The following is a 144179-nucleotide window of genomic DNA, read 5'->3' as shown; positions in this document are numbered from 1 at the left end:
GACATGCAGCATAGTGACAACTGAAAGCCCTAGGTGGTCACAGTATCAATGGCTAGGAGGAACTACTATTAACTTTACTGAATTGATCCAAAGCCTTTCTTTAGGTCTTTATTGACTAATGCAAATTATGTAGTTTTGTTTAACTGTTAATAGTATGCTGGGACTGTCGTTCTTACTGGTGTAAGCCCAGCACAATTCCATTGACTCTAAACTCAGAGCAATTTCATTGAACTGGTACAAAGAACAGAACTTGGCACATACTATACTTATGTGGGGCCAATCCTACTGCCATTCAAGTCAATGGCAAAACTCTCATTGACTTGTTTGGTCCAAGATGAATCGACTCAGCTATTCCTGTGCTATGTAAAGATAAGTCGTCTTACTGTACTGAGGAAGATACCACCTTTGTTATTCTAGGTCAAGCTTATGCCTAGTCATCATAACCACACCAGTGAAAACAGAACTGCATGCTGTGATTACACCTTTGAAGGAGTTGGCCCTCACAGTAGGTCAGTTGTTTAAACAGCTGATTCTCTCCAGGAAGTGTCAATTTAAGTTTAAAATTAAAATAGAAGTTTCCAAACACTATAAGCCCTACATTTTTGGTTGCAAGATGGTACGGCCTTCAGGGCAAGGAATATCTCCTGCTATATCCGTATGGTACCTAGCATAGAAGGGCCCTCATACGGTTTGGGGCCCTCTTGGTAGTTGTCAAAGACATCTTACCTCTCCAGCCTAAAGATGCAGCTGCTGCTTCAATTTCACCTCAGAAAGGATTTTCCCCAAGCTGGTAGGGTGATCTGGTGTATTGGAACCTTGGCCATCCACTCATATCAAAAGCTCTCCTCATTCCAGGAGAGCAAAAAGCCCAAACAAATGAATGAACGAACAAACTGGAATCCTTTCACTCAGCCTCTTGGCTGGGTCATAGCCTTCCCCTGGGGGCTGAACTACCTTCTCCTCCGCCCTTGTGTGAAAACACTTCACCTTTCCTGAGCCATCGCTGCCTTTGCTCCTTGCTTGCAGGGGTTTGCACCACCACCATTAGGAGATGCCAAAGGGGAACCCCAACTCCCTCCTCCCCTGCCCCATTCCAGGCTTCTGGAGATCCTATCACAAAGCAGCTGGCTACCTTCAAACGACATTGCTTCACTGGGCTGCTTCACTATAGTGCCTGTCTCCCTCTGTTTAGGGCCTTCTCCCTGGCCTCTTCTCAGCAGTGCTTCACCAAATCCCTTCCATGTTCCTTCCCTAGTTTCGTCTCCAACAGAGAAGCTCCACCAATTCCTACTTACCTGTCTGCTGCAGCTGCTTCCACCTCTGTGCCAGATCTCACCTAATAACTGCTCCCCTTTGAGACTTTTGGCCGCAGCCCCTTTCTAAGGTCTCTTCCCTAATGAGCATGGAGAGACACCCATTACTCTCCCAAGTCTCTCATGGCTTCAAGTCACAGACTTTTATAGCCTGGTCCTTCCCCCCAGCAGCCCTGCTTCCAGCCCACAGTCACATAACCTCTAGGGACTACACTTCCCAGAACACTTGCCCTTAAAGGGCCAAAGCTTGGAGCAGGGATGTGCTAGCCTAGGCTTGCCCTGTGTGAGACAGTGTACCCTGTGATGGGATAACAAACTAATGGTTCACCGGGTTTCAGTTAGGGGTACACCTTGCTGTCCTCACTCACTTTGCGATTGGGGCTGATAGGGAAAAGTACTGGAAATGTATTAATAGTCCTCTTGTTATAAATATTAATAGAAAACGACAAGCTTTGTGGAAACTGTGGTGTTGGTCATGAGGTTCTGCAAAGGAGGGGAATTGAAAGCCATTCATTTCAGTTCAGATTCAAGTGCTAGCTGCTCCCAAGCCAATTTTCTAAGAGGTAAAATGACAATGCCATGCCCTTCAGATAAAGTACAGTGTGTTTCATATCCTTTACCGGTGCTCAGTCTCAGCAGATCTTTTCTTGAGTTCTGGAGGAGGGGGGAGAAAAGGGGGCAGACACGTACACCTGTCATCAGCTTTCATATCCATTCCAGCAAGCTCTGCCTTGAGAGTACAGCATCAAGACCCTCTCCACACACAGGACTTGAGATCGAGATCAAGTCCAGTACTTGTGTTGTTTAGTTTATAGGCAACAGCGATGCAGAAAAAGTGACATTTTGTTTTTCTTCTCTATGTTAGTGGATTATGGAAGACCTACATTTTAGCATGATACGAGTGAGGTTTGGCACATGAAAACCATTGATGCTAATGGGAGGTGTGTCCAATTTCTGGAAGCATATTTATTAGATTCTGCCACCCCTTACTCACATTGAATAGCATCTTACTTCAAACAGTAGCCCCATTACCTTAAGAGGGACACCACTAGAGCAAGGTACTACTCAGCATGATTAAAGGTGTCATTGTCCCACTCTTAATATTCCATTTATTCTGAAGGGATTGTGATTAAGGTTGTGAATGGTTTTCTATTAGAAACTTGATTTTAATCATCTCCTCTTCACAAGATCTTTGCCACAACTGAAATCAGCCTGTCTTGATTTGGTCATTTGTGCTAGAGGAGAATTTTTTGGCAATCAGAGAGGAAGGATAGAACCGTGCCTTATGTATGGAACTGAAAGCAGGAAGATCTGGGTCTTGTTCCTGACTGTGCCACAAACTAAATCATTAAGTGGCATTTTCAAATGTGTCCACTGATTTTGGGGCCTCAGTTTTGGATGCCCCACGTGAGATATCTAGACCTTGGACCTGCAGATGCTCAGCATCTGCAACTCCAACTGAGATTAATGGGAACTGTGAATCATCAGCTCCTTTTAAAATCAGGACTTCAGTGTCTCAAGTCAGACACCTAAGAGCGAAACCAAGAATTGACTGGGCATGGAGTTTGAGCTCATTACCCCCTCACCTCTAGGAATGATCCCTCTCAGACAGATTGAGACACACTAGTGAAATGGGGTGGAAGCTTGTCTTGTTCTCACTGTACTTCCTTCACCTGTATTTACATTAAATAGATGGCTTTCCTATCAAATCCTTCAAATAGTATTTTAAACAGATCACTTACTTCAGAAAACTCTTTAATAGAAGGTTATAATCATAACAACAAGTCAAAGATTTGAAAGCTAGGAAACTCTAAGGTAAAAACCCAAAGATTAAAAAAAAACAAAACAACCATACACAAAGGTCTGAATGTCTGGATATTCAGTTGTAAGTGTCCTTCACACTTTCTTATGCCTTTTATCTGAATGGGCTTAATCCAACACCCATTGAAATAAATTTCCATTGACTTCAATGGGCTTTGGATCAGGCCCTGTATTTTCAGGCTAAGATTTTAAAGGCGAACAAAGGTAGTTGGACACCCAATTCTCATTCAAATGAATGGGAATCAACCATCCAAATCCCTTCTGGTAGCTTTGAAAATGTCAGTCATGATGTATAATGCTGTAAGGCATTATAATAGCTATTTCTGATAATTCCAGATGGTTATTAATTGAAACAGGCCCCAACCCTACACCACATCAGGATAGTGGAATTTATCCCATGGCACAGACCTGTTGATTAAAACTAACATTCACATCACTGAAAAACAAACACCCCTGGAGATGAACTGTCTTAGGCTTGGTTCATTCATTCTACGGTGATTATTCCACACAGTGTAATTATCTTGGAAAGCTGATGATGCTGATGCTATGACAAGCCTAAAATATTCAAGACTGGGCTCCAGGAACAGTTTACTGATGTGCTGTCTAAATTTTGGAACACAAACCAGAAAACAAAAAACAAAACAAAAAGACAACCCCCACTCCCCAGACAGAGCCCAATAGTCTGTTCTTTCTCTGCTCAGCACACGAACACTTATATTTACTGCTCATAAAGAAAATGAGTTTGGCCTTACTTGTAACCCTTTCATCTTTCTGTTTAAAGCTTCACTGCGATTTACCTAGGGTAAATACGACAAAATGAAACACCACAGGAATGGAATGTGGGACAGATTAACATCTCACCCACCATAGTGTACAATATTCCAAGTGACCATATTTCAAAGTGTAGGGCCAGATTTTCAGAACAAACTCAGATCCCTTGTTGGCACCTAAATGGAGTGGCCAGCTTTTGAAAAGGGTCCAGCATCCAGCAGCTACCCCTGAAAATAGCAGGAGCTGCTAGGGGCTGCGCTTTCTTGAAAATACAGTCATTGATATAGGTACCTAAATGAAATCCATTGGGTGAGCAATCAGCAAGAGAACTTTGGCAACCCCTTAATGTTACTAGCACAAGCCTTTTTTTCTCTATAAAGCTCTTCCAAACCATGACCGAGAATGGACCCCCTTTGAATTTGCCTGGCAAAGGGGAAATATAGGCTTTTGCTACAAAGGCAGCCAAAACCTGCAATCTTCTCCCCTTCCTCAAGTTTTAATGCAGCTCCTGGTTCAGATGCCTATGCCAGGGCACAGCACTGCTTCTCAGGTTGTTTTAAGTGATGTCTTGCTGTTAGCACTCTTGCTGCAGGGAGACAGCAAAAGGAAAGTATTGCTTCCCCTCCCAATCCATCCTCAGCCTAGAGAAGCATCTGGACTATTGCTTGGAAGTGTTTTTTTGTGTAGGAGGCCAAAAGAGTAGGTGGCATAAAGACTTGTAAATATTTAGGACCCCAAATATGTAGGGGGTTGTAGGAAGAAGAAAGAGCTTGGTGGTAGTGGGGACTAGAAGCGTAAAGCTGACTTTTAGATAGAAGTGACCTGAAAGGGGAGCTGATTCATGAAGTCATTGTAAAAACTTATTGGGGGAATGTTTATTAGCACCATTTTAGGATATGATTCCAAAAGCCACTCACTGAAGTCAGTAGGACTTGCACAAGGGTAAGCGTACCCATGGTACACTCACAACATTGGGGCAGCATTAGTTTTTCTAATAAGATGCCACCCACCTGCCTCAACTGGTGAGAAACTTGATGAGGCTGGTGGCAACTGGGACAGTCCCATTTGACCAGGGAAGGAGAACACATGTTGTGGGGACACAGGGGTGTCCCCCCCTTCAGAGTCTCCAGCCACCCACTGGTTAGCTTGGGGAGGAAAGGAGCTGATTGTTCCCTCACCCCTGCCCAACTTTCGTTAAACTCCAGTCCAGGCCATGGGGAGTCTCTTTTTGCTCTGCTTCAACAGCCCCATTCTCCCCACCCTGTATTGGTGGGCTTGGAGCTGTGTTTGTGGAAGCTGCAGATCTGACCAATTGCCTATTTTGGGATCAGGAAATTTTTTTTTCTTTCCATAGTGGCCAAATTGGGAGAGGTCTGAGGAGTTTTTCCACCTACCTTGCAGCATCCTTGAGCCGCAGTTAAGTAAGAATAGGATTTAATCATTAGTGATTGTACTCGGTAAGGGAAAACTTGTAGCTGGTTCCCAGTGCAGTTGAGGATAAAAGGACAGTTCCCAGAAGTAAAAGACCTGGGATTTTACTGATGGGCCTTGTGCAATGGGGAAAACCTTGTGGTCTTTGTGGGTTGAGGTCCTCCCTTTTAGTACCCTCTATCCTCCTCGCAGTGGGTGGGGTAGGATGCAGAAGAGTGTGCTGAGTCCTACGGGCAGGCTGAGGAGAGTCTATCCTGAGTTCTGGGTTAAATGGTAGGTGCCCTGTAACTCCCAACCTGGAACCACTTAAAATGCCTGAGTGACGGGGTGGAGAGCACCCCTCACCTGTGTTAAGTTGAATAAACTTGTGACCTGGCATTTAAAATCCATCCCTGTGGTCGTCCTCATTTGCTGCTGTGTCTACAGCAAGTGGAGACCAGAAAGGCCCAATAGACAAACTAAATGGGAGAAGAGCAGGGAAGTGATATTCCAAGAGTGCTTGGAACCTCAAGGGGAGAGGGAAGAAAGGAAAGGAAACACAAGGAATGTAGTCACCATTTTAAAATTCCCTGCCTTGTTACTTATTTTATTGTCATCCTTCCATAATGAGCCACACTTCAGAGTGGAAGAAGAACCTGGGTAAATCTTTCCAAACCTGGTTTAAATTTAAAAAAGTGTCTGCTTTTTTCCAGTGAAGCAGCCAAACCCCAGTAGTAACAAGCCCCTTGCAGTGTGTAGGGGTAGTGGGGTGGGGAGACTGGAGCATCTTCCTTAGGCTCCTGCCTGGGGGAGGAGTCAGTGTAATTAGGGAAACACAGGTATGGTGCAGCCACAAAAGAGGCAGGGTGGTGCCATGGCTGGTCATAGAGGGAAGAGGAGTAAGGATAGCACGCTTCTTGGTGTGTAAATGGGAGACCTGGGTTCAGTTCCCTGCTCCACAACAGATTTCCTGGGTGACTGTGGACAACTCATTTGATTTCCCTGTGGCTCCACTCCCCATATGTAAAATGTGGATAACAGCACATCCCTACCTCACATTGGTATTATGAGGGTAACGATCCTACAACAATGGGGCTAATATAAGTACCTAGAGATAGACAGAGTGCACAACTCTGCTAGTAGGTTCTGAGCCAGTTGGAATATCTCCAGAGAGTTTGCACTATAGAAAATCTTTGAGTATCAAGCTCCAGCATAGGCTAGGGCTTCAAATTATAACCTACCTCTAAGTTTTCCAAACCTAGTGTTATGTGCTGCCTTTATCCACCCACTATCTACCTGAGGTCTTTTACAAATGATGCTTTTCATGTGAAAAGCAAAATGTATTGTGTAAAATTCTAGCAGTGCTGAATGTCCAGATATATTGTTCAACAGCGGTACTTTTAAAACAGTTAAGATATAGATCTAGACATTATCATGAAGCTCAGCCATAAGTATGCATCCCCTATTTACAATCTGCTGTATAAATAACACTGTACCATTTGAATATACAAATCAAGGAAACTTATTTGAACAAAAATTAGACAGACATAGGAGGGAAGTCAAGATACTCAGTTCAACAGAAGCTCAGCAAAAACTGCTCTTTGAACTGAGCATCTCAACCTTTCACATGTCAGGTACAATAGTCTGTACTTCCTGCTCAGCCAAAAGCTCAAGAAGGTGCAGAGTCGAAGAGATAAAATGATAGATTGTCTTTTTCCCTTTTTTGAAGAAGTGATTTGCCCCCCTCTGACATTTCTCTTGAAACACAGTGTAAGCCTTATTGTTTTGTGAATCTGTGAGACTAACTCAGTGAGTTGATAGGGATAACCAGACATGCAAAGTGGGTTAGGCATACTTGGATACCTCACTGTAGAGGATTTTAGAAAGTTACTGGGTAAAGAAGCAAAAAATATGGTACAAATACGTACTGTTAAATTTAGAAGCAATATCTGCAACAAAGATGTTTAAGAGTGGGACTTTCAAAAGTGCTGCACATTGGCCTAACTCTGCTCCCATGGAAGGCACTGGGTGTTTTACCAATGTTGAGACATTCTGAAAATTCATCAACACTTTAATGTTGATCTGGCATCTAATATTTCCCCAGTTAAAAATTTAACCTGCCATTCACTAAAGTTGTCAGCAACAGCTGCTGTTGTAGCATGCTAGCATCACTGTATTCTGGTAGAAATCAGTGAGAAATCTGGGGGTAAAAGGGTATTTTATTGCCAGCCGGCATTCAATATCTTCCGTAGAGGAAGTTATTGAAATAGATTTGTTTATATTCATAGATTATAGGGACAGGTTAGAGTCTGACCTCCTGCATAACACAATCCATAAGTGTTCCCATTCCTGTTTGGACCAGAACACACACAATTCTGGTTTGCACACACTTGAAACTTCCTGAAACATTTATTTTTGAGGCTGAAATTTTCTATTGGCTTCTGCATTGACTTGAATATTATTCAGAAATCTGGGGCAAGATTTCACCTGGAGATCACAGAAGGAAGAGAAAATACACTTTTCCCATTAAAAAAAAAAATCTAATCATACACACAGACCTACACTAAGGCCCCAAATCTTCACTTGCACCCATAGTTTGGAGACCATCACCATACGCCATGTGAACTGTGTCTGCCCTGTTAAGTAAATCAATTATAATAGCGTGTTTGTTACTGGTAAAACTATATAACTGGCACCTACTTCTCCAGTCTAAATTGGAGCTCTACATATTGGAATGGTGTAAAGGCAAATTAGGTGTAGATTCCAAGATCCTCAGCAATCAAACACTGTGCTGGAAAGAGCTCCCATATTTGCCAGCTGGTGGTTCATAGCAGATTGATGGCTGGCTGCCAGTATAACTGGAGGACTCAGAATGAACAGGCAGAGGAGTAGGAAATGCATAGTGTGCATATCAACCCCCTTAGATAAGGGCATATAAAACTTAGTGATGATGGACAGGAAGGAAGAGAGCAGGGGATAAGGTGGAGCTTTGCAATCCTGTACGGAGGCAAAACGAGGCTGCCAAGCAGGGTCTATGCACCAGATGGCTCCATGAAGGACAGATGCAGACTCCCCCTGTCGGTTCTCTGATGATCCATGACTCAGATGTGAAGTGGCAAAGGTAAAGATAGGTATCAGACAGAGTGATCTCCAAATCCTACAAGGAGGGTGAATGGGAAGAGCACAATAAGGTTCCAGCCCATATAGAGGAAGTGGATGAACTATACTTAGCCGTCTTGCAGACAGTAGGATGGGTAGATGGAGAAGAGTGGGAAGTGTGGTCTGAACCTCATAGAAAGGTCAGATATGAGAGGCTGTAGTTGCTGGTCCAGAGTGGAATAATGTAATGGAGAAAGGGGCCTGGCCCCCAACCTATGTGGGTAGTTTTCCCATCAGTATGTAGAGTTCAAGGTGGTCTTTAGCTTGTACTGAAATACTGATGGGGTAATTTGGGCTTCTAAACTGCAAGGCCACAAATGTGGCTAGGGGCTTGCATCCAGTGTGAATCGAACCACATGTACAGCTACATGGACATGATGTGCTTCATCATTCAGGATGACCCATAATTTAGAAATGGTTTGTCCAATTTACCTCAACCATTTCAAAAATGAATAGAGAAACAATTGTCTTCCGAGTATGTGTGACTTCCACTATGAAAATGTAGATCCACATCCCGCCCCCCTCCCCCCAGTGGCTGATCTAGAGAAAATGTTAATGAGTTTGAAAATTGCTAGCTAGAAGGCAAGTGATAAAGACTTGTACTTTCAAACCTGAAGATCTTTGGTTCAAATCCTGATATTACCCTCAGCAGAGTTGGCTACATATGAGAAACTTTATGCAGAAAAGAGATCTTTCTCCAGACAGCCAAAATTGGGCTTATAGCAGAAACGGCCTTAGAATCTTAAGCAGTCAGCTATCATGACTGCACGGCTAGAATTTGCACTGCAAGATTATTCTCACACCAAGGCTTTGATCTGCAAATATGTTTTTACAATGATAATTTTTCTAATCATTGGTGCGGCTCCTGTTGGACGTAATAGTTCTCTTTGCCTGCACAGCTCCGCTCAGAACCTTCATGTGTACCACAGCCTTAGCAACGCACCTCAGTGCGCAAAAACAAAGAGACACCAATGCGTAGCACAAACCTAAACACTTCTACAGCGTGTACAATGACTGCCCTGGTCTTTCAGCTCTTCGCCAGAGCTGCCTCTGGCAAACTTCACGAGCACTAAATTCACCAAAAACAGGGAGAAATTAAAAAGCAATATGACAGTTATGGAGAATCATAACGTGCTTCTGCTCTACACTATTATTCAAAATAGTATATCATCTCTTTGGGAATCTGCAGCATAAGTTCTGTTAAAGTACAGGCTGTAAATGTGTATTAGAATTAAGTAAACACTATAAAATATGTTGAGCTACATTTTGTGACCTTAAAATGAGGAGAGCACCAATTCTAATGTATGCTGGGATTGCAAAAATCCCAGGATGGATAATACACTTAATGTTGTGTAATTTTTCCTCTTTCCTGGTTTACTTTCATTATAATGCAAAGTCATATATATAAAGTATAAACAAAAGCTATTAAAAGAACATGACTAAGGTTGCAAGGTTCTCCGATGTTAGGAAGTGCCAGTATTAAGGTTGCCTTAACCTTAATTCACACAGAATTATTAATTTTCTCATGGGCTTTTCTATAGCACTCATCACTATAGTATGAGTGCTTCTTGAACATTGATTGTTATCTTCAAAAAAAAACAACTCCTCCTTCATTATCCCCATTTTACAGATGGTGAGCTGAGGCACACATATTAAGGTTAAAAATATCCACTAATTTTGTGTGCCCAGTTTGAAAAAAAAAATCAAGTCCTGGGCATCTCAGAGAAATTATATAGGACTTTATACATTCAAGCCCAACTGCCACCGACTTCAGCTGAAGCTGAGTGCTCAACACTTCTGCAAATCAGACCCCCAGGGTCTCAAGTCAGGTGCCCAGAAAATAAGTTAAACTCAGTTAGACCACAAGACCTTGCTTTCTCTTTCTACAATCCTCTACCTCATTTACTGTACATCGTCCAACTTCTGCAACAAATGAATCAGGATAGCTACAGAAACCAGCCTCCTTCACTACATTTCCCTGATTCAGCCCCCAAGCTGGTCCATACTGTGTAAGGAGTGAGGCAGGGTTTCTGTGGGGGAGAAAAAAAAATAGTATTTGATTGTGTAATTAAAGACTATCATAATGCATATGCACAATGGGGCTGAATTAAGGCTACATAGGCACTTTCTAACTTTTGAGAGTTTAACTTTGCAACCTTAATATTCTTTTAATGTGGTTTATCTGTAATTTGCTAAGTTTTTTTTTAAAAAACGGAAACTGAAAAAACATTCCATTATGTGGCATCACTGACACATATGTGGGTCATCAGCAGCTGGAACCTTTAGATCCAGCACAGACCTCTGCCATCTGAGCTAATGGAGTAACTGATTGCAGTAGTAGGTTGTCATCCTCTCTGTAGACCAGTACTAGAGAAGCAGGAGAAAGACACTTTACCAGTGTCAGTAAATATCTGTGAAACCCAACAGAGTAATGGTGAGACTCAATCTTGGGCTCCATTCTCAGACTCTGGAAAGTAGTGTTTTCAAGTGGGAGCAGATTCTTCTGTTTCCACAGCTTGATCTATATTCTGCCATCTCCTCCAATCTGTTCCAGTCTCTTCCTCACCTATGGCTCTTCATCCAAGTCCTATTCACTTCACCTATCTAGTCCCAGTCTACTTGACCAGCCACTGTCACTTTCTGCACTAGTCACCGCAGCTCTGTGTTTCCAGACTTCTTGCCTGGCTAGGAGTGGTGGCACTAGATAAAAGCAGATTAACCAATTGCTTAGGGCCCCAAGCAGCTGGGGGGTGGGCAATTAAGTAAGATTAACAGTATTTTGAGGATAATAATAAAGATGGAGTTTAAAAAAAAAACTATTTGTGTGTTGTGTTGGTGCATTTCTTGGTTTTGTGGAAATAATGCAATTAGTATTTTTAGGGGGTGGGTAAAGGGTAAGTATTTCTGCTTAGGGCTACCAATGGGCTAGCACCACCTCTGCCAACCAGTCCCAACCCCACTCACAACCCCTCCAAGCTTCTTATCTCCCTCCCGTCCCACTGGCCCCCAGTCCCAGCCTCCCATCCAGTCGCCAACTCCCTCCACCAGAATCTGAAGCAAAATATAAAATTGTTCAATATAAAAAGGATATGTAGCAACTATACCTGCCTGCCTACTCGTCAAAGAAAAATGATGTTTGGAATATCTGCAGTTTATCTAAAAGAAAATATTTATTTTACCTACTACACTCATGCTACTGTGCTTCCTTTGTTTTCTTCCTCTGAAGTAGAGGCCACTGAATATTTATATCTCTATTGTTAGAGAGTGGCAACGGGCAAAAAGCAATAGAATTTCAGCCAGGTTTCATTTTTGTAAATCCTCAGACCTCAACCCTCAAGAAAAGCTTGTCTATTGTTGGAGGCAGACAGCACAGCTGTCACCATGATGAACAAAAGGGAAACCAAAAATAAAAAAAATAAAATAAAAAAAGGCCTATTTTGAAAATTAGCAATATCCATTTTTGCTCCACATTTAATGAGCTTCTGATTAAATGAAATTTGCTGGGCTTCTCAAGGGTGGTTTCTGATGGGGCTTAGATCACTTTGAAATCAGCGCACTCCAGAAGAGCCCATATGCTTAAGGCAGAAAAGCGGCATTATTAGGAGCGTTGAACTGGAATGAAATTTTGGAGGAGACTATTTAACTCTCCTTTAAATAGGATTTTAATTTCAAAAGTTAATGCTTTAGCACCATCACTCAGTCTTTGTGAAAGACAAAAGCAGGTGATGCCTCAAGCTGGGTGGAGAGAATGCAGAAGGGAATGTCACCTGATGTACTAACCCAAGACTGAGAGCAAGGGACTCCTGCATTCTAAGCCTAGCTGTGACAGAGCTTCGGGGGCCTTCGTCAAGTCACATTTGCTGTGGCTGGCCCTGAAAAATGTAGTCATCTTTGATTTTGGGGAGAGAACTTTGTATCAATGATCTTGTGTATCAATATAAATGTAGCTTATCCCAGAAATGGATGGGAAATGTAGGTCACAAATGAGGGGTGAAGGGTGTTAGCTGAGCCACTTGAATAATAGAGTTGCTGGATGTAGTGGCATTTTTAAAAAAAATTAGTCTTTTTTCCTATTAAAAAAGTTTATGGGAGTGATTGAATAACCTGTGAGCGCATTAATTGACTAATGCATTCAGTGAGTTTTGAACATGTTTTTCGTATAGACTAGATAATTATTTTGTTTCATTCATGCTGCCAGGGCCTACAGTGTAAAACCTTACAACCATGGCAATGGCAAGAACTTGTTCTACAGTACCTGCATCCGACGAAGTGAGTATTCACCCACGAAAGCTTATGTTCCAATATGTCCGTTTATCTATAAGGTGCCACAGGACTCTTTGCTGCTTTTACAGTATCTGTTTAGTTTCCCCAACAGATAAAGAGACAATAGTTGTACATTTCTACATTGACATGTTGGAGAATCAGTTCCTCCCTTTGCCAAGACTTGAGAGAAGGTTTGTGATTTTCTAGTGAGATTTGTTATAAGGTCCAGCAAACCTCCAAGAACACATGGTTTTGGCGTTTTGCACTCTCCAGAACTTCCAGTGCCTAGTGCCGGTTCAAGGCCCTGATATTAATTTTCAAGCCCTCTATTGGGTATGTAGTTAACAGTGTCCAGGATGAAGCTCAAGAGAGCTAGAGATAAGGCATTTTCACTCAAAGGCTCTCAAGTGTGAAGTGACAGAGGAAATAAGTCCAAGTCGGATTGTTTTCAGAACACATTGCAAAACACCCCTGTTTCTCCAAGACCTTCTTGTAGTGATGACCAGGAGCTACTTTCTTACATGTGAGTGTGTGTGTGTCCATGCGCACACACACATATATCATCCCCTAAAAACAAGTTACTAAAAGTCTGAGGGGCAAAAGGCAGTGTTGCCAACTCTGGCAATATTATAATAAGTCTGATGATACCTTTTGCTTTTCTTGAAGCCCCAGGTTCTGGAATCATGTGATTACATGAGAATCTCTATTTTCATTTAAAAGAAAAAAGTGTAAGTTTCCAGCCTTCATGGTTGCAAAGTAAAGCTTAAAATACTACTCAAATGCACTGTAAAAGGTTCAGACAGCAGAATGCGAACTGAAAACCCTCCACAGATGTTTTTTTTTTAAAAAAATTTGATGCCCCTTGATTCTTGGGGCCCTGATTCATGATTATTGAATGCTTGAAGCTGGCAATACTGAGTATCCACTCAGAGGTCTACTATAGACAATGTTATATCAGTTACAATTACTCTTAAGCATTGGGCCCTAATTCAGCAAACTTGAGGCAAGATTTTGAAAGGATTTAAGTGCCTAAATAGCTTTCAATATCTGGCTGTTTAGCACTTCCATGAGTAAATTCATCCACCTGAGCAAGGAGTTTACAGGATAGCTCTAGGGAAGGGGATAGAGTCAGAAGTGGAGTGGGAGATAGAAGCAGAACGGTCTGTAACCACTGCAGCGCCTAGAATTGAACCGTCTCAACATTCCATTGATCTCTAGCGAATGGCTGTGAAACCTGTTCGGCCAAATGTGTCTCTCATCCCTTCTTGTGACACATAGATGATCCACATAGATGATAAAGCTTTCACTGTAGAAGGCGGTTATCTGGCATGTTGGGAGAATGGGGGCTGGGTTGCTGGTAAGTCAAAAATTCCAGTTAACTAAGAGGAAGTGAGTTTGGGTGTGGGAGGGGTCTCAGGGCAGGGGGTTGGGAGCGGGTGCTGCATCCGGGCAGTGCTGACCTCAGGCGGCTCCCTGCAAGTGGCAACATGTCCCTGCTGCTCCTAGGTGGAGGCAGGGCTAGGCAGCTCTGTGCACTGCCTCTGCCCACAGGCACTGTCCCTGCAGCTCCCATTGGCTGCGGTTCCTGGACAATGGGAGCTGTCGAGCCAGCGCTCAGGATGGGGGCAGCGCACGGAGCCCCCGTGGCTGTTCTTCTACCTACGAGCGGCAGGGACATGTTGCCGCTTCCGGGAAGCCACGTGGAGCCAGGTAGGGAGCCTGCTGGCCCTACGCCAACTCGACTAGGAACGTGACTTTCAATGTTAATCAGAAATGCTGGTTTAGAGAGCTTTCTGGTTGGTAAAATGCCAGATAACACAGCTTTTACTGTACTTTGCTACCAGTGATTTTGTTAGATCAAGTGCTAGTGGCCTTATCTTGTGGATCTAAAGACCCCATCCCTGATTTTTTAAATTTTGAAGAAAAACAGAAATTACACACTAAAAACATTAAAATAATGTTATGGTTGCAGAGACCCTTAGTTTGTCTGTTCCCCCCCCCCCCGCCCATTGTGCATATGCATTATGCTACAGCCTTTAATGACATGATCACATACTTTTTTCCCCTAACTGTTGAAGGCCTGACCTTGCAACCATAGTTTTAATATTTTGTATATAACACACAGAGGCAGGGATGTGTGTATATAATTGTTTATATTCTCATTGCCCTATATTAAACTAGTACTGCATATAGCTGCATGTAGCCTGCATAAGTCATTCCGAGTTTTATCCCTTTCCTTTTTTCCAATTAACTGGGCACAGCTAATACTTAATGTTCAGGCATGTGAGTATTAAGCTAGGCACAGGGGAAAACTGCCTCTGAGGAAAAGTGGGAAGTGGGTTAGAAAATCTTGGCTCTCTCCAAGGAGATAAATATAAATATATTGTGTTTTATTGGGTTGCAACACAGCTCTGGAGAACACTAATATCCACCCGTCTGTGGCAAAGGGACTAATACTTCCTGTTCTTTAACCTGTGGACTGATGTTCTCTTCATGCAGAGTGCTGCTGCAGCTGAGTCACTATTGTGTCAAGAATCAATGATAGTTTGTGTCCCATCTCTAGCGAGTAACATGGACCTTCTTCATTAATCTTAATCGGAGATCCCAAAGAATAAAAGGCCATGCAGTACTATCATCATCGTTTGTTACTGCCACAGAACTAGAAGGTCAATAACCCATTCACTTAATCCATGCTCCAGATTATAGACCTGCTAAAGGTTAAAAAAACCAATCAAATCAGGATACTTTGGTAGGAGTACAAATGTTTGAATGTGTTCTGACTATAAAATTAAATTCCATGAAATAGTCTGGTCTAGAACTGGTCAAAAAGTGGCAAGTATTTTATGCAGTTTCAATAAAATTTTGCTGAAATGTTTCTGTATAATACATTTTCAGTGGGAAGAAAACCTTTAGTTTTTCCCTCATTTTTCCATCCTTTCCCTTTTCCAGTGATAAAAATAAAGAAGGTAGGGACAAAAAACCTAACTGGAAAATCCAGAAAAAAAGAATCCTCTTTGTTTTTGTATCCAAAAGCCAGAACATTTTTGAAAAAAAAAAATATTAAAAAATGAAAGGGTCCAGGGAAATTCTCATTTAGGAACAGGCCATTTTTCATCAACATATTTTTGAATGAAAAATTTAGACCTACTCTGGTCAAAAATGCATTTCCCCATTATCTTTAATGCAGGTGTAATGCAAATAGTGTAGTAGGTGTTAAGATGAGTGACAGCAGAATTGTTTGAAGTAGGAAGCATTATGTTGCCTAAGATTGTTAGCTGAATTTGACCTAAGTTTGCAAACAGATTCGTTGGCCACCAAACTGATAAATCAATTGTTTACCCAGCTTTACTTAAGATAGCACATTTTCCCCTCATGAGACAAGACTTAGCTGGTTGCTGGGCAACTTGAGTGGATACATACTCAGGGCAGCTAGCCCATGTCACCACTGCCCATGCTACCATGGCTACACTACCCTTTTGATGGGATCTGTCTCATGATAGGACTATTGGTATAGAGCGTATGGGGGTATAGTCTGCAAAAAAGACTAATAGTCTGAGATGTATTAACAGGAGTATCCTATATAAGACAGGAGCGGTAATTGTCCCACTCTACTGGTAAGGCCTCAGCTGGTGTACGGTCCAGTGCTGGGCCATATTTTAGGAAAGATATGGACAAATTGGAGAGAGTCCAGAGAAAGCAACAAACATGATAAAAGGTTTAGAAAACCTGACCTATGAAGAAAGGTTAAAAACCCAGGCATGTTTAGTCTTGAGAAAAAACTGAGCAGGGACCTGATGTTCTTCCAATATGTTAAGGGCTGTTATAAAGAGGACAGTAATCAGTTGTTTTCCATGTCCACTGAAGGTAGGACAAGAAATAATGGGCTTAATCTGCAGCAAGAGAGATCTAGGTTAGATATTGGGACAATCTTTCTAATACAAGGGTAGTTACGCTCTGGAATAGGCTCCAAGGGAGGTTGTAGAATCCAATTGTTGGACGTTGTTAAGAACAGGTTGGACAAACAGCTGTCAGGGAAGGTCTAGTTTTACTCAGCACAGGGGGCTGGACATGATTATGTCTCAGAATGTTTTAAATTTCCAGCTCTACATGTCTAGGATTCTATTTTTAGCCCAATGGGAGCTCACACAAGTGTGTCTATGCCAGCTGTGGAATCGCACTCCTAGCAACAAATGTAGATGTACCTACAAACTTTGCACCTCTTCATTGGTAATGTTTCACAGAGACAATCAAAATCAGAAGGAACAGAAATATATCTCCAAGATCCTACCCAGACTCAGCCTCGACACAGGGTAGTGAAAAGATATAAATTTTACAATACACTTTTGCAAAGGGAATCCCTGAACAACAAAAAAAGTTAAAAACCAGGACAGACAAGTTGACTGGACAGGCAACCAACAAACAGTTGGCTAAACTCCTCCCTCTTGTAATGCCATTGAGTTGAGAGGGTGAGTTTGGCCAATAGAATCAGATTTTCAAGCCCCATTTTTTGTCTATAGTTGCAAATAATTGTAGGCTACAACATTGTGTCTGCAGAATTGTGGGTGTGATAAAGGAGGTCAACTTAGGGCTGGGCTGAAATTGTTGGCCTCTAACAACTGATCCAAAGCCCATGGAAATCAAAAGAATCCTTCCAATGACTTCAATGGGCTATTACTCATTCTGGAAAATATCACTTTGTAATTTAATGAATAGAACCAAACATGTTAAGGGCACCTCTCATAGTACAGCCAAGCCTTAATCAAACCACAGAAGACTTGATCAGTGGCTTCTTTTTGGTGTGAAGAACCCTAGACTTTACAGACTATACTAAACTGCATGTCAGCTAAATATTAAGATTAACAGTGTTCAAGTCCCAGCACCAAAAGTTATTTTCTGCATTGACAATAGGAAACAATCTCAGTTCACCCTCTACTAACAGAGGGCAGGGGTTGATTTAATTTTTGTGACATTTTGGAAAGTGAAAACACAGTTTTGCTTAGCTCAGATCAGAGACTCATTTCCTCACTGATCTCTCCTGGCACTTATCAGAACAAGAATCCCAAGCCCACTGCTGCAGCCTGAACAATTTTTGAGTTGTAGGATTGTTTTAATAGCCCAAGTCACTGCTCCTATACTTAACCATATTAGTCATGCTCATGGTTCTTCCTTCTCCCCCTCCCCATATTACTGCTCAGATCACCTGACTCAGCTCTAGATTGTTCTAGTGACCTTCTGTAATGGCGTACACTCACTTCTCATGAGGACCCCCTGTCTCAGTGTATATGCCCACTCTCTGTTGGTGGTGGCTCTTTGGTGACTCAGCCCTCCAGCCAAGTCACACAGTCTTTATGGGAGACAAAAATAACAACCCCTTCCAGGATATACCTCCAACAGGGGTCCTATCTCAGCACCCTCTGTAAGGTCCCTCAATCTGCAGCCCTATCTTTGGGCTCACTCCTCAACCAGTCCCACAGGGCCTATCACAGTAGCCTGGTCTGAACTGTCTCTCAGCCCCTTCTGGGCTCCCTCAAGTTGTGGCTACTTTTCAATCAGGCCTGGCCCTGGTTTGTGGCCACATCCCCCAGGGCTCCTTCCCTAGGAGCTCATCACCTTTCTGGCTCCAACTCTTCACCTGGGCCACTAAAGGCATTCAGTTCCTATTCTGGCATAAATCAATGTCCAGGTCACTTTCCCAGTGGCTGGTGGCAGGGGGACCCAGGCCTGACCTCTACTCAGAGTCCCAACCCAGGGACCTTATAGATAGCAGCAATCCACCATGTCCCTTTAAATAAGCCACATCACTGCTACAATTCCTTGAGCCATTTCCTCACAGCCCCAGTTCATTCTGCACCCTTACCTCCATGCCTTGTCCTGGTTGAGTCCCAGCAGCCAGCCCAGAACTTGGCATTCTCCACAGCCTCTGCCAGCACTGCTATGTCCATGGCTCTGTAGCTTCCGCCAGCCAGCCAGCCAGCCAGCCAGCCAGCCAGCCAGCCAGCCAGCCAGCCAGCCAGCCAGCCAGCCAGCCAGCCAGCCAGCCAGCCAGCCAGGTACACCATTCACACTCCTCCAGCTCCAACAAGGAACTGATCTTACTCTGGCCCCGCAGCTCTTCTTATACTAGCCTGCTGGGCCCCCGATTGGCTACTCCCTGCAGCTTCTCTGATTGGCTGCTTCCCACACTGCTGCTCTAGGCCGCTTGGAGGACTCTCTCCTCTGCCCTTTTCTGGGCTGTGTGACAGGGCCATGAGGCCTTCAGCAGGGGGCTCAAAGCCTAGTCCATCCAATCACACCTTGTTTTAAATGGATCCGTTGGTAAATAAAGCTGAACCTAAAGAACTTGTTTGAAATGCCTCCAAACCATGACCGGTCCATCCAGAATGGCAACCGCAATCATTACGACACAATTTCTGAGTTATCTCACATCCTTTTGAAGGGAACAGCAAATCCCATGCACCACTTCAGTCTCGTGGAGTGGACCTGAGTTTGTTTAATCACGTTGTTTAATATATAACAAAGCAAACTCTGTGCAAAAGTATAAAATAATTCAGTAGGTCCTTGAATAGAGCATTAATGGGGGCGCGGAGAAGGACTCTGCTCAATAAAGTATTGTGGCATATGAGTCAGGAATTAAATATGGGAAGCAAAACAAAGAAAAACCCTGAAGTACTTAGATCTGAAATTATAGTGAAGAAAGGAAATAGGACTGTAGCCAGCTATGGAACCTAGAGGACACGTACAATATCCTTTCAGGTCATCTCTTGGCAAAATGACTTTGTGTTTACAAAGAAAGCAGCACTTGCCACAGGGCTCTTAAGCTTACTCTGCATCAGAGCAATAAACAGCAGGATCTGAAGTCTTGAGTGTGCTCAGAAACTGCTGTAATGGAAGGTTTTGGCTCGACAGCCCTGCAGATGGAAGCAGACAGTCCTGAAGGCAGATGGGGACACAGTTATCTCAAATGTCAAAAGGTACAGGCTCATTTTCAAACTACAGGTGAGATGCTGACTATTATTAGATCTGTAATCCATGTGAGTTCCAACTGAATTCAGTGGAGCTATTCCTGAAACGAGGTAGTACCAAATGTGAACCACGAGGGCTCAGATCCTCAAAGCTCCTTAGGAGCCTAAGTCCCATTGAAATGGATGAGAGGTGGGTGTCTAAATACCTTTGAGGAACTGGGCCTAGGTGCCTATCTGCCTCTTTAAAAAAATCTGTCAGATTCAACAATGATGAGCCCCATGGAAAAACCCATGAAGGAACTGATAGTTCTGTAGTCAGTGGAGGTTTCAGATGGTGTGTGGTCAATAAAATGTAGACACACACATTGAATGAGCAGTATAAAAAGGAAATATTGAAGAGCTGTTTCATTCGCTGAGCACCATTCATCTTGTGCACGGAATCAGGCAGGAAAAAATACTATATCCATTTGTACAAGGAATCTTTATGTGAAATTCCATGGCCTGTGTTATACAGGAGGTCGAATTACATTCCTTTGGGTTTAAAGTCTGTGAATCTGTGAATAAGGCTGTTGTCTGGACAACCTTAATTCTGCCATCTTCTAACTCTTGAATGCTAGACTTTGTAATCTTAACAATAGTTTAATATAGTGCTTTTTACATGAAATGTGTAAATACAACATGGTTAACAGAATTGACAAGGAAATGTACAGGAACAAAAACATTTATATTCATTTCAACTTGTGCAAAGTAAAACGCGAGGAAAATAGTAAATAAAAGAATTTCTGGCAGAAGTAATTTGCTAAAGTAATATGAGCTGTATTGTAGGCAGCTTTTAATAATTGGAGACCAAGTTATACTAGATTACTGGTAACCATTCTCTTGTAGCAATGGATAATGATGGCCAATAGGTGGTGCTAATGTTATATTCGAAGTCAATATTTTTATATTTAATTAAACGAATCACTTTGCTTTAAAGAAACATTGCTAAGCTTGTGAGCCTATTGGGAGAACTTAATGAGAGTAAATGGAATTTTTCAAGTCTTCGGGAATTTCTTCAGGTCCAATAGCATATTAGATACTGTGAAGAGGTCGTTATCGTCAGTTTTTTCCAGAGTAACTAGTAATGTTGGGTGCTTCCTCTTTTAGGTTCTTAGCATGAGAAACCCAGAATAGGCCTAATTTTTAGAAAGTGCTGAGAACCTGCCTTCTAAAAGTCAGGTCCCTTTAAAGTGTCAAGCTGGTCACCCAAAATCACTAGCCACTTCTGAAAATTTAGGCTTACGTGGTTACACTAACGTTATTGCCTCAATTTCTATAGTCTCGGAGAATGCCGATATTTTTTTTCTGGCACCTCTGTTGCATAGTGACTTGCTGTTTCATTCACCTTTTCCCACACAGGCAGAAGTGACCAGTAGTGATTTCAAGAACATGCTCACTAGAATTAGAATCTCTGTATCTGGAGAGAAGAGAATGTGAGTTATTTGAGAAATGACTTTTTCTGTGAGAAATTGTGATGACATGAAATATTTTCCATCTGTGTCAACGTTTTCCAGGTTTTTGTTAAAAAAACCCTCCCCTGAAAAAGCCCCCCGTCATATTCATTATCCAAAACTTTCAGTTTTTTAAAAAAATGAAGTTTTTGACGAAACAAATATTTTTGCAAAAATTTTAGTCAATGTCACGCTATCTGGAGTGGCTCACAACTGTGAGTGCCTACCTCAGGCAGACTGTCAGAAAACAGGGCAGACACTTCAAACTGGTGGTGTGTTCTATAATTAGATTTCATCAAGTCAATAACAAATGTGAGCTCCTGGATCACTGTACCAGTCTTACCATGGAGTCACAGACCATCCCCTTAGTCTCTCCAATCTATCCTGCCACTCAGACAAACTGGACTTTGTGATAAAAGGTCACAAACCAAAAATCACACCACATCAGGTTTCTCCCAGTCCCCAAAGTCCAGTCATTTACCCCAGATCAAATGGTACGCCAGATCTTGCACCAAAGACAATGCTGGCAGCCAATTCTATAGTAAACTAAAGATTTATTAGCTAAGAAAAAAGAATGAGAGTTATTGAGAGATTAAAGTGGGTAAAATATATGTACAGGTAAATCACAGTTTGTAACTCTAAATGATGGATGTGAAGTAATAAACTGCCAGTTTCTCAAAAGTCTTTTATGGTACCCAGATTGTCTCTGGGGATCTCCACTTTGCATCTGATACACTTCCCCGTAAGAGTCCAAAAAGTTCAGCAATTAAAGACCTTTCTTTGAATTCATTCTTATATCTTCTTCTGACAGAAGAAAAGCTGACAGTGTCTCTACCCATGTAGGCTTTCCCTTTGATGACAATGAGTAAGGAATGCACTTAGTCTTTTGACCTCCGACCATCATAATGGCCAGTTACTTTGAAATTAGCATTTTCTGTTAAAGTCCTTAAGTCCTTCATTAACATTTCACAAGATTTATTTGATGGATTATTTAATTACAGGGGTATACACAATGTAAAAGTTTGCTATTACATTATAACAGGAACAGATAAGTGAAAACAATACAAGTAACATTCCACTAGTTTTCATGAAGTTTAAACACCTGAATACACTCTTACCTTTACACTCATTTTGATCTATACTAATACACAAGTGAATTGGTCTGTGGCCCTGATCTGACCTGGTCTTATAGCATCACAGTCAAAAAGTAATTTTCTGCCAGAAAAATGTGTTACCAGAAAATTTGACCACCTCTAAAGATAACTTTACAATTCTGGAATTATAGTAGTGTATTAAACAATACACCTCTCATTCTCCCAAACGTGGGATTTTTCTCCCCAAAATTACACCAGTCTGTGGTGCAGCACAGACAATATTCAGTACTGCATCCATGCTGGATTTAATGACCAATACCTAGTGACCTGTTAGGGATAGACTAGGAAGAAGAAATCTCCAGCTTTACAGTGTCATAGAGCATTCACTTCTCTCTCTTGTAGGTTGCAAGATATCTGACCTTAAAGCTGTGATGTTATTAACTATAAAGGGGTTTGTAAAGATTGCAGATATTAATTATTTAATTACATTTATCAGATGTGCTCTGACTGCTTGCTCAAACATGAAGAACAATGATCACATTAAAAAATGTATAAGTAACACAACACCAGTAAATTAGACTGTGGTCCAGATCCTGCAACATATTTAGGTGCCTAACTCCCGTTGAAATCAATGGACTTTATCTTTGAGAATCTGGGCCTGTAAACTCATCAGGGCAGGGATTATGTCTTATTATGTGTGTATACAGTATCTAATTGGGAGCTAATCTGCGTTACGGCTTCCAGGCTTTACTGTAGTCCAAATAATAAATAATAAAAATAGACAATCCTTGGCTATGTACTGCACAACCCTGCTAAGCACAACCTCTCCCCTCAAGATAAATCTTGGGAAATGGGTAAGTTTTGCAGAATTTCATGAAAGTAATACAATATAAACTCCAGTACAACAAGGAGAAAGTTCTGGGGTAAAATCCTGGCCCTATTAAAGTCAATGGCAAAAGTCTCATTGATTTGAATGTGGCTAGGATTTTACCGCTGGACTGCTGGTCTCAGGCAGAGGAATCTGATGTACAGGGTGAAGTATAAAAAAGCTCTCATACTTTCAAAAAACTATTTGTTTTTAAACTACACAGCAACTCCATAATCCAGCTGATGTGATGAGTAGAGCCTGTTGGAAATTTTCTATCCAAATAAATGGACAGAATGTGGTTTTTTTACAAAATAGAAAGTCCCGCGCCCTCCTCCCCCCCAATCCCTTTTCATTCAAATAAACTTCAGGGTTTAAACACAAAACATTTCAAAACGGAAACATTTGGGGTTTTTAGCAATGATGGAAAAACAAAAGATTTGTTTGGTATTGGTGTCCTGGCATTTTTAAACAAAACACCAAAATTAAAAAAAAAAATTGACTAAAAAAATTGAAGTTTGCTTTGTAAGAAGAAAAGAATTTTCTGACCAAGTCTAGTAAAGAGGTATAAAGATCTTAATGGCATTCATTTAGGATGATGTGCTACCTACTAGTGGCTTCGCCATTTGTGAGTAGTGCATTAATTGAAATGGGAATTGGACATTTGAAGGCCTTAGGAAGCTTTGACTAGCTCATCATATAAAAATATATATACACCCACATATGCCAGTGTGGGCAAATAGTGCTTAGCTTGCACATAAGAGAAAATACACACAGGAAAGTAATGGAAATGGCTTGCTGCTAAATACATATGGTTAGTTAACAAGCTGTGAAGCAGTTACCTGCATAAAAGCACAGTGGATCAGCAAGTGCTGGGAAAATAAGTGCAGTTCATGCTTACAGTTTCTAATATCCCATGCTGCCAAAACTTTTCAGTAGGAATGGAAACTAAGCAGGACACTTACAATACCCCATGCCCTGAAGTTGAGTGGCTAGAAGGCCCCACCCTGATGTCACACCCATGCCACAAGAAAACCAGACAAACAGGGTAAGAACATCCAATTAGACAAACATGAGATGCACACAGAAGAATGCCCCAATAGAAATGTCTATGGAAGCCACCTGTCTGTGCTGTTTGCTTCTCCCAGGTTTCCCAGCATTTATGGCTCTGCTTGTTGTTTGGATTTGACAGGGATGTGGCTTCCCAGGCTTCCACTTTCTGTACACTCATTCTTGGCAAATGCACCTAACGTGCCACGGCCTGTCTTGTTGTGAAGCCTTCAGCAACATTTCCCTGGGAACATCTCTATGCATTCTTGCAGGAAAGGAAGAGGAAAAGCCTAAAAATCAATATATGCTCATAAGTCTGTCCACTCTCTGCTGGTCTCTAATAAACAATAGCACAGGGACGGAGGAATCCTCCTAAATTTGCCTTTGAAGAATATTTTAAAAATCAGGGACATGTTTAAAAGTGCTTTATCAGAAACTGTGAATTCTGAGTTAGGAGCATAGGAACTGTCTTTCTGGATCAGAGCAATGACCCATCTAGCTCATAGCCTGTCTTCAAGACTGGCCAGTGTAATGCCAACAGATCCTGGTTGCCAGCGGGCGGGATTGAACCTCCACTGCATGAGCTAAAAGCCAACTGGCTGTAGAGCAGACTCATTAATTGCTCCCTAAGTGGTCTTGGTGCCACTAGATGGGACAGAACACCACACCCAAGAGGTGTACGGGTTACATACTTCCCCTAGCTGACGGAGCACATCTCGAGCTTCCGAGTCTTCCCAGTTGAAATCCCGGACGAGCCCCCACTTGTAACACTGACAGATCGCGGTGGCCGGGATCAGACTGGGGATCTCTGGAGCTTAGTGCATGAGTCTCTACCGCATGAGCTAAAAGCCAACTGGCTGTTAGCTAAGGCTGTAGAGCAAACTCAATCTCTTGCTCTCTAAATTGTCTCGGTGCTACAAAATGGGACAGAACACCACACCCAGAAGGTGTGTGGATTACATCAGCACCAGCTGCTTCAGAGAAGGGGTAACAAACCCTGCAGTAGGCAGTTATGGGATAACCAGTCTGTAGGGAAAGTTGCCTCCTGATTCCTTCAAAGATTGGGACGCCCTGAAACATGAGAGTTTCTATCCATTCCAGAATTCATTAATTTTAAAAATATATATTTACCGTAACAATGCTGGATAGTCTTGTTCAGATAAATGTCTGGCCATGTTTCAAATTCTGCTAAGTGCTTGGCCTTAGATGTGGCAATGAGTGCCACAGACTAATTATATACGGCCTGAAAAAGTATTTCCTTTAATCAGTTTTAAATATGCTCTCTGTCAATGTCATTGGATGGCCCCTTGTTAATGTATTATGAGTAGTGCAGAGCAGAGCCCAACCTACCTTCTCTATACCAGTTGTTAGGGTGTACAGCTTTCTCATGTCCCCACTTACACATCTCTTCTCTAAGGTAAATTAGCTGTTACCAAAATTTTCAAGTTTGAAAGGTCCCAGCAAATAGGAGGCACAATGTTCTCTACACAGGATATTTTACAACTAAAACAAAATTGGTTGCATAAGGGCAAAATTTCAATACTGTACTCTTGGGTTTTAGCCAGATTTACTGCAGCATGGAGAGTGGTAGATTTAAGCATACCAATAAAATACTGGGAATATTGCTGCTCTTATAATTCTGCCTGAGCCTTCCACAATTTCTTTCTGACACAGTATTTCAGAAAAAGCCCCTGAAAAGTTATTTTTAAAAACAAACAAGATCTGTCACTAGCCCTGGTGGAGACTTGTTTGTAATTCCCCTGTTTACAGAATTCTTAGATTTCAACCTAGTAGGCCATGAAATGTACAATGTAGCAATATCAAATATCACGAGTCATTCAGCTGTCTGCTGAAATATATGTAATTTGGAAATCATATTTGTTGTTATATCCAGGACGGTGATTCATCCTTGGAGTGAAGCTGTGGCTTGCCTCTGCATGTTTTGCAATGCTGGCTGGCTTCATAACCGCATAACTGCATGCTGTGGCTCCTACCAGATTTCTCAGCAAAAGTCTGAGCGAGGAGCACGCTAATTCCTTGAACAATGGCATTTGCTTTTAGACAATTCTTCCTGGTAGCTGCTGATTTAATGCTTGCCTTGACCCTTTCCTGCTTCCTTTATGCTTTCGTGTGCATCTGCACTGCATTCCTCACCTGCTTTGTGATCGTTTTCTCCTTGGGGATTGTGAAGAAAATGGAGAGAAATATTGACATAAAAGGGAGAGCCATTGTGATTCTAGTGTCCAACAGCTCCATCGGACGGACGTTTGCCAGGAACCTGGACGAGGCAGGTTTCAGAGTGTCTGCTGCATGTTGGCCACCTGAAAGGAATTGGGCAAAGGTTCCGAAGGAGGAGTATTCGCCAGACACGAAGCTGACACAACTCCATATAACTGAGGACGAGTATAAGATGACAATGAAAACCTTGATAGAAAAGCACTTATCTCTGAAAGGTAATATTTAGGTCAAGACTGTGGATTATGTCAATATTAGAAATGACCCCAAAGAGCACATCTGTGTATGAGGGTCCTAGTTTACCAGCAAACTAGGAAGGCAACAATACTGTAAGCATAGATCTCCAGGTATATTTATTGTTTTGCATTTTATTCTGCTTAGACAAGGAAAATAGACTAGTCAGTTTCACTTCGCACTAAAGGGCAAAGTTTCCGCCCTAGCGCTTGTGGACGGTCCCCTAGCAGCAGGATTGATAACAGTTCCATTGCACAAGGTGTGAGCAGCCCAAGGAATGAAAGGGACTGAGCCATTTGCTGTGCAGATTCTCTGCTCCTTTTTTCCATGGCAGAGGGGCATATGGACATAGAGGACTGCGGTCACCTCTGCAGAGGTAAGGTTGACAGGCTGGGCGAAAGAGCAAGAGATGAAAGAGGTTTGGTCAGTGTCCTAGGCAGAGACAATGTGCCTGGCTTTTGTTACTCAGAACCAAAATGTGGAGGGGAGGACGGGAGAGGGGGTCATGTTTGATCCTCAGCCAAAAGCACTGTTGGCTACAAGATTGCAGTTGGCTAACACCTGCAGGAGGCTAAAAGATTGCAGCACTTTGCTTTCTGATCTGGACCTCACCACAATTATCCATGGCTGGGTTGTCTCCAGATTAGATTACATGGGGCTAAACTTGAAGACAATTCATAAACGTCACCTGGGACTGTAAGAGGCGGGCAGCCTGTTGAGGTACGTTTCTCTCAGAGAACACACAACACCTGTGCTTGGGAATCTGCCGGTGTGTTTCTGGATGCAATTTTTAAAAAGTACCAGTAGTCAACTACAAAGTGCTAAATAGTTGGGGCTCGGCTATGCCAACACCCAGAGGCAGATTAAGGTTTCATGGAACCCTAGGCCAGAGTAAGCGGGGAGCCCCTCCTGATGCCTTCCACCTGCAATTCTGCCCCCAGGCTACCCCTCCCTCCCCCACGGCCCTGCCCCTGTTCCAATCACGCTCCTGCCCTCTTCCGCGCCCCCCCTCCACTGCAGCCTGCAACCCGTTTGCTCCTTTCTACCCTCCCCCCAATACCAGAGAAGCTCTGTCCCCCTGCCACGGCCATGGGACTGCAGCAGAGAGTGAGAGCACCCCCAGCCCTGAGGCCAGGGCAGGGAGTGAGAGCTTCTCCAGTCCAGGAGCCACAGCTGGGGTCTGGACGCTGGGGCTTCCCCCACCCTGCCTGGTGCTTCTGCCGGGAAGTGGGGTCAAGGTGCAGGGGCCTCCCCCGCCCCAGCTTCCCGGCGCAGTTACCTGGGTTGGGGTGCGGGGGCTTCTGCCGGGGAGTGGGGTTGAGGTGCGGGGGTGTCAATTTTTCTGGGGTCCCCCAATTGGCTGGGGCCCCTGGGCACGGGCCCTGTCGGCTCAATGGCTAATCCGCTGTTGGCAACACCAACTCTCATTGTTACTGTAAGAGCTGAGAACAGAAAAAGTGTTTGGTTAAGAGCCCCTTGGTTTAAATATGAGGGGTCTGGCCATGAGATTTTGAGCAAGGGCTAATCAGCTCTGGAACATGCTTCAGTAGTTGATTGGCAGAGCCCAATATTGCAAGGTTTCTTCATGCTCTTGGCTCTGTCTAGCCAGGAGGGCATGTTTAATGAAAGAGGGAGAATTTTAGGTTTATGTTTGAGCAGAAGTATCCATTCTAGTATGGGCACTGGGCCTGTTGAATTTGAATGGATCTTTGTAAGTGGTTGTACATGTGGATAGTGGTTTAGGTAGACGCCGTATTAGAAATCAAAATACACAAATAAAATTCAAAAATATCTAGGGTTATAATAGTTGATACTAGCAAACTTTTTGGGATATGAAGGGATATGAAACCTTGAACTTCAGTGCTTATGCCAATCTTTAACTATTAGAGATCAGGAGACAAGTTTTGGTTCCCACAAATCAAGAAGGATGTTGATAAACTGGAGAGGGTTCAGAGGAGAACTACCGGAATGATTAAAGCATTAGAAAACCTGCCTTATAGTGATAGCCTCAAGGAGCTCAATCCACTTAACAAAGAAAAGGTTAAGAGGTGACTTGACTACAGTCTATAAGTACCTACATGGAGAACAAATATTTAATAGTGGGCTTTTCAATCTATCAGAGAAAGGTCTAACACAATCCAATGGCTGGAACTTGAAGCTAGACAAATCCAGATGTAACGTAAACCTGTACGAAATTGTTGGGTATTGTATTAAATTAACCAGAAGCTTGGTCACGTTGCAATCTGCGCAGGAGTCCTCACGGGCTTATAAACTCTACCAGAATCCCTGCAAGCGTTATGATCTCCAGCGGTGTTGCTGCAGGTCCAATATGCTTTGCTAGAGTCTGCGAATATTTTGGGACAGATCCTTAATGACATTAGGGAGCAGTTGCTTGTACCAGTTGTCCTGTTGACAGCAGTGTGTATATAGTATGACTATTTACCATTAGATAGGGAGATTCTCCAGATGAGGAGAATGCCTCATGTAAGGGAACCATTTTGTCTAGGGAGGAGGGGAAGATACAATCAGTCTACAAGGCTAACAGGTTTCTTCATGTCTTAAGAAATTAGTCATGTATTTTTTTTTCAGAAGGGGCGCAGAATAGGGCAGGAGCTGGATACATACCTCAAGCTAGTGACACTCAATTATCCAGGTGCCTTGTCATCCTTGAGAAAAAGGCGGACATCACACAGACATCAGACAAGGCATACAAGCAGTCAAGAAAGTGGGGAAGTTCTGTGGCCTGTGTTATGCAGGAAGTCAGACTTGATGATCAGAGTGGTCCCTTATGGCCTCAAAATCTATGGCTCTATCAATATTTAATGCTAAGATCATGCAAGGAGCAGTTCTAGTTAAAGATATGCTTGCATATACCCTGTTGTCATCTTTGTGTCACGCATACATGCTTTAGCTCCTTGTGCTGACATGAGTTACACATTCCTGTATTTCTCTACATACATTCAGGTTTGCCAGCCCCCCGTGTTCAGAAAAACATGAGTCAGGCACCCAAAAATTACGAGTGCCTTAAAAATACTAATTTTTTTTTAAAGAAATGTTGGGTCCTTTTTATTTGTCTTCTGGCTTTTGAGCCTTTAGGGTGCCCTCGGGTCACCTTTTCAAGTTTTTCTCTGCAACCATGAGAGCGAGAAACATACATTTCATTTACAGAGAGAGAGAGAGAGAGAGTCTCACCAAATCACATGCCTCCAGGAGCTGGGGCTCTAAGGAAAACATCCAGTATTACAAGAGTTACTGACACTGTGTATGAATGATCTGGGATCCAGCTGCTAGAGAGACTGCTGCTACTCATGTTTGTGCTGTTGTCTGGACATATTGCCTGGAACCGTTGTCTCTTGTTTCATGACTTTCAATGCTGGCTGCAAAGTGAGGCCTTGAGGGTAGCACAGTAAAGCAAGTTAAAACTGGGGAGATTCTTAAAGCTTAATATGGCTGTGAAGCAGCCCCTCTCCACTGCAGAAAAGATACAGGCAAAACAAAACAAAACTCTTGCCTGTTAGCGTGATTAATTCCGATAGTGCTTGTCACCATGATACCCAGCCATCCTCCTGAACACAGGAGCTTGGAAACAATATACAAAGGGTTAGTCAAATGCTCAGTGAAAATCAGTACTTGTTGCATCCTGCCCTAGCTTTTGCCAAGTCCAGTGAATTCCAGAGGCGGCAGCTCTCAAGCAAGAGCAATCTGGTGATGTGCGTGGAGTTCTCAGATTTCTCAGGTGATCTTAACGGCCGGGGCAGGGTACCGGGTGAAAGATGGTTTCAGATAACCCAGTCCCAGACTGTTCAGATTTTAAAGATCATCACCTTCAGCTTGAATGGCACCCGGTGCAGATTTGGGCACAAGTGTCATGTGTCCATGCTGGGCCGTGTCACTCAGAAGCTGGGAACTTGGGCTCTGATCCTGCAGTGAGCTCCCTGTGGGCAGATCCCAGTGGAGCCCATTGACTTCAGCAGGGCTCTCTGTATGTGTACACAGCACTCCACAGCATAGAGGTGACTGCAGGATCAGGGCCTTGCATTCTAGTTCTGTTGGAGCTTCTAGGACGACTCCAGGGGGAGCCCCAAGGAGACCACTTTGAAGTGTTTTATACAGAAGATCCCGGCCTTTCCTGTGTTCTAGGATAGCTCGTTTCTCTCCTCAGACAGTTCATTCCTTCTCCATTTATTGCTTTCTGTTGTTACATTTCTTGTACCCGCCTTTTCCCTGGCTCTCCCTAAACATCCTCAGTCTCTTCAGAGGTCCCCTCTTTTCTTTTCTCCTCCATACGCTTTATTCATTCTGTCCCTTGGGGTTTGATCACTTTCCTTCTATTTCTAAAGCCTCTATTTCCCTGGCCCTATTCTGATTTATTTAATTCGTTTCATTTTCCAATTTCACACTCATTCCCTCTCCCTCGTACAGTTTTTCCCCTCTCCTTTTTCTCTGCTTTACTCTCTTTCTCTTTCACACAGCTTTCCATATCGCTCATCCAACCTTTTCCCATCACTCAGCTAACTGCTGCTTTCTACTTCCCCGGTGCCTAAGACATCACAGGAGGCAGGCAGCTCTTTGTCAAGTTGTTGAATGATGTGTACACATGAAGAAAGTTTTGCCTATTAAAAACCATGAGTTTCATCAATGGTAAAGGGAAATGCAAAATGATAAACTTCCTAGATTTTACTCTTGTCTGTAGCCGGCTGGATTGTTTTCACTGTGAACGAATTATCCAAAAGATTGAGCCTTCTTTTTATTCATGAACAGCTCATCCTGACAGGTGTGACTGCATTTGGTATTCAGAAATATTCAAAGAATAGTTTGGCCAAATAATTTAAAAGCTAGGAGCCGTTTGAAGTCTCTTCATTTTGACTATTAGATAGTCAGTATGTGAAACGGATCACTTGGTATTGTTCCTGATCCCTGATTGGATGGGTTAAACTCTTTACACAGAAGAATTCATAAATAAATAATGATGATTAACAAATTGTAAATAATGAATTAGCAAGCACACTTGTTCCTGCACAAATATCATGCCCTTCTTCATAAGCATAGGTCTATTCAAACAGGGAAACATCCTTCCCTTTACAGAGAGCCTAGACAAGACATCTGCACCACCAAACACCACTCAGTCCCTAAAGACAGATCATATGGCCCAGAGAGTTTTGGTTATGCAACCAAAAGGTCCTTCTCTATTAATAGCGGTATATTATTGCTAAAAGTCCAAACACTGCCAACCATCTTAGAAATTAATGGAAATGTACTTAAATGGCATAATCAAATTAATTGAGATTTGGTCAATGTAGAGCTAAAACTGGGTTCAGGGACTATACCTGCCCCTTTGCCTCACTGCCAATACTTGTGGATTTGCATTTACATTTAAAATAAAGTTTCTCTTTGCTGTAGCTGTGTGAAAGATTCACACAAAGAACTGGGGAAACTGACTGACTATTGAATGATAAGAGTGAAACTGACTATTAGAATGGATCGAAAATTGGACAATTGCCATCTCAATTTCAATTTTGCAAAACCACATTTTCTGTCAAAAAAACCCCAACCCAACCAACCAAACACTGAGGGAAGATTCTTGACCAGCTCTACTGACTATATGCAGAGTGGTGCTTTAATGCACAAAGCAATAAGCTAAAAAACAGAAAAACATTCCCCCCTGCCAACCTAGTTTCATTCAGAAACAAGAGATCTCAGGTAATACTTATAACAATAATGAATAAAAAAAGGGTACAGACAGAAATATGACTTTTAAATTGATAGAGTCCCTTTCTAAAGCTACAATTATAATAATAGAAAGTAAAACCACATAAAGTTAGGATGATGAAGTGACACAGCTCAGATCACAATATACAAAACTAGGGAAATTCTGGGTTAAGGCTGTAACCCAGTTCTTAACTCACTCCCCTTTCTATCCACTGGGCTATGCTCTGAATAAAATGCGTCAGAGAGTTCACTTTCTAGTTGCACTTCTATCTTTTATCCTTCTCTGAGGCAGCTCCTCCGGAAATTTTATTCATGAGCCATAACACCGGAGAGCAGTGCATGTCTGATTGCATCAGTCATGTTGAGCTACATGATATAAAACAATACAACATGACTGACATCACAGCCAAGATGTGGGAGAGGCGGGGGAGACGGGGGTGGGGAGAAGATACTTTAAGTAAAAGCTCAGTTTTTCTGAGAAAGAAAAGGAGCAAAATATCGAATGTGCTTGAGAAAAATAATCAGGTGCAAGGGGAAAAATCTTCCTATTAACTCCAGGTGGTATGCACAGTGGGCTACATGCATGTTTGGTGTAATAATAAATCCTATCTAATACTTTGCTGAAAAGCACAATACATCTCAAAGCACATGGCAGCTGAAGGTAAGCCTTATTGACCCAATGTAAGTAAGATGGTGGATGGATACACCAGCCAGGGAAAGCCAAAGTCCTGTCTCAAGGGTAACCTTATTGCCACAAAAGGATTCAAAACAAGAGCAAAGTGGCTCCTATCATTTGCTTTCAGCCACCACAGGCCTTTACAGCTTTCAACAAACTGGGAGTGAAAAGAATATGCTCTTCCTCGGGTACCTTTCCTAGGCCTCTTGCCAGGTCCCCCTAGAAGCACTTTCCTCAAGGCCTTATTTCAACTCCTTGCTCACTTTCTGAGGGTGAGCCAGGAGAACTCCTTTTATTGTCTCCATCAGGGAGTCACATGATGAGCAGCTGATTTCTCGCCATCGTGTGCCCTGTCTGGAGACTGCAATTCCCAGTAACTCCTGGACTTAAAGGGGATATGCCATCATAACAGACATACCAGCTAACCCTGTGCTTAGAGATCAGTGCTTTGTTACATCCTCAAAATCAACGAGGAGTCCTCAAAATCAACGAGGAGTCCGGTGGCACCTTAAAGACTAAAATTTATTTGGGCATAAGCTTTTGTGGGTAAAAAACCCACTTCTTCAGATGCATGGAGTGAAAATTACAGATACAGGCATTATTATACTGACACATTAAGAGAAGGGAGTTACCTTACAAGTGGAGAACCAGTACTGACAAGGCCAATTCAATCAGGGTAGATGTGGTCCACTCCCAGTAACTGATGAGGGGGTGCCACCGGACTCCTCGTTGATTTTGTGGATACACACTAACACGGCTACCCCTCTGATACTTGTTACATCCTGTTTCACGGACAGAAAAACAGAAATACAAAGAGCTTAAATGTCGTCTCCGAGTCAATGGGTATGTCGACACAGCAGCAGGAAGATGCGATTCCCAGCAAGAATAGACATATACACGCTAGCTCCTCTTCAGCTAGCATGCTAAAATACTAGTGTGGCCGCAGTGATACGGACTAACCACTCAAATACATACCCAGGGTGTCAGGTGGGATTGTCCTTGGGTGGCTAGCCCAAGCCATAGCCCGTCCTGCCATGGTCACACTGCAATATTTAGTGCACTAGCTTGAGCAGAACTACCTCATATATGTCTGCCTGCACTGGGAATTACACCTCCCAGCTGCTTTGTAGACGTACCCAAGAGGACTCAGTGGCTGACTCCCATTCCTGTGCGTTGTGCTTTTAAACCAGGGCTGAATTTGTCTCAGTATGCTGTGTAGATATGGCTTATATATCGTTACATGGGGAAAAGCAACTTCTTAATTAGGACGGTTGCAGGGGAAAAAACCCTGATGATTTTTGAAAAATGCCATTTCCATTTGGATGAAATTTTATTCAAGTGGAAATTTTCTGCATATCTCTAGGCCTAAGTAAAATATTTGATAATATTGATGGATGAACTCATAAGAGCCGTTTGATCTTCCATCAGCAATTTGACATCACTTCTCTGGACTGGCCCACATTGGAGTATAATGGACTGCTCACAATTTGGATTTATTTTTTCACAATTTATTTCATGCAACTTTGGAAATATTTTGCATAAAGCTGGTTGAAGCTTAAAGCTGGTTGAATTTAAAAAATTTTCATGCAAATTATTTGAAGATTTTCAAAATTTTGCATTTACCTTTTTGGCTGCAGCTCATAAAAGTAAAGATTTTCATTAAAAGTTTCTAAATTTTTTGCAATACCTTTTCATCATCTTTTAGTCTGCTCTAATATGAAGTATGTAATGCTAGAACTTTTGGAGAACTGGGATTCCAGCTTGGATCCATGTCTAATTGTGTATCAGAACAGTTAAGTGTTATATGGCTCAGATTCGCCTCATTTTTTATCTAAATGCAGCGGCTACTTGCAATATGAAAAGGAGTACTTGTGGCACCTTAGAGACTAACCAATTTATCTGAGCATGAGCTTTCGTGAGCTGTAAGGTGCCACAAGTACTCCTTTTCTTTTTGCAAAGACAGACTAACACGGCTGTTATTCTGATACTTGCAATATTTATTTTTAAACGGAGTAATGTTACCTTTATTTGTGTGCAGAGAAATACTATGAAATAACAGGAAAATGAATTGTAAAAATTAACACAGCTCATCTCATGTCAATTGGACAGGCATGTATGGGCTGATGAAGAAGCCTTCGGTCCTGATGTGGGAAGAACAGGAGCCAGACACAAACAGATTCTCTGAGGGAAAAACTTCTTATAAATGGAAGGATGTTTGCAGAACTCCAGGTAGGATAAACTTTAGCCAGTCGAGCACATCTGAATATGTTGCTCCTCTTAGTCCCTCTCTAGACTTGGTGTGTGTGTGGGGGGGGAGTATTGAAAAAAAAATGTGTAAGCCTATTTGTCTTAACGGAGACTGTTTTTAAACATCACTTAGCACCTCCGATGACAGGGTTCAATATCTTTAAAAATGTTGTAGCCGCTCCTGGTCAACTTTAGACTCCACCCCTCACGATGGTTGACCATAACTAGCTTTGAAAACGTATTTAAAATCACCCATTTGAAAACACACACATTCTTTTCTAATCTAGGCAGGGCCTTACTGTAATTAGAATTTGCCAAATAATTGATTTTGCAGTTCAGTGGCCAAACTGGGTGAGAGAGGGGAGAGACTGATTCAGCTTGAAGGAAATGTTTCATTTCATTCTTGGGTGCCCCCCCTTTTAAAGTTAATTCTTGCTAAATTTCAAAACAAAAAGTGGTAACATTTTGTTTTGAAAATATTTTTTTAAAATCACTTTTTTGGCTATTTTTTTTAACCCTGGTGGAGGTTTTTTTTCCCCATCAAAACTCTTCTCTGAATTTGACCCAAATTTATTAACAAGTTTGGTCAACCTGACGCTTTGTTTTTCAGCAAATAAACTGTTTGCTGAAAAAATTCCACCCAGCTCTAGTTGTAATGTGAGTAAATCATCTAGGGCCTAATCCTCTGAGGTGCTGAGTGCCTTTGGTTCCCACTGCTGTCATGGTTGTTGACATTTAAGCGAATGGGGGTGAAGAACAAGTCACAGAGATTCTCGACAGTCTCAGTATCTTAAAGGATCTGGCCTTTATCTGGGGAAGAGTTTTCCTCATGTTTTGCTTTTCATATAGTGGACTAAATAAAAAAGTGGTAAGCTCGTAAGGACTTATCTAGACTAATACTTAGGTTGCGGCAAGCTGAGGTGCAGATCTACCCTGCACTAGTCTACTGGGAATTCAGGGTATGTCCACATCTGAACTGGGAGGTGGGATTCCAAGCTCACATCGATGTACCTCTGCTAAGTCTGCTTGAGCTAGTGTCTAAATAGAGCAGCATGTCTGCAGTTGCATTCTTCTCTTTGCAGCCTTCCTCATGGCACTTCTCTTTCTCCCTGTGAACTATGGCGTGACTTTTGCAAAGAAGAAAAGCCTGCAGTTACTTACTAGCCCACTGAAGTCCAAAAACTGACAGGTGAGACAACATCGGCATCTTAGATACATCCAGCCTGGCAGAGGGTCCACTCACGTCACGCTCCTGAGCAGACGCTGCCCCAGACTCCAAAAATCAGGGTCATTCCAAAATCTGGGGAGTTTAGACCTGAGGCTATTTTCAACCCTTTTAAAATAGGGGCTGTTTGCAAAAGTCACACCTGGATTTGGTTTTTGATTTCCAGTGGCCCCAAGATCTGATGGTGTTCAGACTCAGGGTTTTGGTTGGGGCAAATCTCTAGTATGGGGACATGAGACTGCAAAGAATGCCTGAAATTCTCCCTATCCTGTCCTGTCAGGTATCTGCCTTGCTTTGGAAATTCTATCCTGAAAATTCACTGGGTCTGATTCTGATCTCTCTTACACCAATATGAATGAGAAGGAACTTCCCTGACTTCACTAGATGTACATTTACAATGTTGTTTTAACCTTGTTGGTCCTAGGCTATTAAGCAAGGTGTGTGAGGTAATATATCTTTTATTGAACCAATTTCTTTGGTGAAAGAAACAAGCTTGTGAGGACGGAGGGGTCAGATGTGGAGTGATCACTTTGTGAAAAATGTTCACCCATCCGTGATATGGTGTTTTTGTCTCTTATTTTCTGTGTGAGTTCATTGGAGAGCAGAATTATTGTCTTGTGTTACCCACATAGTTGTTACTGGAGCATTTAGTGCGCTGGACAAGGTATTTTGTGATAGGCATATGTAAGACCCAGGGATCTTGAAAGGTGTGTTGGGGGGTGGGGGGTATTGATCATCATAGCAGGAGTCATATGTCTCAGTCCTCATCCTCAAAGGAAACCCACAGAACACCTTCAAAAGATGACTCTGGGAGCTTAAATTCATAACTTTACTAGACACTAAAAATCATGGACATAGAAGAGACACTGGATTTATGGCTCTGTAAGTGTGGGGACTCACCCCTGTGGTGCCTCCTGCTGGTGTCCTGGGAATTAGCTCTACTTCCAGCCTTGGAGTGCCCTCCTCAGGCCTGTATCCCGCTTATGCCAGGCCACCATGTTCTTCCTGAACCCGCTGCCCCTTGCACCCCAGGGTGCTGCCCTCTGGCAGTAACCCCTCACTTGCAGGGTCTCCCCTCCCCAGGGAACCCCCACCCTCTATCCCTACCTTGCCTCAGTCATAGGCTACTGCCAGTCACCAGCGAGCCTCCGCACCCTGGGGCAGACTGCAGTATAAGCCCCGCATCACAGGCAAGGTTGGGTTTGGACCTGCTCCCTCTGTCTAACCTGGGGCTGTCTCCTGCAGCCCCCATACCTGTTTGGCCTAATACTAGGCCGCAGCCTGGGGCTCCCCCGGCTGGAGCTCCCCCGGCTCCTCAGGCCCTTCCCCAGCCCTGCTCCAATCTAGGTACTCTGCTTAGGTTCCTGCAGCCAGGTCCCTCCCTCTCAGAAGCTAGAGAGGGACTCTTTATATGGCCAGCCGAGGCTGTTTGGGGCATGGCCAGAGCTGAAGCTGCCTCCCAATCAGCCCAGCCTAAGGCTCCCAGCTCCAGCCCTCTCCAAGGGCTGGCTTTTAACCCCTTTGGGCCGGGAGTGGGTGACCACCCCGCTACAGGCTCATTAAAACGATGTGTAACCCACTAACCCTGCTTTGTCCTATGACTGCAGAGATGTTAACTGCCCAGTTCGCCTTGAATAGGCTCTTGCAACACATGTTAACGCCCTATGCTAAACAATCTGTTCCACCTTGTATTTAGCTGTCACCCTCTGAATACATTTCCTAGACCCGAAGAAGAGCTCTGTGTGAGCACAAAAGCTTGTCTCTCTCACCAACAGAAATTGGTCCAATGAAAGATATTACCTCACCCACCTCACTAGATGTATGCCAATATTAACTTTTTCCTGCAAAGCCCATGTGCTTTAACCTATGTCACATCAAATAATGTCACCTACTCTTACGCTACCAAAAAACTTCCAAGGCAGAGCCTTCCTCTGAGTCTCCCATTGGGTTCTGGGTTGCTTGCGTGTTCAAGGCTTAGTTCTGCTCCTGCAAGCACTTCCACTGAAATCAGTGGGACAACTTAGGAGGGAAGAAACCAGTCTGCCCGGGTGGCAGAATCAAGGCTTTAGCCTGTAAACTACTTGGGGTGAGGACAATGGGCCAAATTCCTGTGGAATTCTGTAGTCAGTGGAGTTACTGTGGATTTGGATTGGCATCAGAGCAGAATTTGTCCAGGCCAATCTCTAATATTGGGACATAATGATGTGCAACATGCCTCGAACTCGGGACCTGAACTCGCCACCTATTGGTTTCCACAAGGAATTTAAGGTGCTTGTTCTGAATTATAAACCCCTAAATGGCCTGTGACCTGTCTGCATGATGGGCCTTCTCTTCCCCATTGCAATGCTAGGACAGTTGCAGGCAGTGGAAGCCCTCAAGATGGAACCGACGGGAAGAAAAGCTGCCAGCAAGGCGCGCTCCATGAGGGTCCCTCGACTTTGGGACTCATGCCCCTGCTTGGTCCAAGGTAGCCAGAGTGTTGACCATCAGGGTATATAGCAAAGGCCCATTTATTTACCCATGCTTTTGGGGAATGAGGAATAGAGTAGAGGCTGCCTTCGTGCACGAGGTGGGTCATGTTTGGGTTGCTTCTCACCACTGCCTGGCTTTTTTATTGGTTAAAGGCGAGGAGAGGCTCCTGGTTCTGTATGTATGAACATACTTCTTGGGGGTGGTAAAAGCACCCCAGAGGTATTCAGGTAATCCCATTGGTTTCAGTGAGAATTAGGCACCTAAATACCTTTGAGGCTCTGGGCCCTAGAGCCTGATCAAAAGCCCAGTAAAGTTAAAGTCTTTGTATTGACTTCAATGGATTAGACCTCAGAGCTTGGCCTAGATGCTTTTTGAAAGAAATATTAGAAATGGAAATAAATAAATAGCAACTTCTCTCTCATTTGGTCTGCACACGCTCACCAGTGGCTGTGCCATAGTAGTGATGTGATATGGATCGGAAAACAGTTCAGTTGGAATGGAATAATTTGCATGAAATCAGAGTGAATGGAATTATTCACTGCTGAAGAAAGAGATTAATCTCCCTCCCCAATACATTTATTTCAGCACGGAAGGAAACTTGTGGAATGACTCAACGGGTTACTAATGCCGCAGTGAAAACGAGATGCAGGGAGGAGTAACTTGGAATGGAACTGAACTGACTGATTCCTGACTTGCAAGAATCAAGTGCTGAATGGTGTCTTCAAACTTAGTAATAAGACAATGAGGAAAACATTGTGAATTAGATCTGGATGGAAGACTATTACCCTAGTTGTATTGCAGGTCTGCTTTCAAATCACATTTGTAACTGAGAATATGGTGAATGTTGAAATTGTACTGGGATAAATGATCTAAGATGGAAGGAAATAATGAAAAACTCTCCTGAAAGACTACTGAACGTTAAGCTTTCGACATATGCTGTGCTATGACTTGGCTTAATTGATGGACAAACTGTTGGTCTTTCATCTCTCAAATTGCAGCTCAGAGTTATCATTACACATGTGAAATGTAGTCTAGTCCTGGCCCACAGAAAAGAACGGTAGTTAAATGTCAAACTGAGCCAAAACTAGCCATTTTAATTCAATCATGTCAAAAAGTTGTGTTTTGATTAAAGCTGTTAAAACATTTCATTTCAACATTTCTGAATTGAAAGTTTTGGTTTCTAGCCAAAAATGTTTGGCCTTTGGTTTTTCACCAAAAAGTCAAAATTTTCTGTGGTAAGCAGACACTTTAAAAAACAAAAAAAACCGCATGTAGTCAAACACCCAATTTGCAGTTGAAAAACAGTTTCAATGGAACATTTTTAATCAGCTCTGGTGAGCAACAACATTTTGTCCGGAAATTCCTTGTGCAGTTTTAGATGGATAATGTATTCTTTATTTTCTCCACTAATCTGTTGCATGTCATTGATGTGGGCTTTTAAATAGCTGCTGTTTCATGGATGGTTAAATGATACCTATTTGTATTCACACTGGTATGTACAGCCTGATTGTACAGTCCTTATTTGAACAAAACACCTGTTGGCTTCAATGGAAATTGTTTGCTTAAAGACATTATGATAGACTATAATTGTTTATAATGCTTTATGATCCTTTGAGATAAAAGGAACTATACATTTATAAAATTATGACTTTAACGCAATGCTGTTGTGAAACCCAGTTATGATATACCTTCCCTAAAATTATAATACAAATTAGCTACATCAAAGTAATGCAGAAGTAATATGTTGAGATTTTCAAAGCTGTCTAGGGGAGCTGAATGCTCAACTCCCTTCAGTTTTAGTGGGAGTCAGCCACCTAAATTCTTTAAGCAGTCTTGAAACTCAGTCATAATGTATAACATTGACATAATTCACTGTTAAAGCTAACACCTTAGCACACCTATTGTTGCCATATGTCCCCATTTAAAAGCCAAAGGGCAACCTAACTTTGCCAGACTAAAACAAATACACAAAAGTCAGAGCTGGTCAAAATTATTCCTTTATTTTTTTTTAGAAGTTTTTTCCCCCTGCAGCAAATGTTTCTTTCCCCCCTCCGTACCCCCTCCAAAAAAATAGAAAAATGGAAAAGGAGAGAAAAAGCCTAAAAAATGAAACAACTTCATTTTAGATTTCAAAATAATTTTCATGTTTTCAATTGTTTTTTTTAGCAGAACACTGAAAAAATTCAAGAGCTTTGAGAAAATTTTCTGGAAAACAATTCCGCCCTCCCCCCGCCCCCCCCCCCCCCAACAGACTCACCATTTTCCAGCCAGCTCTAATGAAAATGCAGCTGGCTTACAAATGTTTGGTCCCATGGCAACTAAACCCTCAAATTCAAGAGCTGACAATGGAAATGACAGCTCACCACTCAAGCCCTGAACCTTCTCCCATTGAACTCAATGGCAAAATGCCCAATGTCACACGTGCAGAGCCAAGCTGTAAATACACCCACCCTTCCTGGGTAACCCTCTCAGAATGTTTCCCAGCCAAAAGCGTTTATTTACATTATGTGAGCACTGACATTCTTTCCATTTTCAAAAATATCATGGCAGATGTTATCAACAAGTCACATTCTTTGCCAGCTGCCTTTATCAAAGCCACAGTCCCTATATGCCAACTCTAGCAATAGAGTCAAAAAAATACAGCACAAGGCCGATATCAGTACAATTCCACTGGGATAGCTGCTCCTCGGAGCGGTAATTCTCCTGTTAGAATACCTTGCTCTGTTTTCAGGCCTGGTGCTGTAGAATTCCCTTACACGAGTGGTGTTTGCTCACATGAGTAGTCATACTGAAGCCAAATCCAATTGAGTATGGGCTACTCACCTGCATAATGATCTGCAGGGCTGGCATTTTAGATAAGGTGGTCTTTGGGGGCAGGAATACCATTTTATCTGCTCGTATCACTGCTAAAAAGCACTGTAATGCAATGCTAATAATAAATAGCCATTACGGTGGTCTGGTTTTATATTATTGTTACTAACTTGATCAATAAAAACATTGAATGTGCCCTCTTATCTGAGCCCACATGCTTGAGTTTCTTCTATATATAAATTCAGAAAAATACAGAATGTATTCACGTGTTTGAATGTCCTTGCAGCTCAGCTTTTATTATATTAACCTATGGGCCAGGAAAGTGTGGGTTCAAATCCCATTCCATGGCTTACACACAATACAGCATAATAATAATTCTATCATACTATACATTGAGCTGAGCTCCTCCTCAAGTTTGTCTTTTCCAAAGCTGGTATTCCTCCCTTTTAATTCAGAAGGGTTTGAGCTTGATCCATATCTTTTGGGTCAGTCTGGTCCCAGCTGAGAGCATGGCTTTCTCAGAGGTAGGGGTAGAGTTCTACACATGAAATCCTAAGAGCACCCATCTTGGGTCAGCTACTGTTCATTTAACTTCCCCTGTTTCCATCTGCCATTCTGTATGGCTAGAGTGGCAGTCTTTGACACAGGGAGAGTCTGCTGTTAGTCTGTCATGTCTGGTTAATGACCATTCTTTCTTACCACTCATTCTTGCTGAGTAGTATCTTACTACACGAGTAATCCTATTGGTTTAAGCAAGACTAGTTGTAGAGTAAGGTGCCACTCAGGGAGAGTAAAGTTGTCAGAATCTGGCCTTAAATATTCAATTTGTTTTACATAAAGCCATTTAGGAGCTGGGCACATAGATTCTTTAAATAAAGAATCTAAAAAATGCATACTTCCCCCAAATCCCTAGAGACCTTTGAGTTCTTCTTCAACAAAGCAGTTTCCTTGTCCCCCTCATTCTCTGCCCCTTTCCCAGCCTAACTGTTTGTTCGTACTTACAGCTTTCTCCTTTCCTCTAGCTGTGCGCTATAAACTTTGAAGCAGATCTGCACTTAGCACTGAATTGGGCTTCCAGGTAATGGATCAGATTCGCAGCTAGGGTAAATGTGTAGCTTAGCTGACTTCAGTGGTTAGCTCTGTGAACTTTGCAGGTTACACAAAAAGGTGACTAAACAGACAAAGGAAGGAGGACAGGATAACAATGGGGATAGGTGTGATTGCGCAACTTAGTTGTTGCACTGCTGACAGTAGTCACTTTTGACAGAGTAGGTTGGCCTGGTGCGGGAGTGGCACTGTATGTGAAAGCAGCACAGGATCAAATATAGTAAAAATCTTGAATGAATCAAACTGTACCATAGAATCTCTATGGATAGAAATTCCATGCTTAAATAAGGATATAGTAGTAGGAAAATACTACTCACCATGTGACCAGGATGGTGATGGTGATTGTGAAATGCTCCAGGAGATGAGAGAGACTATAAAAATAGAAAACTCAATAATAATGGGGGATTTCAACTCTCCCCATATTGACTGGGTATGTCACCTCAGGATGGGATGCAGAGATAAAATTTCTAGACACTATAAATGACTGCTTCTTGGTGCAGCTAGCCCTGGAACCCACAAGGGGTCAGGCAAATTCTTGACCTAGTCCTGAGTGGAGCACAGGATCTGGTCCAAGGGGTGACTATAGCTGAACCACTCAGTAATAGCAACCATAATATAATTAAATTTATCCTTGGGGGAAGGGGTAATGCCTAAGAAGCCCATCACAGTAGCATTAAATTCAGAAAGAGGAACACAAAAATGAGGAAGCTAATTAAATGGAAGTTAAAATGTACAGTCACAAAAGCTGCAAACTAAATAGAGGCTTAACTTTAATTTGGGGTGTACATTTAAAACCCTAGTAAGAGGACCAAAAAGGTGCCACCATGGCTAAACAAAGTAAAACAGGCAGCTAGAAGCAAAAAGGCATCCTTTAAAAATTGGAGGTTAAATCCTCCTGAGGAAAACAGAAAGGAGCATAGGTGCTGACTCTGTGGGTGCTCTGAGGCTCAAGCACCCACAAGCCATAGTGGTTCCTGGCCCGCCCTGAGTTTTATGCCTGAGGTCTGCTCACAGCACAGATCCCAGAGGGAGTGTGGAAGGTGATAAGTTCTGTCCTGCTCCCAGCTTCTACCCTTTTGGCAGGGAGTTTTTAAACAGCGGCAGGGTGATTAAGATAACAAAAGGCTTGTCATTAAATTAAATTACTGATCCTTAGATGATCCTGAGAGCATTGCCAGACACTGCAGTTAAAAGATCGAAAACAAAGAGTAGGAATAAATGGTGCAGTTTTCAGAATGGAGAGAGGTAAATAGTGGTGTCCCTCAGGGGCCTGTGCTGGGATCAGTGCTGTTCAACATATTCACAAATGATCTGGAAAAGAGGGTAAATAGTGAGGTAGCAAATTTTGCAGACGATACAAAATTACTCAAGACAGTTAAGTACAAAGCTGACTGCAAAGAGTTACAATGGGATCTCACAAAACTGGGTGACCCGGCAACAAAATGTAAGGTGAAATTCAATGCTAAATGCAAAATAATGCACATAGCAAAATATAATCCCAAAGACTCATACAAAATGATGGGATCTAAATTAGCTGTTACCTGTCAAGAAAGTGATCTTGGAGTCATTTACAGTATTCTGGAAGCATAGTTTTAAGAATCCTTCTCATTGTGCCTGTATTATGCAGAACACTCATTCTCCAGCGTCAGAACACTTAAAAATTATCTCCAGTCATCAATGGGACAGACACAACTGAATAATGTAGCTGCCCTTCACTTTCATCAAGAGCGCACCAGGGAACCAGATGTAAATAAGATTGCTGACAGTTTCATCCAGAAAGCTACAGTAAGACATAATGTCTTTAAACTGGGACGTTAGTGAAGACAGCTTGTAGGTGACCGCAATGATTTTCATATACTGTAATTCATGATAATGTAATTATGTAGTTCATAACAATTTAACTATTAGAATAGTGAAGCATAAACTCTGGCAAGACAAGTGAAGTTAAGCAGGACAAGAAAGAATTTGAAGAGCAACTAGCCAAAGATTCAAAAACTAACAGCAAAAATATTTTTAAGTACATCAGAAGCAGAAAGCCTGCCAAATAGTCAATGGGGTCACTGGGTGATCAAGGTGCTAAAAGAGCACTCAGAGAAGATGAGGCCATTGCAGAGAAGCTAAATGAATTCTTTGCATCAGTATTCACTTGCAGAGGATGTGAGGGAGATTCCCACACTGGAGCCATTTTTTGAGATGACAAATCTGAAGAACTGTCCCAGATTGAGGTGCCAGGAGGTTTGGGAATAAATTGATAAATTAAACAGAAATAAGTCACCAGGACCAGATGATATTCACCCAACAGTTTTGAAGGAACTCAGATATGAAATTGCAGAACTACTAAGTGTGGTATGTAACCTATCACTTAAATCAGCTTCTGTACCAGATGATTGGAGGATAGTTAACATGATGCCAATTTTTAAAAAGGCTCCATAGGCAATCCTGGCCATTACTGGCCAGTAGGCCTAACTTTGGTACCAGGCAAATTGGTTGAAATGATAGCAAAGAACAGAATTATCACACAGATGAACACGATTTTTTTGGAAAGAGCCAACATGGCTTTTATAAAGGAAAATCATGCCTCACCAATCCATAAGAATTTTTGAGGGGGTCAGCAAACATGTAGACAAGGGTGATCCAGAGGATATAGTGCACTTGGACTTTCAGAATGCCTTTGAAAAGTTCCTGACCAAAGGCTCTTAAGCACAGTAAGTAGTCATGAGATAAGAGGAAAGGTCCCCTCATGGATCACCAACTGGTTCAAAGGTTCAACTGGTTCAAAGGGTAGGAACAATTAGAAAAAGGATAGCTAATAAGACAGAAAATATCATATTGCCTCTATATAAATAGATGGTACACCCACATCTTGAATACTGTGTGCAGTTCTGGTTGTCCCGTTTCAAAAAAGATCTATGGAATTGGAAAAGGTACAGAGAAGGGCAAAAAAATTAGGCGGCGTACAGAACGGCTTCCATATGAGGAGAGATTAAAAAGACTTTTCAGCTTGGAAAAGAGATGACTAAGGGGGGTGGAATATGATAGAGGTCTATAAAATCATGACTGTGTAGAGAAAGTAAATAAGGAAATGTTATTTATCCCTTCACATAGCATAACAGGGGTCTCCCAATAAAATTAATAGGCAGCAGGTTTCAAACAAACAAAAGGAAGTACTTCTTTATACAACATAGTCAACCTGTGGAACTCATTGCCAGGGGATGTTGTGAAGGCCACAGCTCTAATAGGGTTAAAAAAGAATTAAATAAGTTCATGGAGGATGGGTCCAACAATGGCTCTTAGCCAAGGTGGTCCAGGATGCAACCCCATGGTCTGGGTGTCCCTACCCTCTGTCTGCCAGAACCTGGGAGTGGACAACAGGATGGATCACTTGATGATTGCCTGTTCGGTTCATTCCCTCTGAAACACCTGGCACTGGCCACTGTTGGAAGACAGGATACTGGGCTAGAAAGACCATTGGTCTGATCCAATATGGCCATTTTTATGTTCTTATGTTGAAACCTTGGCCAGATCTTGTATGTGCTAAGAACTAGTTGTATATGCAATTTAACACAATATTATTTATGATTTTTTGTCAGATATCCTTGTCGGGCATTTTGGTATTCGACAGCCATGGGCCTCTCTTATGTTACTTATTGTTGATGGGATTTTGTTTGGGCAAGGAGATAAGTTGCCTTCAGCTGTTTCTTTCAAATCCCCAAAAGGACTAATAAGGACTGTCAGGAAGCTTCAGGACATGTAAAAACCAATTCATCTGGAGTAAGTTTAGGATAACGCTAATTACATTATAAAGGGCTAAAATTGTCGGAGCTGAGTGAACTTCACAGTGGTTGACTCCAAGAAATTAACTCAGAAATTTCAGACCAGATCCTCAACAGTTGCAAAATGGCTGTCCTCCACTGAAGTCCATGAAGCTGAATAGAACTAGTTGATTTACGCCAGATGAGTATTTGTCCCCATAGCTCGAACACTAGCTTAGGTTCTGCCGTTTATAAATTTTAGTCTTTGAGCAGTTCCACATAATTGCAACAGTAAATGCTACAGGCTATGTCTGTTCAATGAACCCTGTATGCGATGTTCCAAAACACAGGGACACTGAAATATGTGGCCACGAGATTGGCTTGATTTAACATCTGATTTATGCTGGCATTCCCTGAAGAAAAAAAGAAAGAACGAAACCAGCAGAACACAATTCCAGGCAATTTTAATGTATTAGCTCTTAGAAGCACAAGAGAGGCCATTGTTTTTGTTCTTGGTTTTGGCTGGGATTATATTTTTCCTGGGCTATTCAACGACTGATGCACCATACACAGGAGCACAAAGTTAAATGGGTTTTGAAAATTGTAGCATCGCATGATTTAAGCTACCTAACCATTTTTTCACAGCTGTGGCGGGACATCCACCAACCAGCTTCTCTGGGGAGCCCATGCAGATGTGCTTTTTACTGCATGGAATCATGGGACAAAATAAGGCCAAGGCTTGAGGCTGGTCTAATGCATGTCTGGGGCTGGCCTCAGAAAACAGTGCCCCATCAGAGCTCCTCACCACACTGGTGTGCACAAATGGAGGCAAACTCTGATAACTCACCACCACCAACTAAATCTCTGGCCTGTCATATGCATATACATAGTTCCTTGAACTTGAATAAGACTGTAATATCAAATCTAGAGCTGGGCTTGACTAGCAAAATTCAGATTAGGTCTAGATTTGGAACTATTAACATAAGTAATTATTTGTATTGCAGGAGCACCGAGAAGCCCCAGCTGAAGTCATGACCTTATGCCAAGACTTATGCACATGTTCAACTTTATATATGGTGACTAATTCCATTGACTTCTATGGAGCTAATCACAGTGCATAAGGTAGAGTACTTGCATAAGTCTTTGCAGTATTGGAGCAGAAAAGACAGTGACCGATCTGAAAAAATCTTACAAAATTTTGAGATCTAAATTGACAGGACAGTTAAAAGGTAGGAAGAGAATAGCAGCCTGGAGATGTTGGATCATATTAAAGAAGTTCTGTATTAAAATCACAAATGAGTTTGATTCCCCAGAGTTTAAATTCCAGGGTATTACTAATTAAGAGGTCTCTTGGGTTTTGGTACTGTTTCTCTCCCTCTATGTGTGAAACTTGCAAGCTGCTAATTGTGTTAGTACATTCTAAGACAGAGTCTGTTCTCAAAGCAATTCACAAGAGAGAGAGACTCAAAGCAATACTCTGTAACAACAGAAATAGCACCCAGAGACTCCCCGCCCTTTTGTTGTATTAACAATTGTGATTAAAATAGAGATAGAGGATGTATGTGGATGGATGCTTGGTGTGGATAATAACTGAATGATCAGGGAGGTGCCAGCCTAAGAATCCAGTGTCCATCGGCTGAAGAAGGCGTCAAGTGGAAATAACCAGAGGACCCCCTCCCCCCCCCCGGAGGGCAGACTGGAATCCACCCAACAGCCTCAAGAATGGGAGAACCAAAGAACAAGATAACATCTTGGAGCCGTCAGGAATGTGCTATCTGCTGATTGATTCAGCAACAGCATGATGAAGCAATTCCCATAGACTGGCATAGGAAGAAATTCCTATAAAAATGGACTCTAGAAAGTGAGAACTTTGGGGTCTGATTCTGCAAACCAACTTCCAGGAGCATCAGATGAGCATCTGACAAGGCCCTGCTCCCTCCTCATGTCCAGGCCACCTGGCCAGTGGCTTGGCATGAGCAACTCTAAGGCTGGTAACTATGATAACAACCTTGCAGAACCTGTGTGTGTGGGTGTGTATGTGTGTGTGTGTGTGTTTGTATGAATGAATGTGTGAATAAATATGAGATTGAATGGAATGTTATAGCTATAACTAACTGCTTACTATGATTCTTTCTGTATTCACAATAAATGTGGTATTTTGCCTTTTTCCCTTTAATAAGATCCTGCTGGTTTTTATTTTATTGGTACAACATTTTGGTGGAGAATTGCGAAAGGGGGAATATTGGTAAAAAACCTCAGTTATTGTAAATATTGGTGTGCACACCGCCAGCTCTAGTGAGCTAGGCATTTCTATTAGGTTAACCAGACCTGCTGGCCTCCGAGAAGGTAGCAGGAAAAACAGATTAAACCAGACCTGCTGGCCTCTGAGAAGGTAGCAGGGGACCTGCTGGCCTCCGAGAAGGTAGCAGGAAAAACAGATTAAACCAGACCTGCTGGCCTCCGAGAAGGTAGCAGGGGACCTGCTGGCCTCCGAGAAGGTGGTAGGGAAAACAGATTAAACCAGACCTGCTGGCCTCCGAGAAGGTAGTAGGGAAAACAGATTAAACCAGACCTGCTGGCCTCCGAGAAGGTAGCAGGGAAGAACAGGTTAACCGGACCTGCTGGCCTCCGAGAAGGTAGCAGGGAGAAACAGGTTAACCAGACCTGCTGGCCTCCGAGAAGGTAGCAGGGAGAAATAGGTTAACTGGACCTGCTGGCCTCTGGGAAGGTAGCAGGGGACCTGCTGGCCTCCGAGAAGGTAGCAGGGGAAAAACGCATAGATTAAGCTATGATTTCAGAATCTAGGCTGTGTCACTTGCTAAGTAATACCAGCAGTGACAAAGAGATTGAAATATCCATGTTAAGATGTTTAAAAGAAAACAGGGTAAGCCAGTACTAGAGGGAGGAATGGAGTCAGAAGGAACTCCAACCTCACCTTTTGTTAAAGAAATTACACCTTTTAAACAAATCCTTCAAAAATTTGGGCACAGTCCTTGGACTAAACAAGGCCTAGCTGATGTCTGCACTATTTCGGACCTAGAGGATAGATTGGCTCAGTATATCCTCATATACAAACCTTCTAGTGCTGCCAAAAGAGATGCAGCAGCAATTTGGCTGTTGTGGGAGGCATGTAAGGATTCTTCCCTCCGCTTGTCTTCATGTAAAGAGGAAAAGGCACAAATGGAAAAGGGAGCAGACAATTGGAAGGTGCTGGCTACAAATATCCAAAGCCAGCTGAAAATAGTGAAAGAGGCACTCCAGGAATACAAAAAGAGTGAAAAAGTTAACTCTGCAGAGGCTGGAGGGAGGCAGGTAAAGGGGGAGAAGGTCCTATGTACGGCACCCCCAGGCATAATTACAAAGAGAAAAGAGAGTAAAAAAAAAAAAAAAAAAGTTAACTCTGCAGAGGCTGGAGGGAATTAAGCAGTTAAACTTTGTATTTCACCCAAACAACTTTTAACCGAAAATGTTAAAAAGGAAAAGTGTTAGAGCATTCTTGGTTTCTTTGCAGCCATTCTGAAAGAAAAATGGGCCCTTTTCCAAAGGAATGTCTGTAAATTAGCCAGGCAAAAATAAACTATCTGATTAAAATCATTTGACTGGACAATTTAGTCAAATTTGCTAAAAGAACATAAGAGGGTTCTATTGGAACTTAACTGCCTCAAATGTATAAAGGGAATGTAAGATGTAAAAAATAGAGCAGTGTGGAAGGGATGTTAAGGAAAAGAAAATGTGTGTGTGTGTGTGTGTGTGTTTGTATGAATGAATGTGTGAATAAATATGAGATTGAATGGAATGTTATAGCTATAACTAACTGCTTACTATGATTCTTTCTGTATTCACAATAAATGTGGTATTTTGCCTTTTTCCCTTTAATAAGATCCTGCTGGTTTTTTATTTTATTGGTACAACATTTTGGATGTGTGTATCTGTCTGTGTGTGTATAAATATGTAAAGTTCTAAGGACCAGTTAGTTTTGTTTTTGTTTTAAATAATGCCACTAAAAATCCATTTGACTCTTTAATTCAAAGTTGCAAAACTGACAGACCTTTTTGCTAGACACAGGTAATTAGTGTTGTTTGGCTTTGGGATTTGGCATTTAACCCTTAAAAGGTAACTCAATGCTTTACAAAATTTAAAATGTTTTTAAGTTGTGGCTGCAGCAGGGCAGTCAAAATCAGGAGAATATAAAAAAAAAATTTTGGATTCTTTTTGTTTGTTTTTTGTTTGTTTGTTTTTGTAACAAAATAGCAGATGAGAGTTGTAGTAAAAAAAAAAATTAAAAAAGACAGTGCCTCTCTGAAGCAACAGCAGGGGTGAGGTGCACAAAACAAAAAGGAGCAATGTTAGAAACACTGAGTCTTAAAATGGCTCTGAGTAATCAGACTGTCACTTTGATAAAGGTACATGAAAACTCTGTAAGCAAAAAAAGAAATAGTGACACCTTATGTAAAAATGGATCTGGATAATGTTATAGAAGTTAAACTATGGAAGGAATGTGCATTTGCCCCAGAACATGTGCAGGGTATATTGTAGAAGGGGCAAAAGAAATGCAAACATACCATGCTACTTAATTAAAATGCTATTAGGGCTCCAAAGGGAGCCACAATAGGTTGGGTTTTCTTTTTCAGATTGCTGTGTGTTTTGGAAGCAGAAGTTAAAAGTAATCAAAACTCTGGTGAAAGTTGATTGTGTCCCTTTTAAGATAGAGTCTCTGAGCTGCTGATGGCTTTAAATCCAAAAGCAGGAAGTTTCTGTGAAAATGCAAATTACCTAAATGATAAAGGAAGGAAAGAACTAGCAGCACAAAGGAGCTGCAGATAAAGGACATACCTGGTCAGCAAACAAATTGTCTAAATAAAAGGCATGGGATAACAAGATAATTTTAATACATTTAATGATAATAAGTATCCCTGTAACAACGTATAGTGTGTATGATTTTTGGAAAAATCCTTTAAGGTCGTATGGTAATGATGCTTCTCAGTTATTACCTGTAAATACAACTTAAAGCTTAACACAGCAGGAAAAACATTATAAACTTGGTCTGCTGTATAAGAAGGAAAACTCAGTGATTTAATGACTAAACAGTGGGATAATTTCCCCATAACCCTTAAAAGATAAAAGCCTTTGAAACCTGGCCTGCCTATAGAACAAAAACAGGAAAATATGGGGGCAATTTCTCTGTTTTGCCTGCAATCAGCAAGGGTATTTGTAAAAGAAATATTTTAAGCAATAATCTGCCACCCCAAAAGGGGTAGAAACATGTTCTTTTTGTCTTTCAGAAAATCAGGAAAAGCTGCCAGCTGAAAAGCAACCCAATACCATGAATCTACTGTCACAATAGAAATTGTGTTCTGTGTTCTATGTTTTGTCTTGTGTTTTGTGTTGTTGCTAGCACTGTTGTGTGTTTAAAAAAAAAATACTGAAGACCTGCAGGAACTTAAAAATAAATTAAGCTTTCTGTCCCAGCTACAGGACAGCCTGATACAAAAACAAGTACATGCCAATGTAGACTTGGTCCAAATTGGTCTGGGTAACCTAAAAGGCCGATGGAATCTTTAGTAATGGCTTAATACTACCACGTGGCTTATCCATAAGAAAAAAAATATATTAGAAATAGGAAACTACACAGCCATAGCTATGGGATGCACTGAAATGCAGATACTTGCACTAGCTACTTTGGAACACAAAATGTTCTGGGTCATATTGGGAAATATTAAGGGTTTGATGCATTTGTTAAAAAAGAAAGAGATCATTGTTTGACACTTATCAATATGAATGGATGCAATATGTTTCCAGCATTGTAAACCAGACTTGTTAATGGGAGAAATTGTTGTCAAAATTGCACACCAACAGTCCCTGGAGGCAAAGGTATTGAAGGTTAACCCACTCCCCATATTACACATGGGATCCTTTTGGCTACCCTGGACCTTGAGCCAGTGGGCTGGGGAGGGAGGGAAGCTATTGGACACTAGAGGTTGTACCGAATGGACTCCTCAAAAGTGGGTGTGCCTCACCTTGCCTGTTGCCCCAGAACCTTGTAGTAAAGATACATCACTAGGATCATGTATGTGGCATGAATTGGAATCACAAACTCAAATTGTCTCACAGTACTTTCTCTTGAATAGGCTACATAGAAAGTGACACTGACGATTATAAATCTTAGTGTCAAAAGGGGGATTATGTTGGATCATATTAAAGAAGTTCTGTATTAAAATCACAAATGAGTTTGATTCCCCAGAGTTTAAATTCCAGGGTATTACTAATTAAGAGGTCTCTTGGGTTTTGGTACTGTTTCTCTCCCTCTATGTGTGAAACTTGCAAGCTGCTAATTGTGTTAGTACATTCTAAGACAGAGTCTGTTCTCAAAGCAATTCACAAGAGAGAGAGACTCAAAGCAATACTCTGTAACAACAGAAATAGCACCCAGAGACTCCCCGCCCTTTTGTTGTATTAACAATTGTGATTAAAATAGAGATAGAGGATGTATGTGGATGGATGCTTGGTGTGGATAATAACTGAATGATCAGGGAGGTGCCAGCCTAAGAATCCAGTGTCCATCGGCTGAAGAAGGCGTCAAGTGGAAATAACCAGAGGACCCCCCCCCGGAGGGCAGACTGGAATCCACCCAACAGCCTCAAGAATGGGAGAACCAAAGAACAAGATAACATCTTGGAGCCGTCAGGAATGTGCTATCTGCTGATTGATTCAGCAACAGCATGATGAAGCAATTCCCATAGACTGGCATAGGAAGAAATTCCTATAAAAATGGACTCTAGAAAGTGAGAACTTTGGGGTCTGATTCTGCAAACCAACTTCCAGGAGCATCAGATGAGCATCTGACAAGGCCCTGCTCTCTCCTCATGTCCAGGCCACCTGGCCAGTGGCTTGGCATGAGCAACTCTAAGGCTGGTAACTATGATAACAACCTTGCAGAACCTGTGTGTGTGGGTGTGTATGTGTGTGTGTGTGTGTTTGTATGAATGAATGTGTGAATAAATATGAGATTGAATGGAATGTTATAGCTATAACTAACTGCTTACTATGATTCTTTCTGTATTCACAATAAATGTGGTATTTTGCCTTTTTCCCTTTAATAAGATCCTGCTGGTTTTTATTTTATTGGTACAACAGAGAGGGGAAATGACTTACCCAGCATTAGAAGGACAGTCAGTGGCAGAATTGGGAATAGAATGCAGGTCTCCTGAATCCCATTCCTGTGTCTGTTAACTAGATAATGTTGACTCCCAGACTGAGATCTACAAGAATGGCCCTACTGGGTCAGGCCAAAGGTCCATCTAGCCCAGTATCCTGTCTTCCAAAAGTGGTCTGTACCAGGTGCCCCAGACCGAATGAACAGAACAGGTAATCAACAAATGATCCATCCCCTGTTGCTCATTCCCAGCTTCTGGCAAACAAATGCTAGGGAAAGCATCCCTGCCCATCCTGGCTAATAGCCATTGATGGACCTAGCCTCCATGAATTTATCTAGTTTTTTTGAGCGCTGTTATGGTCTTGGCCTTCACAATATTCTGACAAGGAGTTCCACAGGTTGACTGTACGCTGTGTGAAACAATACTTCCTTCTGTTTGTTTTAAACCTGCTGCCTATTAATTTCATTTGGTGACCCCTAGTTCTTGTGTTATGAGAAGTAGTAAACACTTCCTTATCTACTTTCTCTACAACAGTCATGATTTTATAGACCTCAGTCATATCTCCCCTTAGCTGTCTTTTCCAAGCTGAAGAATCCCAGTCTTATCAATCTCTCCTCATATGGAAGCCGTTCCATACCCCTGATCATTTTTGTTGCCCTTTTCTAAAGCTTTCAATTCCAATATATCTTTTTTGAGATGGGGTGACCACATCTGCACACAGTATGCAAGATGTGGGCGTACCATGGATTTATACAAAATAAATGCATACAAAATTTATACAAAACATCTTAATCCAAAAATCTGAATCCAGATCTAGGTGCAGACATTCACCCTGCCAAAAGTTCGGGGACGTTTGGATTTAGGATACCAGTTGCAGCCCCACCAAATGTGGGTAATACCATTGACTAATCAGTCACCCAAATGAGAGAACTTGCATGAGTAACACACTGCAGGATTGGACCTGTAAAATGAGTGCACATCTTGATAAACAGGTGATCATCTGATTCCTTCTTTCTGTGTAATATATGCACTGGATGCTATTCTTTTCCAGTGCAAGTTCTGTAATGGAAAGATACAGAATGTGCTTCTCCATTTTTGAAGATAAAAATATATGCTGTGCTAAAGTTACTGAAATGTGCCAGGGAATGGCAGAGGATCTATACAAAAGTCAGGAAATGTAAAGTGCTAGTCCCCATGGATAGCATGGACAAGTATGTTCTTCGTTACCTTGCACTTGTCTATGTTGAAATCATTGGCCATTGGGCTGCTCAGTTATTTAGTTCTGTTAGATTCACTCAAAGATTCTAAGGCCAGAAGGGCCCATGATGATCATGTAGTCTGACCTCCTGTATAACAGATCTTATTAAGTCTTTTTCTAATCCTCCTTGTTTTGACTAACCTCAATAACGTTGTGACAGCAGCAAATTGTCACCTTGTTATTTACCTCTTCCTCCAGAGAGTTAATGAATCGATTGGACCCAATTTAGACTAGGACAGACCCATTACTGAGTCATCCTTTGCATTTTAAGTGCTTTTAATGCTTCTGAAAGGTATTATACAAATAGCTCTGGAGACCTAGGGCCAATTTCTCTCCTGGTGCAAAATGGCACAGCTCCATTCAGATCACTGACACCATACCAGCTTACACCAGCAGAGCATTTGAGCTCTATTTCTCTCTGATCCCTGAGCTCTGGGGCCACCTGCTTCAGCTCCCTGTGAGGAAGCAGGATGCTGAAAGGTTGAGATGGGATGCAGCTGACAGAGGTGGGGCGGACATGTCAGGGAGCAATCTAGCCCTTCCTAATGGATGGAGTAGATTGTGCTACCTTGTGTTCATAGAGCTTCCCTGGAGAGACTGCGTCTTAGAGAATGTTCTCTCCATGGTTCCCCAGATGTGGTACAACTCTGCACCACCCCCTACACAGGGCTTTGACTTAAATCCAACCATCTCGCTGATGGTGGTGATAATGTCAGTGATCTCTTCTGCCCATATAGTCTCATTGAATCAAATGGCATTACTCACATGAGTAAGTGCTCACTAGTGTGAGTAAGACTGGCACAATCAGGCCCAAAGTATGAAGCGTGTTTTTTTGTCACTCTCCACACAGCTAGTTATTCACCTCTACTCCACTTCGCTGTAATTCAGATGACTGACTCAGGGCTCAACTCTCACTGAGCCTTCTGTCTGGGGTGGACTTACTCTGTCTCTGCCCCTGCCTGTTACTTGTTTCTCAGCCCAGGCTGGACTCCTGTTCTTAGGCTTTGCTTTCATTCTGTTCTACCAAATCACTCCATTCCTTCCCCACAATGCATTTCCCCAAAGCAGCAAAAAACCTTAGGTCATATCAATTACTCCAGGCTAAAACTAACTTTACTCAGTCAGAACCAGGCACCTGTTTGTGCTATCACAGTTCAGATGCAAAATCATTATTCTTCAGAGAAGTTTTCGAAGAAACCCAGTACAGTTTCCAACCACTAATTTTCTGCTCTATGTAAACTCCTTGTTATATGCAGTCACTCTTCTTCTGTCTTACACTCTCTCTTGTCTCTTAGGTTGACTTGGAAAGAATAAAAACAAACTATGGTGGTCACTATAAAAATAGAGGTGTTGAAGAAACACATCCTGTGCAAACAAAGCCCAGAAATATATGTGGACTCCTGTTGAATATTCATCAGCTAGTATAGTGTATTAATGGAAATTCAATGCAACTGTAAGGTGGTTATGAAATTTCAAGCTAAGAAAAAAAAATCAAGTGAGACAGTATTTCAATAACACTGGAATAGCAGAGTTTCTCATTTCTGGAAGCCTAGCATGACTACCAGAGAAAGTCATTTTACAGACTATATTGGTTGTTTACTAATGATTCTGCATTATATTTTTGCATATTAATTCATCTCTTTAAGGAAAAGCGCTCAGCTGGCAAGCACTGTATAATAGAGACTCCAAGGAGTAGGTTCACTATCCATCTTATTGCTAGCACACCACTTCATGGAGCAACAAAATAAAATGGGAACCAAGACTTGGAACTAAAAACTGTCTTGAGTGATCTCTATTGTTCCTTAGGTTCCAGCCCAGCATGGCACTTAGGCAAATGCTTAATTTTAAGAATTGAGGGGTCTTGTTGACTTCAGTGGCACTATTCACATGCTCAAAGCCAAGCACTTGCTTAAGGCCCGATTCAGGAAAGCACATAAGCCACAGGGGCCAGGCAGCTCTGGGAACCCCAGACCCCATCCTCCTCCTCCATCTCCAATTAAGGCACCAGGGCAGCTCAGGGGAAGGCAGATTAATGTCAAAGCAAGCCAAAAGTTTCAATTTGGTTCTATCAGAAGTGTCCAAGCGAAACCTTTTGATGTTTCTGGATAGAATTATCCTGGAACTTTCCAGTTTGTCAAATATTTTGACATTTTAACTTTTTGCCATAATTTAGTGAAAACAAATTTTGAGATCAAAATTTCCATCCCACAGGAAATTCTGATTTCCAACCAGTTCCACAGATTATTATAAACAAATCAAATAACTCATTAGGTTCAAACTGTAGAGGTATGTGAAATTGTGGACATTTTTCTTTTTGGTATGTGAACTTGCAACAATGCTATGCTCCTGAAATTGTGCTCATTTCTGCCGGGGGTGCAATAAGGGTCTGGCCCCAGGAAGCCCAGCCCTCCCTTGCCTTAACACCAGCCAGAGCTGGAAATTTGGCCCAGCGGCGCTGATGCCCAGTCATGAGGGAGGGGTGGCCAGGCCAAATTTGAGTGGTGTTGCAATCCTTTATGCTGGCTTGGCCTCCTCACCTTTTCCAGTCCTTCTGGTGCCCATGGGCACCAGGCACCTCTATCCCTTGGGGAGAATGGGGCAGAAGGCACCAGGACTCCCAGTTACCAGGAGGGTGGGAGGATTGGATCTGGGCTTTTGGTGCTTCCTGGGAATTGGAGATGCAGGAGGAGGGTCTGGGGCTCCCAGAGCTGCCTGGCCCCTGTGGACAGGTCCTGGCCCACTAGCCCACCAACGGGGGGGTGGGGGGGGCGCAAAGGGGTCAATTTCCCAGGGGCCTGGCAATTTCAAAGGGCCAGGGCAGATGGGATAGATATGTATTTAATAAAAATTAAGATTAAAAAAAGTTTACTAGATCAAGCAACGCCACAACTTATGCATAGTGGGTTCTAATGTGTTATCAGTAGGATAAAAAGTAGTGGTTTAAACCTCAGCCATGCCTTTCTATGGGGGCCATTGACTGTTCGGCCCTGAATTGCTGTCTGCGGGCCTGCTTGTGGAGAAGCTGCTGACTGTCTCTCTGGGTAAGAGCTCAGGTCTGGGTGTAGGGCAGGGAGACTGTGGTATGGAGTGGTGGGGGGGAGAGCATGGGTCTGGGTGTGGGGCGAAGAGTGGAGTGGGGAGAGCTTGGGGTTGAATGCAGTCAGAGGAGGGTGAGCTCTGGGTCCCCGCCTTAGGAAAATTCTGGGTGCACCCTAGGTTCCTGCTCTGAAAAAAATATAGTCTTTGCTTCACGATGGCCTGATTTTAGATCTCGATCCAGTGCCATTTGAAGTCAATGGGGGTCTTTTGCTTGGCTTTACTGGCAGCTGGATCAGACAGCTGGTGTGAACATTCAACCAGGATGGGACCAATTTTGATTTGGAGCAAAATGTGAAAATTCAAAGAGTTTTGAGTTTCATGGCAAATATTTTTACATCTCTGTGTATGGAGGGGCGCATATCATGTAAATGGCCATGAAGAAATATAACTATGTCCTCAAATCCATCATCAGCCAACATGAAAATAAACCAAACCAAAAATGACACACTGGTTAATGGAAACTGCTTGAAGAGATTCATAGTAGTACCCTATCCTGCAAAGATTTATGCATGTGTTAAAATTTATGCATACGAGTTATCCCATTGACCACAGTAAAGTAGAGCTGGGGGAAGTTTTTTCGACCAACATTTGCCAAAAAATCCAGTTTCAAGTCAACCAAAACGATTCTTAAATGTATATCAGATTGAACAAATAGTTTCAGCTGCCTTTGTAAAAAATGTTTTTGAAGTCGAAACACTTTCAGTTTTGGTTTTGAAACAATGTTTTGCTCCAAAATTTTCCAAATTTTTTAAAAGGGGGGAGGGTAAAAATTGAAATGTTTCATCTGGATTCAGACAAAATATTTCAGTTGACTTAAAATGATTCCCACCCCCCGCTTTGGCTCAGCCAGCAACCTGAAAAAGTATTTATTTGCACAGCTCTAGTCATCATTAGATGGGATTCTCTGGTCTGCCAACTGATGGGTGATTTCCCCTAGAGAATTCCCCCATGTAGACGGAAATCTCTGGCCTGTTTAAAGCAGGTAGAGATGGCTCTCCAGTCTATCCTCCACCACTGCTGCCCTGCCCAGTAAAGAGGGCTAGAGGTGTGTCAGGAGAGGTGAGCCAAGGGCAGCGGGTGTGGTTGAGAGATGCTCGCCTATTTCTCAATCTTTTCTGGCAGAAGCTTTGCTCTTGCAGTGTAATTTAAAGCTGCTCCCCATCAGTTTTAAATTACACTAGGGCTGAGCAAAGCAGAATCAAGGAGACATGATCAGGTCCTGGTCAGCTCCCAAGCACTCCAGGTGCCCAAGTTTTGCTCAGGTTCAGTGGAGAATTGAGCCCATTGGGATCACTGACAGAGTTAAATCTGCGCAGGACTGGAGCCTAGATTCACAACTGAGATTGCGTTTTCAACTCTTTAACAATAAATGGATGGAGACTGACAAAATCTCTTAATCAGATTAAACAAGAATTCAGAAAGGAAACAAATGCTTTGAAAGCTCGAACCTGACCTAAAGGCCAGTAAACTCAACTGCAGTCTCTTTATTTCAATGGGCTTTAGCTAAGGCCCTTAATGTTAACAAAACGGGCACAGTCCCGTAGATTAACTGCTGAATATATGTTGTTGGATTTACCAGGGAAAAATAAATTCTTATCAAATCTATTTCATGGAGAAAAGGAAAAACCTATTAACAAATAGAAAAGCCCTGGGAATCCATCTGAACACTTTCTAGCTGCTGCTGTTATTTAAAGAAGCTGGTGCCAGTAAGATAGCTCTTTTGTAATGTCAGCACTTAGCCACCTATTATGCCATTTATTATTTAGCAACCTTTGCTTCGTCTGTTGCTTTTAAAAAAATGACGTGCTCTTGCCATCATGGCAAGAATTTTCTACACCCTGAATTGCTAACTGAACACAGCACTGGGGTTTGGATTCTCACTTACACAGAGGCCCCTTAGCACTGTTCTAGGAGTGTGCATGGGTCCTAAAGTGTAATGTATGCTTTTTAAGGCCCCTTTCCACTGCCAGAGTGGTGTGGCAAGGGCCTTGGTGTCAATGAGAATCAGGGCCAGAGATAGAAACAGAATTTAACTGGTGCGTAGAACGTTTTAATTCAGAAAACGGAATGAACCCACTTACTGAGAGAACCGCTAAAGATGGGCCAGAAGCACAAGCTCAAAGCCAGACACTGTAGGTGGGAAATGGCCAAAATCCAGATGTGAACATAGATCGAGTTTTCAGTTAGTGCCTTCAGCCGCAACTCCCAAATTAGGCACTGAACCCAAAGGGGCCTGATTTTTTCATAGGGTCTGAGAACCTGCAGAGCCTGTTCAGTGGGCATTGTGGGTGCTCAGCTCCTCTCAGAAACAGTCCTCTTTCCTTTGGGCCCCTTGCTATAAATGTAGGGCACATCCAGGTATGGAAATGTTGACCTGAACTGGAGCCCCAAACCTGAGCACTAGCAACCTTTGGGGGCAGACCCCTTTAGGATGCACCTACTGTACTGAACAGTTCAGGAGGCACAGAACAAAACTGAGCCCTTTATTAACAATAGTCCCTATTTCTTCCGTAGTACTTTTCATCAGTAGATCTCAAAGCACTTTACAAAGGAAGTCAGCATCATTATCCCAATTTTACAGATGGAGTAACTGAGGCAAGGGACCATGAAGAGACTTGCCCAAGGTCCAGTGTCAGAGCGGTGAAGACAGACTCTCAGGTCTCCTGAATCCAAGTCCAGTGTGCTATCCTGCAGGCCACACTGCCGTCCTACAGTTTCTATACTATATGGACTACATGGTCCTAGGAACTTCATTACCTTAGCCAAGATCAAAAACAGCCTGGCACACGGTTCACATACTGTGGGGTCAGAATGTTATCCTGTGCAATTGCTTAGATGTGTGTGTACACATGCATACATTTGCTAGCACTGCAGGCAGCTGGAAATTGAGCCATATCATAGACCCCATGCATTACTTATTGATGGTACTTTCTAGGAGAAATCAAATATGTTGATTAGATGCCTTCTGAATAGCATCAGTAGGGTTTATGAATGCAGGGCAGGTGGCTGATTGGCAGCTGGATAATGCCTGTAGCATCCCTTGCAGGGATCTGATTGATTTCAATGGGCTTTGGATTAGGCTATTAGCCCTTTCTTCCCTCAAGTATTTTATTTCCAGGCCCCTACACTGTCTGTAGTTAAGTCCCTTTTTTTAACATCCACCTCTGTGGTGCTGCCTGAAATGAAGTTGTCTTGTATATATAAATCCCGATTTGTTGTTCCTCTTCCCCAGTTGTAGTCTGTGACACTGTCTTTAGACTGTAGGCTCCTCCAGACGGGGATTGTCCCTCCTGGAATTGTTTGGACAGCACGTAGCACATAAATAATACCCGGATTAATACCAAGTAATGGATGCTAGACTAAAGAGATGATGATTTCTTGGATTGCTTAGCTCATATTTGTAAGATATAAATTAGATTTGCTTTCCCCTTATATTTTTATCCCTCCTTGGTTATTCATGATTTTTTAGAATTACTTATCTGATTGGTAAGGTAGGGCCTGATTTTTAAAGGGAATCAGCACCCAGTGGCTCCCATTTAGGCACCTAAACAGGATCGTGATTCAGCAAGGGACATAAGCATGAGTAGCCTCATTGAGGACAACGAGGCTACCAATCTGATCAAAGATGAGCACGAGCTCAGGACCCTGGCTGAATCAGGGCTGCCTACTCCTGCAGGAGTATAAGGAATTGGTGAGTTATTTTTAATATAATCTTTTGCCTCACATGTGCTAAACATCATGCCCAGGGTCAATAAGCCACCCCAATTCGTACCCGCCCCTCTGCAGGACCCAGCCAACATAGTCTTTGTGCTTCCTTGTGCTCCAAGCTGAAAGGGGTGGAGTTAAGAAATGTCCACACCCTCATCTATACCACCAAATGGAGTCAATGCCGCACAGGAGGAGGCCACCATGCACCTTTTCAGAGGCTCATGCAGCTGTTGCTCTGGCATAAGCTTGCTCAGAGTCCCAGGAGGTTTCGGTTGGCTCCCTCACACAAGACTGGTCATCACTTAAAACAATAGCCTGGCCCTATAGGTGAATTACCCCCAGCTGGGGTGAGGTAGCCACCAGTGAGGAATAATACAGTGGCTCTTCAACAAGGCACAGTGGACCCACTACAGTTTAGCACAATAAGCCAAGAATACTTTATTGAACTGAAAGTACAAGGCAAATTTTAGGCAGATTAAATCTAATTATCCAGTTTGCAATTTGACCAGGACACCAGAGCCATGGGTTGTCTAGTGACCACACTAGGTAGGACTTTGTCTGAAAGACAAATGAATGTATGTAAATAGCATATATGTACAGTAAGGTGGGAATGGGCTGTGAAGAGCCTTGAAAGTGAAGACAAATGGTTTGTGTTTGGTGCGATGGAGAAGGAGCCAGTGGAAGGATGCAAAGAGAACGATGATATGGTCAAAGTGAAAAGCCAGGAACAGGAACTTTGCTGCAGAAATTTGAATGGACATGAATGAGGAAAGACTGCATTTGTCAAGGTGTCACATGGTATGCACACCCCATCCTCCTTTGGGGTTGGAGTGGGGTTGTGATACCACCATGGTTACACTCTACCAGACTGTCCTTAGGCTGAAAGCAGCATGTTCCTGGATCTGGAGTCAATATGGTGGGCCTTGGGTACAAGGCTGTGTGACTTAATGGCCAGTCACTAGAACTATCCTTGGGGTCAGGGCAGTATGGTCTAGTAGCTAGAGTCAATACAACTGCCCTTGGGGTTAGGGCAGTGTGGCTTAGTGGTCAGAATCAGGGAAGTGGGCCTCCATCTAGGGGTAGGTGGCAGCCAGGGTAGGGGGACCCAGACCCTCCCTTTCCACCAGGTCCCAGCCCAGGGCCCTGTCAGCAACAGGGGTGGTTGCCACACAGTCAGAAGGGAATCCTACTGCAACATGCTGACCTGAGTGGGAGATACTACTCCCTCCCTGAGGCACTTCCTACCATGTCTCTTGAGGTAGCAGTCCATACATCATCAGGGTTCCCAGGGTCCCTGGCGGGGGTAGCTCCCTGGAAGTCTGACTCCTCATGGTTGACTGAAGGTAGCAGGTCTCCAGCCTGGTCCCTGATTTCTCGGGTTCCTTCAGTCAGTGGCTGTAGCAACACCTGGCTTGGAGCCTCCACCAAGTGTCCTCTCTCCACAGTGGTCACCCTAGAATGAGCTCAGCTGCTCCCTTTTGTACTGAGGCAGCAGTTGGAGAATGCCCAGCATGGTCTGAGGGGCAGGACTTTCATAGTGTGGGGTTAACCCTTTCTTGCCCAGTGTAGGGTATGCACACCCTGTCACACAAGACCAGAGAGAAAGATGTTACAGTAATCCAAGATGTGATATGATGAGGATCTGAATGAGAGCTTTAGTTTTGTGGATGGGTAGGAAAGGCTGTATCTCAGAGATGATATGCAGAAAGAATTGGCAAGATCTAGATAGAGCCTGGATGTGAGGACCCAGAGAGAGGTCAGAATTGAAGATGACACACCTAAATTACAGGCTTGCGTGACAGGGAGGATGGTGGTGGCATACACCATGACTGAGAAAGGAGGGAGAGTTTTAGGGGAACGATTAAGAGCTCTGCCTTGGCATTGCTGAGCTTAACCTGGCATTGGACATCCATGAGGAGATACCCGAGAGACAGGCTGCGATTTTAGTGTGGACAGAAGGAGACAGGTTCAGAGTGAAGAGGTAGATCTATGAGCCATCAGCATAGGAATGACAGTGGAATTTGTATACGGAGTTGAATTTGTGTCTATTACAGTGGTCCCTAGAGGGCCTGGGGGAAATCACTGTCAAGACCCTACACAAACACATAGGGAAAGACAGCCCCTGTCCTCAGGATCTTATGCATCAATATCTTTCTGGCATTGAGATGCAGAGAACTGAATCTAATACCCCAGGTATCATTGCAACAGAACCATAGAGACTCTTTCCTCCATCTTCTGCCCCTGCATCTGCAGCCCCACTCTACTTCCATATAGTACTCCAAACTCATATGTAGTCACGAATCACCACCTCAGGGTCCCTGTAGACTTTCTCCCTCTCATGTTTCTTTCATATTATTTCCTCCTCCCACAGATTTACTAGCTTGTATTTTGTCATGTTATTTCCCTACAATATTTGCAGGTCTGGAAGCTGCAGGGTCCGCACTCGGCCTCCGTCAGCTGTCCTTGTACGTGATTGCGGGCAGCAAGTCCATTTCAGTCTGCAAAACTATAGGTGACATGTGAATATGGTCTTGATTCACTTTCTTCATCTGTAATTATAGGTAGTCAGGTCAGTCATCAATTTTTTCACTGCACAGAATGCCATCCGGTGGGCAAAGCGTGGAACAAGCTTTTCAGAGACTATCAGCTTCTGTGTATGAGTAATAGGGCATTGCCAATATTCTGTCTAGTTGTTGGTACCAGGGTAACAGGAAACCTCAGTACAGCTGATGTACATTTAAAGATAAATGGAACCAATGAAGCTGTTCGTCTTTTCTTAATGGCCAGTGGAAACGATGTCCCTTAAAAATACCTGTTTAAACTGGCAAGAAAATCTGTTAGGACAGAATACAGGGACAAGGTGGGTGAAGCAGTGTCTGTTATTGGACCCGCTGCTGTTGGTGAAAGAGACAAGCTTTCGCACTTCAGTCTGGGAAAGGAACTCAGGATATGTCTACACTGACATTGCTACAGCTGGAGCACTGCAGCTGTGCGTTATGGACTGGGATGTAGGCAGCGTGGCCTAGTAGTCAGAGCAGGAGTCAGGTCTAGTGGGTGGAGCAGGCATCCAGATTGGGGACCAAAGCAAAGAGTCAGCACCTGGGTCAACTGCCAGTTACCAGAGCCAGGGGTCAAACCAGAGTCAGAACCAGGAGTCGAAGCTGAGGGCCAGAGCCAAGGTCAGATACGAAATGCTAGAGACCAGGGTCAAGCAAGAATCAGGGTCAGAAGTCAGAGGCCGGGGTAAGAGCCAGGACTGGTAACTGATAATTGGAGGTGAGGTGTAAGGGCAGGAACTGGAGGAGAGGCAAGGATCAAACACAAACACAGAGCAGGAGCAGGAGGTAAGGACAGGAGACAAGGCAGGGGTGAGGTAGGAGCGAGGGGCAGAGCAGGAAACCGGAACAGGGTTGGATGCAGGAGGCAGGCACAAGCAGGGTCCAGTGCAGTCACAACAGGAAATCACCTTGCTTAGACAAACTTCCTGTGTCTCCTTCTGGCTTAAATTGCATGGCTGGACCAATCAGTGGAACCAGACGATTCTCCAATGAGGGCTCCTGTGGCAGAGAAAACATTTTGCATTATCTTCCTTAGTCAGTATCAGATGACATAGGATGGGTCCTTGGGTTGGTCTGTCTCATTCTGCATGTTCCATGAAGGTGTGCCTCTGAATCTCTTTTATGCTGTTCAGTGTAATGCAGCAAACAATCATGTATGCTAACCTTTAAAACTTATGTTAATGTACACTGACCCTTTTATATCGACCTCATTGCATACAAGTCACATGATATCCCACATTATGAACTCTTGAGATTTTATTGCAAGTCCAGACTTATTTGGTGTTTTTTCTCACAGCCCCAGCTCCCAGAGTCATGTGATTATGTGACAATCTCAGTTTTCGTAAAAAATAAGCCTCCATATTTCATGGTTGCAGAGGAGTGCTTGAAAACAGGACCCTCTAAAGGCTCAGAACCAGAAGACAAATAAAAAACACCCCAAATGTATTATTTTTTAAAGATTTTTAAGGCGATCTCATGATTTGTGGGAGGTCTGAATCGTGATTTTTGAAAATTAGGGGTTGGCAAAACTACTGTCCATTCACTTCATAGGCAATATTCCTTTCTCCCCCACTTTGTCTCATCTGGTTAGATTTTACCCTTTTTGGAGTAGGAGCTATGTCTTATTACATGTTAATACAACTCCTAGCTCAATGAAGCCCTGATCTGGTTTGGGACCTGCAGGCTCTGCCATAGTATAAATAATAATGGTTATGTAAAGAAAAGACATATTGAACGCCCCTACCAGTCCATACTGGCCATGTTAATTATAGCCAGTAGTTTCAGAGCTAGGAATATATTTTGCTAATGTTTAAAGACAAATTACTTACTTGTTCTGACTGCCAAACAGCTTAAATTTAATCCATCTTTATATGCAAGTATTTTAGTATCAGATGAACTAGCTTCCCATTGAGACAGTTGAAAGGGGGTGATGTATGTGGAGGTTACGGTATGCAGACAAGGTATTCTGAGCCTGATCTCACAACAAAGCTTATGGCTTTCAGGGCTGGCAAGCTGCATGTCTGGGCTCCACCCCCACGAAACCTGTTCACAGCAAACATTGGCCTGCTGTAGGGCCAAAGGGAAAAAGCTAATTCAAAATTGTCAGTGCACCTAGGAAGGAAGAAAAGGTTGCACCTGGGGACATGGTATGAGGAATATCAATCAGGTCCTTGAAAACTAAGCAGGATGCAAAGTCCTGTCTAAGGTAATGCACTTCATTAAAACCTCACGCCACTTTTTTAAATGCGTTGGACTTGTTCCATCAAATATACAACAGGCATCACACAGTGTGATATGAAATGTGAGGTGTCTTACAATTTTTTTTTTTAGCAAAATCCAGGGATATTCTTGTGACATTTTTGGAAAACGCCGGCCATTTGGCACAATCTGATCCATTTCAGAGGCCAAATGCTTCCTTCTTCAATAGTCTTTTATTGACCTCGCATCTCCAACAGGAAATAATTAGCCGCATCCAGAGAAGGAGGGATGTTGATGGAGATGTCAACCTAGCTGCGTCTACCCCAGGGGTTAGGTTGACATAGCAATGACACTCTGAGGTGTGGATTTTTCACACTCCTGAGTGCTGTAGTTATGTTGACCTGAGTTTTAAGTGTAGACCAAGCCAATGGGACCTTCTCAGTGATCAGTGCTTTTGATCATCTAGCCGCATATTCGAGGAAACGTAGATTTAAGGTCTTAATTTTAGGCTCGCATATTTGAAAATATTGGCCTTGAGCTTTAATTATGGTCACCTGTTATGTCACACATGCCTAATCAACATATGTTGGGATCTGGTGAATATTCACTTTTGAAACATTTTATTTACTGTTTCACAGATTTGTGTCCCTAGAATTTGTCTTTTCTTTTTTTGGCAGAACTATAAGGAATGGGAGATAGCTCCTCGTGTTAGTAGATGATAGAATCATAGAATATCAGGGTTGGAAGGGACCTCAGGAGGTCATCTAGTCCAATCCCCTGCTCAAAGCAGGGCCAATCTCCAATTTTTGGCCCAGATCCCTAAATGCCCCCCTCAAGGATTGAACTCACAACCCTGGGTTTAGCACGCCAATGCTCAAACCACTGAGCTATCCCTCCTAACCAAACCCACTTGCCCCTATTGCAGTGGCTTTCCAGGAGCTTTGCAGGGGTGCAGGAATTAAACCCACTTGGGCCATCATCAGTAATTGGCTTTTATCCAGCCTGAATGTGTTTAGTGTTTTCCTCCAAATCTAGATTTTCCATCAAGCTTGCTGCAGGAAAATCACAACTGATTTGAGCTGCACAGAACGTAGAAATTATGAGATAGAAGGGGAAATGAAGAATAAAATGTGTTATGAAAACTACAGTGCAAATTCAGACATTGCACAAAGCACAGAGCCGGAAAGTCACAGTCTGAATTTATATTAAAAAAAGAAACGTATGTAAATTGGAATAAAATAATACAGTACCAGAGGAGAGAAAAAACCATTGGAGCAAAAAAAAGAAGCTCTACAGCAAATATTAGTTTTGCTTATCATATATCTCGATGGGATTATTTATTGAGTTAGGGAGCATGAAGCTCTCTCTGCTTGCACAGGATAATCTCTTACATTCTGAATCCATACCTTTCAGCCTAAATGTTTCTGTTGCTATAACAACATAATGCTTTTGTTCTCTGATGGGATTTTTGATCGCATAACTCACCGTGTTTTAATATCTTTAGAAGTTTGTTTATAGCAGAGCTAGTGCAACTTTTCCATGTTTAGCTCACACTTTATTCTTGAGGGAAATGGCTGTTTGTCCCCTCCTGCGCTTGTCATTTCATTAAACAAGGGTCCAGGACAATTGCTGTCCTGTCCCTGAACTTGGGAGAGAGCAGAGACTACACCCCCCATTGCCCCATAAAAGCAGATCACCTACAAGGAGATGGGCGGGGGCCTGGAGGAGGTGGACCCATGGCACCGCCCTGTCCCAACTTCCACGTTGGGAGGAAGTAGATAAGGGATGTAGTGTTGCAAGCTCTTGTGATTTTATCAAGGCTTTCGCAATGTTTTTTTTTTTTCTTTTGAAAGCTGTTGCTCCTGCAATCATATGACAACATGAGAATCTCAGCTTTCTCTCACAGTGATCTGTGCGTTGAAGGAAGACACCTGAAGACCTTCTCTTGCATAGAAGGGAAGACATTTCTGCATCTAAATGTGCCTCTCACAGAAGCATAACCAGCTCCCTTGAGCTGCTTGACTTGAAGTATATATATTTCTTTACAGATATAAATACAACATTAGTACGGAACAATGCACAGAGACAACACTGATAACATCTAAAGCACAGTACATCTAGGCAGACTGGCAACAGGCAGACATGGGAATTCACAGGGCCGTGGAAACAGCTTTTAAATATTATTATTCTGTCCCTGCTTTGGGCTCAGTTCATCCTTATCCTATGGCCTCATTGCACTAGCGAGACTGTTACACAGGGGCCCAGCTCCAATGTAGGCAGAAGACAACCTCACACCATCCCTAGGGGATATTCCAGCACAGAGTGTCCCTACACCAAATGCAGGCTCCATGGGCTCTGAACTGCTTCTGCAGCAGCTCTGGGTACAGAGGCATTCTGAGGCAGGCCACAAAACAGGGGAAAAGGCGTTAATTACTGCACCCCTGCAAAGCTTCCGGAAAGCCACTGCAATAGGGGCACAAGTTAGGCAGGCGCTTGAGGTCCCTCGCTGCCTCTAAATAGGCCAGGTACCGATTGCAATCTCTGTCCCTGAGTCTGCACCAATGGAGGGATGAATCTGCCCCTTTGCCTTTTCCATGGGTCAGTCTTAGTTCACAGTTTCCTCACCCTAGCATCATGTTGATCTTGCCATTTAAGTTTAGTTAGGTAGGATAGATCTCAAATACGTTCCCCTCCAGAAACACCTTGGGGAGCTACCCAGCTAGAAGAAAGAGGGGGAAATACAGCCGGACCCAGTTCCTGCTTTCTTATTGCCACGAAAGAATCTCTGTTCAACAATGGATGAGTCCATCACCGTCTCCTAGGAAGAGCTGAGATATTTTACCTTCCCAAGGAGGGTAGAATTGGGAGAACGCATCACTGGGGAAATGGCCCAGGCCATAGACCTTGAGCTGGCCTTAGTAAAGCACATAAACAAATTCTGGCTAATAGTATAATATTGAAGACAGTTAAAATCTCGTTCTCGTGGATGCTGGAGTTTCCATATTGCTGCCGTCTATCAGGCCCGCTTCTCAAGTCTTTCCTAGCAATGGGGTGGTACTGTAAAATCAAGCACAGTTTTTGGTGAAGGGCTTGGATTTGTAACCCTACATCTGGGCCTGACCTTTGGTTTTTGTTCTGGGACACATCCAAAAACCTGCGGAAGGAGACTAGTAGAAATCAACTGATATTGCAAGACAGCTGCTGTGTTGGACCCAAACCTCACAAGATTTTGGTACTCTACCTTGAACTGAATACACACTGAGAATTATCAAGGGCATATTCCTTCACAAGTGTTACCCTCCTGTGAAATAGTTTATCTGTTTTGGTATTAAAATGTCTTTATAATTATTGTTTGTATTGGTAGCATGCAGAGGCCCTGTCAAGGTTCCTTCCCTACTCTGAACTCTAGGGTACAGATGTAGGGGCCTGCATGAAAGACCCCCTAAGCTTATTCTTACCAGCTTAGGTTAAAAACTTCCCCAAGGTACAAATTTGCCTTGTCCTTGAACTGTATGCTGCCACCACCAAGCGTTTTAAACAAAGAACAGGGAAAGAGCTCACTTGGAGACGTCTTCCCCCAAAATATCCCCCCAAGCCCTTCACCCCCTTTCCTGGGGAAGGCTTGATAAGAATCCTCACCAAATTGTACAGCTAAGCACAGACCCAAACCCTTGGATCTTAAGAACAATGAAAGAGCAATCAGGTTCTTAAAAGAAGAATTTTAATTAAAGAAAAGGTAAAAGAATCACCTCTGTAAAATCAGGATGGTAAATACCTTACAGGGTAATCAGATTCAAAACATAGAGAATCCCTCGAGGCAAAACCTTAAGTTACAAAAAGACATAAAAACAGGAATATACATTCCATCCAGCATAGCTTATTTTACCAGCCATTAAACAAAAGAAAATCTAACGCATGTTCTAGCTAGATTACTTACTAGCTTAACAGGAGTTGTAAGGCTGCATTCCTGATCTGTTCTCGGCAAAAGCATCACACAGACAGACGAACCCTTTGTTCCCCCCCTCCAGATTTGAAAGTATCTTGTCCCCACATTGGTCATTTTCAGTCAGGTGCCAGTGAGGTTGTCTTAGTTTCTTAACCCTTTACAGGTGAAAGGGTTTTGCCTCTGGCAAGGAGAGATTTTATACCACTGTATACAGAAAGGTGGTTACCCTTCCCTTTATTTTTATGACAGGCCCCAACTGAGATTAGGATCCTATTGTGCTAGGCACTGTACATACACATAGTAAAGGAGAGGCCCTACCCTCAAGAGCTTACAGTTGAAATACAAGACAGACAAAGTATGGGATAAAGAAAGGAGCATTATCCCCATTTTAAAGATGGATAAGTTAGGCACAAATGTATTAAGCAACTTGACTAAGATAAGCATTGGTCCCAGATCTCCTGAGTTCCAGCCCAGTGCCATCACCACAAGATCCTCCTTCCATGCAAGACCTGGCTTCCAGCTGCTTACTCTTGGTATCTGAACCACATTCATCAAGGCCCTGTGTGCTCTGAAACAAACTAGAATGAAATGGCTTTAAATTCCCTGTATCCTCTGGCATGGCAGACTGGAAATTCTGTGGTAGCATCATTTTAAACTACCAATTGAGGTTTTTAATTAATTAAATAGGAAAATGAATAAAACAGTCAGCACAGCAGTGGCTGAGTTGTTAATTCTAATACTAAATTCAATTTATTTTATGCTGTCCTGACCTTTTCAGTTTTTGATATGCCACATATTTTTGTACTGGCAATGTATAATTACTGTATAGAAAATATCAAGGGGCGAGGTATAGGTTTTGGATGGTGAATAGGGTACAGAAGGAGCTTTTGTCACCTGAGGGGGGCAGCTTAGGTTTGTGGGGAAAGCATATTTGCTGGATATTTCTGCTAAAATAACCAGCAATTCAACAGTTAACAATAACAACTTTTAAATTGTAATTGGTAGGTTTCAGAGTCACCATAATATTAAGCTGAATGGTGGCACTTCAGCCTTCTTAGAACTATTGTTTCCGTCTATCTACAGACTCAGAAGGACAAGACTTAGTTCTTGTTTTCTAGGTTGCCGTTACAACCATGAGGACTAGAATCATATATATTTTTAAATGAAAGAGTAGATTTCAAAGTACAATTTGCCAACAAGGCACTGGTAAAGGGAGGACCCTACACAAAATTCGAGAGCAGAAGAATCACATAATGCCTGGGACCATCCCTATAATAAACCTAATCTGGATCCCAACACCAGTTTCTCAGCCCATCTCTAGGGACTGTTGGCACAGCGACTTTACTAAAACCACATAATGTACCATAATTCATACATTGTACAAGTCAGGGGCAAGAGTTGTTTTAAAATCATTTCAGTAAATCACACTGAGAACAATCAAGGACATAGTCATTTACAAATGCCACTGTCCTTTGAAATATTGGATTTCTTTTGGTAATAAATCTGCCTTGAGCATCTGCTTTCATTACAATAAGGGTAGAGGGAAGGTTAGAGAAACCATCTTGCTGCTTGTAAATGGAGCATGTTTGATACAGATGTCATTGGGGCGCAATAAATATGCCATTTTTACAATCACCTTTTGGAGTAGAGCAGCACTTCAACTTTTAATTATTAAAGAAAAGAGTTTCTAGTTCTTATGAGTATGAAACTGGTTTTCCAAATGTGGACCAATGCCAGGTTGTCTGAAGAGAGATTGAAACAAGGGGGTAGGGGGGCAAGAACTGCCTCTCTTATTCTTAATATGTTCGCTCTGAACCCTAAGTATGGCCCCTCAGTTGGCAACATTGTGAACTATTTCAATGCTAATCATTTTAGCAGAGGCATCCAGCTCCCCTGGGGTTGTGGATGGATTGTAGGTAGAAGGACATCGCTTTCTATTCCAATCCAGTCCCTGTTTGGAACAAACCCAGCCATCAGACAAAAAGAAAAGGAGGACTTCTGGCACCTTAGAGACTAACCCATTTATTTGAGCATGAGCTTTCCTGAGCTACACGAAAGCTCATGCTCAAATAAATGGGTTAGTCTCTAAGGTGCCACAAGTCCTCCTTTTCTTTTTGCCAATACAGACTAACACGGCTGCTACTCTGAAACCAGCCATCAGACAGGGATCCCGACAGCTCTGGCTACGTCTTTCCCATCCCTTCTCTCACGACGATTCCTTTGCACGTGATAACTATCAATACCTTGTGGGAAATGAATGGCTGGGCTATAATGACAACTTTCCTCAAAAAGTTTTGTGGCAAATCTGCCTCATGATTCCAGGGCGCCCCTAAATTTCAGCCCCAGCTGTGGGCCAGCCGGGAGAGAGGTGCCCTGAACCCAGACGTGGGTGTGCCCTGACCCCTCCCCGTGCTGTGTGTGAGAGAGCCTCTTTCTCCTCTCGCCGGGCAGGGAAATGCTCCCCGCAAAGGGGGGAAGGGGGCGGGTTTCTCCCCAGCGGACTGCCCGGCGCGGGGACGCTGGCCAGACGGAGCAGAGCCGGGGGCGGAGCAGCCACCATGTGGGAAGCGACCGCGCTGCTGCTGCTGCTCTTGCTGCTGCCCCTGGCGCTGCGGGCCGGGCTCCCGCGGCGGGCAGCGCTGCAGCCGGCCGGCCGGGCCGTGCTCATCACCGGCTGCGACAGCGGCTTCGGGCACGGGCTGGCCCTGCGCCTGCACCGCCTGGGCTTCACCGTCTTCGCCGGCTGCCTCTGCCCGGGCGGCGAAGGGGCGCAGCGGCTGCGGCGGGAAGCCGCCTCCGGCTCCGGCCGCCTGCGGGTGCTGCCGTTGGATGTCACCCGGGAGCGGGACGTGGCCGCGGCCAAGGAGTTGGTGCTGAGCAACCTGCCGGAGACAGGTGAGAGCGTCCTGCGCCCGGCCCTTACTCCGGAGGCAGCGCGTTCACACGGCACTGCCCTGCTCCGGCTCCTGGCCTCTGCCGCCGGCTGCCACCTGCCAAAGACCCTTCCCAGGGACAGCAGCCACCCAGGGCAGCCACTCATCCTCCGCACCGGGGCCGGGCTCCGGACACTGGAGTAAATCCGGAGCAGCGTTTGCTCCCGCGTCCGAGCAGGGTCTGGCCCTAGACTCAGGGCTGGGAGTTCAACCAGGGTCGATATAGGGGCGCCTGGTAGCAAAACGAGAGGATCATCAATAAACCTTCCGGTCTTGTAAACTCCTTGGGGCAGGGGGCCTGCTGCCTTTGTCTCTTGTCCAGCCCCAGGTCTGCTGGGAGGCTTCCTCAATAAAAGGTATTGATCTGGCCATCAAATATCAATGGAAACAAAATGGTAAACAGAGTTCCCCTGAGGTTCCACCCTGCTCTGCTAGTTCATACCCCTTTTGTCTGGGGTAGTTCAGACCCCTGCTGTGTCCAACCATTTGGCGGAGCTGAATACGCCATGTGCTGGGTTAGGTGCTGGGGATCAAAGTTCATGAAATCTTTCTTCTGAGGTTTGACTGCTTGGGGCTTGAGCTCTGAGATCTGGGTTGGGATGAACCCAAATATCAGAACCAAAAATTCAGCGGCGACTACTGACGATCACCTATTTTTTTTTTAGACTTTTAGCCATAAATCAACCCAAACCGTTGTTAATTTGTCCGGTGGCAGCACCCTTCATGGACCTGGGACCCCTTGTGCGAGGTGTTGTGCAAACACAGAATAAAAAGACAATCCCTTCCCCCAAAGAGTTTACAGTCACGAACCCATCAATGAATCTTGACTAAACTTCCAAGTTCGTAGTGAAAAAGGAAACCCACCAAGTGTTGCTTGTCTGGGGGTTTCTTTGTGAGTATTTTGCAGAGATCTAATTATAGGTAATAATGGGGAGGAGAGCAAATGAAGAAGTACAAGCAAGAGGAAAACAAGTAGTTTCCGGAGTGATTTGAAAAGAGGTACATAAATGCAGGAAAGCTGCAGAGTAGAAGGCTCTTGTACCAAGAACGACCAATTATTTATCAGTCTAACGTTTTGTTTTATAAAGCTAGTGCATAGCACTTGGTCAGATGTGGGATGGATATTTAAAACCAAATGTAAAGTCTAAACCTTATTCAGTGTGAATGGCTGACCTGACACCAAAGGGAGTGGAGGGGAGATGTGCTCATTTGCACTCTTCATTGGAGATGTTACACATGGTAGCAGAAATGAGGCAATTTCCCTGAAATTAGGGACAGCCTGTAACCAGAATTGTTTTGTCAGGAGGGCATGCAGAGATGGAAGAGCGCATGGGAAGCCTCCTTTGGTCATCTCCCTGTCCCACCTGCACAGCAGTAGGGTCGAATTTCCCTCTAGCATGGGCAATGAGATCCGTGTGGGAGGACACCTCTGCCTGCATAGAGCTGCATTAATTTCAGCAGGGCTGTGTACTAACACAAGTGCACCCACAATGATTTCTCTGCAGAACTGGATGGCTGGGCACAAAGTTGGTGAGGGGATGACAGCGCCCATTAGCCTCCACATAATATATGAACTTAGGGTATATTATATGGTCCAAAATAATCACAAGCAGCACAAATCCCTGTTTACCTTATCAGAACAGTGTTAGACTGCTACGACTGAACTTATTGGACCTGAACCATGCATGTGCCATGCAAGGCAAAACTCTTTATAGACTTAAGTCTGCAGGGCGTAAACACTTCTATTAGCCATTGAAGCCAATGGAGTTGCATCGGGGATGGATTTAGCCCAATACATTTACACAGTACTTTGCAAAAGAAGTTAAGTGCATCTGTAATTCTGAGCAAATGATTTTCATTAACACAAAAGTTATAATGAAGAATAAAGCACATGGCACAACAATGGAAATGCAGGACACATTCTTGACTAGCTTGTTAGGATATGTCCTGGAAAGGAACAAGAATATAGAAAGTAAACAAAAGCACAGAAGCCTCTCATTAAGTATGTGTATTTATGGGTTATCCTGACCTCAACTGATTAAGTCTTTCCCTTTTAGGTTCTTTCCCCAGCTTTAGAAACAACAGCTGCATCCCAAGGCCAGTGTTTATAGGCTAGACAGAGCCCAGGGACTTAAAGGAGCATCACCCTGAAACTCCTGTGCAGGGGCAATTAGTTGTACCTTATACCAAAGCAGTAGCTGGCATCTGTTCAGCGAAATCTTGATTAACAAGGTTAGCTTGCCAAATTGGGGGTATTATGAAAGACTCTTACTGCAAGGCCTGATTCATGGGGGCAGCAGGGAAGGGAATTTTCCAGGGATTATGCTTGTTTGATTCAGCTCATTTACATGGAATGTCCAGATCATAATATATACATTCTGTTACACTGATCTAGACCTTTAAGACCTGATCCAGAGACTAAGTGAAGTCAGTGAAAAGACTCTCCTTGCCTTAAATGGGCTTTGGACTAGGCCCTTAATAAGACACTTATACCTATTCTGTTATATTACATTATACATAATCAGGATCTTGTATGTATTATACATCTGATGATGGCTCTTCACTTTTTTGCTCAACCTCTCTGCTTGAGCAGCTATTGAGTGTGCCATGGAGAAAACCAGGTAAAAGTCAAGGTAAAGTGGTTTTACGAATCCTACCAGCGTGTACTTTACTTCTAAATTACTAGGCAGTCTTTCTCCTATGAGTATATTAACATTAAGTACAATGGAGCCACTGGCTTAATTTAATATCTGATTTAATACAGTGAATTCCAAAGGCCTTATTAGTGGTTTGCAAAATATAGGGGCATAAAACATTTCATTTCAAGTGGAACAAAAGCCAAGAAACTGATGTATGTGGGGTTGACATTAGCAACCTTCCTGCATGGGCTTCTTCAACCAGCCAGGATGTAGTGATCCATCTCTTTAATTATAATGGGCTAGATTGTGCCCTCCCCCCTTTCATGAGTGTCCTGTGTGCAGGGGGCTGGAACAATGTGTGTAGTGGGGGTGCTGAGAGCTATTGAACCAAACTGTAAATCTTGTATATAATGAAAACCACTTCAAACGAGGGGTGCTGCAGCACCCCCAGTACTCCTAGTTCCAGCACCTATGCCTGTGTGGGTGGAGAGAGTAAGGACTCTACCTCTTTTGTGAGGCCTGGATAAGGGTCTCCTAGAATTTCTTACACGGTGCGTGTGGGAGGAGGCAGTGGTTTAGAGACTGTTTCTGAGTTGCTCGCCTCCTTCCTATTTCCCTAGAGCAACTCACCGTAAGAGGGTGGGCCAGATTTGGGGGGTGATAGTACGAGGTGCTCCTTAAAGTGGTGTAACCAATTACTTTCTCTGCAATGCAGCCTGGAGCTCAGAGCTTGTATGCTCTCCACGGGACAAAACCTTCCAGGTTAGCCCAATATTTCAGAAGGGCCTAACTCTGCAGCCCTTACTCACACCATTCACCTCCTTGGGACTCTTGGTGAAAGCTATGTACCTTAGTTGATTTCAGTTGGCCTCCTTGTCTGAGTAAGCACTACTTGGTGTGAGTAAGGGTTGTAGAATCAGAGCCTAAATGAATGAAACATTAAAATGAGATCCTCCTTGCCTCCCAAAAATATATACAATATTATAGATAAAACTCTACATCTCATTAGGCTAAATATTCTTTAGCCACTAGATAAGTACTGAACTTTGAGTGTTGCATATAGTTCCAGACAAAATATAGTGCCTGTTAAATAAATCCAGATCAAGCAGGAACTCAAGCTGTCTGGAAGCCTGTTTGCTTGTGCCTGGAGATACAATAGCTTTTTATAATAAATTCCTCCTGCTTAAGAAGGACTGTGATCCCGGAATTCCATATGCTATGACACAGACTAGGCAGTATTATTCCAGGCATAATAATGACTTTACAGCCAAATCTTCCAAAGGGGCCACAGATTTTGGGTGCCTCAGTACAAAGACTTCAATGGGAGTTGTGGGTGCTCTGCACCGTGGAAAATTGGGCCTAAGGTGACTCGTTTTTCAGTAACAAAAAAAAAAAAAAATTAAATTAGTGAACCATTTGGATAATGGTTCTGATTCACATTTTGATACAAATGTTGCAAATGTATTTTTTGGGAAAAGCAGTTTTTTTTAAAAAGTCAATTTTTTTCACAGATTTTTCTATTTTTGAAAAAGAAGTCCATGTTTTTGTTTTTTTACAAAAACCCTTTTCATTCAGAAAAAAATCTGACCTGTGTAATCATGACCTATAAGTACCTACACGGGAAGAACATATCTGATAGCGGAGAGCTCTTTATCTAGCAGATAAGGGTAACAAGATCCAATAGCTGGGAGTTGAAACTAGACAAATGCGAGCTAAAAAAGGAGCAATTTTTTAACAGTGAAGGTAATTAACTATTGGAGCAGTTTACGAAGGGATGTGGATTCTATATTATACCCAATCTTTAAATCAAGATCAGATATCCTTCTGAAAGATATGCTCTTGTTCAATCACAAGTTACTCGGCTTGATGCAGAAATCCTTGGTGAAATTCTTTGGACAGTATTATGCCGGAGGTCAGACTAGATTATCATAATGGTCCCTTCTGACCTTAAAATTTATGAAAACATCTTGCATTAGAATAAGTTCACCTAAGGTTTCCCATTCTAACTGATGAGGATAGCTAGTTTCTAGTTTTAAGTATTGCTGAAGAATTCCCTGACCCTCTTAATACTGTGAAGAATACAGTTGTATGCATGAAAGAGGTGTTGGATCTTTTTGAGTCACTAAACATTTGTCCTTCAGACGTGATCTGGCGAATAGCTGTCTTCTGAGCCCTCTTTCATAACTGATTGGCCAATATTCTGTCATCTTTGTTCCCTTTATCATAAAAGGAGTATTTATTCACTCTTTTTCTCTAAGGAGCTGATTCAGTTTTCCTCTAGTGTTTATTACATCCCTAAATAATATTTCCAGTATCACCTAGAGACGCCAGGGCTGCATTGTGCTAGGAATATATATACATGTAGTAAGAGACAGCCTCTGCTCTGAAGGCCCTATGGTCTACATAGATAAGACAAAGAGTATCATACGCAAGCAGAAGATAGGGAATTGAGGTGCAGAGATTAAGTGATTAGCCCAAGGTCACACAGGGAATCTGTGAGAGACCAGGAATGGCATCCAGATCTCCTGAATCCGACTCTGTTGCCTTAACCTCAAATGTTTCCTTCTTCCCAAGTTCTAACCTATGTTTTCCATCTTTTCTAGGGTCCCTCTGTAGGCTGCAGGTCCTTTGAACATCAGTTCACTCATCAGGATTGCTTTGGCAGCTTTCCATAACACATCAACACTACAGCACTGTGTTCCTTGTTTGCCGTGTTCTCTGACATATCATTTCTCAAGTTTTTAAGGCTGTTCTCCTTATGTAACATAGTGTTATAGGGGGCCTAGTGCTACTGGACCCATGGGAAGTCATACTTCAGCAAAATCAGTACCAAATCAGATACCAAAGTACCGGTAATACCTGATTGGATTCTCTCTCTCTTCATAGATTGTTTCTCTCTGTAGAGCTATGGTCTATTCTAGACTATACAACCAGGTGCTTCTGAAACTCATTTTCCATGAGTATGTTGCTTTCTCTAGACATCTGACATGGAAGATGGTATAACACAGGGCCTTCATTACTGAAACACCCTCTTTAACCATTTATAACATAATGAGCAGCGCTGAACGAAAAGTAGGAAGCATGTTTCAAATGAAAACAATAAAAATAAAAAATGATTTTTTAAGTTTTTCAGTTTCTGAAACCACACAAACACACACACAGAAATAAATAAATCGGGTTTTCTTTTCTTCCTGTCTTCCTTTCTCTCCCTTTTTTTTTCTTTTTCTCCTTTTTTCATTTTGTCACTGAAAGGGAGGGGGAAGGGAAAAAACAGGGAAGTGGGGAAAAAATGAAAAATTTCCATTGGAAAATTAAAAAAAAAAATTAGTGAAATTTTGTTTTAAAAAAAAGACCCTTTTTCATCAGAAAAAGGTTCAAATGAAATTTTTCAACCAGTTCTAATAACTGTGCTTTTTTCAGTGGATTCTGAATTGTCAACACACTGTAATACATATAAGGAAGCAGGAATATTTACGAACAATATATTTCACAGAACCAGTAACCCAATTGGCATCTATCTTGTAACATGTTCTTTGATTTTATATTCCATAAAACCCATGGTCAGATATTCCCTTCCACAAATACAATGTCCCTTCCTGCCTGCCGGCTCATGCATAACCTGGAGAATCTCAAAAATAATCAAATCTGAAATTGCAAAAGAGAAATAAAGCTAGAGAGAGCACGTTCTTTATTTTGCTTTTCACATTTTTCACCCTCTTTTCATCTTGCATTCTTATTTGCGGATTTTGAGTGCAGTCTCTTGTCCAGGGAGCTGTTGAGATTGACAGACTGGGGGCTTCACTGCCCCATAGCTTTTTCCAAGGAGTCAAGGAATTTATTAGCGTCTTACAGATGTGCCAAGAGATTTGGGTTTGTTGTAAAGAATAAGCAGCTTTGCAAGGTACCACACTGCCGAGTGTGTACCCAGCTCCATAAGATTTTATATATTTTTAAACCAGAGTGAATTGTATTATCTTTTTTTCTCTGTTTCTACCCTCACATCAGAAAGAACATCAGGGTATCTTCTTTAAATGAAAGAGACATCATTCCACGTGGCAGGGATAGGAGTTTTTCTTTGTCCTTGTGAGAGCCTACTCTCCCTTCTGGAAGCCCCACTAATCTTAAATGAGGTCTCCTAAAGTGAACCTCCAGATCCTCTACTTTATCTGTTAATCTTTGTCCTCAGAATCCGTTTTAACGACCATGGTGTTAGTGAGAATCTCCCCCCATCCTCTAATTCTGTTTGCAGCTTCAGTCCTTCTGTTTCTGATAGAATCTGTGCATTGCCCAATGTCTACCCTGCTCTCAGAAACTGCCATGAGCTCAAGTGAATGTGGGGGGGGGGGGGAGAGGAGGGACAGTTCTGAGAGCTGGATAGACATTGGATGAGACCCTGACCAAGCACTGCCTTGAGATCTGGAAAGACAAAATCTAGTGAAATCACCCTTGTGGCTTTGCACAAGCAGCTCCAAAAGAGGAGAGTCTGAGCAAGGAGACCCTGGAGCCTGCTCCACAGGGGTGGTCTGGGGAGAGGCGTGATAATATCCATTAGGTCTATGAACGATTCAGCTCCCCTCGCCAGGAACCTTGCTGGTGTGGTTGCAGCAAGCTGTGGTCCCTGCTGCAGTCTTGTAGCCATAGATGACTGGGCAGATGCCCAGCACCCTGTGTCAGGATTAAGAGGAAAGATTCCATTACCCACTCCAGTCCCTACAAATACCCCATTTTCACTGATTCTGTGCAGGGCATGTGAAACTGACCATTTGTATCAAATGCTGCCTTCAGATAACGATGTGCAAGGCCCCTGGCGGAGCTAACAGTAAGCAAAGCTGACGAACCTGGGAGAGACTTAGGACAAGTCTACACTGCAAAATTAAGTCGACCTATGGGTATGTCTACACTACCCGCCGGATTGGCAGGCAGCGATCGATCCAGCGGGGATCGATTTATCGCATCTAGTCTAGACACGCTAAATCGACCCCCGAGCACTCTCCCGTTGGCTCCTGTACTCCACCGCCGCAAGAGGTGCAAGCGGAGTCAACGGGGGAGCGGCTGCAGTCGACTCACCGCGGTGAAGACACCATGGTAAGTTGATCTAAGTATGCTGACTTCAGCTACGTTATGCACGTAGCTGAAGTTGCGTAACTTAGATCGATCCCCCCTCCAGTGTAGACCAGGGCTGAGTTATGTTGATGTACAGCCACTGCAGTAATTAAATCACTTTTGCATGTCCACACTGCGCTCCTTGTGCTGGCAGTGCACGTTCTCACCAGGAATGCTGGTACAGACTGTTCTGTCAGTCTGGGGCATTGTGGGATGGCATCTGAAAGGCAGCAACAGTTGATATAAGCAACGCAGGGTCTACACTGACCTGACTACATCGACCTAAGTGCTACGCCTCTTGCAGAGGTGGCATTGTTCAGTTGGTGTAGTGGGTAAGTTACATCGGTTGGAGCCACATTTTTGTGTAGACACTTGTAGTTAGATCAACATTACGTTGACCTAAATCAGCTGTTGACCTCCCTATGTGATTATTAGCCACTGCACAGATATTACAGGGCTGGTCAGCCTGGAAATACCTGCAACAAGTATTTGAGGACAGGATCTGGAGTAAAGTTTTCAAAAATGACTAAGTAACTTTGGCTCAGTCCCATCTTTTAAAGTGATTTAGGAGTCTAAGTCCATTGACTTGCAATGGGTGTGGGCTCCTAAATACCAAATCGCTTTTTAAAATAGGATTTACACTCCTAAGTTACTTAGACACTTTTGAAAATGTTACCATTTGGTCTTTAGTCTGCTTAATACTGTTTTCACAAAGATGCTCCAAGTTACACAGCAGGATTAATGTAGTTAAAATACCTTGGTGCACTGTTTTGGCAGCAGAAAATGGCCTCCCAGATCATGTTATTCATAAATAACCTAAGGAGACAATATAGTGAATGATTATTAAATAGCACTCAACAGGCTGATATGGCCCAGATAATGGGCACAATTATGTTCCTTCATTAAGCAAAATGTGCACATGCTTATGAATACAAACCTAAAATATAATGTAGCCAAGGACTTATTTCAGATAGCTCTCATTGTGGTGTTCAGTGATATATAAGCTGCTTGCAAGAGCGCTGCTTTATTCTATGTCAGTTCCAGCTGGGTGGGCTTCAGAGTGCCCTGACCAGCCTCTGTCTGAGAAGCTCAGTCCTCAAAGGCACAGACCAATACCACACCCATCTTATGAACATTGTTGAAGGCTCTGAGGGTGTTGTGTCCAGTTTGTCTGGTGGTTAAATATGTTACAGACAGAAGACAATTTTTCCCCCTTCAGGTTTTTGGGGACTGGTGAACAATGCTGGAATATCGACATTCGGCGAGACAGGGTGGCTGCCTATGGAGAAATATGAAAAATTTGTGGATGTGAATCTCCTTGGGTGTATAAGGACAACGTTGGCATTTCTTCCCCTTCTAAGGAAATACAAGGGTAATTCTAATCCAATGTCATCTACAGTTGTAGAATAATTAGTTTACTATAATTAACTGAAACAAAACCCGTCTGTTGTCCAATTTCCTGAAGTGTTACCTGAGAGGACAACACTATCCTGACAAGAGGGCAAGGACGTATAGGGTGAAAAAAGTAGTTTGTTTTAATTTATGAGGAATTAATGACATCAATATCTGTGGTTGGAAACAGAGGGAAATGCTTAAAGCTAGTTGTTAGAGCCGTCCTTCGAGTACAAGAGACTGTCAGCACTGTCACTGGGATACACGCAGCATGGGCAAGGACTTGTTCCGGTATTTAGATCATGCTATTTTATTGTTCATTGCTTCTGGGAGGAAAGATAGTCTTGTGGAGAAGGACTCAGGAGATCTGAATTCAATTTTGGCTCTGACACAGGTTCTCTGAGTTCTAGGGCTGGTCACTTAATCTTTCTGTGTCTCTGTTGTCCCCATTGAACAGATTGGGGATAATAATATTTCCTTTCTTCCACCTTTTGTCTGTCTTGCATTAAGCTCTTCAAGGCAGGGATTGTCTCCTACTACGTGTGTGTACAAGGCCTCACATAATGAGGTCTCGATTGCGGTCTGGAGGTGCTACTGTAACACAAATAATAGAAAGGACCCTGTGATCCAGAAATGGATGCTTTTATCTTACTATTTATCCCTTAGTCACAAATACGCAGCTCTTCAGCCTCCTAGTAACACTGCTTTTTCAATACATGGGAAAAAATGTAATGAAACCTTAGCACACTGTAAAACGAATGGCCAAGTTATGTTAATATCACAAGAACACAGCACTGCTTCCGCCTGTTTAGAAGCTATGGAAGTGCTACACTGCTAACTTGTGGGATGCAGTCACTCTCCTTCTATGATATGTCGCTGCTAACACTCTATCACCCAGACCTGCAAAGACTTTTATGCATGTGCTTAACTTTAGGCACTGTATGGCGATCCATTGACGTTATTCCTGAAACACTGCCATGACTGTAACAATTTATATTTTGTCTGACCCCAGCACCCTCTCATTCTGGCCAATGGAGATAGGTCCTGTGCAAGGGAAGAGCAGAGTGATCCCAGAGTGGCCAGGCTGCCTTGAGGTTCCTGGGCCATTGTGTCTTCCTGGCACAGTACTTATTACAATAGCACCTAGATGCCACAACCAAAATCAGAGCCGCATTGTTTTGGGTGCTGTACTTACATACACATACTCTGGGCTGGTCTACACTAAGGGGGGAGATTGATCTAAGTTATGCGTCTTCAGCTACGTGAATAACATAGCTGAAGTCGACGTACTTAGATCTACTTACCACGGTGTCTTCACTGCTGTGTGTCAACGGGAGACGTTCTTCCGTCGATTCCCCTTCCGCTTCTCATTGAGGTGGAGTACCGGAGTCAACACTAGAGTGATCAGCGGTCGATTTATCGCATCTATACTAGACACGATAAATCGACCCCTGCTGGATCGATCGCTGCCCATCGATCCGGCCGATAGTATAGACATGCCTTAAGACGCAAGCCCTGAGCTTGCATTCTAAATTCTAAATAGGCAAGGCAGGGAAAAGGAAGTACTGTGATCCCCATATGACAGGGGAGCTCTGAAGCAGAGACATTAAGTGGCTTGCCAAGGTCACACAGTGACTCCGACACAGGAGTTGAACCCAAATCTCTAGTCCTTAACCACAAGACCATCCTGCCTCTCAGTACCTGAGGTATCATCATACATGTAAACATTTCTAGTTCTATGGTATAATTATTTGTTGGAGCTCTAGGAGTAAATTGTTCAGCTGGGCTGGAGCAAAATTCCTTGTTCTGGACACCTTTGAACTTTAGTAGACTGGTACATTGGACAAAAATCATAAAATGATTATAACAATGGCACAAGCCATGGAAATCACCACCAAATGGAATGAGAAGACACACATTTGTGGAAATCACACTACCTTTCCAGGGCTAACCTTCTTTGAAGTCAATGGAGTTGCACTGGTATAAAACTGGTGTTACAGTGAAATCAGCCCCATCATGATGAATAATTAGACACTGTCTCTCTCCCCTACTACAATCCTCCTTTTAGATGCACAATCCCTTCATTTTTATTTCTTTTATTTACCCACTGATTTTAGGGGTTGCTTTGCTGCAATTTCTTTCCTCCTCTCTGTGGAGTGGTTATACAATTCCTGGTCTTCCACAGTTTCCAGAGAGGACCAGGATATATTTCACCAGGGAGCTTAATAAATGTAGGAATTTCGTGATCAGGGAATTCTCTAGTTGTTGGTTAAAGTATGGCTCTTTGCGTTTATGTCCTTATGCTACACGCTTTATGTTTGAACTTACTGGCTCAGAACTGGCAGGATGCAAGTTGTGACTATATTACACTTAGTCTGGATCAGCACCTGCAAATAACCAAGAAACGAGACTTTTGGAGGAAGCTTGGTTTTTTGAGCTACAGAGGTGAACATACTATAGTAAGGTTATGATGGGAATGCACATCTTAGCCTCACTGCACAGTAAGGCAGTTATGAGGGAAAGATTATGAGGGAAAACAAGGAATTTAAATACTAAGTTATTTGTCATTTGAACAGTGTTTTTTTCCCCTCCAGGACGTATGGTCTTTATGTCTAGTGTTACTGCATATTTTACTTTGGGGAATGGCATTTACTCTATGACCAAGGCAGCCATAGAAAAATTTTGTGATGCCTTAAGACTGGAAATGAAGAAGTTTGGAGTGCTGGTAAGATACTTATTCAGCTTTTTTTTCACTCACAAAAGCTGTTTATATATTTCAGAAGTAACCATTAATTTTGCATGAATAAAAGATGTATTCTATATTTTTATAGCATCTTTCCTCCTGAAACTCTACACACATCACTGACCTGTCATTATTTCTGGGGTGGAGGGGAGCAAGCAGCTTATGCAGAGGATATTGCATATTGATGAGGGGAAAGGGAAATTTTAGCCAAGCAGACTCTTCGTCTTGCGAAAAGTCATATTTAAAAGCCCTCTCGGTAAACGGCATATATTAACACTGGAAAGATGAAGAGCTGAGTCAACCCTGGATTCCAGCCTCTGGTTCCAGGATGTCTAAGATGCAGATCCTTCTAGGATCTATGTTGGTTTCTAGGTATGTGATCCCCAGCAGGCAGTGTGGCCTAGTGGATAGGGTACTGGCTTGGGAGTTGGGTGCTCTGGCTGCTATTTCCAGCAATGTGGGACTTTGGGAAGACACTGTGTTTCCCCTCCCATCCTTTGTCTGCCTCATCTGTTTACATTGTAACTTCTCTGGGGCAGGAACTGTCTCTCTCCATGAGTTTATACAGTGCCTGTCAAGAAGAAGAAGTTGTAACAACATACTGTAACTAAAACTTCCCTTCAGTGGGGTAGTTACTGGGGGCGATGAGGACTTCAAAAGTGAGCGGTGTGGGATAAGAAGGAAGCGGGACCAGGTTGCCCAGGGAGTACATTGACCTGGTGTCTCTCACTCACAGAGCTCCTCTGGAGTTTCCAGAGGGAGGTAAAGGTTCACTCCTCTTGTAGGAAACCTGAGTGCTGGAGACATCCCTCCCCACTAGATTGCCAGGGGCTGCGCTGATGGTGACTGGTGAAATATACACCTCCCGAACCAGGGCTCCTTTGCCGATGGAACCCTAATGACCGAACCTAAAGCTTAGATCACTGAACAGCTCATCTAGCTTTTCCTTTGAATCGTTCCTCCATTTAAATCCTCATTCAGCGCTCCCTAAATGGTCCCCGAAGAAATTACTACAGCATAGACTAATTGTATGCACCGCTCACAGCAGTTCGGTTGTGGAAAAGCTGTAGCTGTGTTTCAACAGCTGCCCCCTTTTGGAAAACAATATACAATCCCTTGCATTGTACACGTTGAAATACCTATGGCACGATGAGGATTTGAACTGCTTAGCTAAGGATAATCTTGAGTGCACGGAAGTGCTTAGTTTAAGAGGTTAGCTGTTCCAGTTTGCTTGGACTTTAATGTTCAAAATATATTTCTCTACTAATTACCTTTGCGAATAAATATGGTGGTGGTATTTATGAGGATTACTTTTATATCCACTCACTATGGGCTAAGCTGTGGCTAGCCCTTAGCTAATCCCCCTTGTCCCCTTCATCACTGCTTAGCCCGCCTAAAGACTGGCAGGATGCATCGCCTTGAGAGTCTCTCCCTCTTTTCTGGAGCCACTCTCCCAAAAGGGGGCAGGGAGCAGATGGAGCCATGTCTCTACATAAGAACAGCCATACTGGGTCAGACCAAAGGTCCATCTAGCCTAGTATCCTGACTTCCAACAGTGGCCAATGCCAGGTGCCCCAGAGGGAATGAACAGAACAGGTAACCATCAAATGATCCATACCCTGTCACCCATTCCCAGTTTCTGACAAACAGAGACTAGGGACACCATTCCTACCCATCCCAGCTAATAGCCTCCATGAATTTATCTAGTTCTTTTTTGAACCCTCTTATAGTCTTGGCCTTCACAACATCCTCTGGCAAGGAGTTCCACAGGTTGACTGTGTATTGCATGAAGAAATGCTTCCTTTTATTTGTTTTAAACCTGCTGCCTACCCCCTCTATACATTGGCCAGCCAAACTGACTGCCCACCCAGTGCACAATATGTTGCACCCATTAAAGGGATACAGCAGTTTGTGCTCTCTGTAGCTAGGCAGGCCATTCGTCCAGTAAATGGTCCTGCTTTTCTACAGTTTGTCCCCTGTCCAGTACTGAGACAAAACCAGACCTGGTTTTGTCTGGGGGACGCCATTTTGAAGAGTGCGCTGCCCTGCCCTTGCCAGCGTTACCTCATGTACATCATGTGTGTGAAGTCCAGTGCTCCTCGCCTTGCATTGGGTCTGTGTTGCCACTTACAAAAGGCTGTGGCTAAATGCCATAGTCTAGCCCTACAGGGTATGTCTACCTTGTAGTTAAAAACTCATGGCTGGCCTGTGCCAGCTGAGTTGGACCTGTGGGGCTAGGACTAAGGGGCTGTTTAAATGCAGTGTAGATGTTCAGGCTGCCTCCCACCTCTGCAGAGTCCTCGAGCCCCTGCTCCATCCCGAGCCTCAGCATTCACAGCCCCTTAGCCCAAGCCTGCTGGCATAGGCCAGCTGCAGGTTTTTAATTACCGTGTAGACAAACCCGTAGTGTCACTATTACGTGACATAGGTAGTTTTAACAAATACGCTGTTAACCACTTAACCGTAGTGAGATATTCCAAGTCAGATGTGCCCGCTATAGTGTCAAACATGCCCACTGCAATCTCTGGGAAGCTAACAGAACAGCAGCACCAATGCAAGCAAGGACAATGGAGACTCAGCAGCAAAGGATTTGGAAACTTTGGGTGTAAACCTAAACATACAGAAATCAGAGGGATTTCCAGTGGGATCAGGAACATAATCTTTGTCCCTATCTACTTGGAAATCAAAGTCCCATTACCTGTTCCTTAGAACTGCTAGGAAAACAGAATTTCCATCCCATGAAAAATTCCAGCATTTCCTAATTTTCATTTATCTCGCAATGGGACAAAAAGTTGAAATTTCTGAATTTACCATGTAACTGAAATTCAAAACCATTTCATTTTGGATACATCGAAACGGCCTTATCAAAATGTTTCATTTAAATAATGTCAAAACATTGTGTCCTGATAACGTTTCACTGATGTAAAAAATAAAAAAAAGTTATATACATATAAATATGAAATCCACTGTACAATACATAAAATATATAAACAGGAATTAAAATTTAAGGAAGTTAAAAAAAATTAAGTCAAAGTGAAGGAAAACAAGACAGTTGAAATGAAACAAAGTCAAAATGATATACTCCATTTTGATTGTAATCAACATTCCCACGAAACATTTGATTTTGCAGAAGCCACATTTTCCAGCAGAACTATTCTGTTAAAAAAACCAACCCAATTTCGACCAGCATTACTGCTCCTATTATTTCACTGAATTCAGAGCAGCTGATTATATTCTAATAGGTTTCAGAGTAGCAGCCGTGTTTGTATTCGCAAAAAGAACAGTTCTCATAGTTCTAATAGTTATTTCCTAATTTGCTTTTCCTTTTAGGTTTGTGTTATTCAGCCGGGAAATTACGCATGTTCAACTAATATTCAGCCACCAGTCAATGCACAGCAGATCTGGAACGAACTTACTGAGGAGGAAAAGGCAGTCTACAATAAAGAATACGTGCAAGAACGTTCAGACTTTTTCAACAGCATGCTTAAAGAAGGGTGCACCACAGGCCACGAGGTTGTAGATGCCATGGTGGATGCTCTAATATCACCTGCGCCCAAGGCACGTTATATGGTTGCGAAGCTAAAGGAAAAACTGTTGGTCTTTATATGCACAGGTTTCCCAACAGCTGTGATGGATTCAATTCTGTCCTTTGCACTGAGTAAAGTGAAACTGACATAGCCCTGTGGAGAGAATACCAACTCCTCGTTCTGCTCTATTATTCAGGTTGGACAACTTTTGTAAGCAAAGGATTTACAGCTTGGTCCAAAGCCTGTTGAAATCAGTGGACAGACTCCCATTGACTGATACGAGCTTTGGATTAGACTCTTATGCTAGGACTGTAACTTTTGCATACTGAAATGCATCTGGAGTTGAATGTAAAAGAATTCAGTTGCTGTACTCTGGGACACAGCACTGCTCCGCTTGCTGTAAGGATTAGCTTACATGCGGCTGTGTTCCTTGCCTCTCGAATCTAATGCATTTTATTTTTCTGTAGAATCTTTCAGATGAAAGTACCACAGAATGCTTCCACATCAGTTACAAGTAGAGTATACCCCACAGTGACATTGATAGATACAATCAGGCAGGGATGAAGAATGCAATAGTTTTGAGAGCCTGAAAAAGTATTTTATTGGTTTGTTAGAGGCAGAGCTAGGAGTGTTAGGCTGGGAGCGAGAAATGGGCATTGAAGTAGGTTTGAATGGAGTCAGGAGGGTGCAGAGAGCTAGGGAGCCTTAAATGAATTATGAAAGTATAGGTCCTTACCACTGGAAACAATAGCTACCACTGTGAAGTATTTTAAGCTCACTGATATTTTGCTTAAATCTGTAACATCAAAGCAAATATGGCATATGCTTTGTAAAATAAATAAGTAACACATTCCACTTACAAAATGAATGTTCATTCCTAAAACGATTTATTGCCTGTCTCTAATGTCCAGATTAACCAACACATGAAGCCAAGGTGCGGTCAGAGAACTAAACACAAAAGACGGCAAGCAGTTAGCGCTGCGCAATCAGCAGCTAGTAGTTGAGGAAAGTCTGCACATACAGCTTGTGGCTCAGTTTGATGTTTCAGAGGTGCCATTTCTTTCTGTCAATATAGGAATTAATTAAGGGTCTGATGTAAAGTCTATTGAAATCAGTGGAAAAAGTCGCACTGATTTCAATGGGAGTTGGATCAGAGCCTAAATGCTTTTGGATGTATATGAATTTAGTGCTCATGAAACATGCTAAATTAACACATGTGAAGCTGCTGCCCCATCAATCAGCCTCCATCCATACTGGGGACTACTCCAATCGGTGTTTTCCCCAGGAATTGAAATTAGAGGAGGTGTTTGAATTTACCAGGGGGTGAAGGCCAAGGAGTGAGACCATAAAGGTGAAGGTGGGCTGCATGGCACCATAGTAAAAACTGAAAAATGTTTCACGACCATTTTATTAGATTTAACTCATGTTTTAAAAATCATCACACAAATTAAAGTTGGCTACTCAAGCCTTCTATGAAACTACATCTACATCCTTCTTGGTCTCTTGTTGTAATTTTGCACAACTCTGTTAATGAACTTCTCAAATGCAGTGTGTTCATCTTTGATGGCTCCTCATGTGTCCAGTATTTCCAGTCCTTCAACTGATACGTTCATTCACATGATCAGACAGAAGGTGACTTTTTTCAGAATGCAAAATTCTATCCATGATGAAAATGAACACTCAGCTGTAGCTGCTGTGACTGAGAGTAGCAAGAGATGAATTCCTACTTCTTTCATCTCCGGAAACAGAGCACAAAGATCAGGTCAAGCCACTAATGATGATAAAAAAGAAGTTGAAGTCAAATCTTCATTAATTTGTTCTATGACATTCCACTCCATGTTCAAATTCTCCATTCTGTCCTGACCACATGGCAGCCCCATTAATGATAGCGCTTCACTCCATTCACCTGTCAGGGTTTTATAAGATGGGCATCTTTAAAAGCTATGTAGAGATTGAGTAGAATCCAGAAGTTGCTGTTGTAGATTTGTAAGGATCAAGTTTGTTCAGTTGGCTCAACAGACACTTCTTGTCCTCTTCACTTAAGGATTCAATATAAGTGCCTTCATTAGTCAACTTCTGGATTGAAGTCTTTGCTTCTTCCAGTATGTTTTCAATGGTTATCCCTCTGATTGATCCAAGTGTAGCTTCTATTGCTGGACAAAGATCTACTACTCTTGTAGCAGATGCCTGGATGGCATTGTTTAATGACCCAAGCGGTTTCAACAGTAGACTTACAAAAGAGAGAATGGCAATTGTCTTCTCTGAATGTCTTAGCAAAAGTAGTCCACCAGCCTCACCACTTAGATCCATCCCCTCTTGGTAGATACTTTCCAAAGCCAGTAATAACGGCTGCAGTAATTTTAAGACAATAGCCAAGAATCGCTCAGGAGAAAGCCAGTGGGTTTTCCCAGGTTGGACTAATCTGAACTTCAGTTCCAGAGCATCTTCTATTTTTTTCCAAGATGTTCAGTCTTTTTGGACTCTTGTTGAAAAAAAAGAGAATAATGAAGACATTAAACATATGGCTTTTTTAACGTCTTTTGAAGATTCTGCAGCTTGTACTAGAGCTAGTTGGAGTGGATGGCCTCTGCAGTGTGTATAGGAGAGATTAGGGTTACACTTTTCTCTGAGCAAAGCTTGCACTTCATCATGTCTTCTAGAGAAGTTTGCAGCTCCATCAAATGCACAAGCAGCCATCTGTTTGGGGTCCAATTTAAAAGCATTTAACTCTTCTAAAATGTGGGTTATCAACGATTCAGCTGATGTGTCTTCTATAACCTGAACATCTAAAAATGCATCTACTGGCCTTCCACTGACATCAAGAATAACGTATGCAATGATTTAATACTTGATTCCCATTTGCATCGGTGCATTCATGAGCCATGTACACATGTCTTTGTTCATACTTTTCAAACCTATTATGCTTTTTCAGGTACAAGTGTTTTACCATATATATGCTTTTAAAGTGTGTATTAACATTTCAATTTCAATTCAAATTTTCAACCAACTACATGGAATTTTTTCAAACTAGAAATTTTTTAAAACAACTAGATCTAATTGGAAAATGATTACATTGGTAATACCACATGTAACTAGTTGACCAATGGAGGGGTAAATGGGAGAGTTCAGGGGTGGTGGTGTAGGGAAATCCCTGGTTCCAGGGGAACTGATTTGTTTCAGTTGTGTTGGTGATCTCTGTGACATGGATTCTTCCCCTTTTTGAACTGGACTGAGAATTCATCAGCTCATTCCAGGTCTGTCACTGAGGATCCTAGATGGTCATGAATTTTTTTCACAGCAGACCTGAGACTGATTTGAATCAGTGGCCATTGGCTAATTTCGTTATTAACAGAGAACTGTTTGGGGAGGGACTGCATAGCACAGGGGTATGTTTTTGTAAGAGTTATTAACAAATGAATACAAAGAGAAATAACCATGTAAGAAGAAGAGTATTTCATCTGAGAAAACAGATGCACATTTCAAGCTCTGCTTCAAACATGTTGCTGTAATCCTGCCTTCCTACTGCAGGTATGTTCTCTGAAATAATCATTACACAAGGGAACAGCAGTATTCCTTTAGAAGGAGTTATACCAGTACCAAGTAAGTCACTGAGCACATGGTTGGTAACTTTACCATCTGAACCAGGGGCAGTGCATAGCCCAGGAGAAAATCCAGGAATACACTGGAACTCTCAGTGTCATAGTTCCTCTCCTGAGGACCCCTTGCTTTGCGGGGGAACAGCAAGTTGCTTCATCCCTTGTAGTGAAGCAGTTTACTCCCCCTCATGCTTGACTAGCCACACTGGCTACCAAGTAGGGAAGGTCAAACCAGAGCTCTTCTCACCCTGTGGCTCTCTCCACCCCTTCCCTTCCGCCACCCGCCTGAGGTGGGATTATCAGATATGTAGCCCTTGTTCTCCTCATCTAGCCCCACCAGAGAAAGGCTGAGCAGATGAACAGGGTTGGGGCTTCTGGTAGATTTAGCATCCCTCCTTCCCCACAAAGCCAAGTCGCTTTAATTGGGAATTGCAGCCATCTTTCCTGACATTAGAAAATCTGGTTCATCTGTACATTCTTCACAGAGGGTAGGTAAACTGTGTGCCTGGCTCACGTGGGGTTAGTGTTTGGTACACTCACAGTGAGGGAGCACTTTACTTCTAAAGTAGATCCTTTTAAATCAATGGGACTGCTTGAGGAGAAAGGGACAACACAACGTCAATAAGGGTTTCACAATCCAGCACATGGTACACATGGCCGTTCTGCTCCTTCTGTCTCAAGGATGATGTTGCTTTTCCATTACATGCTGCTTTACTTTCCGTTTACAGGTTACATTTCCAAGAGGTTCAGCAATAATTCGGGGTTTGCAGGAAGACAGCAGCCATTTCAGAAGAGCTGCTTTCCCAACTCACTTCTGTCTGACATGCATTATTATCAGCTGAAAATCGCTCCTTTGTTTGCTGCATATGCAATGAGGGTGATCAATATTTCATTTGCTTTGTTTATAAGAAATGCTAGGTGAATGACGCACATGAGGCCATTGTTTCTCATCAGTCTGGCAAACTTAAGTAAGCACCTACAATGCTTATTAGCGGACAATAGTGATAATGTAACAGCAGGGCTCACAAGGGTTAGACATTAGTGTATGCAGAATCAAATGGAGTCTAAGATACCCTAGGGTTGTCCTGGAGTCTCCAGGAATTAAAGATTATGACATCTGATAAAACCTCCAGGATTATGTCCAACCAAAATTGGCAACCCTACGTCTCACCATTACTAACCTGCCCTAACTACACTAACATTAATGCAAAAGAACTACAAAAAGAACTCTCTTCTTACTTTTTTTTGTCCTAATGATAGTTGCCTACAAAGAACTAATGAAAGGAGTGAAGTGGATCCATACTACTGTATTCATTGGGCTTTGGCCTAGGCCCTTAGACAGGTGGACAAAGATGACCTGAGGAATGAGTAGGGGACAGTAACTTATATCCCCTCAATTCCAGAGCTTAAGAAGCATGAAGCACCTTTCCAATGGGGATTGGATACACTAAAGTAACCTTAAAGTAGGGATTCTCAAACTGTGCGTTAGGACCTCTCAGGGGGTCGTGAAGTTATTACATGGGGGTCGCAAGCTGTCAGCCTCCACCTCAAACCCCGCTTTGCATCCAGCATTTATAATGTTTTAAAATATATAAAAACATTTTTTTAATTTATAAGGGGTGGGGTCGCACTCAGAGGCTTGCTGTGTGAAAGGGGTCACCAGTACAAAAGTTTGAGAACCACTGCCTTAAAGGGTTAAAGTGCAGAGTCTCCCACAGCACTTTAAAATTCTGGTCCTATCTCTTTTGTGCATCCAGAGCTCCTGCTGAAGCAAGTGGGAGCTTTGGGTGGACAAAGAAAGCAAGGCAGGGCCCGACATTTGTACTTAGGAAGTTAGGAGGCAAGTAGAGATGTGTGAATAATTGACTTTTCAGTTCCCTGGCTGGAGCGAGACATTGAAACAAAACATTGTTTTAGATTGACTCCAAATTAATTTTTTCCCCTCTCTAGGTGAAACAATAAAAACAAAATTAATTTGGGGTTGACTAGAGGAGAGGTAGTAATTTGAGACACCCCTTCATGATGTCTCCCCAACCCTATACACCCATCCAGCTCCAGTGGCCAGGTTGTGAAGGGGAGGATATAGGGCTCGGTCCAGACCCGCCCTTCCCTACCCAATCCCACTCATTTGCTCCTGTGAGATTCTGTGCTCCCTTGAGAGTCTGGAGGAGAGATGTGGGCAGCACTCAGACAGCTATGCAGGAGCTCCTCCTTCCCTACAGTGCCAGGTGAGGGCTAGGCACAACCTAGCCCTTGGTTAGGAACAATGTGTTATTCAATTCTACCAAGACAAATACATTCATTAGCCAGGCTAAAGTGATCTCACACTCCTGCAAGGTAACATGTGGCTGATTTTAACATCATTTATGATCAAGACAGACATTACAATTAGCCACATGCTAGGCTTGTGTCATTGCACTATGCATCAGGCTTGCAAGCTCGTACCGAGAAGAGCATACAACAAAAGGACAAGTCTTGCAGTAACACGGGACTAGATGAAAGGGTATAGTAGTAATTAACCTTGGGAAGATAATGATTGGAGAAGCAACAGGTTTAAGTCACAAACATGCTCACCGTAATACAGAACAGCATGTAATACCAACGAAAATCATACTAGGTTCCAAACCAGCTCCCACTGAGGTCAATAGGGCCAGAATACTACTATTCGTGCCTCAGTTTCCCCTATCTGCATAATATTTCTGACAATATACAATGCCACCTTCACAGGTGGGCTCTGAGGCTTAGTTAATGTTCTAGGCTTTGGGATCCATGGATGAAAAGCACATTGAGACTGCCAGCAGCGTGCTGCTCCTGTCTTGTAGAGAGAATTTCTCCAGCTGCTGTCAGCCTGGTGCCTTATACCAGCACTGAACAAAGCACTCAGAAGCTCTTATATTTTAATTCCAAGCACTCTGAAGCAGCTGTTCTGCATCAAAATCTTTTCATGTGTAATTATCTCATCCTGCTGCTGCAAAGTGAGCATATTGGTAATGGGAGCTTTACCCGCCATCATATGAGGCACGCATGCTGTCTGAGTCTGAGTAGGTTAACACTTAGCATGTATAAAACAGTACGAAACAAATTCCCTTCTTACAAATTAATATTTTATTGACATAGCGCTGTTTAGAAACTAATACTTCATTTATTTCTGATCATCTAACTATTAGAATCTGCTGTTATATGCTGAACAAAATGATACCTCCTGCATCCTGTTCTGTCGTTGGATTAAATTCATTCCTGGTGTCATTCTTTGGAGAACACTTGAGTTTGCTCCATCAGTTGCAGGTTTCCTTTTGTTTACCACTGTCAAGGGCAGATCCTAGCCTTTGTTTCGTCCCTTTGTGTCCTCCAGCAGTACCCACAGGGCTGTAAACTCCCCTAAATGGGGCAGCTGAAAATTCACCTGGAGTGGGGGACTCCCCAGCTGGCATAGTCAGCTTTATACAAATCTCTCTTGGCCCCTCGTAGTGTAAAGAGGTGTGTGGGGAATAAGGGCGTATGGACAAAGCATGCAGAACTCTACTAAGTTCTGACAGCTTAACAGACCTTTGGGAGCTGTTACAAACTAGTGCTGGTTAGAGGAGCTCTGAGGCTGCTCTAATTTATGACATGGGTTAAAATGGCTCTGCCCAGCTCTGCAGATCAGATGAGCACAAAGGTAGCATACAGCAGCTTTGCCTGCAGTTCGGCCAGATTGAAGTAGATCAGGATCTGATTTTTCCTGTGTCTTGATCCCAACTTCTTCACCTTCTCTGGCTGATTGATCCCTCCATCTATGGAAGCTGTTTTTTTCCAGTCACAAATCTTTGTGGCATAGTCAAGGCTCTGCACCATTTATGTTTCCTTAGTGAATTCAGTCTCTCTACCTCTGACATGGCATCATACTTGGCTCATCTCCAAAACTGAGTTGTCAACCAAGAAGAGCTAAAAAGTTGGGAAACTGAGTCACAAGTCTATTTAATTTAGTCTTAATCACTTTTCACCTTTATTTATACAATTGCCAACAGAATTATTGTCACTTATAGTGTCTGGAGATACATTTATGCCAGACATATAACAACAGACAAGACAGAACTGGTAAATGGGTCCAAGTTGCCACATTTTGCCATGATAGTTTCACCCTCTATGATCTCTTGGCCTGGTCCGGCAGTCCCATTCTTCAGTTTTCTGGTCCAGTGTCTCTTAAGTTTGGGCCCATGTTCAGTTAGGTCATTTATATATTTCCACATTACAGATTACTTAATCTTTATCCAAGTGGTTTTAGCATGTCAACTGTTTGGATTTTAGGTAACCCATATATTATGCATGCACAAGCTTCAGTTACCCAACTTCTAGATACTTTGTGCTGAGTTTGCAGTTTCTAGCTCATGTTGTTTTTGTGTCACCCTGCCCAGGGCCTTCCCAGGAAAAGGGTTTTTTTTTAATTTATCATTACACATTTGTGTATCTTTTACTTACATCTTCCAACACGACATGTTACCTTTGTTCTCTCAGCAATAACATTTTAAGCAGAGTTGCAAATCTATGTAAAAGAAGAATTGGCAAAGCCACATTTATACCAGCAAAGACTTGGCCTAAGTTTTATCTCATCTGTACTCCCTCACTATACATAATTACAAATCATTAAAAACATCACTATCAAAGCTCTTAATCTTACCATTAATAATTCTCCATTTTCTATTTCACTGTTATGAGTCAGTATATGTCATTCTGTGCTACCTTATTAGAAATGGGAGGGGCAGTTATGGAAAACATGATGATTCTTTAATGTCAACATTTGCTTTCATCTGTAAACATGGGCTTTTCATTCAAATCCAGCTTCATTAAAAAGAAACTTCCTTAGACATTTTCCTGTGAATGCATTTTGATGGGTATCTCAGTTTTAGAGCCTTGATATTTAGTTGTTTTTAATGGTACGCCAACAAACCCAGCGGTGTCAGGCTCCAATTTCTGTATAATTCTTTCTGATGACTTTTTTCTATTCAGGGATCTCAATTCTGACGGCTTATGTTGCTGAGAATTTGTCATGCAGGATTTTGATCTAGTCCTGTCTTGGAGTGTGGTCAGGGCAGTTCCCTTATGTCATAGTGGCAATTGTCTAGGCAGAGACAGACTTCACTCTTGGGGTAAAGATGCTGTGAAATACCTAATTTTTCTATTCCACAGCTGCTGAAAAGGGATATTTTCCCCTTAGAATCAAGAGTCCCCAGCATCATTCTCAAGAGCATGACAGGATATAGGGCAATCAGACTGCATGGTCTGAGGGAATGAGGCAGTCACTATAGAAGGAGGTTATGCCCCACTTAGAATAGAATACAAATCTCAGAAGTTCCCATAATGTATTAATTTGAAGGTATCATTATTATTTGTGCGTGAGTGTGTGTGTGCTTAATTGGATCTCCTGTATTTTGGCATTAAACTACATTTCAAATTAATCAGGTTGGCATTTCCCATCTTGAATTGTCTATTTTAAAAACCAAAAATGAAAAAGAAATATTTGCAAAAGTTCCTCAGCATAGAATTTTGCCACCCATATTAGTGTAAGTCTTGCTTTCGGAAGGCCCAAAAATACAGCAATCACTGCAACAATATGGGTGAGCAGACAACATTTTGTCCTGCCATACAAAAGCACAATGACTGTGACACCAGCCTAATGCAATGGGGCTTGTACCTCTGCCAAACCAGGAATGATCAGCTGATCTAAAGTAATAACTGGCCCACAGTCTGGCTAACTCAGGTTCCCACCATAAGCAAGTGCTAGCTGGAAGCAGCTACCATGCACATGGCACTCCTGTTAGGAGAAGCAGTAAAGAGCTCACATACTGAGATGAAGCAATAGGAGCCATCCTGTTTTGTGGCAGCAGGATGTCTCTTCTTTTGGACCTGGATCTGCCTATGCACCGCTGCCCCTTTTGATTAAGATATTTGATACATAGTAGGACTGTCAAGAGACTAAAAAAATTAATCACGATTAATCACGCTGTTAAACAATAATAGAATACCATTTATTTAAATATTTTGGATGTTTTCTACATTTTCAAATATATTGATTTCAATTACAACACAGAATACAAAGTGCACAGCGCTCACTTTATATTTATTTTTATTACAAATATTTGCACTGTAAAAAAAGGAACAAAAGAAGTAGTATTTTTCAGTTCACCTAATACAAGTACTGCAGTGCAATTTCTTTATCATGAAAGTTGAACTTAGAAATGTAGAATTATGTACAAAATATAACTGCACTCAACCCATGGTTTGGGTTCTGTAGTTTCTGCATTGGAGTTTTGCTCTCTTAAGACTTCTGAAAGCATGCTCCACACCCCATCCCTCTCAGATTTTGGAAGGCACTTCAGATTCTTAAACCTTGGATTGAGTGCTGTAGCTATCTTTAGAAATCTCACATTGGTACCTTGTTTGCGTTTTGTCAAATCTGCAGTAAAAGTGTTCTTAAATCGAACAATATGTGCTGGGTCAACATCTGAGACTGCCATAACATGAAAATATATGGCAGAATGTGGGTAAAACAGAGCAGGAGACATACAATTCTCCCCCAAGAAGTTCAGTCACAAATTTAATTAACTCATTTTTTTTTAATGGGTATCATCAGCATGGAAACATATCCTCTGGAATGGTGGCCAAAGCATGAAGGGGTATACAAATGTTTAGCATATCTGGAATGTAAATACCTTGCAATGCCGGCTACAACAGTGCCATGCAAATGCCTGTTCTCACTTTCAGGTGACGTTGTAAATAAGAAGTGGGCAGCATTATCTCCCCTAAATGTAAACAAGCTTGTTTGTCTTAAGGATTGGCTGAACAAGAAGTAGGACTGAGTGGACTTGTAGGCTCTAAAGTTTTACATTGTTTTGTTTTTGAGTGCAGCTATGTAACAAAAAAATTTACATTTGTAAGTTGCACTTTCATGATAAAGAGATTGCACAACAGTACTTGTATGAGGTGAATTGAAATATATCATTTTATCATTTTTACAGTGCAGATATTTGTAATTAAAAAAATATAAAGTGAGCTCTGTACACTTTGTATTCTGTGTTGTAATTGAAATAAGTATATTTGAAAATGTAGAACAACATCCAAAATATTTAATAAATTGCAATTGGTATTCTATTGTTCAACAGTGCAATTAAAACTGCGATTAATTGACAGCTCTAATACATAGCAATGGTTTGGCCTTATGCTTCAGTTGGTTCTGAAAGTGTTTTAGAGGGGATGTTTTAACAGTTGTCTTGAATAAGAAGTGGATAACTTGCCTGATTATGATAACCAAACTGATGTTAAATGCAAGGGTCTGATCCTGCCAACAACCGGTGTCCATGAAGCTCCTGTTGAACTCAGTGAGAGTTGAGTGCAGATTAGCAGGCAGAGTCTGGGCCCAGATGTTGAAATCAGACACTGATCAAAATGGACATAAAAGAAATAGCTCACTCATCAAAAAGGGTGGAATTTTCAAAACCTTCTAAGTGACTTAAGAGCACAAGATTTTTAAAAGGGCTTTGTGCTTCAAGTCTCTTACACTTTTTTTCAAAATCTTTCCCCAAAATATCTCGTTCGAATGCACACCAAGTGGGATTTTCAGCGATGCTGCCCCTTGAGGATTTTATATGACTGTCACATTTTGGAGATTACCCAGGCCACTAAGGGGTTCTGTCACCACCTGCCCTGTAACCTTGGGCATCTTTATACTATACTATACTGCAGAGCCCTGACATCAGCAGACAACCTAAAAGTATAAAGGTTTTACCCTGCAAGGAGTAATTAGGCTGGAGCAGCCAGGGTGACTCTTATGCTTTTAGGCTGGCTACTGGTGTCAGAGTACTGAGCCACAGCAGCATGCATTAAGAAAACCAAGGTTATTGGTCTGGGTGATCCCCAAAACATCACAGCCACATGAAATCCTCCGGGAGCAGCTGTGGAATTTTGGGCATGGGTTTGACACACATTTCATTCACTTCTTCTTCTGACCATGCGCTCTAAAGACAGAAATGCGAGGAGATCCGAATGCGCTCTCATATTTGGAGCATTGCTACCCCTAGTGTTGCTACACAGGGATGTTAAGACCCAACTCGCCTGCACAAATCAACAGCGGAAATGGGGTGGGGGTTAGGGGAAGCCTGTTGCTCAGAAGAGCGGTGACTTGCAGTGCATTTTGCATGGTGAATTGCAGGACTCGGAGAACCACAGTGTACCACATTTCGTGTACGGGTACCTTAAGGGGCTCTCCTTTCCAGGGGACTGCACAGGGGGAAAGGTGGCTCTACTGGTCTTTCCCCCCTCCCTTTGCACCTCCACTTTCTAAAGCTTTGCAGCAACCTGGGCCCCACCTTGGCCTGGGCAGAGAGGAGCAACATCCCAAACCATGGTGAGTGCAAATCTTCCCTGTGGTTTCAGGAGGAGTTAGGCAGGCGGACGAGGGGGGCATAGGGAACTCGAGCAGGGAATGGGGGGGGGGGATCATGCACATTGCGGGGAAGACGTGCAGGGAACATGGGGGGTGCGGATGAGGGGGGCAAGGAGCCGGGCTGCAGACTAGGAGAGGGGGTGCAGGGAACTGGGGCCCAGAAGGGGGGAATGAGGCGCAGGGCCCGGGGGAGCAGCTGCCCACAGAGGCTGGAGTCACCCCACCCCGCAGCTGCAGCGCGCGCCAGGCGGGGCCGCCCCGCGCGGGGGCGGGGCAAGCCTGGCATTATGACGCATGTGCGGGCGGGGCTGCCGGTTGCTATGGGAGCTGCGGGGTAGCAGCGTCCCTCGCGCGGCCTGTCTCGGGGCGCGCCGCAGCCCCTCCAGCGCGCACGCGCGCCTGAGCCGTGCCGCCCGGCCGGCTGCTCCCCGCCGGGAGGTGAGTCCGGGGCTCGTGCTGGGTCCGCCCCGCCCCTCGCTCCAGCACGTCACAAGGGAGCACGCGCAGGGACCTCCCCCAGTGCACGTGGGGCAGGAATCCCCCCTCCCCCCGCCCGCCTCTCTCCCGAGCCCTCGTGCAGGGTGCAGCTCCAGCGCGGTGGCCCGCCCCCAGAGGTGGCTGCATTTTAGCACTGGGTGAAGGGGGCGGGGGCGGGGATCCCTGTGCATCGCTGTTGGGAACTCTGGCCAAGTCCTTCGAGGGGGAGACTGGGGTGACCAGACAGTAAGTGTGAAAAAAATCGGGACCGGGGGTACTAGGAGCCTATATAAGAAAAAGACCCCAAAATCGGGACATCTGGTCGCCCTAGAGGAGAGGTGCGGTAGAGGTGCCGCGGTGGCTGTCCCCAAAGCCTGGACATAGGGACGCCGGCCGGCGCTCCACTGGGCCCTGGCCTGTGCAGGAGGGAGGCCCCGGGGCTGGCCCGTGCTTTGCCGGCTCTGCTGCCTTCTCCGAACCCTTCGGTAGAGTTAGGGAGCAGCCTGTCCGTGGGAGAGGGATGTGATCCCATGGCTGTGTGACTGTATTTCTCATCAATCGCCCTAGATGTGGCGTGCCAGGGCAGAAGAATGGATACATTAAGCCCCCGCTCTTTGGCTTCAAGGCCCGCTGAGCCGCAGGCCTCTCCCCGTGGCCCTCGGGATTGGCCCTTACACCTCCGTTGCGCAGTGGATCTGCCCAGGCAGATCCTTGCACCAGGGTGGAACCCCTCTACCTTCCATGGAGGTCCACCCAGGAGGAGCTCGGAATAGGAATTGGAGATTTAGCAATTACAAATTAGAAACGGACCGTGGCGCTGCTTTTTAATTTTCTAGGTGGGTGCGTGAGTCCGGTGTGAAGTCCCTGCAGTGTCCATTCGCTCTACGCTATACAGTGTATCTCTGTCCGAACAGAACATTTTTTGAGAAGTGACATACAGTTTAAAACTAAAAGGTGTAGAAGGGAAGGGGATATCCATCTGAGCCTTAACTGGAGCCTTGTAGTTATTTGCTGTCCTGGGATAAATTTTCATCAGACGTCGTTGCTCAGGTCCCATTAAACGGGGGTTGGACTAGATGACCTTCTGGGGTCCCTTCCAACCCTGATATTCTATGATTCTAAACATGAGTCAAATGGAGTCTTTATTTGTATAAAGCAATAAATGCATGGGAGTACTGTTACCATGTTACGTTCTTTTATGTCACACTATAAGGTTCATGCTTAGATACAGTCAATGTGTAAACTAATTATAAATTTTTAAATGCTTATTTTTTTAAAATAAAAAGTCTGATAACTTTGTTTACTGATTTGTGAACAGTCATTGTTAAAAGGGACATTGTCAACTTGAAATTTAGCTTTTAGAAAATGAATAAAAGTAGTTTCAGTGACTGCACCTGTCCCTGTATTTCTCTGCCAATTTTTGTGGTTTTCAATTTTCCAGGGTTGTTGTTTTTTTAAGTGTTTCTTTTTGTTGTTGTTGCTGGGTGTGTCTCCCACACACACAGTGGGCAAGGAGCCAACAATATACACAAAGTGCTGTCACATGCACGCACTAAACAAAAAGAGGAAAAAACATTTCTCTTTTTTCGACTCTTAAGGCCTTGCTCTTGCAAAGACTCATTGTAATCCTTGAGACTACGCTTGTGAGTAAAGCACAGTGCATATGTAGGTGTTTGCAGGATTGTGCAGTAGGTGTTGCTGGTAACAATAACAGGGGAAAAAATCTGGCAGCAGTGTGATATTTTTTTTTATAGTTGATAATGGCCTTTGAGAAGGCCACAGTGGGGGGGATTTTCAAAGACATAAGGGGCAATTAGGCCCCCAGCTTTCATGGAAAGTCAGTGAATGGGAGTTGGACATCTAACTCACACTTGTGTGCCCTTGAAAAGCTTTCCCCTTGTGCATCTCGCTGGTTTGGCAAGTTCCACAAAGAAACAGGAATCTGCTTGAAAGGATCTTCCTGCTAATTGGTGCACTGGAAAAATAATTAAATTGAAATTAAAATGAGCTTTTTGATTCTCAGCCTAGTCCATCACAAAACCACGATGAAATCTGGCACGATTAGCTAGAGTTTCCCTCAGTGTTTATCAAGAGAGACAGAAGTGTTACAGGTTTTGATTTAGGTTTATTGGCATAGCTGTGTGAGATGTTCACCAGAGTATACCTGGCTCAAAGCTATGCTATCAGTCCTTCCTCCCAACAAAGAATAATACGTCACAGGTAAAACTATGTAATGAGTTCCGTTCCAAATATTTGCTTAACAACGCAGACTAGCAAGATGCTGAATAATATTTTTTTAAAATCAATACCAGTGTAGTTGCAAATTGCACAGAATTAGAGTTGGCGTTGGTAACATCACCCATATTTTAACATTCCCTGACACTTCCCAGGCCTGTTTTCAGTTGTTTATAACTTTGACAGACTGTAACTGCTTAGGCTGGAATTTTCCATGCTGAGTGTTTGTCTGAAACGAATTATTTAGAAAAGTTTCGGCAAAAATGGTTCAGCTATTTCCAAGAATGAGTTTAGGGAAAAATATTGTTTTTTTCCCCCATGTTTTTAAAAAAGATTGTACAACCATTTTCACAAGAAACTCCAACTCCACCATGCTTTGGAGCAGGGATTTGAAAGTTGACAGGGACGTCATGCTAGTGTCAGGGGAGTGCCTTCTGCGGCTGTTGTGAAAACCTGCGAAAATTGGCCAAATTATAAGCCTCTGAAAAATCAGTTTGCACCTGGTCAGTAGGGATGCTAGTTTGGCAGTTAAGTTCTCTGAAAGTTCAATCTGCACTGGACATGCTCCACCCTAGGGATGCAGAGGCCAAGCAAGACTTTCCTTGCATTTGCAGGAGGTTGGGCACTAGAACTGAAAGCAGGAAATCTTTTTCCTTTGCTGTTCATACTCCCGCTGCTGGTGCCCAGGGAGCACGGAGAAGGAAGAAGTTGCTGGAGACTGAGATCAGATGAGAAGTCTGGCCGGAGAGGGGGAGCCGCATGGAGAAGTAGGATACTGAGACTGATTGGACAAGGAAGAGGAAACCTGGGGGGAGAATGGAACTAGAAGCTGGGGCAGAGGGAAGACTGGGAATTGGCTGAAGAGCCTGGTGTGAGAGAGTGGGACTGCGAGGAGGAGCTTAGGTTTGAGGGGATTCAGATGAGTAGCCTGGGGAGAGGGAGACAGGAACAAGGAGCTGCTGGGGGAAGACTGGGATGATTTAGGTGCTGGGAGGGAAATACAGGACTGGGACAGAGACAGGCTGAAAGGGACAGGGCCCAGAAGGGATCAGCCTTTGTGGAGGAGAGAGGAGCAGAAGGGTCTGTGGCCATTGGCGCATGCTCCCTTCTAGAGCCTGGAATGGCACCCACTATTTCCCAAATCTGTCAACAAATATCTGTGAAACCACTGGCAAAATGTGACTCATCCCTTCCTAGTGGTTGGTCCACGTCCGTATGGCAGCCTACTATTGCTTTCAGTTACTCCGTTAGCTCAAGTAGCAGAGGTCTCTGCTGTGGCTATCACAGTTCCGACCCTGCTGAAGACCCTTGTGGAGATCAGTATGGTTCCACGTGATGGAACCTGTTTTTTTCAGGGTTAAAAAAATATGCACAAAATTAGTTATTAAAAGAACAGTAAGGTAGCAAGGTCAACTGCTCTAAAGTTAGGAAATGCCAGAATTAAGATTGTCTATGCATCTTTATTTTGGTCCCTTTGTGTATATGCATTATGCTATCGTCTGTAATTACATGATCATATACTCTTATTCCACAGGACTCTTGCCTTATTCAGAGCACAGGATGGGCAGTGTTCTGGGTTGGAATCAGGCTTGTAGTGAAGGAGGCTGTTGTCTGGAGGACTCCTGCTTCATTTGTTGCAGAAGTTGGGAGATATTTAGTGAATGAAACTGGGAGCTGCTATAAGAGAAAGGAGGGTCTTGTGGTTAAAGAAGTTGATTGCTGCCATGGAAAATTAGATTCTATCTCTGCCTTTGCCACACAGTTCCTATGTAATGCTGGGCAAGTCACTTAAAACAGACTTTTCACAGGTGGCTGCTAATTATGAGAGCCTCATTTTCCAGGCACCAAACTTGAAACATCTGGGTTTGGATGTGCACATGTTGTAAGCACTTAAAACTGCAACTCAAGTCACTGAGAGCTGTGTTTTGGACAAACAAAGTGCTGTAAAATAAGCTGTTGGAATTTTAAGACCTTAAGCATCTCAGAGTGGGCACCCAAAACTAGTAGACTCTTGTGACCGTAATGTCTATGACTCAGTTCCCCATCTGTAAAATGGGGATAATACTACCCCACCTCATAGATGTGTTGAGAAAATTAATGTCTGTGAAGCATTCACAGTGATGAGCCCAAGAGGAAATTAATAATCCTGGATTCAGAGCAGGGCTTGAATAGTATGCAGTAAATAAGACCTAAGCCCACATACTGAACACTAAGGGTTAAACGAGATAGTGAATAGCTGCTCATTCAGTGAGCACCATCCATACTGTGTACTTACTGGGGCAGAGATCCTGTGGAATAAATATTATGCGATCGTGTAATTAAAGAGAGTGTCATAATGTGTGCACACAAGTCAGCCGAATTAAGGTTACAAAAAAGCTACATTCAGTGTGTTGAATCAAAGAATGTCCCGTAAAACAAAGCCAGACACGCTGAACATTGCCCCTGTTATGTATGGGTACTACATGTGGCTGGCAAATACTTATTTTTCTAAATTGAGACACTGCTCCTACGTGGGAAACCTATGGCCTAACTGTCCCCATTCCAGTGAGAAGGAACCTAAAGTTTGTCTTTAGGCTTTTATGTGGGATATGGAAGGGAAGAAAAAGTAAGACTTGCTCCTAAATGCATCACTGACAAGTACTGCATCGCATTCAGATTTGTACATAAAAGCAACACTTGACTATATAAATCATAGAATCATAGAATATGAGGGTTGGAAGGGACCTCAGGAGGTCATCTAGTCCAACCCCCTGCTCAGAGCAGGACCAATCCCCAATTAAATCATCCCAGCCAGGGCTTTGTCAAGCCTGACCTTAAAAACTTCTAAGGAAGGAGATTCTACCACCTCCCTAGGTAACGCATTCCAGTGTTTCACCACCCTCCTAGTGAAAAAGTTTTTCCTAATATCCAACCTAAACCTCCCCCACTGCAACTTGAGACCATTACTCCTTGTCCTGTCCTCTTCTACCACTGAGAATAGTCTAGAACCATCCTCTCTGGAACCACCTCTCAGGTAGTTGAAAGCAGCTATCAAATCCCCCCTCATTCTTCTCTTCTGCAGACTAAACAATCCCAGTTCCCTCAGCCTCTCCTCATAAGTCATGTGTTCCAGACCCCTAATCATTTTTGTTGCCCTTCTGATCAAGATCATCCGATCTTCAGCTGGTGTAAATCAGTCAGTGTAGCTCTTTTGACTTCTATGGCGCTATGCCAGTTATCACCAGCTGGGTGGCAACTTGGCCCGTACTCTTGTCTCTAGGTCTTAGATAGAACAATGAAGGATTTTTGCACTTCTTCCAGAGAGCAAGGAGCTTTGTATGTCCTTCCTCTTTCCACTTCTCTCCTGGGATAACTTTGGGTTTCCTGAACATCATTTGGATAGAAGATCTCGTAGCCTGAGGGTACAGCTAATGACAGAGCCAGTTGGCACCGCTCACTTGGGGAGTCTCATGGCCCCAGAGGGGAGCTCTTGGAGGGATTGTGCCTCCCAAAGCTCACCAGCGCACACGGGGAATGCACAACCTGCCCCATCCCTTTGGGTGTTACAGCGTGCTCTCCTTTTGGTGAGGAGCCATTTATGCTGGCCGGGGTGGAACCTTCCCACTCTTCCTTGTCCATGTTGGGATGTCATCTACCTCTGGAGCACTAAGAAGGAGAAGGGACTGTGAGCATGCCTGGCTGTTGCTTGGAGGTAAGGGACACACAAAGCAGCTGAAGGACTCTTTGCGCACCCACTCCCCCCACCCGGCCACCAGCACAGGGCCAGGCACAATTGTGCCTTGTAATAATATAGTTGTACGTGTTTTTTTGCGGCGGGAGGGGGGAAGAGTGACCAGAGTCTCGAAGCACTACCACAATGCAAATCAACAACAAGGTGGGTGGAGAAGAAGGGCTCCACTAAAACATGTCAGATTTTTAAAAAGTGAATCCAGTCTTCCCTAGCATCCTCTGCCAGCAGGCAACGGAACATGACTACAGGCAAAGAATTCATACTGCAAATTACAAGGGGCTTCCTCCTGTTCCCCTTAGCATCTTCAGACACCCCAGCCCTGCAGAGCTCACGCCCCTTTGCCCGTAGCGGCCAGGCCCCCGTGCTGACTTGCTGTGTAGAGTCTCTGCTCCCAGTGGCTTGTTAACATTCCAAGCTGAACTCCCTTGTGGGTTACAGCTTCCCTGGTGATCCGGAATGGAGAGCACCTCTGAGTTCTCTTCCGTCTGGGGCGAGAACCGTGGGATGCAGCTCGCATCAGTATACAAGACATTCATGATTGCCTGTTACAAGCGACTGCATTTATTTCCTTTGACAGAATCATCAAATGTCTGAGGATGAAATGACAAACCACACATGACTGACGTTAGTCTTTTTGCTTAGGATGCTACCAGGTGGTGTGTGGATGCGATGGTAACAAGGATGGTATAAGAACCGACACAGAATAGAATTTAACATTTCAATCCAAGTATTTGCCTAAACAGGTTGTCACTTAGATTGTAAACTCTCTGGGTCAGGGAATATCTTATTGTTCGTGTTTGTACAGCACCTAGCACAATGGGGAACTGGTCTGTGACTGGGGCTGCTGAGAGCTATGGTAATACAAATATAAATAAATAATAATCTAATTCCTTGTGATATTTAGATTCCACATTCTCTGGAAAGGTAGTTCGTTAAATTATAGGCTGGTACAGGGGTTGGCAACCTTTGGCATGCGGCCCATCAGGGTAATCCGCTGGCGGGATGCAAGACATTTTGTTTACATTGACATCTGCAAGCACGGCCCCCCCGCAGCTCTCAGTGGCCACGGTTCGAATTATATATATGCCCATATAAAATCAAGAATTATGAGGCTGCTCAGTGACCTCTGAAGTCAAAATGAAAAACTTTAACTGACATAAATGCGATTTGGATCAAAACCCATTATGGCTTGTAAGGAGAATAACTTCACACGTGTGTTTTGTGTTTTTTTTGTCCAGAAAGCCTTCCCTTTGAAGAAGACTAGCTTCAGTTGATCAAGGATGTCTTTGACGGACAAAAGACTTGAAGATTTGCAGATCTACAAAGTTCTCCAATGTGTTCGCCAAAAGGACAAGAGGCAGATAGAGAAGCTGACCAAACTTGGATTCCCAGAACTCATTAATTTCACAGAGCCTGTTGATGGTTATAGTGCCCTTCATTTGGCATGCATCGCAAATGACATAGACATGTGCAACTTCCTGCTGGAGCAAGGAGCTCATCCAGATGTTCAAGACCGAATGGGACGCACTCCTGCAATGAAAGCAGCTGAGCTAGGCCACGACTTAGCCTTGGATAAACTAGCGAAGGCCGAGGCAGACATGACCATAGTTGATAATGAAGGAAAAGGTAAAAAGAGTTCCTCTTAATCATATTAGACAGAAAAAGTATCTTTGGAGCCAGAATCAATACAAATTGCAGTCCTGCTTTCTCACCACATATCACGTGCTAGCCATGTGTGTTATGTCCCCCTCTAGAGGCTGGTCAGCATAACGAGTAAGAGTCTTCTGCTGCAGGACTGTTCTTTGGCTCATGTAGCAAAGGTCTGTGGTTTGGTACTGAACATCCTAAGGTTCAGCCCCAGGTGGGTGTTCACTACACATACAACCCAACAAAGCCATTTTTCTTCAGAGTTTTTGTGGTGCTGAAAGTGAGGACATTTTTGCTGGATCAGGCATTTTGGTAGCTCTCTCCAATAGTTAGTTTTATATGTGCCTAACTATTAAGGATCAGATTCTGATACCCTCACTCTCATTGAATATTGCTTTACTCCACAAGCGGTCCTGTTGAAATCCCAAATATCATTTCATGTGTTAATTTCTGAAGTCTTCATCCTGTAATCTGTTTCAAATGGACAGGCCCTTATGCCTGAGAAATGAATGGGTCACTATACTGGTTCAAGGGGTCTGTCTGTGCAGATCAGATTCCTGAATCAGGGCCTTTCCTGCTATTTGATTCAGCCCCCTAACATTTGTTGCTTAACAGCCATTTTGTTTTTTGTTGCAGGTGTTTTGTTTTACTGTATTTTACCTACGAAACGGCACTGCCGCTGCGTTCAGATCGCTTTAGAATGCGGCGCAGATGTTAACAACTGTACTATCAATGGGAAGCCAGTATTCCTACAAGCCTGTGAACAAGCACACGAGATTAAAGAAATATGTCTGAAATTTTTGGAAAGAGGAGCAGACCCCAATGCGATAAACCTAGTAGGAATGTTCCTATAATTAAATATGTATACATACTATTGTAATGCAGTTGTAAGACCACTACAATATAGGAGCATTCATCTTTAAAATGAAATAAGACGACACATCAGGTAGTTAACTTTTGGGCAATGTACATATTACTGCCACTGATAGCCCCTCTCCATCATTCTTGTTTTATTTTACCGAGGTCCCACACCTGGATCGTTTGTCTCCTGTTTTGGATTTTGGTAGGTTGTGATCCAGTTATTTATATGCATAAAAACAACCAGGTCACCTCCCCAAATGGTGTGAAGTGATATCGCCCGTTGACTTCAGCGAAGCTGTGTCCATTACACTGGCCGAGGGATCTGGCCTATTGTTTTAAATGTTGAAATTATATTCAATACAATTAGAAGCATAGTGTGGCCGGCCCTGCATGAGAACCAAGGCAGTGAGATGTTACAAGAAACCTTGTCCTTTACCCTCCTTTCCGTCTGCACAGCTATGCAAGGGGCAGCCATAATCCAGGTCATTTATTTGTTTATTCATTACAATGAGACATTTTTAAAAAGCCAGACCAGTGCTCAAGGCACATGCAATGTTTCATATGTTTCAGGTAACCACAAATCCAGGAGCTTATCCTCATCCCTCTAGTTCATAGAATCATAGAATATCAGGGTTGGAAGGGACCCCTGAAGGTCATCTAGTCCAACCCCCTGCTCGAAGCAGGACCAATTCCCAGTTAAATCATCCCAGCCAGGGCTTTGTCAAGCCTGACCTTAAAAACCTCTAAGGAAGGAGATTCTAGTTAAAGTTAATCAGTCCAAACATTCCTTATGTGCCCACAAACACTGTCCCTTACCGCATTTTTGTCTTCCAAGATGACGATGCATTAAACGTCAAGAGACTCAGGCTATTTCAGCCCAAGAGGGGGAATGAGTTCCAGAGCCACTCACAGAGTGCCCTTCCAGCTGCACCTCTTTTATTAAACTGTGGGGGCCTCCACCTGGAATGGCTTTACTGATTGTGGGTGATTTGAGCTCCAGAGTACAAAGAAAGGAGGGTGTTAGTGCAACAGATGACACTCCACAGGGTACGCCTTAGGGCTATTTCCCCGCTCTCCCTTAGTACCCTCTGGTGGATTGAAGCTGGAACAGGGACTTGCAGGCTATGCACCCCCCCAAAAAAACTCTTAGCAGCATTTCTCCACAGTAAACTCCCTGCGCCCCACAAGACACATTCAGCCTGCCTGGAATTTGCACAAGCATAATCACTCCAGCCACTTACCAGCAATACAGCATCTACTTCCATCCCTTTCCCCAAATATACCCTTCAAAACAGACCAGAAGAACGTATGAACAATCACATTTCTTTACTTGTTAACTATTGAGTTAATCTGCTTGTTTTTATTGGGTCAAAAAGCAATGCAAAACTGAATGTTTTTTTAATAAGATAAAAGAATCCCTGGCACCTCCTCCTAACAGTGATGGGCAATGAGGAACATTTTAATATCAGAGCTTAGCCGTAGGGAATTATTTTCTGCTCAGTCAGTATCTTCACCACTCCCTAGGACAAATAGTTTCCTATTCACTGTGACGCACTGTTTGACCCCAGCTTGTACAGAATAGTTTTCAAAGGAAGAGAGTCACACTGCCTGGCTTGCATGTCCAGAGTGATACCAAGGGGAAGGAGATTCTATTTCCTCCACCTCTGGTCAGCTAATAATAGAGTTCATAGAATATCAGGGTTGGAAGGGACCTCAGGAGGTCATCTAGTCCAACCCCCTGCTCAAAGCAGGACCAATCCCCAATTTTTGGCCCAGATCCCTAAATGGCCCCCTCAAGGATTGAACTCACAACCCTGGGTTTAGCAGGCTAGTGCTCAAACCACTGAGCTATCCCTCCCCCCTATAGAATATCAGGGTTGGAAGGGACCTCAGGAGGTCATCTAGTCCAGCCCCCTGCTCAAAGCAGGACCAATCCCCCATTTTTGCCCTATATCACTAAATGGCCCCGTCAAGGATTGAACTCACAACCCTGGGTTTAGCAGGCCAAAGCTCAAACCACTGAGCTATCCCTCCTCCACTTTACATGGCTGGAGCATCTCTTATATTAGAGTGCTTCACAAACTGTATATATATATATATATATATATATAGACTCCACTGAAATGTGTCTGCCTCTGGGGTGTAAAGAACAACAGCACAATGTCTTAATAATTCTAGACTATGTTTCCTATTCACATAAACACATTTGAAAGAGACAAAATGTGCAGGCAGCTATGCAGAAAGGACGTGATCCAAGTAATTCTACAGTATACACTTGGATTGGTGTATAGCCCCGTGCATGAATAAACCCTTCATGTACCGCACTATCCTGTGGTTATTTCACTGGAAATCCAGTATAAAGCCACACTCCAACATGTGGGCCTGCTGTAGCAAGTAAGGGGCAGAGCATGTGCCACTGACTATCTAAGAAGATATGCTATGTCAGGCAGGGGTGGCCAACCTGCGGCTCCGGAGCCACGTGCGGCTCTTCAGAAGTTAAGATGCGGCTCCTTGTGTAGGCACCGACTCCGGGGCTGGAGCTACAGGTGCCAACTTTCCGGTGTGCCGGGGGGTGCTCACTGCTCGGCCCCTGGCTCTGCCACAGGCCCTGCCCCCACTCCACCTCTTCCAGCCCCCTTCCCTGAGCCTGCCACGCCCTCACTCCTCCCTCCTCCCCCACAGAGCCTCCTGCATGCCACAAAACAGCTGACCGGGAGGTGCAGGGAGAGAGGGGGTGAGGCTGCTGATGGGCGGGCGGCGCTGGGAGCTGGAGGATGGGAGCTGATGACGGGCTGCTGACGTTTTACTGTGGCTCTTTGGCAATGTACATTGGTAAATTCTGGCTCCTTCTCAGGCTCAGGTTGGCCACCCCTGTGCTTTGTATAAGGAAAGGTCTATGGGTCTCCTAAAGCCAGACATTCCTAAGAGTGTATATTCTGTTGTAACTAAATGCATATAGATGTCATGCATAAATTTGATGTTTGTACTAGCATATGCTAGTTTTGCTTGGGGATATAATACTACTGGTGGAATTCCCAAAACCCTGCCATCTTCTAATAAACCACTGTCCCAGCTGTGCTGATTGCTCCTCCTTAACAGAGCTGGTGCACTGAATCAGTCTTCCCTTGCACGTCCATGTTACCACATGGACACATCTAGCACCAGTGGTTTTCAGGCACATTTTGCAAAAAGTTCTTGGTATTGGCTAGAACAGTTGCTCTCAACCTTTCCAGACTACTGTCCCCTTTCCAGGAGTCTGATTTGTCTTGCATACCCCCAAGTTCCACCTCACTTAAAAACTGCTTGCTTACAAAATCAGACATAAAAACACAAATGTGTCACAGCTCACTATTACTGAAAAATTGCTGACTTTCTCATTTTTACCATATAATTATAAAACAAATCAATTGGAATATAAATATTGTACTTCCATTTCAGTGTCTAGTCTATAGAGCAGTATAAACAAGCCATTGTCTGTATGAAATTGTAGTTTGTACTGACTTCGCTTGTGCTTTTTCTGTAGCCTGTTGTAAAACTAGGCAAATGGCTAGGGGAGTTGATGTACCCCCGGAAGACTTTTGCATACCCCCAGGTTGAGAACCACTGGGCTAGAGGAGCCTATGGTCCCGTGTCCCTCTCTAGGACATCTGTGACATGGAAAAACAATGGTACTTTGTTTTAAGTCTGTGTCCACAGTTGTGGTCCTCCTAAGCAAGATCCAACAAGCCCTTTGAGTGTATGGGAACGTCAGTTGCTGGCTGAGGAGCACTTCATTGAAGTACCCAAATGGCTGAGCTGAGGTCTTCTGAATATCTAGGGGCCGAGCCCATAAACATGTTGCTGCATAATTTTACTCAAGTGAGAAGGCACATTGACTTCACAGGGACTACTCACTTGAGTAAAACTACACACGTAGTTACTTCTAGGTTTGGGCTTATGCGGCTTGATCCTGTAGCTTTTACTCAAGAGAAGACAGTGGGACTCGCTCATGTGTTTTAAAAACTGTAGAATTAGGTTCTTAAAGGTGACCTGCAGAAGACTTTTGAAATTATTGGGCTTGCACCCACCCTTCTTTGCTTCTTGATGATGCATAAAGCAGACCTTCAGTTCTTCTATTCCCTTGTGATGCTGACTTTGACTGTCTAACACGAAAACGAACATAAAACACAGCTGTTTAATTTGCAGGCTACTGGTCGCACGGCCTTAATGGAAGCGGCAAGAGAGGGAGTAATAGAGATGGTGCGTGGCATACTTGAAAGAGGCGGAGATGTTAACATATTTGACAACGAAAGACACAATGCTGCACATTTTGCCGCCAAAGGAGGCTTTTTTGAGGTATTTTTGTTGATAGTACTGAAACTTAACTTCAAAGCTACTCAGCCGGTTTTCCTTCCCCCCAAGACAAGCAGCTTTGCTGATTAATCAGAGAAATCATTATTCATGAATGGCTTCTATTAAACCATCAAAGGGGATTTAGAAATTATGGTATTTCTCTTATAAATCTGCAACAGTTTTCTGTGAGGTACCTATAAATACACGTTCCTACTTATGTCTTATGTGGGTGGGCCCACCAGGGCGGAGGGGTCTCACAAGGCTGTGTGTCCTGGCTGTGTCTCACAAAGGAGGTGTTGCTTGTAGATGCCCAGTGACGGGGGAGCAGCTTCTTTTCTTCCCTGTTGTCTCTAAGACACGATGAGGACAGCTATGAATTTGCCCCCTCTAATTTCAACAGAGGTGGGGGAACTGATCAGCAGCAACTATCCTCCTGCCCCCATTCCTACCCCAAAGATCCCTACATTTCTGCTATAGAGAAGCCTGGAGGCAATGCCCACCCCATTAGTACCCTGTTGTTTGGATCTAGGTCACTTACTGTAGCAGTATTGTTATATCTATCTATCTGTGCTTCTTAAAACACAACAGCCTTGGATGGGTTGATGGTAATAGGGATTGAAAGTGGGCACTTTGGATTTAAAAACACAAGTTCCTACTGCCTGGCCAAGGAACCACATAACTGTAGCAACCTCATAAACTTTTGTATGTAGACTAATCAGTGGAGAGGGACAGAGAGCTGCACAGCGTGGGTATGGATTACACAATATTTCAATTAGGGCTGTCAAACGATTACAAAAATTAATTGTGATTAATCGCCATTTTAATCGCACTGTTACACAATAATAGAATACTAATGTAAATGTATTATAAATATTTGTGGATGTCCTACATTTTCAAATATATTGATTTCAGATACAACACAGAATACAAAGTGTAAAGTGTTCACTTTATATTATTATTTTTGATTACAAATATTTGCACTGTAAAAAAGATAAAACAAAAGATAGTGCAGTGTACAAGTCAAAGCATGAAGGAGCATACAAATGTTTAGCATATCTGGCACGTAAATACCTTGCAATGCCGGCTACAACAGTGCCATGCAAACGCCTGTTCTCACTTTCAGGTGACGTTGTAAATAAGGAGCGGGCAGCATTATCTCCCGTAAATGTAAACAAACTTGTTCAGCCAGTCACTAAGACAAACAAGAAGTAGGACTGAGTGGACTTGTAGGCTCAATTAAGTTTTACATTGTTTTGTTTTTGAGTGGAGTTATGTAACAAAAAAATCTACATTTGTCAGTTGCACTTTCACGATTAAGAGATTGCACTACTGTACTTGAATGAGGTGAATTGAAAAATACTATTTTTTATCTTTTTTACAGTGCAAATATTTGTAATAAAAATAATATAAAGTGAGCACTGTACACTTTGTATTCTGCATTGTAACTGAAATCAATATATTTGAAAATGTAGAAAAACAAAATTAATAAATTTAAATTGGTATTCTATTATTGTGTAACCGTGCAATGAAACCTACAATTAATCACAATTAATTTTTTCATCGAATTAATCTGTTTTGAGTTAATTGCTTGAGTTAACTGTGATTAATTGACAGCCCTAATTTCAATTTTTTTTTTTTAAACCCACAAACTCTAGTCATTTTGGTGCAGGGTTTTTAATGGCATTGACTTTGCTTTTCTAGATCCTAAGAATTATTTCAGCTTATAATGGAGATGTGGGGCTCATTGCTATGAATGGAAACACGCCACTTCATTACGCTGCTGCTGGGGGCTTTGCGGATTGCTGCAAATTTATAGGGCAAAGAGGTAAACAAAAAATGTGTATTTACATAGATCATACAAATCTTTGCTTATCTTCTGTGCTAAATACAGGATTTCACTTCTCTATAAATGGAGGATTTAACTTTCCAGGACTGTCACAGTTGCACTAGTAATGAGTATTTAATCCACTGATAAATATAGATTGTCAGGAAAATTTTCCTAACCGTGTGGCTGTGAGCCTGTAGAATAATTCTCAAGGGAGGCAGTGGATGCTCAATAGATTTGAGTCATTTAAAACAACACTGGGCTAAGTATTTAGGCATACACAGGTGGGAACAATATTCCATTAGCATTGGGATGGATTTAATTCTTTCAGAAGTGAGTGTCCACAGCTGCTTTGGACCCTTTACATTTCAAAGGAAAATAATCATTGTATCACTTAAAGGGCCTGATCCAGAGCCTACTGAAGTGAACGGAATGACTCCCCTTAATCTCTGTGGGCATTGGATTTGGCCTCAAAGAAGCTGTGGTCATGCTGACTAAAATCAAATTCAGTGTCACCCCTGGAATTTCACTGTCATCACATGAACCTGCAAAATCTCTTCATGCTGTGTTCATGAGGTACAAACATTTTAAGGAATGGCACCACACATAGCCAAACTGCAATTCTTGGGTACAGAATGGTGAGTTAGAAATAATATTTCAAGCTTAGCTCTGCTCTTCATGACTTCTTTTATTGGTTTAAGTAAAATCTTTTAATACTTTCAGTGTAGTTTTTGTGTATTTGTGTATAATAACTATCCCATTCCCTAGTTAAAAAGTGCAATTTAATAGTTCTGTTTAGATCCCAGACAGTATAAAATTGTAGACCTGTGTTAATAATTATCTGCAGCAGTTGGCTGCAAATCTGAATTAAGACTCAGCTAGTTTTATACACCATCTTGTTTTTTCAGTAAAACAATGTCTGTATGTTTAGGCTGTGATCCTAAATGGAAGAACCTACTAACAAAAACCCCAAGAATGACTGCCAAAGAAGGTGGCTTTAAAGCAGCATCAAAGGAACTGCGCAAAATTGAACGACTCCATGCTAAAATCACCAAACCTGGAGCGAAGGAAGCCAATCCACGCTTTGCGATGAGGTTGCACGATTGGTCCTTAGAACATCAGACAGCCCTTCGTGAGGCATTTGAGGTTGTGGACAGAGGTGACGGAACAATAAGCAAAGATGATTTTGCATCAATTATTCAGGAGAAGTGTGATTTTGTGGATGCTGAACTAATACAAACTGTTGCCCAGGCACATGATAAGTCTCGTGCTGGGGGAATTAACATTGAAGAGTTCTTTAAAGGTTCCAAATACTTGCAAAAAGCCTATCTCATTTCGTCTTTCGGACCTAAAAAGAAGAAAGGGAAGAAAGGAAAAGGGAAGAAAGGCAAATTCTCCATCCCCATGCCCATCTGCGTCATTCCAGAGAGCTTGTGCCCACGCCGAACAGATGGCGGGCCCCCTATGTACATGATTGAGACCTATCAGAATGTGACCGATGGTAACCGCTTTCATCGGGATCACCCCCCTGAACATCCTTTGCAGGATGACTCTGCGTGGTACATTGATGAGCCAGAGAAGACTTACACCAAGATTAACTATCTTACTAAAGAAGGAGACATTGTGTCGCTGAAAAAAGCATTTGAAGAGGGGATACCAGTGGACATTAGAGATGTATATTATAAAACTCCTCTGATGGCGGCATGTGGAAGTGGAAACATGGATGCTGTGAAATATCTTCTAGAGAAGGGGTAAGTTTTTGTGAGGAGGGTTGTTTTTGCAGTGTATATATTTGATAGTCACTTAGACACAAAAGAAGAAAACTTGGAGATATTTAACTTTATTTTAAAGAATTTGCTTAGTGTTTATCACTGTACAATCAAAGCATTGCAAGCAATAATGAATTTAGCTTCATAACGCCCATGAGGTAGGGTATTGTTATGATGATCCTTGTTTTTGAAGATGGGGAAGCAGAAGCACTTAAAGGTGATCTTCAAAGTTGGTTAAAGCCAATGTTTTCAAAGTGTTTGCTAATTTGGGGGGGGGGGTCTGAGCTTTTGGTCTTTCAGAAGTGCCAGATACCTAAATATCCAGTTGAAGTCAATGGGATCTGCCAGTGCACCTCTGAAAATCCACCTCAGCATGTCCCAAATTGGGCATTCCAAAAACGGAGGCACTCAAAATTAGAGGATGCTTTTTTAAAATGTTGGCCTAAGTGACTGGCCCAAGATCACACGAGCAGTCTGTGGCAGAATTGGGAATACATCCTAGATCTCCTGATTCCCACTGCCTTTAGAGGCAAAGGTGTGAATTGAGACTGGTGCATAAAAGCATTACTGTACTTCCTTTCTACAACCACAGCAGGCTGACACATGTGCTGAGTAGATTAGGCTTAAGGCTGTAGTCAGACACTGCTATCTAATATATTCACCACTTTAAAAGTTCTGCGGCAGATTGTAGTCAGCAGACACACTTGGGAAATCTAAATAATAAAAGGTAGGATTTTTATTTTGAATGATAGTTAACGATTCATTCAAGTAATTTGGAAGATGTTCCCTTAGGCATTTATCTGAATGACTGTCGGGCTCTACCAGGGCACGACAAGGTGTCTGTTCAACGAGGAGAACAAAAGAGCAGAATGTTGTGTTATATGCAAAAAACCCACAAGTGCGATGGGTTTTTAAAAACCCTTTATTTTTTTTAATTTGAAAGACAATGATATTTACCTTAGCATTACTCTCTACATATAGCAATTCCCATTTCCAAGGGTGAGCAGTTACTTATAGTCTTAGGCTCTGTTGTTAGTGAAGCCTTGTTGAAGCTGGTAGGTGCTCCTGTATCCATCAGCTTCACCAGCAGCTTGCTGATTCAGCAGACCTCGATGTTGTTCACAAAGACCATGGGCTCGGTTCAATGCTGAAGGTGCTCAGCCAGGTTAGATGTCGACAAAGCACAGTTCCAGTGCCCCATAGGAGCTACAGGTATGCTAATATATGTATGCCTGTGACAATGGTACCAGCTCAACCAGGACATTAGGATCTGGTCCCGTAGGCCAGCATAAAGATGCCCCTTCTATGTCTTCTCCTTTTATACATTGATATAAAGACGTTAAATGTTACATTCCATATGCTTTTCATTCTTTTCTTCTACCTTGCACCTGCTAGTTCTAACAAAAAATCCTCATCCATTATCCTGTCATTCCCTCAATATCTTATGAGGGGTCTGTCTGTCTCTCAGCCATTGCCTGGGAATGTGTTCATGCAATTACTTGAGAACTCTGGGTGTTCCTGTATCATCCTCTCAGGCCTGGAATGTGCTTACTTGGTGTTAGCTAATACGTGGTGCATTGAAATTTTGCCAAGACCAGGCTTCCTTTGGTTCTTACTGTTAGTTGTGTGTAGGGCTCCAGTAAGGCCTACACTGCCTACAGGCCCCAAGCCTGAAGAGACTTAAACTCATGCAACTTAGTGCATTTCAGCAGTCCCACTAACATTCATGGGACATTTGTAAAGTTACATACATGTTTAAGCCTGTGCATTCTTGGAGTCTAGTGGTTATGCTTATTGGGCCAATTAATCTTTACTGACTTTATCAAACCTCCATTGAGTTCAATGGAGTTACATCTAGGATAAATTTTGCCCCTTATGTTTAACATTTGGACCTTGTAACATGGTAAAGCAATGTTAATTTTGGGATTTTAAACAGACAAAAACAGGAAATACAGAGGTAAAGTGCCGTAGTAAATGTTAGCTTTGCACCTTTTGGCAAGATAGAATTTCAGTACATGGTGAAAATATTGCTATGGGAATCTTTCTGGGCTCCCTTTTACAATATGGTCTTTCAACAAACCATATTGAGTGGAATACAAAGTGTTTGTATGTTCATCTAAGGTTATAAAAAATGGTGCAGTTTGACCGTAAATCGGCAGTGTGTGCTGTGGTTTATTTGCACAGTTTTGCTGGAGCAGTATTATAAATCAGTTTGATAAAAAAAAAAATACAGCAAGAAACAGTGCTAACATGCAAGTCCTATGTAAATCAATGTTATGCCCTCCCCTGGAATACTCTGTTCAGATCTGATCAGCTTGTCCCTAAAAGGATAAAATAGAAGCGGAGGGGGTTCAGTGAACAGATGGAGAGAATAATGGCAGGCTTGGAAAATAATGCATATGAAGAGAGACTGGAAGGATTGTGGATCATTTACTCCAGAAAGGAGATGAATAGGAAATGATAGTGATGTATAAAATAATGTATGGTATGGAGATGATTGAGCACTTCTCTCCCCTCGCCCTTTCTTACGCAAGATCAAGAGTTATCCAATGACACTGAAAGCCAGCAAATTTTAAAACTGGTAAACAAATAACACTCAATTAGCCGGTGGAACTTATTGCCAAGATGTCACTGAGAGCAAGACTTCAGCAGGATTTTAAAAAAGATTAGACATTTATATAGATTACAAGAACATCCAGGACTACATTAATAAAGAATTTAAAAGACGTGTGGATGGAATGCAAACCCTTGTGTTTCAGGGCATATGTCAGCTTTTGGCCAGAGCGGGTTAAGAAGAAATTTATCCTGAAACATCTTAGAACTGTGGGGTTTCTTGCATCTTCCTGCGAAGCATCTGGTATTGGCTCCTGGACTAATGTTCTAATGGATGCTCCAGTTCAACAATTTCCACATTGTACCTCTATGGGACAGTCCCAGATACAATGAAGCTGATGTAGCTGGGGCGTGTGTATATGTGTGTGTGTGTGTGTGTGTGTGTGGAAGGGGTTGGGGAAGAACCCCTCAGTGGTCTTTTACTCCTTGTAAACCCATTCAGTGGGGCTTCTGAGACGCAGCAGACTTGGAGAGGATTATGGGAAGAGCTTGTGGCTTGTTTGAAAACAGGAGGGAGCATCGTTCTCCCCTTTGATAACTGTGAAGGAACCTTGGTGAAGTGATAAGTCAGGAGAAGTGGCTGATGGGGCCCCTCCTGTTCTGAGCTCCACCTGAGGGAAGTGTACCACAATCAGCTGGGTCCTGGTCCTGCCCGGATGGACCCCTGCATGCCTGCAGGGCCTCATTAACTTCAGCAGTGTCCTGCTTGCGCACAGGTGTCTGCATCCCTGGATCTAATTGCCTTGGACTGGAGACAGTCTTTCAGACCACTGCATTTTTGTTAATTCAGTTCTTTGCATGTAAATTTTCATTTCCACAAAGTAAAAAAAAAAAAAAAAAGAGTGAGTAAAATAAAAAGCAAATGCAAAAAATATGAATGGAGAAATATTAAAAATATGAAATTAACCAGAAGGGAATATGGAAGACAGAGGGAAAAGTCTGAATATAAGATGTAGAAAGTGTAACGGCATAATCAGGATGGCTATTCAGGTCACATTTTATGAAGCAGCTATGTCAACAATATTGCAGCAACGTTGATTATTTCTGTTCTGTAGTAAAATAAAATATTTATTTTCTTTCTGTGAGCCTAACTCTTATGCTTTCTCTCAAGTTGCACATTTCACTTCTGTCATGCCATCATTGCTGTACTGCTATGTAGGATAAACTAGATAAACAATACTGAAAACGTCCCCCGATTACACCAGTGTGAAGTTTTTAATATCAATCTTTCTAGCTCTGAATAATTAAAGAAATACTGTAATTTTCTAACCTAAAGCTGTACAGGTATGCAGTGTTGGATCATCAGCTTGTATAAATCAGCATAGATACTCTAGTTTCAGGAGAGCTACACTGATTTATGCCAGAGGTCTGGCAATTTATAATCAGAGAGTCTGTTTAGTGTTAAAATATGAGTATTATTTGATTTTACAATATGCATCCGTTAAAGTATGGTGAAATCTGGGTAGTAAACTACTTGGCCACATCCCTTATAGAATGTAACTATTTCAAAATAAAATTGGGTGCACTGACTTTAAAAAAAAAAAAGGTTGAGAAAAATCTAAAGAAAATCCAAGGAAATGATCTGATAATTGGATGAGCTTCTCTTTCATGTCTCTCTTCATTGTCATCCCTGTTTGGAGTCCATAGGCTTTAATTCTTTGGGCTGTGGAAGAACATTCAACAGATGAAAATGTTAAAGTGGGAGGGGAACTGAAATAAATGATGTAACCAGAATCTAGAGCGCACACCTGGAAGAGTTTCTGCCTCACATCTATTGTGGCCTGTCCCTTAGGGCTTGTCTTCACTGCATCAGTGAGCTAAAGTTACTGTACTCCTGCTAACCTAGCCCCAGTGAGAGCAACCACACTGCAAAACAACACCGCAGTGACGCAGTGTGACTGGATGATCGGGTGATGAGTTACTGTAAGTCACGCCATTGCATCCCCCCAGCATTACTAGCTCCAGCCTCAGCATCACTTGAGTTTAAACCCACACTCCACCCCTGATGGGCTAGAGTTTAAAGCACCATTTAACTTGACCAAGAGATTTTTGTGAGTGGATAGGAGTTGAGGAAAGAGTAACATTTGAGTTATCACTTGAGCTAACTGGGCTGTGAAGGCATGCCCTTAGACATCCCTCGGCCCACGCCGCTTCCTGCAGCCCCCATTGGCCTGGAGTGGCGAACTGCAGCCAGTGGGAGCCGCGATCGGCCGAACCTGCAGACGCTGCAGGTGAACAAACCATCCCGGCCCGCCAGCGGATTTCCCTGACAGGTCGCGTGCCAAAGGTTGCCGATCCCTGGTCTAGATCAGTGGCAGATTCCTGTCCCCTGGATCATTGCTTCTGAAGCAGCAGAGCAGCATGCAGCCTGTTAACTCAGGGCGGATTTTAAAGTGACAGTCAGCCTGAATTGTTCTGGTAAGAAGAATCTGAGGATGCTGATCTTTTGTTAAAGAACATAAAACATAGCCATAAGGGTTAGAAGATCACACCAGGGGGCCCAAGTGGAAGCCAGAGCACAGTAGTGGCAGCAGTATAAAAACGATATGTTTGATTTGTGACATGAATCATTTACAACCCTATTGTTCCCCTCCTTACGGAAGCATTCTTGCAGTAATGTGAATAGGCACCATACAGCTGTTCCAAGATGGGAATCATAGGATTGGAAGGGAGCTCAAGAGGTCATCTAGTCCAGTCCCCTGCAGTTATGGCAGGACTAAGTATTATCTGGACCATTTGTGACAGGTGTTTGTCTAATCTCTTAAAAATCTCCAGTGATGGAGGGTCCACAAACTCCCTAGGCAATTTATTCCCACTGCTTAAGCACCCCAATAGTTAGGATGTTTTTCCTAATGTCCAACCTAAACCTCCCTTGCTGCAATTTAAGCCCATTGCTTCTTGTTCTATCCTCAGAGGTTAAGAAGAACAATTTTTCTCCCTCCTCCTTGTAATAACCTTTTATGTACTTGAAAACTGCTATCATGTCCCCTCTCAGTCTTCTCTTTTCCAGACTAAACAAACCCAATTTCTTTCAATCTTCCCTCATAGGTCATGTTTTCTAGACCTTTAATCATTTTTGTTGCTCTTAGTTAGCTAAGTGGTCATCAGCCATACGAACTCCTAAAATTCATTTAGTTCCATGATAAGCCACGTCAGGTATTTTAAAATATTTCAAAGCTGTATGACAGAGAGATGAAAACCCATGAAAAGGCTTCTTACATTTAAAAAGTAACGTCATGCATTTAATGTTTACTGGACCTGGAACTGTGAAACAATCAATCTAGATACAGTAGTTGTATTCATCTTTATATGTACACGGTACCTCTTTATTAGAGAAGTTCATGGAGGACAGATCCATCAATGGCTATTAGCCAAGGTGGTCAGGGACACAACCCCATGCTCTGGGTGTCCCTAGAGGTGAAACAGTTTGAAGCTGGGGTTAGATGACAGGGGATGTCACTTGATAATTGCCCTGTTCTGTTCATTCCCTCTGAAGTATCTGGTACCAGCCACTGTCAGAAGGCAGGACACTGGGCTAGATGGACCATTGATCTGACTCATTATGGCCATTCATATGTTCTCATGTTTTATTTATTTACAGGGCTGATGTAAACGCAACTGACAATTTCAAGTGGACTCCTCTGCACCATGCCTGCCATGCAGGTCAACAGGACATTGCTGAACTGCTTGTGAAGTATGGAGCAGCGATAGATGCAGTTACAATCAACAGTGCCACCCCACTGATGAGAGCTATTGAGAGCTGTAGATTGGACTCAGTGCAATATTTAATTGATTCTGGTGCGAAAGTCCAGATGGAAAACAGAAAAGGTAAATATTCCAAATTATTTGTGGTCACTTTCGATTAAAAAGGCAGGAGAGGGTTTGGAGTTTTTCTCAGTTACACATAAGCTTTGTTGAGACAGTGGATCGTATTGTAAAAGAAGTAAAATGAAGTGGTATGTTCTTTGAGGATCTGGCTGTACTGTAATATTTCTGGTGGTTGTCAGCATGGTGCTCTGGGGAGAGAGTTAAAGTTGTCTTAGTAAATTTAGTGGGCGTGTTCCTATTTTCCAGTGTTTAGGGGTTCAGTTTTTACTACGTGGAACCCACATGTTAAGAACATTAAGAACGGCCATACGGGGTCAGACCAGTTGTCCATCTAGCCCTGTATCCTGTCTCTGATAATGGCCAATGCCAGATGCTGGAGCATGGGGTTCTGTCACTGACCATCTTGCCTAACAGCCATTGCTGGACCTATCCTCCATGGACTTCTCTCATTCTTTTTGAACCCCACTATACTTTTGGCCTTCACAACTCCTGGCAACGAGAACCATAGGTTGACTGTGTCTTGTGCGTGCATTTGTTTTAAACCTGCTGCCGATTAATGTCATTGAGTGAATTTCATTCTTACGTTACGTGAAGGGGTAAATAGCACTTCCCCATTCACTTTCTCCATACTACTTGTGATTTTATAGACCTCTGTCATGTCACTTAGTCATCTCTTTTCTAAACTGAATAATCCCAGTTTTTTTAATTTCTCCTTGTATGGAAAATGTTCCATGCCCCTCATAATTTTCGTTGTCCTTCTCTGCACCATTTCTAATTCTAATGTACCTTTTGGGAGATGAGGTAACCAGAACTGCATGCTGTGTGGCCATACCATGGATTTATATAGTGGCATTATGTTACATTCTGTTCAGGATTTCTATCATTTTGTGCCTTTTGAAAAAAGTGGGTCTCAAGAGTTTTGGGGGTTTTTTTGTTTTGATTTATTCTTTATGTAAAAATTCAAGCTTAACTCTAGGTTAACAAAGTTTTTTGCAGTGAAATAGTGTCATTGAAAACAACTCTGCTAGGACTGTAATGGCTCCCTTGGTTTGCAAATGGTTATTAGTGAGTACTATAGTGAGGTAATGCTAGTTATGTAAAGCAAAATTGTAAAGGTTTTAATTATGACCCATCTATAATAGCCATTGTGTTTTTACTTTTAATTCTGTATGTGGCACTTGTTTGATGTGCTTCTTCCTGTTTAGCAGTTGGATAAATATTCTTCTGTGTTAGCAAAAATGACAACAAAAATTATCTGAAGTTATACAGAAGTTATTACCTTGTAGTAGCAGTAGAGACAGGGATCTCGTGCAGCTCTGTTAGTTTCCTTGGTTTTCACATGATGTAGTGGGAGAGTCTTATTAACTTCAGTCTGCAGAGGTGTCCAATAGATGTCATGCATCAGAAATTATTCCCAGTAAAATAAATGTTATTAAATTAAAAATATATTGGCTGGGTGTTTTGGCCAGCTGCTGGTATTTATTGATGCAGTCTTGTCCCCATTGACCTCAGTTGGCAAACTCCAGGGAAGGAATTCTGCACCTGTACTCCAGCCCCTATGCACTGTTATGTCACCATGCAGTGGCCAGAAAAGGGATACAGGACAATTCTTCTGGTGAAGGTCAGTAGCTCTACACAGGTCCCCTTAGAAGCCTTGGCATAGAAGATATGCTGGGGCAAGAAGGGAGACTTCATAGCTCATTCCTCTAAAGGGATTCTGGACAACTCGAGGTTGCAGGCTGCTGTAGTTAAGAGCAGCCCTGGAGTCCACTCTACATTGTGCTGGAGGCTGCATTACCCGCCAACCAGACCAAAATCCCAACACCACGAAGGGGGCTTAAAGTCCTCTTTAATCCATGCTGTTTAAGTAATAGTAAGGGGACACGTTTGTTTTGAATAAAAGAGGAAAAACTTGCTTCAGGTGTAAACTTCACTGTGGGCCAGTTTTTCAAAATAGCCCAGCATCCAATGCCTAAATAAGTAGTTGGATTTTCAAAAGAGCGTTTGAATTGCCGGGTGCTGAGCAATCTGGAAATCTGGCCCTTATTTAGGTCTGCAACTGGGAGCTGAGCTCTTTTGAAAATCTGACTCTGTATATGTATCTTCTGCTCTGTTCTAATCACACCACTGTGGGCAAACAGTTGTAAGTAGTGGCGGAAAACTTCTCATACTAGCCCTTTCTAATTGTTAAACAAACCATTCCCTTCATCAGCTATAGTGCACATTTAGGGTTTGTTTGTTTTTAAACTATTATGAAACGTTTTAATACTTTCTATAAGGTATGATTATGTGAAATGTCAAAATTGTTGGCAAGTGTGGCTTTATTCCTGGGGTTGAGACGCACAGCAGCTGTTCAACTAAAACAATGATTATATGTGATTCATGTAGCTGGCATCATTTAAAATGAAAACTTTTATTTCTGTCACTGAACATTTTAATCTTGTAGGTTTCTTTTTTTAAAGACATGGGAGCATCTATGAGGGGATGAAATGCTTGATCCAGAGGGCCCTCAGTAGAGCTGATTTGGGAAACATAGCTTGTCCAAAAACATAGTTTTGTCAAAAGTGAAACTTTTTGCAAGAAAGGGTCAGTTTCAATGAAGCTTGCATGGGAAGGTTTCTCAGGTCCATGGGGCACTATCTGGTCAAGGTGTGTGTGCTCCCCCTCTTTCTCTGGCTCCCGCAAATAGGTTGGTGGTTAGGGTGCTCACTTGGGATGGGGGTTCAAGTCACTGTCTTTCTCACATCCCGGTGGAGAGTCCTACCTACCAGACTATAAGCTGTTCTTGGATGTGGGGAGGGGTGTCTCTCTGATTTTTCAAAAAAAAAGGAACAAATTCTGAAGATTTCAGGGTTTTTTTCCCCTGTGTTAAACTGGAAATTTTTTTTTAAATCCTAGAAATTTTTGTGTGGCCCCAAAACCATTCCCCATCCAGTTCTAGGCCAGAGCCTTGTAATATCCACTGAGTTCACTGGGAATTGCAGGTGCTCAGCTCCACTGAGTTTTGCCACAGAGGAATAACTTTTAAAATGATGGTGTTCCACTGAGGGCCCTAAAAGAGGTGGAGATCTACTCTAGCCTGTTTTAAAGCCCTGGCTCTGCAATATGCTGACCGCTTCCTGGGAGGTGTTGAGTGCCTCCAAGTAAAGTCATCATCTTGCTGAATTCGCTCCTACAAGAGTTCAAATATAAACAACAAATGTCAAAAACTATTACAAGCAAAATGACCAACCAAAGAATACATGTGAAACACAGTTTAGGGGCTTGATCCTGAAAACCCTTAGTCACAAAAATAGTGTCTACTCCTGCAAGTATTCCCATTGATGTCGACAAGGCTGATAGCATGAGTGAGCACAACTCATGTGTTTCATGGTTAGGAGGCTTGAGCTGTAACTGAGTTCAGTGAATTGCAGTGTCATTATGGTGATCAGTGCCACCGTTTATTGTCATGGCTGATACAGCTACTGACAGTGATTCTTATTGTGAACTTTGCTTTTGCTTTTTCTTTTTTAAAAAGGCCAAAATACTTTGGACATTGCAAAGGCGTACGCTGACTTTAGACTAATTGACCTGCTTCAACAAAAACTGGACCGTTTGCCAAAACCACCAGAAACCAAAGCAGATAAAGGGAAGAAACCTGGCAAGCCTAAATCAGCTGCTAAGCCCAAGCAGGGGGAGGCTGAAGCTGCAAAGGAGGAGGTATGATAGATAGCAGGGGGTAATGAAATACAGCCAAGGAGGTGATTTGATTTGCCAACAGTTACTAAGATGCTTGTTTTCTTCATTTATTTTCCAGACAAAAGCTATAAAGATGCTCTACAAAATACTTATGCAAACCACGCTAGCCCTATAACCGGTGACTGTGAGAAAGGATTAAGGCATTGGGTATCTGGGATTGAACCCCCATCTCCTAACTCAGGCTTCCTTGTATGATCTTGGGCATTCCCCCCTCCCCTTCTCTATTTAGCTGTAAACTCTTTGGGGGCAGGGACAGTGCCCGTCACATAGGCCTCTAGGTGCTATTTTCATATTAACAATAGCACGTGTGGCATGCACCCAGCCAAATGGTATAAGGACCATTTCATCTCCACGTTAACTTGAGCTTGCTATTTTGTTTCTCTGGTCCCTGAACTCCTGCTTAGCAGCGCTCTTCTCACGGTTACCAGTGCCCCGTCAGGTACTCCTGTGACATCCGCTACCTGAAAGGCATCATGAAAGTCACTTTTTGCCAACGTGACTCCATTTTTAAAAAAAGTTTTGCAATACCCTTATTTACTATCCCGGCAGATTCAGCACAAGATAAGGAAATTACAGATCAGACTTTCCAAAATGCAATTTTGGTGGTGGTGCGGGCTGGATTGGGTTGGAATTTAGTTCTTCGTAAAGTCTGCATGCTTCTGAGCTGACCTATGATGAGAGGGTGTGCTGGAGGTTTATACCAACCGGACATAGTGATTAAGGGGCAGTCTGGACCTCACAGATCTGGAGAACGTAACAGAAGAAGAGATCAATTGTCAGTATTTAGCTGCAGCTCTTTAGTGCAATCCCTTTGGCCTAGCAGGAGCTGTGGGAAGCATTCTGCCTGATCTTCAAACTAGAACAGGAATAGTTACAGTTTGCTTCAGGGCCGGGGTAAACAATTCTGGAGGGAGCAAGAGCCTGGCAGCATGGACCATGAGAGTGGAGAGCATTGTAGATAGCGGGACTCAGACACAGAGTTTATTATTTGTATTACTGTATCCCTAGTAGCGCCAGTTATGGAGCAGGATCCCATTATGCGAGGTATTGCACAGACACCGAACAAAAAGACGTTCCCTGTCCCAAAGAGCTTTCAATCTAAAATGTTAGGTGTCTTTCCAAAGGTCACACAGGAAGTCTGTCAGAGCCACGAACAGAACCCAGATCATCAGAGTCAGACCTTTACCCACAACTTCAGCCTTCCTTTCTGCTAAGCTGCACAGTCAGTACCCAGAACCCTCTGGTGCTTTCGTGGCCTTGGCTGTATCCACAGATCTGGCCACTGAGAACGTGCAAGGAACATAATCGCTATCCTAGTCATGGGCATCTAAATGTATTATTGTAGCACTTGACCAAGAGTATTTACTTTGTTTAAAGTCGATACTTTGCAACATGTGGTTTCTGAATGACACTCTCCTGCTGCTTTGAACTCGTGTCATACTCATTCATCAGCTAAAACTGTGGATTGGGTAATTATTTTAGTGCAGGGTTGCCCACTGACCTGCTTGGTGTGTGATATTCCAGGGATTGTGTGTTCTGTGGTACCTAAACACAAGGTAGAGAAATGTCCTTTTCCCTCATATAATCTTTACTGTCATCATGATTGTGATATGTTAAAAGGAGACCTTGTTACATCCGGCATATGAGGCCTGACCCAAAGCCCTCAAAGTCTCAATGGAAGACTTCTACTGAGTTAAGTGGGCTTTGGATAAAGCCCCTTGACTTTTCTCCCAGTCGTGAGTCTGCAATTATCACGTATTCCGCCTCTTCAGATGTTGAACTATTTGAGTTATATTTTTCAAACCCTGCCTCTGTTCTGAGTGTTCTTTTCCCTGGTGTGTTCTCTGCACCCCAGCCAGAGCCTTGAGTACTTGATCTTTTCCCCCTAATACACATTCTAACACCGGCCTTAGCAGCTTCATCATAGTTATGGCATTTTCAGTTGTGACTTTCTTCGGAGTTTATCAGTGCTGCTTCTTAATCAGCCCCAGGGGATGCTATTTAGAGACGCAATGCAATTATTCCCTCCGGGACTAAAAGTGCTTTCCTTACAATAATCCTGCCCTTGACAACCTAGGGAGAATGTGACTGAGACTAGAAGTCAAACTCTGGTTTAGCGCTTTGGTGTAGATGCCCTACGGGCTTTTTCTTTACAGGCTTGCTAGTTAATACTTGTGATACATGGAAAAAGCATCTAGCTTTCTAAACTTGTCAACCAATTCTTTTGCAAATGTGAATGTTTCATCTGTAAATTCCCAAGAACTGCATCCACTCGCCTGATTCTTAAAATGCTTCCCTCGTTTTTATTTCCAATATAAATGCTTAAACCTTTTTTATTTTACATGATTCAATAATAGAATCTTTCTAGAATGGATACACACACACATCTGTCTGTCTGGCTGGTAAAAGAAATATCCTACAACAACTAGTATGAACGGTGTTTGAAAGGGTGACATATTTGTCTTGTGCTTAAACTTTTGCAGCCACCTCCACCAATCGCAGAAAAATCTATTTTTGAAGAAAAGAAAGAATCCTTTAAGGACAATGTTATTCATCTGAATTCTTTAATAACCAGTGGTGCTACTAAGAAAGTTGATATCACATTCATACCCAGAAAAGTAAGTATATTAGCAGAGCCTCGATCCTGCTGCATTTTGACACTGAAATGAATATGACAATAGACCTGTATTCTCTGCTGGTGTAAATATCTACAGCTTGATTGAAGTCAAAGTCAATTCAGTAGAGCTGAACCCATTAACACCAGCAGAGAATCTGACCCAATATATTCAGAAATATCAAAAATATACAACTTTTGTTTGCATGATTTGGAAACGTGGCTTTCATAACTAGTGTCACTTTGCTTGCTCCGCTTAAGATAAATCATTTTGTTCTGACTCTAGAAATTAATAGCCTTCAGTATTTTTATTACAAATCAGTTGATCAAAGAGCAACAACCTTGTAAAAATTCAGGTGGTTTCTCTCTGAGAAAGATGCTTTACAATGTTGACAATGAAGTTGTATCAGGGTGTAAGGATGATCCTAGTGTACCAGGGGTTAACTCCAGATCAGCTTTCCTCACCTCTTCTACAGCTATTAAGGGGAAGAGCTATAAGAACGGCTGCTTTGGAGACAGAGGGGCGAGTACCTTTAGAAGAGCAGGGCTGTCATTTGTCTGGCTTAAATCCATTCTAAGGAGTCTTTCTACTTACTTGTCAGTTATGTTATTAATTTATTTGCCTTTCCTGTTATAAACAATCATCATTGCGGAAAAGACCTTGCTGAAGACAATTGATTTTTTTTTCTGAGTCATTCTCTCCTTCAAGATATGTACTGTTGAAATTAAAGAAATTACAATTAGCCTGTGGAACTCATTGCCACATGATGCCACTGAGGTCAAAATCATAACAGGATTCAAAAAGGGATTAGACATTTAATGTGGATCCATAGTTACAACTGTAACTATATTAAATGTATGTTAAAAATAAATAACACCTTTAAAGGCGTAAACTCTTATGCTTCAGGCATAAGTTGACTTCTAACTGATGGGGCTTAGGAGGAAACTTTCCCTTTGGGCAAGTTACCCCATGACTGCACCTTCCTCTGAAGTAGCTGGTGCTGGCCACTGTTGATGACAGGATACTGGACTTGATGGGTCACTGTTCAGATCCAGAATGACAGTCCCTGTATTACTGTAACAATTAACAGGTAAGATACACACCAGGACCCCTGTTAATCCATCAGTTGCAGGTGAAAGCTGTGGACGTTGCACATGCAAACTGAAAGAACAGTCAGGCCCCAGTCCTTTTTCAAAGCATGTTTGTAAACGTTTGTCCTCATTTACAACGTGCTATGTGCAATAAAGGCCTGTGGCCTCCTTTGTCACACAGAGCTGCAGATTCTGATGCCATCAGTGGCTATTCAGCAGGAGTGCTGGACATCCATTTTTTTCTATATCAGATATTCGTTGTCAAGTGACAATGGTAAAGAGCCTGTGGCATATGCTTCCCTGCAGCTATTAAAGACGTTTGGAAATTACGTTGGGGAACTCTCTGTCGCTATGACGTCTTTTAGCAGGGAAAGCTATTTGGTTGTGCCAGGTATGGAAGCAGGAAGCAATGCTGGATGTGCCGTCCCATGGGCACTAATATTTTACTGAATGAGGAAGAGGTTTTGTAACTATACAGACTATTTTTAGGGTGGGATTTTTAAAAGTGTCTAAGGGACATAGGATAGGATTTTCCAGAGCTTATAAGTGAATTCCAATTCCCACTGGAAGTCCATGAAAGTTAGGTGTCTAACTTCCTTAGGTGTTTGTAAAAATTCCACCCTCAATTGGCTGGAAGTAATGTAATATCAGGGTGAGTTTCAGGATTCAAATCACAGATCTCCCAGCTGATAAAGCAAATATTCAACTAGATAGCCAATAGTTTGTCTGTCTGATATTGATTCTAATTTTTAAAAAAAAAACTATATAAAAAATGTTGAGACAATTACATAAGCATTATTCGTTAATTAGAACATACTGATGCTTAATTATTACAATTGTATTTACCTTTGTTTTCCAGACTTGGACCCCGGAAGCGACAACAGCTAGTCTAATAAGAAAGCGGGAATTGCATCGTGAGCGCTTTACTTATGAGGTGGACTTTGAAGACTTCATGATGCCATTTAAGAAGAATTTCATGGGAAAAGCCCGTGCGTTAGAAATGGCGTCTTAAATTAATTCGTGCCTTTCTTTGCATTGAAGTTCAGAAAGGGTCTAAAAGCAGAGGCTCCTTTTTGAAGGCAGAATCATGTTACCCTTATTTAATGCCCCTCAATTATGATAAAATTGGAGCAAAACTTTATTTTTTTCCTTTGTACAACTGTGTAGTTTCCCTGTAGTTAAGGGCTTAATCTTCTAAGAGGCTGAGCCACACCAAGATTCTAGACTCCTGAAAGGATCAGGCTCTGATTTACCAGTGTATACAGACTCTAGTTCCATTAAACAATGCATCCTTTAAAATTTATAAACATAGGCACCATTGGCTACAGCTTTATGCTGCCATATTCTTGGACACAGGGCAAGACTCATCTAAGGGAAAGTGGTGTTTTATTTATCTTTCTCTTATTAGGATTTTTTTAAAAAAGAACAGGGTAAATTGCAAGCAGGATGAATCCTCTATTGGGATGTCCTTATCCAGTGCTACGGGACACTCAGAAGGAAAGCATCATCCTTCAGAGAGATAGATGGCATCACTCCTATTAGTTAAAATTTGAAAATAGACGAGTAATGAGTAGTTCTGGTATTAATTCCTGAACTGATATTTTCATATCCCATTACACACACTTGCAAAATGGACACATGCAGGGATTCGCTCAGGATTGCATTACTCGAGTTCTGAGCCAGTGCACCACACTTGTGACTCAGGCCCATGGTGTATTTTCAACAAACTTGCCAGAAGCTGGGACTGGATGATGGGGGATGGATCCCTTGCAATTGCCCTTTTCTGTTCATTCCCTCTGGAACATCTGGCACTGGCCACTTTTGGAAGACAGGATACCGGGCTACATGGACTATTGGTCTGACCCACTATGGCCGTTCTTATGTTCTTTCAAAAATAATCAGTACTGGGAGTGTAGTTTTGCTCTCGTGGGGCTTGATACAAGGCCTTTTGAAGTCAGTGGATGTCCTATACTCAAGGAATGAAGACCAGTGAATAATGTCCCTACTTTAGAAATAGGCTTAGGAGTGATCTTGGGAATTATAGACTGGGGGGCCTTGTTTTAGCACCAGGAAAACTGGTTGAAAACATACTTAAAAAGAGAAATTATAAGACACCTTGTTTGTTTGAAGATGAAAACGCCCAACATGGTGATGTGTATCATTTAAATAGTACATAATTTTTTTCCATAGTGCATATGGAACTCCCCACTACTATATACCTGAGGACAATAACTTAGTACAAGATGTAGACATTTATATGGATTATGACAACAGCCATAGTTATTTCAGAGGTGACTTTTTTATATAAATATAAGGGATACAAAGCCTCATGCTTCAGAGCCTAAGCCTATTAGTAGTTGAATGAGTTAGGAAGAAAGATTCCTTGTGGCTAGATTATTCTATAATTTTCCATTGCAGAGATGCTGGCATCTCCATCAGAAGTATGTTTCTGAGACACGATACTGGACTAGAAGAACCACTGGTCTGACCTGGTGTGACAGTGTTTGTATTTATATTTGTGGCTCCATGAGCTCTAGATCCAGTTTTTTCAGTTTACAAGGGTAAAAATATTCGGGTTTTTTTCTGTCAGTCCTGCCAAGTCTACATGGAATCTGAGAGTCTAGCTGGGTTCTTTCCTCCATGTGCATCATCTCCAGTAATTAAGATTCTGCAGACCAGATTCTGCCCTCAGTGACATCTGTGCAGCCACATTGCCCTTAATGGGTGTGTACAGGCACTGCTGAGGATAGCATGGACTTCGGTGGGAGCTTTGCCTGAGTAAAGACTGCAGGATTGAGACCTTAATAGTGGTGGTACTGTACATTTCTCTACCCATGCCTCTTACTAGCCCAGTTACTCAAATGAGCCCGATGCTTTTTACCCTAGTTGCATGCAGAACAATAGACGTACTGTTCACTGGTACGGAGACAGAAACTTGAAGCAAATGACTTAGACACCCTTTGTTATGAAAATAATTCTTAATGAGTTATGTGCTTGACATCTGAAAATTTTGGGGCCAGGTTCCCAGCTAGTGTAAATGCACATAGCTCCATTGACTTTACATCAACAGAACCCTTGTGCTTCCTTTCTTTTGAAGATGAACACACCCAGTGCAATATTACGTGCAATTTAAAATGACTTTATTTAACATGTAATTATTTAGAATAGAATTGGCATCTTCGCCCTGATGAAAATTCTCAGGGCAAGTTGCTTCGCGTGCAAGAATGCCCCAATACTACTGGTATTGTAGTTTGTATATTTCAGAGTAATGGTGGCCTTTCAAGGGAAATAGGGTGTCTGGGTTGACATCAGTTGTTTGGGGATTCTCAGTGTATGGGCATGGTATCTTTGATCCTCAGTTTATGCCCAGATAGTTCAAAATAATAAAATAATTGTATTCAAACTATTCAGAGAGAACTATGCAAAGGAGGATGAGGTGGCAGACAACAAATGATCAAAAATAAAGCTGGATCTGTACATACGGGAAAAGCTTCAGGATCGGTTTGATAAATCATACACCCTAAAATAAAGCAGACTTCACAGATAGAAATGAGGGTGGGGGGAGCAGGGAAATTCATAAGTCAATTATTTCAGAAGGTAAATAACAATGTTCACGACACGGGCGTATCATGGGAATTAGCTGGGAGAGTTTTCTCAACATTAATGTCAGCTACTTATTAATACCGTAATAAATAGCCTACCCTTAGGTAATCACTGCTATGATTAACTAAGGGCAATGTCCTGTTTGGCTTACACAGATGAGTGGCTCCACTGGACGGGAGAAGGATTTTGTTTGGATGCAGTAGAAGAGTTTAATCTAACCAGTGTACAATGCAGTTTCTCCCATCGTTTTGTGTTGTGCAGTGTGAAGCTTGATTGTGAGTGGCCTTTGAAAGGCATGCAGAAAGCTTCTCCAGTGCATAGTTGCAACCCCTGGGCTATTGTGACTGACCCCTCTGTGCCCACTGGCAAAAAAAGGGGGGAAGGGACTGTGTAGGGCCCCACCCTTTTCTTACACATTGCCCAAAAGTGGGAAGGGAAGGGAAGGGGGTTAAGAAGGAGGTGAAGCCACAGCTCAACCCAGAACAACATGCTGGGTGCAATGGGAGGGGCAGTTTGTGTTCTGGTAGCCTGGGAAGCCCGTCTGCACGGCAGGCTGCTCAGGGAGGCTCTGCCCCACCTCTCAACAGGTGCCAGTGTATTTAGGGCACCATTTGGCCCATAGTGTTCTAAGGTGGGGATAGGATAAAAAGCACCCTCTAAAGCAGGGCTTCTCAACCAGTGGCCCACGTGCTGCGTACAGCCGATCAGCACAGAGCTGCGGCCCATGTGACATCCTCAGAACCATACAGGTAGTATTGGATGTGGCCCACGTAAGACGTTGTGGGCTGCATAAGTGGTTCACAATGGTAAATAGGTTGAGAACCACAGCCCTAAAGTAAAACTCCTTTGTGTGTGTGTGTGTGGAGGGTGTATTTATAACCTATATAAGTATAATTTTCAGTACTGAAGGGCAATTCAGAGGCAACACTAGTTTGTAAAGACCTGGTTTGGTTAATTTTGGACCTGACCCTACACATCCACGCTCACCTGAGTAATGGGTACAGTGTGAGCCTGCAGAATCAAGTCCTTTGGTGGCACAGTTTTCTCCTGTTACGTTTTTTTGTTCCATCTGTACCAGGGACTTTTAGCAAATCAACAATCTGCACAACCACCAACATAGTTTTTTTTAACGTGGAGACTTCTTTTCCATTTGATGCAGCAGCTGCAGTAAGTCACTCCACGTGCTGCCTTTCTTGGGATTACTACACTCAGACTTGAAGGCATTCAGGAGTTTACCTCACACCTCAAAGCACACCTCAGGTGTCTTATAACCTCACAGACTAACAGACCTCATTGTGCAGAGTCACGTGGAATGCAGTCCATGTCCATTGGGGGTTAATGAAACTACTCATGTGAGTAACGGTCAGCACGTACATAAGTGTTTATAGGATTGGGGCCTTAGATTGTAAACTCAGGGCAGGGATTGTGTTTTACTCTGTAGTCTGACTAACATGCTGGGGCCTTGATCCCTGACTGAGTGCTACTGCACTATATTAAATGATTTATCTGGAGCTATCCTTGAAGGCCACTCATATGCCAAGGTTACATATTCTCAGTTTGGCAGAGAAAAGGGAGTATCATTTAGAGCTTTGTTCAGCAAAACTATTTATGTGAGTAAGGATTGTGCATGATTTCAGTGCATCTCCTCATGTGAATAGAGATTACTCAAGTGAGGAGAGCTTTTCAGGGTCATGTTGCCTTTGGCTGTGTCTGACATGACTTACTATATATAAACATGAAACTATGAAATATGTGGGAACGTTCTGCCTTAAAATTACCCACTTGTTATATGTTTGAAAAGCTCAAGCTCTCGTTCAGGAAGCCCAGGGATGTGTGTGGAAAAACTTTTGTTACTTATATGTTTAATAGCAAATCAGTATTTATTAAATAAAATAATTTACAGCTAATGCAGAATGCAACATCCTGATTCCTCCAGGGCTTTCAATGGCAAAAGTCATTGCCACCCATGCTATAGAGGAGCGTAGGATATGAGCCACGATTTTCTGAAGATAGTGAACAGAAACCCGTCTGCAAGTGTGTAGACAAATCAAAATCTTGTATGTAATTGTGAAAATGACCTGCATCACATGACAGAAAAGAGATAAGTTTGCCTCTAAACTGTGCTCCATGATCTGCACTTGGGTGGCTTTTATTCAGCAGTTAGAGTTCACGGTTTAAGCCCTAAATAAGAAGGCTTATCTGCCTAAGGGATTGTTTGCCTTATGTCCCTTCATAGAAATTGAGACTGGCCGGGATGGAACGGCATACCATCCCTCTGGAGAAATCAAGAGGTAGATTCTTCTCCATTTAGGAACAGTTCTGCAGAATTCTCTGATCTTCAGCAAAAATACAGGAGTCGGGGGCGGGGTGGCATTCTGGCCTCTTTAGCCCTTAGGACTTTTTAAATTTTATTTTTGTAGGTTATTTTGTTTAATGAACTTTGCATATGTTGCGTGGTTCTTGCGTGTTATTGTTTATGTGAGTAAGGTGTCACTATTTGCAGATGGTTGTGCCCTGTAGATTAGGAGTAGGAAATATTGAGGTAGCAGAAAAAAAGAGAACCAACAAAGAGTTACGAGAGACCTCTGACAGGAAAGTGCCTGGGGTTTCAAGTTCTCCATTACTAAAATGAAAGGATTGATCTTTACAGAAAGGAAAGTTACAAAGGTGTGTGAACAGTATCTGTGTGGAGAACAAAGAGATATAGTTAAAAAGTTCAAATTCTTAGGGGTCATATCTGATACTAAATTACTTTGGAAAGATCATATAGACGCCTCTGGGGCCTTTGCTTTAGATTCAAAAGTTGTGTTAGGCCATAAGAATTAAGACAGCCAGTTGACTGGATTGTTATGGTGATTTATTTTGAGTTGCATAAACTATCGCAGCTGTGAATTTCCATTTTGCAATACATGGATATGGCAAAAGATACATGCAGTGACTAACAATTTTAATCTAGGTTAGAGTACTCTCGGTTTCATAGCACCAAAGCAAATAAATCAAGGGGAAAAGTGAGGACAACTGCCCTGCCAATAAAATGTTAGACGGTGTTTATAGACATTGCATGACACAAGAGGCATCTCTGGTCTCTATTGTCCAATAATCCCACTTACACAATTACCGTCATAACAGGGCTCTTCCCTTTTTCTGTTTGGCTAAAGAACGCTTAGTGTCTGCTAAAAGTTTCTCTTCCATGTCATGTGTCTTAAGCAAAGGTTAATTAATATTTAAAAGTGACTGAGTAGAAGCATACCCACATATTTAGAGCAATGGTTTTGGTTTCTTCCACCAGTAGGGCTGAAGACTTTGGCAACGTTTTGGGCAGTGCAGCCTGCATTGGCATAACAAGAATGAAAGGAAATCAGAGTTTTGCAAGTGCCCACTTTTAATATATATTTGTGCCTTTGCCCCAGTACCCTTTAACAGGGAAGTTGTCTTAATGGCAATCATGCCGAAGGAGTTCCAAATTAGTGGGCTTTAAAAAACAAACAAAGTTGATCGAGTCTCGAGAAATAGATATGAGAGAGCTTGAGATATCAAAAGTGATTTCAGCCATAAATATCTACGGTAAAATGTCTGTATTGGAGTCAACATTTCTTTGCAGTACAGATATAACCCAGCATCTACCATCTTTACTCATAATGGGCCACATTCTTGGTTAATACAGATCAAATAGTACCTTGCTCATCAAATAAACCTTTTGATTTCAGTGGCACTGTTCAAGAAGCAGTGCAATACTCAAGACTAGCAAACGCAGAGCAGCACCACAAAATGGGAAATTCAAGTAAAGAAAGAAAAGAGAGGGGGGAAAAAAATCAGTAAATACCTAGTTACCAAATGGGCTTGAATAACTTACAGTGGAATGAAAACATAACAGGATAAACCTAGCACCACTAACGTTTGGAAGTGCTTTGCACTCAACTCACGCAGAGCGCTGTACAGACATTAACTAATCCTCACAGCACGCACATTTTCCAAGCTACGAACATTAGTGGCCTAGCCGAGGGACGGGGCTGCACAGAGGTTTTTGGGACCTGGGGCAAAATGTGAACCTGAGACGCCTCTGCCCTGTCCTTCCCAAAAACATTATAGTGGAGACAAAAGTTTAAGAAGAAAGGAGGGGCTGGGGGATCAGAGACAGCTGAGGCCTGTGTGATCTCTGGCCTCCCTGTGGGGATTAGGAGTTGGGGAAGGGGTGCATGATCAGAGAGGACCCAGGCCTATGGAGTTTCTGTCTTCCCCACAGGGATGCGGAGGTTCTGCCCTGCATGCAGCCTGGCAGCTGCTCCTGGTTCCACCTCTTCCTGAGCTCTGGCCCTGCTGCTAGTCGTGGCAATATCCCTCACCCTGCTTCTTCCTCCAGGTTCTCAGCCTGTGGGTTGCCTCAGGCTTGGTACAATGATGCCAGCAGTGGCCATGGTGGTATCTGGGCCCAGCGGGGGCAGGCAAATTGTTCCTCGTATTATTGTTGACAGGCGCCAAACCTGAGTGGCAGTGCGACCCCATGCATCAGGCTGCATCACTGCTCATTCAAATGGGGCTCAGCCATGCCTCTGTCATTTTGGGGACCCTCTCAAATGAGTGGCCTGAGGCAAATTGCCCCTCTTGTCCACCCTGACCCCCCAGCAGCCATGGTAGGGATGGACTTTGACACCATGACAGAAAGCAACACTCCCCCCCACGTCCAGTGGGTACCCCCGCTGCAAGTACCCCCTCCAGTACCCCCAAATACTCCCTCCCAGTACACACATACCCCTCAAGAACCTCCCAAATGCCCCCTCCAACTCCCCTCCACCTGGGGGGGCTGTTGCGCTGTAGCTGCTTCCTACATTGACAGAAGAGGTTTTCCCATAGATGTAGATAATCCCCCTCTCCAAGAGGGAGTAGCTAATTGAGTGGAAGAATCCTTCTGTCTACGTAGCTGCATCTACTCTGAAGGTTGGGCCAACATTACTACAGGGCTCAGAGTGCAACATTTTTCACACCCCTGAATGCTGCAGCGAGGTTGACTTAAGTTTTCGGTATAGACCAGGCCTGTTCCCCTGTATGTAACCCAAAGATAACACCTACCTCACAGAGGCACCCAGTGGACTAAGTCAATGTCAGTCCACTGAACATGTAAAGAGCTATGTAAGTGTGAAGTACTATTCAGTGCCTTTAGTCCCTCAGTTCTCTTTCCATAGCATAGGCTAGTGCAGTGGTTCTCAGCCAAGGGTACATATTTTTCAGTAATAGCACTGTGACACTTTTGTATTTTTAGGTCTGATTTTGTAAGCAAGTAGTTGTTAAGTGAGGTGTGATTTGCGGGTATGCGAGACAAATCAGACTCCTGAAAGGGGTACAGTAGTCTGGAAAGGTTGAGCGCCTTTAATTCGCCCCTGAGCCCCAGGGCTCCCAGCCGCCTCTGCAGCTGGTAGCTCTGGGGTGATTTAAAGGCTCTGGGGCTTGCAGCCACAGCCGGAGCCCCGGGGCCTTTAAATCTTGATTTAAAGGCTCTGTCTCTTCCAGTTGAGGCCCCACCTCTTCTGGATGAGGCCACGCCCCCAGTCAGGACTCCAGCATACCGGTAAGTCCTTTAAGTTACTTTCACCCCTGCCTTTAGCTGTGATGCTTCCTGAAATCAGGTGGAAGTCAGGATTGCTACTTGAATATCTTTTTACAAAAAGGCCTTCTTGATGGGCAAGAAAGTGACCAGTCTGAAAAATAGAGAGGGGCTGAAGGCTGGAAACGCATGAATAATATTGCCCACATAAAAATACCTCCCTTATTCCCAGCAGCAGTCAGGGCCGGATCTTCGCCTTCCCCCATCGATTTCTCAGAGGTATCATGTAATCTTTTTTTCAGTATATAACAGCTCAGTTTCACTGTCCAGATTCAAAAAGCCTAGCACACATTCATATTCCTTATCTGGGCTTGATTTTCGAGGTACTCACCTTTTCTTTCCCTAGCCATGTAATCTTTGGAGGGTCCATTTTCAGATCTTTCTTTAACCGCTCTCCCCTCCATTGGGACAACAGGCCTTGTCCGTTGGAGGATGATAAAACAGCACTCTTTCAGCAGGAAGCTGAATGTTGACACAGCATCTTCAGGGCACCATGCAGTACCTCACTTCCTGTGGACGCAGAGACATGAACCAGATGTAGACGCTGAGTCAGCGGATACAGCCAGGTTAGATCACAGCAGCAGCAGCATATTTACTGCATACCAAAGTCCTTGTTGTGAATGAAATGACTAAGTTATCCTAAAATGTGCCTTAATCATCCTTAGCATTTGTCTTGTTTAAAGTTCAAGCACTCTTCTGTTACCTATGGAACCCTTCAAGGGTAGCTTCACATCACTACACCTGGGATAGAGGAAGCTGATATTAGCTTTGGTTTGATACCCAATAAAGGGTTTCTCTTACACTGTTCCATTGCATGACAAGGGCTGTTACATTCCCCCCGCCCCCAATCTTCCTACACATTGTGCTGTGTGCCATGATTAATTCTTTGGCCAAACTAATGAAATTAAATTGACACTGGGTATTGTTATTGTAAATGCCGTTTAAATATTTAGTATGCTTTCCATATTACCTGTGAGCAAAACTCAGTCTTTTCTTAAGAAGTTTTTCAAATGTCTCTTTGGTTATGCAGAAAATCTCTTCTCGGAAGACGAATATACTCAGATCCCGCCCATATAGCACCAGGTAATGGGATATGGGTAACTGAAAGGTCATCAATGGTTCAGAGCGCCAATAAACAATAGATTTCTACAGCAACATCTAAAGCACCCTCTGGATGAGCAGTGACTGCTCACTCAAACATATCTGCTTGTGAATGATATGATCATCCTAATGCTGAAACACCATGACCAATCCCTCTCCAAAACATTGACTGGGATTCACTGAATCAAACGTCTGATTGTAATGGGCTGGGCAGCCATTAGCTCGCCTCGCAGAGGCAGAAGCTTCAGGTGGAAATCTTATGCATTACAGATCATTTTTCTGCAGGCTTTTTCCGTTTCACATGTATCTCAGAGGAGGATGACCTTGCTATGCTGACGATGGGCCTAATCTTGCAAACCCATATCCATGCAAGTAATCTCGCAGAGGTCAGTGGTGTAATTTGCTGAGTGTAGTTGAAGAAAGAGGGGCTACCCATGTGAGCAATGGTCCAGGGCCCGAACTGTGACCTTTCATTTCAGATCTGAGCAAGGGATGGCGAATAAGCAGCAGCACCTTAGAATAGCCCCAGGAGGATAGTGCCTCAGAGCCATAATCTCTCCTCTGCTTCTTCCTTGCACCAGAGGGTGGGGACAGTGATTTGCTGCTGGCTTATCCCAGTCACAAGCTATTACAACTAGAGGCGGTCAGGAATCTTTCAAGTAAACACTTTTTGTTGGAAAATGCCCATTTGTTGAAAGCTTTTGCAGAAACATGTTGGCTTCATAGGCGCTGATTCCATTGGTGCTCCAGGGCGGGAGCATCCATGGAAAAGTTAGTGGGGCTTAGTACGCATCGGCAGCCAGCTCCTCCCTCCCATCCAGCACCTCCACCGATCAACTCCTCCCCCTCCATCCCAGCGCCTCCCACCCACTGCAATTAGCTGTTCTGCAGCAGGCGCAGGGCAGGAGTGGAGACAGGGCGTACTCGGGGGAAGGGGTGGAGCTGGGCAGGAAGAGGCAGGGTGGAAGCGGGGGCTTGGGAGAAGGGGTGGGGCAGAGCCTGGGGTGGAGTGGGGGGGTTGAGCACCCCCAGGGCCTGCAGGAAGCTGGTGCCTGTGATTGGTTGTGTTGGGAAGATTTCTCAAGGTGGAGTTTCTGGTGAGAGAGTGCAGCCTGGAGTAGCCAATAGCACGTTATTCAGGGTGCTCACCTGGGATGTGGAGGACCCTGTTTCAAGTCCCTTTTCTGCCTCATTGGGAGCAAGGATTTGAACCCATACCTCCCAGCTCTGTGCCATAGCTATTAGACTGTTGACTAATCTGGGACAGGGGCTCTCTCAAGCTTTCCTTTCAGAGCTGTTCTACTTTATGTAAGCATTGGGCCAGAACAAGAGAGACAGCTAGGGCTCTCTGATCCAGAGCAGATCTTGAACCTCGGTATCTCACGCGCCTGGAGAGTGCCCTAACCGCTGAGATATTCGCAGGGGTGAAAATAATTTAAAGGACTTACCAGTACACTGCAGTCCTGAGCGGGGGGGGTGTTGGGGGGGGCCCTCAACACGAAGGGGCATGGCCTCAATCGGAAGAGGCGGAGACTTTAAATCCCCGGGCCCTTTACAGCGAAATTTAAAGGGTTTGGGGCTCCGGCAGTGGCGGCTGGGAGCCCCAGGCCCTTTAAATCACCGCCGGAGCTACCAGCTGCGGAGGCGGCTGGGAGCCCCGGGCCCGGGGGGAGCAGAGCCCTGGGTCCTTTAAATCACCTCCGGAGCCCCCGGCCGCTGCCGCTACCCCGGGGGCTCCAGCTGCGGGGTTTGGGTGGCGATTTAAAGGGCCCCGGGCTCCGGCCGCTGCGGGGAGCTCCGCGCCCTTTAAATCACTGGCCTGGGGTATGACAGAACCAGCTTACTTTCACCTCTGGCTATTGGCTATAATGGGCTAGGTCTCGTTCCCCTGTTTTAAATTTTAGAAGGGCTCAGGTTCACTCCAGTAACAAACAAATTCCCAAACCTCACAAATTTTCGTTTTCCAGTCAGCCCTAATTACAGCCCCAATTACAGCTCATCAGTTCTGCTGGTCAGCAGGCAGAGGGTATGAACCCAAAGCTGCTCCTCCCATTCCACACCACTTGCAACCCAAATACTCTGGCTGCAGGGCAGGGAGGGAGAAAATGGGCTCATGGCTTCCTCCTACGTGCCTGGACCCAAAGTCTGGGTAGCTGGTGCAGGAATGCAGGGGGG

The 144179-nt window shown here is 43.0% G+C and overlaps 3 protein-coding genes across 9 annotated transcripts; all 3 read left to right on the top strand.

Annotated features, from left to right (window-relative positions):
• Window positions 1–26183: 26183 nt before the first annotated feature.
• On the top strand, window positions 26184–41998 carry LOC140908353 (uncharacterized). 3 transcript variants are annotated; one of them, XM_073335321.1, is made up of 4 exons: window positions 26184–26651; window positions 35162–35281; window positions 36438–36488; window positions 39582–41998. In XM_073335321.1, the coding sequence occupies exons 1-3, from the start codon at window positions 26243–26245 to the stop codon at window positions 36461–36463; spliced, it is 555 nt and encodes a 184-aa protein (XP_073191422.1). In that variant the 5' UTR covers window positions 26184–26242; the 3' UTR covers window positions 36464–36488; window positions 39582–41998. The 3 variants fall into 3 exon arrangements, with proteins under 3 accessions (XP_073191422.1, XP_073191420.1, XP_073191421.1); XM_073335319.1 differs by having other exon boundaries at window positions 36382–36488; XM_073335320.1 differs by lacking the exon at window positions 36438–36488.
• Window positions 41999–73019: 31021 nt separating this feature from the next.
• LOC140908352 (D-beta-hydroxybutyrate dehydrogenase, mitochondrial-like) lies at window positions 73020–90377 on the top strand. The gene is made up of 4 exons (XM_073335318.1): window positions 73020–73483; window positions 82483–82635; window positions 85250–85380; window positions 88729–90377. The coding sequence occupies exons 1-4, from the start codon at window positions 73147–73149 to the stop codon at window positions 89074–89076; spliced, it is 969 nt and encodes a 322-aa protein (XP_073191419.1). The 5' UTR covers window positions 73020–73146; the 3' UTR covers window positions 89077–90377.
• A 10939-nt stretch (window positions 90378–101316) lies between these two features.
• On the top strand, window positions 101317–135256 carry ANKEF1 (ankyrin repeat and EF-hand domain containing 1). Of its 5 annotated transcripts, none has more exons than XM_073339621.1 (10): window positions 101317–101378; window positions 108621–109008; window positions 109666–109865; window positions 114076–114225; window positions 115924–116047; window positions 116979–117798; window positions 124031–124257; window positions 127775–127956; window positions 130479–130613; window positions 132561–135256. In XM_073339621.1, exons 2-10 carry the CDS (start codon window positions 108663–108665, stop codon window positions 132711–132713), a joined length of 2337 nt encoding a protein of 778 aa, XP_073195722.1. In that variant the 5' UTR covers window positions 101317–101378; window positions 108621–108662; the 3' UTR covers window positions 132714–135256. The 5 variants fall into 5 exon arrangements, with proteins under 5 accessions (XP_073195722.1, XP_073195723.1, XP_073195721.1 ...); XM_073339622.1 differs by lacking the exon at window positions 101317–101378 and adding an exon at window positions 101480–101663; XM_073339620.1 differs by lacking the exon at window positions 101317–101378 and adding an exon at window positions 107236–107343.
• Window positions 135257–144179: the final 8923 nt, after the last annotated feature.

This window comes from Lepidochelys kempii, chromosome 3 (assembly GCF_965140265.1).
Source record: "Lepidochelys kempii isolate rLepKem1 chromosome 3, rLepKem1.hap2, whole genome shotgun sequence".
Taxonomy (NCBI): domain Eukaryota; kingdom Metazoa; phylum Chordata; order Testudines; family Cheloniidae; genus Lepidochelys; species Lepidochelys kempii.
The sequence above is the reverse complement of the archived record's forward strand: the minus strand, read 5'-3'. Positions and strand labels throughout refer to the sequence as shown.

Bases quoted from the DNA above. Each gene is read 5' to 3' on its own strand.
- LOC140908353 (XM_073335319.1), top strand. From the start codon at position 26,243: ATGGCATTTGCTTTTAGACAATTCTTCCTGGTAGCTGCTGATTTAATG. The intron at 26,652-35,161 runs GTAATATTTAGG...TCAATTGGACAG, and splicing joins AAAGCACTTATCTCTGAAAG to GCATGTATGGGCTGATGAAG. The intron at 35,282-36,381 runs GTAGGATAAACT...TTCTCTTTGCAG, and splicing joins GGATGTTTGCAGAACTCCAG to CCTTCCTCATGGCACTTCTC.
- LOC140908352 (XM_073335318.1), top strand. From the start codon at position 73,147: ATGTGGGAAGCGACCGCGCTGCTGCTGCTGCTCTTGCTGCTGCCCCTG. The intron at 82,636-85,249 runs GTAATTCTAATC...TTTCCCCTCCAG, and splicing joins CCTTCTAAGGAAATACAAGG to GACGTATGGTCTTTATGTCT. The intron at 85,381-88,728 runs GTAAGATACTTA...TTTTCCTTTTAG, and splicing joins TGAAGAAGTTTGGAGTGCTG to GTTTGTGTTATTCAGCCGGG.
- ANKEF1 (XM_073339621.1), top strand. From the start codon at position 108,663: ATGTCTTTGACGGACAAAAGACTTGAAGATTTGCAGATCTACAAAGTT. The intron at 109,009-109,665 runs GTAAAAAGAGTT...TTTTTGTTGCAG, and splicing joins AGTTGATAATGAAGGAAAAG to GTGTTTTGTTTTACTGTATT. The intron at 117,799-124,030 runs GTAAGTTTTTGT...ATTTATTTACAG, and splicing joins AAATATCTTCTAGAGAAGGG to GGCTGATGTAAACGCAACTG.